The sequence below is a fragment of the Rhinatrema bivittatum genome, chromosome 16 (genome assembly GCF_901001135.1).
Source record: "Rhinatrema bivittatum chromosome 16, aRhiBiv1.1, whole genome shotgun sequence".
NCBI lineage: Eukaryota > Metazoa > Chordata > Amphibia > Gymnophiona > Rhinatrematidae > Rhinatrema > Rhinatrema bivittatum.
Genome location: NC_042630.1, coordinates 15546181 through 15688570, shown reverse-complemented (window position 1 = coordinate 15688570; position 142390 = coordinate 15546181). Strand labels below are relative to the sequence as shown.

Here is a 142390-nt window from a genome sequence, read left to right as displayed (position 1 = left end):
CTGGATTGGCCACTGTTGGAAACAGGATGCTGGGCTTGATGGACCCTTGGTCTGACTCAGTATGGCATGTTCTTATGTTCTTATGTTCTTATATTTTTATCTCTCACTCTATTGCTCTCAATCTGTCCATATCGCTCTCTCTCTTTTCTGTGTGCTTTTTGGTTCTTTCTCTGACTCTCCATTTCTCTCTCATTCTCAGTTCCCTCTGAATCACTTCCTCTCTTTTCTCTGAGCAATCTCTTCCTTGCTCTCTCTCTGTTTTTTTATCTCTCTCTCCAGTTCTCCCTCAGCTTCTAAACCTTTCTTTTTTCTCTGCAAGATCCTGCACTCTTTCATATTTACCTATCACACTCCTCCTCTGTTTGCTCCACCTGAGCTCTATCATTCTTTCTCTGGCCCAATCCCCCAGTTAGTGCTGCACGGGCAACCTCTGTGGTAATCTAGAGTTTTTATTCTATGCAGATGTCTTCCATCATGCCCCACCATTACAGTCTATTTATTTTTAAACATTTGCATTTTTCTAAGTTAGTCTTAAAGTGGATTACAAAGTTATGGCACAGTGCAAAAACTTAAAAAGTGAAGGAGCTGTGCCCTGAGAGAGTGTGTCCACTCCCCGCCCCCGTTCAATGTATTTTCTACCTGCTGTTACAATGTAAACCGATATGATGTGTATTTTAATGTCGGTATAGAAAACTGTTAAATAAAGAAAGAAAGAAAGAAAGAAACAGTGCAGCGTTAGCATTTTTCCAGTCCCAAGAAACCCAATGCATGCAGCTTCTGATGGGATGGCCTTCACAGTCAGAGATTACCTGTGGTCTTCAAGGTGTCCCTCTGCTATGTCCAGGGCTCTATCCCTTCCTGGCGACTTCCCTCTCCCAACTCAAGGACCTGAAGCGATATGGTTATTGTGTGTCTGCCTCTGACCTACCTCTGCTTTTATACATTTCCTGCCTCGTCTGACAGCAAACGCCCTCCGGAGACCACTATGTTATGATGGCGTCTCATGGCATCTGCATGATCAGATCATGTGGGGATTTTTATGTACAGCATACTTATCTATGCACACGTTTATAATTTGGTAGAATGCTCTCGCTGTCCTATTTTTAGCTCCCTGGATGTTGTGATGAACTGGGGAGGGCACTTGGGAGCAACTTGTGAAATTATTTTGTCATAACAGAGATCTTTTTACTAAAAAAAAAGCTGTCGAGACCCCGCTCAAGACATTGGTAACTCATTGCTGCCTAGATATTTCAGTATTTACAGACTGATGGTTTTGAGAAGGAGTTTGAGGAACAGGGTGTGTGACATGGTCTTCCTTCTCTTTGTTTTCCATGTTCTTTTCCAAACTTAAGCAGATTTCCAATGATGGCACGGATTTCTTCACCTGCCCTTTTTTTGGTTGGAAGCTCAGTGCATTTCACCTAAAAGGAAATCACCATGAGAAGGAGTCTTCCCTTCACTGTGGAAATGCAAAAGAAGGACATGCAATTAAAAATAGCAAACATGGTTGCCGTCTTTATGGTCCATCTTCCATTGTTATCAGTAGCCGTAGGCGAGGTGTCATGATGAATTTAATAAGAGACAAGAACAGAGCAGGGGAGGTGGTGGATGAGGAGGATGAGTGGCAGGGAGGAAGGTGAAAGTAAGAATTGTAGACGAAAGAGAGAGAGAAGGAAAGCAACTTTCCACCAGTGACTTCACCATTCATGAGCTGTAGAAACTCCTCCTCACTCCTGGTCACTTCCAGTGATCTACAGAGGTCCATATTCAGCCACTCACCAGCCGAGCAAGCTAAGCTGGATAAACCTATCTGGGAAATACACTAGCACAGCTGTGCCGCTGAATAGACCCGGCTATCTAATGGCTAGCTGGATGAGTTTGCCTGGCTAACTTTAGACCTGACAAATTTTAAAGTCATTACACGCGCATACACTTACAAAGGACACAGCAAAATCTTCCCACATTCCTAACAAGGGTCCTAGTTTCACTGAAAAAAATCAACTTCTTTAGGGGGCAATTCCACTTAGAATTTCAATAACACGTTCAATAGTTTAAAACATAGCTACGGTATATGACGCCGCGTTTGCCTTGTGTTGATATCAAATGCAAGCCTTGGTCAATTTATCATCTATAAGAAGCAAAACATATTTGGGTGGATTTTAAAAGCCCTGCTCGCGTAAATCCGCCCGGATTTACGCGAGCAGGGCCTTGCGCGCCGGCGTGCCTATTTTCCATAGGCCGCCGGTGCGTGCAGAACCCCGGGATGCGCGTAGGTCCCGGGGTTTTTGGAAGGGGGCGTGTTGAGGGCGTGTCAGGGGCCGAACGACGCAGCGTTTTGGGGGCGGGCCCGGGGGCGTGGTTTCGGGCCGGGGCGTTCCGGGGGCGAGGCCGTGCCCTCCGGAACTGCCCCTGGGTCGGGTCTCGGCGCGCCAGCAGCCCGCTGGCGCGCATGGATTTACGTCTCCCTCCGGGAGGCGTAAATCTATGGATAAAGGTAGGGGGGGTTTAGATAGGGCCGGGGGGGTCGGTTAGGTAGGGGAAGGGAGGGGATGGTGAGGGGAGGGCGAATGAGAGTTCCCTCTGAGGCTGCTCCGATTTCGGAGCGGCCTCGGAGGGAACGGAGGCAGGCTGCGCGGTTCGGCGCGTGCCGGCTGCCCAAAATCGGCAGCCTTGCACTCGCCGATCCAGGATTTTATAAGATACACGCGCCGATCCAGGATTTTATAAGATACGCGCAGGATTTTATAAGATACGCGTACTTTTGATGGCGCCTGGTGCGCCAACAAAAGTACGCGAACGTGCTTTTTTTTTAAATCTACCCCTCTGGGGATAATTTTCAAAAGCATTTACACATGTAAATGTAACTACTATTATAACAATTTTCAAAAGCCATTTACATGTGTAAAGTGCCCTTATTTATTTATTTATTTATTTATGTTTTGCTTTCCATTTACAAGCTGCCCTGTACCTAGGCCCAAAGCAGCTCAAAATAAAACATACAAGAGTACAAATGCTAAAATTAATGTGGGTAAATCCTATGGACAATTCAATGGCATTTATTCTAGCAATTTTCAAAGGCCCATTTACATGGGTAAAATGCATTTAGACGTGCAAATCCCTGCTCCTGACTGCTCCACTTATTCAGGCACGTTAAACGGGCGCTCATGACTGATGCACCTCTCCTGGGCACCTATTTTAATATTTAAATGGGCCGCCCCGGTAAAAAGGAGGGGCCAGGGGAAACTCTGTGTCCTAGCAGCCTCCTCGGCATCGGGTGCCCAGGTGAGGTCGGCGGTCAGCGGGTTAGGAAAACGGCGCCCAATTTTACGAGCATCCGTTTCCTACCCTGTGCACGGCCAGGGGTTAGGAAAATGGACGCTTGTTAATTGAGCATCCGTTTCCCTAATCTGGCTTTGTTACAGTTCTCCTTTTTTCGGAGGAACTACGGAGAAGCAGTGTTTTCTGCTTTTCTATAAACGTTTGGGACTCCTCGAGTGTTAATGCCTGCTCCGGGGCAGGCTTTCATTTCTGAGAGTAAAAATGTGCACATCGGACGCACATTTATTTTTTTGCATCGGGGGTAATAGCTAACAGCGCTCATCAACATGAATTTACACGTGCTGCGCGTTATTAGCTTCGCGCCGGTTTGGACGCGCGTTTCGGATGCGCTAATCCCCATATTGCATGAGGGGTTTTGGATGCGCGTCCAAAATGCGTGTCCAAGCGCCTTTAAAGCCATGCGCTTGGCCGAGCACACTATATTGCATCGGCCGGACTGTGCGCTTCAAATGGGCACCAGCGGACCTGCAAGTTCCCTTTCTCCCTCGGAAGCTTTGTTGAGGGATTTTTTGAGAGAGCTCTTGCTGCTTTGGGGTGGACGGGAGGGAGTGCTTAGTAGGGTGGGGGAGCTGCTGCTGCAGCTTTGAGCAGGTGGGTTTGGGGGCTACAAGGGTGAGGGGACTGCTTTGTGTTATTGCAGTCAGTAGCGCCGCTCATGCGTTACCGCCATCAGTATTTAATACAGTATTTACCAAGCACTTAACACACTTTAGTAAATACCATGTCATCGTGGGTGCACTAACATGCAGTTTTAACATGCTTTAGTAAATAGGTCCCAGAGAGCAGGTTTAAGGGGAATGTTATAGTTTGTAGCCCCCCAGTAATCTGAGGCTTAGTAACCTACACACTACTCTATAATTCCCACATAACTGTATCAACCAGTGTATGTCAGTCCAGCACTGAGGCACCCAGTACTGAGACCACACACACACACACACACACACACTCTCACACACACACACACACACACACACACTCACACACACACACACACACACACACTCTCACACACACACACTCTCACACACACACACTCACACACACACACTCTCACACACACACACTCACACACACTCTCACACACACACACACTCTCACACACACACACACACACCCTTTCCCCCACCCCAGCCCCCATACACACAGCTCGGCCTGTGCACCTCACTCCTGCACTCTCAGATCTCTAATATAAAATAGAAAAACTCAAACTTCATTCTGAGTAACTCAATAATCTTATTTTAATTGCACTTTGACTCTGCCTTCACTGTAGACCCAAGTAAAACGTTTACATTATGAAACATAAGTTGACAGTATAAATAAACAAGTTACCAACAAAAAGCAAAAGAGTTTGATGCACAGGAATAGAAGAATAAATTGAAAAAAATATTTAAAAATAAACTGTAAAAGTCATAAAATTAAGACACAAAAAAGAAGAAATATTTTCTCATTAAAATGTAGTATTGAGAGGTATTAGGTGTTTAGTTTACAGGTAGATTGTGTGTTGGCACACCATATGGGTCATTGTTGGTGAATTGTGTTGTATAAATAAACAAAAAAATAGTGATCTCAAATGAGACAACATACAATACAGAACACTAAGAGAGTCTCTTAATACAATTTCAAGGATGATTGCATTAATGGTGTTAAACTTAATGGATTAAAAAGCCAGTTGATAGCTTACTATATTAGGCAGCAAGCGTATTACTTGCTTTCTTATCACCACCATGTTTTGCAAAAGATCTTAATCATTAAAGGCATAAAAAAAAATCCAAGTTTTCTCATTTCTTTTTAAGTAAAACAGATTGAGCTAGTCAACAACAAATTAAAAGTGTCCTATATGAAGAGCTTTGCAAGTATTTCAAAATACATTCAGTTCACAAAGTTCAAAAATGTTAATTTATCTCCCCAACACGAGGCCTCCGTTTTGCTGTATATAGCTTCCTCAGGTGGATGCGTTAGAAGGTAAAAACAATGAACGTATATGCTCACTTTTGTGTAAGTCTCTCAACTTTCACGTCAATATCTAAATATTGACTTAGATAAACGTCATATTAGTGAATATTGTTAATTTATCGTCTATGGTTCATGGCTGTTCAAAACGGCCAGCTTTCATAGTATCAAATTCTTCACCTCCGTATCAAAGTCATGCATCAATTAAATCCTCTTAAGCACTATAACTTTACATTCTCTGCAGCTCAATTCGGCCATTATGTATGTTTGTATGTACCTGAATGTAATCCACTTTGAAGTACAGAAAAAGCAGAATATAAATAAATGACTAAATTTGTTCATTAAAGATGGAAGTGCAGCATACATAAGTTAGACCCAGTTTAAGATCGATTGCCGATGCCCCTCAAAAGATCACCTTAAGTTAGATATTGCTTGAATCGAAAAGCAGGAGCTTAATTTCAACATAATTTGCAAGCAGTAATCTTGAGTGAGTCAATCTGAAGATGGGGGCTTGAAAGCTCGGGTGTTACATCACTTTTGAAGATCTACTAAAAGGTATCACAGGCTACAAAGGTTCCAATGTTCTCAGAGACCACTACGGCTACTTGAGCAGTGCTAACCATGTGATGCAGAGTGGCGGAGTGTGATGGATTCCTAGATGGTCTTTATCTTCTTGTTCTTCCTAGCTCCTTTCCCAAAGAGCTGTTGTCGAGTGTTCATGTCAGGTCTTAGTAATATGATGTAACACTTGGGGAAAAAAATGCAAACAAGAATCCCTGCACTGGAAGAGATGATCCCAAAAACCTCCACCGCCACTGTGTACTTCCCCTGAGTGCTGAGATAGCCTGGGATGAAGGACAGCCAGACACTCAGGAACACGAGCATGCTAAACGTGATCCATTTGGCCTCATTGAAGCTGTCAGGCAACTTGCGTGCAAGGAAGGCCACCAGGAAACTGACGCATGCCAAGAGTCCCATGTATCCCAGCATGCACCAGAATGCAACATCTGTGCATTCATTGCACTGCCATATGATAATGCCAATCTTCAGTTTCATGTTCTTCTCTGGGAAGGGAGGGCAGATCAGAAGCCAGGTAGTACAGATGAAGACCTGAAGAAATGTGGAAGTAGAAACTAGCACAATGGTCACCCAGGGTCCCAGCCACCCTCTGAAGTTACTGTTAGGTTTGGTGGCATTGAAGGCGATGATCACCATAATGGTCTTGGCCAACACACAAGAGATACAGAGGACGAAGGTAATGCCAAATGCTGTTTGGCGGATCAAACAGGTTGTTGGATGAGGATCCCCAATGAAGAGCAAAGAACAGAGAAAACTCAGCACCAGCGTTCCCAGGAGAAGGAAAGACAGCGCTCGATTATTGGCTTTGGCAATGGGAGTATCTCGATACTTGATAAATGTACATAAAATTAATATAGTGATGATGGTCCATAAAACTACAATAGCAGCAAGAGTTGATCCCAGTGGCTCCTGATAGGATAGAAATTCTTTTCTCTTTGGGGTACACTTGCTTCTTCTCTGGTTTGGCCACTGGTCACTTGGACATGGCCAGCAAGTGCTGGAATCTAAGACAGAAAAAGAGACATTTTTGCAAAGGAAAATATTGTTAGAATGTGGTCCGTAGAGGATCTTCAATTTTCTTCATCTGCCAGTTTTTGTCCCTCAAGAGGACACAATTTATCACAGATGTAAACACTGAGAGGAATTCCCACTTAGAAAGGAAGGCAAATCTGTAACACATCTGAGGCAACTCAATAAGGATATAACTTTGTTTTACTTGGCCTCTTTGCCTCAGTGGTGGCCCAAGCCACAAGCAGCTGCCAGAGACCTCCATGGAGGCTTCAGAGATCAATATAGTATAAGCAGGCAAGTGAAACAGTTATCCGGGTAAAGTTATCTGGATAACTTTGGTCAGATATTTTTTTCCAGTCACATATACCCAGCTAAATTTCTCTGGGCAGCACTGAATATGAGTACTGCCCGGAAAAAGCAAAACCACACCTTGGAAAGGCCACATCACTGTTTCCTTTTATCCAGGTAACTTTTGTGTGGGGAAGAAGATGCCCAAAACAAAAATTAGCCTGGGAGCAGGAAGAAACATTCAAATCTTGGGTTTTGTCCTTCTAACTAAAACTTAGCTGGACCAAATCCTTTGAATATTGACCTCTCGGTGTCCATGTAGAGAATAGAGACGAATCTTGCTAGCGAATAGTAGAGGAATTTCCTCCTTTACCTGTCACATTGGAAACCTCCCCCTCCGCACACAGGACGCAGTCGAAGCAGCAGAGGGGCCGTCCCTTCTGAGATGCCTTCCTGTACCCAGGGGGGCAATTCTCACTGCATACAGAGCGTGGGATCTGAGGAGGGGGTAATTTGGAATGTATTTAGTATGCATACTCAGGGAGTCTTTTAGTGATACACTATCGATCTGTGTACAAATCTGGTCGCTGCATCTCAAAAAAGATATAGTTACGATGGAGAAGGTACAGAGAAGGGCAACCAAAATGATAAAGGGGATGGAACAGCTCCCCTATGAGAAAAGGCTGACGAGGTTAGGGCTGTTCAGCTTGGAGAAGAGACGGCTGAGGGGGGATATGATAGAGGTCTTTAAGATCATGAGATGTCTTGTCAAGTAGATGTGATTCGGTTATTTACACTTTTGAATAATAGAAGGACTAGTGGGCATTCCATGAAGTTAAAAAGTAGCACATTTAAGATTAATCGGAGGAAATTCTTTTTCCATCAACGCACAATAAAGCTCTGGAATTTGTTGCCATAGGATGTGGTTAGTGCAGTTAGTATAGCTGGGTTCAAAATGGGTTTGGATAGGTTCTTGGAGGAGAAGTCCATTAATGGCTATTAATCAAGTTTACTTAGGGAATAGCCACTGCTATTAATTGCAGCAGTAGCATGGGATCTTCTTAGTGTTTGGGTAATTGCTATGTTTGCCCTCTGTTGGAAACAGGATGCTGGGCTTGATGGACCCTTGGTCTGACTGAGCATGGCAGTTTCTTATGTTCTTATGTTCTTATGAGTAAGGTAAGAAAGGCCTATCGAGATTTTCTGTATATTTTCTCTCTGTGTTTTTGCATGTTTTTGGTACCTTCTATCAGACCATAAAAAAATGATCCAAACAGGATAATGTACTTGAGCATTTGAGCCTGTGACCTAGGTGACATCTGAAGAAGCATCCTGGGTGATCTCAGTGGCTCATGTACATCATCTTTGCATAATGATTAACATATTACACAACTGGTAAAGAATCTGGTTTTCTCCAGGACCTATAGATCTACTAATACTCTCTCTTGCAGTAATTCTATATTTTATTTTTGCTCTTAGAGAATGACATGATGGCCTATGTTTACTTTATGAAACTGTTGTGAAGAATTGCAGGGGAAAGAAATGTAGTCATACCATTGCATCCACTACTGCTCTACTTAGAGATGTAAGTAGCCTTCCCATTGGTCCATAAGCCCCAGGAATGTATGGACCTCCCACCCGGGTGCCCTTTAAGTACATTTTTTCATTATGTACATCTTTTAGGGCTGCGCAGGATTTCTCTGCTGTCTCCAGTTTCCCATGAGATTCTACACTGCAAAATGTAGGATGAATGTGAGCTGATGAGAACATTTCTGAAGGAACTCAGAAGATGGCTTGATATTGTTTAATTTTATGAAGACGGTGAAACTATCTTTTGTATATCATCACAGCCCTAGAAACATAGAAACATGACAGCAGAAAAAGACCGTATGGCCCATCCAGTCTGCCCATCCGTCCAATTAATTTAGCATTATAATTCTCATCCCTTCCTTAGAGATCCCCTGTATTTATCCCATGCCCTAGTCACGGTAGAGTACTTCGGTGCGTTGGGTATTCCATTGGATGGCGCTGATGTTGACATACAACTCCTCTCCTTTGGGTGCCCTGGAGTCGAATTTTCCCACGTTCACATAGCTGATGGTGCCATCGGGTTGCAGGTGCCAGTTGACAATGTCATACATGGCGGGGGGGTTGCCATCCCTATCAAAGTACATCTCTTCCCCCATTTTGTTCCTGAAATGCACCTTCTTCATATAATGCAGGAGCTGCAGGGACAAACAACAGACCTGTAACAAATAAAACCAAATGCCCCAATATCAATATATACAACACCACCATTAACCACAAATCATAGACAGGGAGGCAGCATAGACTAGCAGTAAGTGAGAGCCAATAGAACCCTTGGATATAAGTTTAAATCTCTATCATATCTTTAGTGAATCACTTTATTCCTTTTTGTCTTAGATTTTACCTGCAAACAGTCATCACAATATCAATAACATCGTTCCGATTGTTTTTTTTTTTAATTATCCTTGGAAGCACAGTATGTTCGCAGTGCCCAAAATGTGCTGCCAGTCCATGTATCCCAGAGATGACTGCATATGCATCGCTGATACATTGAATTGTAAAGTATGTTGAGATTTTTTTTCCAGATATAGTGGTTTATATACAACAGAATTACCATTAACGTACTATGAAATTGTTACCACTCACTTAGTTTGTATTTTAAGGCCCTTGCCAGCAATAGAAAAAATGCTTAAATAAAAGCTCCCCAGAAAGCTACATTATCTTCATAAGTCCCTGCTGCAGACTGCCCAAGTTTGTGGCCGAATATCAAAAGGTTTGCTATGTTAATTTGCATTACATGCCATTTGTTATTTCTGGATCCAGGCTTGGTCATGATTCTGTTGAATTTTTCAGCATCTGCTTGATTATATGATATCTTTAAGCAATTAGCCAAAATATGCCACAAGTAAACCATCCCAGTGCTAAGTCGAATATTCAAGTTTCATTCTATGGCCTGAAAAGAGAGACTAGGGACATGCATGAGTATTCTTTTAATATTCATCCAAAACAATTTTGCTTCTCACCTGCCATGGCTTGAAATGTTGAAAGTTGGCACAAGTGTTGTTGGCAAAGGGTCCCTTTCCTGGTACACAGGAGTTCATGTCCTGGAGAGCATGTGCCACAGAGTAAACTGCGTTGTAGATGTTGAGGCTGATTCTCAAGTCGGTTTCATTGGAGTTAGGGCTCTTGAGGTTTTCTAGTTGCTCAGCTCCTGTACAGAAGTCTCCAGATGAGTTGGCATCCAAGTTGACCAAAGTTTGGTTGATTTTTGAATTGGGCCATCGGCACCTAAAGGCCATCTCCCAGAACATTTTGACAAATATGTCATTAGGAGAGTTCAAAGGGTGAAGCTTGAGGAGGAACTCCTCAAACCCTGGAATCTTACTTTCATGGATGGCAAACCCAATGGTACCACTCAACATGCTAGCAAGCTTGTTCGTGGAAACGCCAGGGGAGGTCGACCAAGCCTCACTCGCAAGCCACACTTTCCCAGTGATATTGTGCTTTGATAGTTCCTCCATTACCGGGCGCATGAAAGGGTCAGCAGAAAAGACAAGGATAGCATTAGCAGATGTTCTCTTCACCGTGTCCACAATGTGGATGATTTTCCTGGCTGTAGGAACAATGGAGAAAGTTTCATGAAAAGCAATGCAGATGCCAAACTTCTGTAGCTTGCTTTTCAGCATCTGAGAGCCCAGTTCACCATAATCATCTTCGCTGGAAAGGAGTCCTACCCAGCTCCATTCAAAATGCGCCACCAATTGAGCTAATCCCCAAGCCTGGATGTCATCACTGGGGATGGTCCGGCAAAAGGATGGAAACTGGATCTTTTCACTCAGTAGGGGACTGGATGCAAAATAACTGACCTGGAACATCAGATAATATAAGCACATTAGTTCTAGTGAGTAAGATCAGATTTCTGTATCCTAATCACATTCATCTGGTATAATGTAATCTAGGGTCAGAAAGGCATAGCCAATCCCAAGTGTTCACTGCCCTCTGATAATTTTCTTAGCCTCACCATGTACTCCAGTGAGTTCAGCAGTACAATACTTTCCCTTTTCATTTATGAGACTGAACTTGGTATATCCATCATTAATCAAGAACGGTGTGTTTTCCTTTTTGTAGACAGCTGGATAGAATTTACAGAAACCAAATGGTTCTCCTTAGAGGAAGGCATTCATGAACATAAGAAGAAAGTGGTTGTTTTATTTTTAGACCATCTTTCCAAAGAATGCGCAAGGTGGCTTACATTATTTTTAAAACTCAGATATAACAAGGCCCTGTTGCAAAACACTTACAGTCTAAGTGGGTATCTAATGCAATAAAAGCTAAAGCAACTTGTCCCAGGTCACAAGAAATGTTAGAGGGGGAAGTGGGATTATCCCTCCCGCAGAAAGTGTGGAGGCTGATCTCGGTTAAAGCATTTAAAACAGGGTTAGTCTACTCCTAAGAGATATCCCATGATGTTTCATTTTGGGAAACGATGAACTCCTGTTAATTTAAATATAATAACACGAAGCAGTGGGGATGGAAGGTTTGGGAATGACATCACTGGCTGGAGGGGCCATTTGAGGGAGATGAGCAGTCTTGGATTATGTATAATCTAACAAAATCATCCAAAATCAGCATCTGTACTACCACAAGTTTAATAATTTTTAAGTCACTTAACTCTCCATTCATGGGTGATGTTCTGCAAGAAGGCTACTGATCTGCAGCAGTATTTTACATCGATGGAAAAAGAGGCCTATGAGGCAGAGCTACTGTTCACTCATCCACTACATTGTCACTGGAAAATTCATCAGGGATGGACTTAAAATGGAGGCGCCCACAGGTATTTGGGGTGGGGTTCCCCAGGTCCTCTAATTAACTGGAGAGTGGAGTGGGGGTGGGGGTGGGGTTTCCTCAGGAGTCATTGAAGTTGCAAGGAGTCCTTCCCCACATGGGGAAGTCTTTTTAATTATGCTTTAAATCTGAGGGGGCTGTACTTTCCATTCAAACTTGGTCTGTCTTTGAAAGAGAACCCAGCCATGAAAGACAGAAGTCTCAATGGTGCAAGAGACCCATTTCAGAAAACAAAAAAGACTCTTAAAAAAATTTAAATAAATAAGCTTAGCTTCAAAGGAAATCAGGTGGAGTAGGCACTCTTTCGGCTAAGCCACTTTCAAGTAACCATAAAAGCAGACAAACAAGACTCTAATGGTAGGGATGGGCCAAGGAGAATACATCCATTGATTTGATTTTCAAATCTACCAATGGTGTTTTGGCCCCACTTGGATTGTTTCCCTTTAAAAATTAGCTACAAGGTCCATGAATACAAAAGTACCCCCATACCGTGTGCCAACATGGCCAAGTGAAGACTGATCCCCCTGTATCAAATATTTGGGTGTCAGTCTCACTAATAAATGATCCTCATGATATGTGAAGCTAATTACCTTCATCTTTCTTCTTGCAGAGTTTTCCTTTCAAAATTCAGTCCAATCGGGGGGGGGGGGGGGGGGGGGGCGGGACTGCGGATGCAAAAGTACCCGGGGCCAAAATAGCACCAGCTTTAGAGCAGCTGCAAAGTATTCACGATAAGGTTCAAGATGAAATCCCCACAAGTGTTTTCCTTTTCCTGCCCCCAGCACCGACACCTCCCCAAAAAAGTGTGCATGCTGTGACACTGCACCACCCATGCTTGTATCTTCATGGGTGGTTTCAACCTCAGGAATTTACCCGGGCAACTGCTTAGATACCCAAGCAAATTCCTTTCAGAGCTGTCGTCTGAATGAATATGGTGTGCAACTGCTCTGTTGGATGGCCATAAAAATTTAAGCTTAAAAAAAAAAAAGGAAAAATTTGTAGGCTGTTTAGTACTCTGGGGCAAAATAAGGATGAGACACCTTCGGTAGAAACCTTTAAAACTCACATCGATTTGATATGGTTTTGACTTCTGAAAATGTTGACATGTATAGGGACTCCTGAGAGGCAAAACACATTCAGATCATCTCTGGCACCTGTGGAAGAAGTGACAGGCAAACGCCTCTCTTACATGTAAAGTTAGAATGTACCTGGGGGTATCTGTATAGCCCCAGCAGTCTGGCTGTGGCAATGGACCGGGTGGAGCCTGAATCGGCAACGAAGGCTGCCAGCGAGGGTTGGCTCTGGCACTGGTAGTTAGCGATGGGCTTGGCCTGGCCCGTCAGCATCCGCATGGTGCCCTTCAGTATCCTCACCAAGGACAGGCAAGTGTCGTAAACCAAAAACCCCAGGGTGAGATTCGGGAAGAAGTTTTGATCTCGATTAATTTCACTGATGGTGAAGGCCATGGCCTGAGCCCACTGATAAGTCCTAGAAGCAAATCTGAAGAAACAGCAGATTAATAAATCCATCTATCCATTCATCTATCTGGTGTACCTCTCTGATTAAGTATCTGTCTGTCTATATATTCTATGTCTGTTTGCTTATCTATAGTGCCTACTTACAGTATCGTTCTCAACAGTATCAATCCATCTATCTATTGCACCTGTCAATTTATCCGTCTTTTTCTCTCCCACATTCTCTCCTCCTGTAATTGAAATATTAATGTGCTCTGATTTATCTCAGTAACACAAAGAAAAGTTCCTGATCTCTGTAAGAAGCAAAAAGGTTTTACGTGTTGCATAGGATAGGTTCCGGGGGCTTGGTGAAGACCATTTCAGGGTCCCTCCAGTTGTAGTTAATTGGAAATGTCCCTCCGATGATGATATCTCCATCTGATCTGGAAACAACCTCTTCCAGACTCTTCAGCGTGCAGCCTTGGGCATCAACTGGGCATAAGCGAGCGGGCAGCACCAGGAAAACCAGCAGTGTGGGCAGCATCCCTCCTGAGGTCTACCTGATAGGTAGGAAGCTGTGAATGTTTGAGCGGGAAGAAGACACATGGGACCAATGAATACAAAATGGATGGGTCCAGTGAGGGGATGGGAAGGTTCATTACAATTATATCTCACGTCAATTAATGGCCCGGCGAGCAGAAGCTAACCAAGGTTTCGCTTCCGTACAACATTCTAAAGTGTCTAAAAGATCTGTGAGTTTGTGAAGGAAAAAGATCTCTGTCATTCTTCCCTTCTCCGTCTGTCCTTCCTCTCTTCCCTTTCTTTCCATTCCCCTCTGCCTCTCTGCCTTGCTTTTTCTCTTTTTCTATTAATCTGTCTCTCACTCTGTCACTTGTTTTTCTCTATCTGTCCCTCCTCTCATTTTCTCTCTGGCCTTCCTTCTTTCTGTCTCTTTGTCTGCCACTCTCTCTGTCCATTCTCTCTTCTCCTTCTTTTCTTTTTCTGTCCTCTCTCTGTCCATCCTTTCTTCTTTTTCTGCCTTTCTTTTCTCTTCCCCTCCTCTCTCGGTATCTCTGATTAAGGTTCAAGATACTTTCTTGGTCTGACAATCTATATATTTTACCAAAGTAAGAGATTAAATGGTTAATTTTCAAAGGATTTGGGTGATTAACTTAGGGGGGATTTGACGACTAAATTGGCCCCTTTGAAAATTGACTAGGGATGAGCACCTAAATTTAGGAATCTTATGTAGGCATTGAGCCATTTATTGAAAATGTACCTTGCTCAGGTTAAAAGAAAAGAAGAAAATGTTCTCTCTTTTCCCTTCTTCTCACCCTATCTTTCTGTCCCTCCTCATTTGTCACTTTCGCTGTCCATATCTCTTTCTGTCCCTCTCTCAGACCTGGGATAAGGCTCTTTTCCTCTCTGTGCCTCAGTTCTACCCAGCACCAAATGGGTTCGTTAATTTCCTTTTCTGTAGTTTGTAATTTTGAATTTTCCAAAGACTTAGGTTGCCTTTTCCACTGGTAATAATAATAAAGTTAACCCTCCTAAATCAGCTATAGCTGGGAAAAGTGGATGTTTGGCTGCTTGTGGGTACACGTGTACTTTCCTAATTAGTCCATATAGAAAACAGGCATGGGGGGAAGGGGGATAAAGGAAGGGTGCATTTTGGAGACAAGTTTGCAGATGTTGCATTTAACTTTTAATTTCCCAAAAAAAAGAAGTCCACATGTCATAGGCGTGCTGCTCACCGATTCTTTGTTAGAAACGTGTTAAGCATGCATATGGTGCTCTGAGCTGCGTGACATGGGCACGGGTACCTTGTGTTTGAAAATCAGCCAAGTCCGTGTGTGTGGGAGAAGTGCACAGGCAAGCAACTACCTTGTCCAGTTGGTTTGCCGTCTTAGAAGTTTACCCTCTTGCGTATGCCCATGGCGACACACGCGCCTGAAAATTGTCAGGCAAAAAAAAGGTTCATGAACCTGAATCCTATAAATACCAGAAATAGCACTGTTCCTTCTCTTGCTTCTAGTGGTGGAGGCATAAAAATTGCCGTTGAGATCTGTCGGCTTACTCCCAGAGACAGTTGCTAGCATTTGTCAAAGGCAATGCAACGTTAGGCTGCCACATGCATGAGCAACGCTAAATAAATGATCATTAGGCGTTCTTACTCTTCTAAGAAGATGGTTAATTTCCAAAGCCACCGTCTTCCATAAGCAAAACAGAGTTTCACCACTTCCGAAAGTCAGTCTAGAGCAAGCAAAGTATTGTGGTTGCCGTGTTTGGTCCATTTGAATATGCAGAACTAAGGGTCAACAAATGAGCTACAGATGAGATATTTTTATTGGGGTAACTGAATGCATCTGGGACGAGTGCAACGCAAGCCAAACTGGAAACTCTTTTCTTTCTCCCTCTACCTAACTCTCATGCTTTCCCCTCTTCCTTGCTGTTTCTTCTTTCCTTGTTAGGATCAGTCTCTGTCATCGATCTCTTTCTCTGCTTCGCTTTGCTTCTCTCTTGCCTCTCACTCTACCTAACTCTGCCTCTCCCCTTGCTTTTTCTCTGTTCTGGGAATGATCTGTCTGCTCTCTTTCTATCTTTCTGCCTCCTTTCTTACTCTGAACGACCTCTGCCTTTCTGCCCAACTCTTTCTCTCTCTATATATCTTTCCCTTTGGCTCTCTCTCCCTCTTTTCCTATTAATAATCCATCTCTCACTCTGTTGCTCTCAATCTGTCCATATCTCCCTCTCTTTTCTGTGTGCTTTCTAGTTCTTTCTCTGACTCTCCATTTCTCTCTCATTCTCAGTTCCCTCTGAATCACTCCCTCTCTTTTCTCTGAGCAATCTCTTCCTTGCTCTCTCTGTTTTTTCATCCCTCTCTCCAGTTATCCCTCAGCTTCTAAACCTTTCTTTTTTCTCTGCAAGATCTTGCACTCTTTCATATTTACCTATCACACTCCTCCTCTGTTTGCTCCACCTGACCTCTATCATTCTTTCTCTGTCAATGAAGTGTAGAGTAGGACATGGCCCATTTCCCCAGTTAGTGCTGCACGGGCAACCTCTCTGGTAATCTAGAGTTTTTATTCATCATGCCCCACCATTACAGTCTATTTATTTTTACGTAAACATTTGCATTTGTCTAAGTTAGTCTTAAAGTGGATTACAAAATTATGGCACAGTGCAATAAACTTAAAAAGGGAAGGAGCTGTGCCCTGAGAGAGAAAGAAACAGTGCAACGTTAGCATTTTTCCAGCCCCAAGAAACCCAATGCATGCAGCTTCTGATGGGATGGCCTTCACGGTCAGAGATTACCTGTGGTCTTCAAGGTGTCCCTCTGCTGTGTCCAGGGCTCTGTCCCTTCCTGGTGACTTCCCTCTCCCAACTTCAAGGACCTGAAGCGGTATGGCTATGGTGGGTCTGCCTCTGACCTACCTCTGCTTTTATACATTTCCTGCCTCGTCTGACAGCAAACACCCTCCGGAGACCACTATGTTATGATGGCGTCTCATGGCATCTGCATGATCAGATCATGTGGGGATTTTTATGTACAGCATATTTATCTATGCATACGTTTATAATTTGGTAGAATGCTCTTGCTGTCCTGTTTTTAGCTCCCTGGATGCCGTGATGAGTTGGGGAGGGCACTCGGGAGCAACTTGTGAAATTATTTTGTCATAACAGAGACCTTTTTACTAAAAGAAAAGCTGGCGAGAACCCCATCAAGACATTGGTAACTCATTGCTGCCAAATATTTCAGTATTTACAGACTGATGGTTTTGAGAAGGAGTTTGAGGAACGGGGTGTGTGACATGGTCTTCCTTCTCTTTGTTTTCCATGATCTTTTCCAAACTTAATCAGATTTCCAATGATGGCACGGATTTCTTCACCTGCCCCTTTTTTGGTTGGAAGCTCAGTGCATTTCACCTAACAGGAAATCACCATGAGAAGGAGTCTTCCCTTCACTGTGGAAATGCAAAAGAAGGACATGCAATTAAAAATAGCAAACATGGCCGCCGTCTTTATGGTCCATCTTCCATCATTATCAGTAGCCGTAGGAGAGGTGTCATGATGAATTTAATAAGAGACAAGAACAGAGCAGGGAAGGTGGTGGATGAGGAGGATGGGTGGCAGGGAGGAAGGTGAAAGTAAGAATTGTAGAAGAAAGAGAGAGGGAAGGAAAGCAACTTTCCACCAGCAACTTCACCATTCATGAGCTGTAGAAACTCCTCCTCACTCCTGGTCACTTCCAGTGATTTACAGAGGTCCATATTCAGCCACTCACCAACCGGGCAAGGTAAGCTGGATAAACATATCTGGGAAATACACCAGCACAGCTGCGCCACTGAATAGACCCGGCTATCTAATGGCTAGCTGGATGAGTTTGCCTGGCTAACTTTAGACCTGACAAATTTTAAAGTCATTACACGCGCATACACTTACAAAGGACACAGCAAAATCTTCCCACATTCCTAACAAGGGTCCTAGTTTCACCGAAAAAAAATTGACTTCTTCAGGGGGCAATTCCACTTAGAATTTCAATAAACATTCAAAAGTTTAAAACATATCTACGGTGTATGACGCAGCATTTGCCTTGTGTTGATATCAAATGCAAGCCTTGGTCAATTTATAATCTAAAAGAAGCAAAACATATTGGGGATAATTTTCAAAAGTATTTACACATGTAAATGTAACTACTATTATAACAATTTTCAAAAGCCATTTACATGTGTAAAGTTCCTTTATTTATTTATTTATTTATGTTTTTCTTTCCATTTACATGCTGCCCTATACCGAGGCCCAAAGCAGCTCACAATAAACATACAAGAGTACAAATGCTAAAATTTACGTGGGTAAATCCTACGGACAATTCAATGGAATATAGTCCAGCAATTTTCAAATGCCCATTTACGTGGGTAAATTGCATTTAGACGTGCAAATCCCTGCTCCTGACTGCTCCACTTATTCAGGCACGTTAAACGGGCGCTCATGACTGATGCACCTCTTCCGGGCACCTGATTTAATATTTAAATGTGCCGCCCCAGTAAAAAGGAGGGGACAGGGGAAGCTTTGTGTACCTAGCAGCTTCCTCGGCATCGGGCGCCCAGGAGAGGTCGGCTGTCAGCGGGTTAGGAAAACGGCGCCCAATTTTACGAGCATCCATTCTCCTAACCTGTGCACGGCCAGGGGTTAGGAAAATGGACGCTTGTTAATTGAGCATCCGTTTCCCTAACCTGACTGCCAGTAACACTATTTTTTTTTTAATTTTTTACAGTTCTCCTTTTTTCGGAGGAACTACTGAGAAGCAGTGTTTTCTGCTTTTCTATAAACTTTTGGGGCTCCTCGAGTGTTAATGCCTGCTCCGGGGCAGGCTTTCATTTTTGAGAGTAAAAATGTGCACATCGGACGCACATTTATTTTTTTGCATCGGGGTTAATAGCTAACAGCGCTCATCAACATGAATTTACACATGATGAGCGCTATTAGCTTCGCGCCGGTTTGGACGCGCGTTTCAGACACGCAAATGCCCTTATTGCATGAGGGGTTTTGGATGCGCGTCCAAAACGCGTGTCCAAGCGCCCTTAAAGCCATGCGCTTGGCCGAGCACACTATATTGCATCGGCCGGACTGTACGCTTCAAATAGGCACCAGGTGACCCGTGGATTCCCTTTGTCCCTCAGAAGCTTTGTTGAGGGATTTTTTGAGAAAGCTCTTGCTGCTTTGGGGTGGACGGGAGGGAGTGCTTAGTGGGGTGGTGGAGCTGCTGCTGCAGCTTTGAGCAGGTGGATTTGGGGGCTACAAGGGTGAGGGGACTGCTTCGTGTTATTGCAGTCAGTAGCGCCGCTCATGCATTACTGCCATCAGTATTTAATACAGTATTTACCAAGCGCTTAACACACTTTACTAAATACCATGTCATCGTGGGTGCACTAACATGCAGTTTTAACATGCTTTAGTAAATAGGTCCCAGAGAGCAGGTTTAAGGGGAATGTTAATTTGTAGCCCCCCAGTAATCTGAGGCTTAGTAACCTACACACTACTCTATAATTCCCACATAACTGTATCAACCAGTGTACGTCAGTCCAGCATTGAGGCACCCAGTACTGAGACCCCCCACACACACACACACACACACACACACTCTCACACACACACACACACATACACACACACACTCACACACACACACTCACACACATACACACACACACACTCACACACACACTCACACACACACTCACACACACACACACACACTCACACACACAGTTCTGCCAATGTACCTCCCTCCTGCCCTGCAGCACTCCCTCCCTGCTATTCTAGTAATGAGACACCCTTTCCCCCACCTCAGCCCCCATACACACAGCTCGGCCTGTGCACCTCACTCCTGCACTCTCAGATCTCTAATATAAAATAGAAAAACTCAAACTTCATTCTGTGAACTCAATAATCTTATTTTAATTGGACTTTGACTCTGCCTTCACTGTAGACCCAAGTAAAACATTTACATTATGAAACATAAGTTGACAGTATAAATAAACAACTTACCAACAAAAAGCAAAAGAGTTTGATGCACAGGAATAGAAGAATAAATTGAAAAAAAAATTAAAAAATAAACTGTAAAAGTCATAAAATTAAGACAAAAAAAGAAGAAATATTTTCTCATTAACATGTAGTATTGAGAGGTATTAGGTGTTTAGTATACAGGTAGATTGTGTGTTGGCACACCATATGGGTCATTGTTGGTGAATTGTGTTGTATAAATAAACAAAAAAATAGTGATCTCAAATGTGACAACATACAATACAGAACACTAAGAGAGTCTCTTAATACAATTTCAAAGATGATTGCATTAATGGTGTTAAACTTAATGGATTAAAAGGCCAGTTGATAACTTACTACATTACGCAGCAAGCATATTACTTGCTTTCTTATCACTACCAGGTTTTGCAAAAGATCTTAATCATTAATGGCATAAAAGAAAATTCCAGTTTTCTGACTTCTTTTTAAGTGTAACATAGATTGAGCCAGTCAACAACAAATTAAAACTGTCCTATATGAAGAGCTTTGCAAGTTTTTCAAAATACATTCAGTTCAAAAAGTTCAAAAATGTTAATTTATCTCCCCAACACGAGGCCCCCGTTTTTCTGTACATAGCTTCCTCAGGTGGATGCGTTAGAAGGTAAAAACAATGAACGTATATGCTCACTTTTGTGTAAGTCTCTCAACTTTCACGTCAATATCTAAATATTGACTTAGATAAACGTCATATTAGTGAATATTGTGAATTTATCGTCTATGGTTCATGGCTGTTCAAAACAGCCAGCTTTCATAGTATCAAATTCTTCACCTCCGTATCAAACTCATGCATCAATTAAATCCTCTTAAGCACTATAACTTTACATTCCCTGCAGCTCAATTCGGCCATTATGTATGTTTGCATGTCCCTGAATGTAATCCACTTTGAAGTACAGAAAAAGCAGAATATAAATAAATGACTAAATTTGTTCATTAAAGATGGAAGTGCAGCATATATCAGTTAGACCCAGTTAAAGATCGGTTGCCGATGCCCCTCAAAAGATCACCTTAAATTAGATATTGCTAGAATCGAAAAACAGGAGCTTAATTTCAATATAATTTGTAAGCAGTAATCTTGAGTGAGTCAATCTAAAGAAGGGACGAGAAGTGATCTTGAAAGCTCGGTGTTACATCACTTTTGAAGATCTACTAAAAGATATCACAGACTGCAAAGGTTCCAATGTTCTCCAAGACCACTACAGTTACTTGAGCAGTGCTAACCATGTAATGCAGAATGGCAGAGTATGATGGATTCCTAGATGGCCTTTATCTTCTTGTTCTTCCTAGTTCCTTTCCCAAAGAGCTGTTGTCGGGTGTTCATGTCAGGTCTTAGTAATATGATGTAACACTTGGGGAAAAAAATGCAAACAAGAATCCCTGCACTGGAAGAGATGATCCCAAAAATCTCCACAGCCACTGTGTACTTCCCCTGAGTGCTGAGATAGCCTGGTATGAAGGACAGCCAGACGCTCAGGAACACAAGCATGCTAAACGTGATCCATTTGGCCTCATTGAAGCTGTCAGGCAACTTGCGTGCAAGGAAGGCTACCAGGAAGCTGACACATGCCAAGAATCCCATGTATCCCAGCATGCACCAGAATGCAACATCTGAGCATTCATTGCACTGCCATATGATAATGCCAATCTTCAGTTTCATGTCCATCTCTGGGAAGGGAGGGCAGAGCAGAAGCCAGGTAGTACAGATGAAGACCTGAAGAAATGTAGAAGTAGAAACTATCACAATGGTCACCCAGGGTCCCAGCCACCCTCTCAAGTTACTGTTAGGTTTGGTGGCATTGAAGGCGATGATCACCATAATGGTCTTGGCCAACACACAAGAGATACAGAGGACGAAGGTAATGCCAAATGCTGTTTGGCGGATCAAACAGGTTGTTGGATGAGGATCCCCAATGAAGAGCAGAGAACAGAGAAAACTCAGCACCAGCATTCCCAGGAGAAGGAAAGACAGCGCTCGATTATTGGCTTTGGCAATGGGAGTATCTCGATACTTGATAAATGTACATAAAATTAATATAGTGATGATGGTCCATAAAACTACAATAGCCGCAAGAGTTAATCCCAGTGGTTCCTGATAGGATAGAAATTCTATTCTCTTTGGGGCACACTTGCTTCTTCTCCGGTTTGGCCACTGGTCACTTGGACATGGCCAGCAAGTGCTGGAATCTAAGACAGAAAAAGAGACATTTTTGCAAAGGAAAATATTGTTAGAATGTGGTCCGTAGAGATCTTCAATTTTCTTCATCTGCCAATTTTTGTCCCTCAAGAGGACACAATTTATCACAGATGTAAACACTGAGAGGAATTCCCACTTAGAAAGGAAGGCAAATTTGTAACACAACTGAAGCAACTCAATAAGGATATAACTTTGTTTTACTTGGCCTCTTTGCCTCAGTGGTGGCCCAAGCCACAAGCAGCTGCCAGAGACCTCCATGGAGGCTTCAGAGGTCAATATAGTATAAGCAGGCAAATGGAACAGTTATCCGGGTAAAGTTATCTGGATAACTTTGGTCAGATATTTTTTTCCAGTCACACATACCCAGCTAAATTTCTCTGGGCAGCACTGAATATGAGTACTGCCCGGAAAAAGCAAAACTACACCTTGGAAAGGCCACATCACTGTTTCCTTTTATCCAGGTAACTTTTGTGTGGGGAAGAAGATGCCCAAAACAAAAATTAGCCTGGGAGCAGGAAGAAATATTCAAATCTTGGGTTTTGTCCTTCTAACTAAAACTTAGCTGGATCAAATCCTTTGAATATTGACCTCTCAGTATCCATGGAGAGACTAGAGACGAATCTTGCTAGCGAATAGTAGAGGAATTTCCTCCTTTACCTGTCACATTGGAAACCTCCCCCTCCGCACACAGGACACAGTCAAAGCAGCAGAGGGGCCGTCCCTTCTGAGATGCCTTCCTGTACCCGGGGGGGCAGCTCTCACTGCATACGGAGCGCGGGATCTGAGGAGGGATAATTTGCAATGTTTTTAGCATGCATACTCAGGGAGTCTTGTAGTGGTACACTATCGATCCAGAGTAAGGTAAGAAAGGCCTATCGAGACTTTCTGTATATTTTCTCTCTGTGTTTTTGAATGGTTTTGATACCTTCTATCAGACCAGAAAAAAATGATCCAAACAGGATAATGTACTTGAGCATTTGAGACTGTGTAGGTGACATCTAAAGAATCATTCTCGGTGATCTCAGGGGTCATGTACATCATCTTTGCATAATGATTAAACATATTGCACAACTGGTAAAGAATCTGGGTTTCTCCAGGACCTATAGAGCTACTAATACTCTCTCTTGAGGTGATTCTATATTCTATTTTTGCTCTTAGAGAAGGACACGATGGCCTATGTTTACTTTATGAAACTGTTGTGAAGAATTGCAGGGGAAAGAAATGTAGTCATACCATTGCATCCACTACTGCTCTACTTAGAGATGTAAGTAGCCTTCCCATTGGTCCATAAGCACCAGGAATATGTGGCCCTCCCAACCGGGTGCTCTATAATTACATTTTTTCATTATGTACATCTTTTAAGGCTGTGCAAGATTTCTCTGCTTTCTCCAGTTTCCCATGAGATTCTACACTGCAAAATGTAGGATGAACGTGAGGTGATGAGAACATTTCTGAAGGAACTCAGAAGATGGCTTGATATTGTTTAATTTTATGAAGACGGTGAAACTATCTTTTGTATATCATCACAGCCCTAGAAACATAGAAACATGAGAGCAGAAAAAGACCGTATGGCCCATCCAGTCTGCCCATCCATCCAATTAATTTAGCATTATAATTCTCATCACTTCCTTAGATATCCCCTGTATTTATCCCATGCCCTAGTCACGGTTGAGTACTTCGGTGCGTTGGGTATTCCATTGGATGGCGCTGATGTTGACATACAACTCCTGCCCTTTGGGTGCCCTGGAGTCGAATTTTCCCACGTTCACATAGCTGATGGTGCCATCGGGTTGCAGGTGCCAGTTGACAATGTCATACACGGCGGGGGGGTTGCCGTCCCTATCAAAGTACATCTCTTCCCCCATTTTGTTCCTGAAATGCACCTTCTTCATATAATGCAGGAGCTGCGGGGACAGACAACAGACCTGTAACAAATAAAACTAGATGCCCCCATATCAATATATACAACACCACCATTAACCACAAATCATAGTCAGGAAGGCGGCATAGACTAGCAGTAAGTGAGAGCCAATAGAACCCTTGGATATAAGTTTAAATCTCTACCATATCTTTAGTGAATCACTTTATTTCTTTATGTCTTAGATTTTACCTGCAAACAGTCATCACAATATGAATAACATCGTTCCGATTGGGTTTTTTTTAATTATCCTTGGAAGCACAGTATGTTCGCAGTGCCCAAAATGTGCTGCCACTCCATGTATTCCAGAGGTGACTGCATATGCATCGCTGATACATTGAATTTTAAAGTATGTTGAGATTTTTTTTCCAGATAAAAGGTGGTGCTATTGGGCGCACTAGTGACAGGGATTTAGTGATCACAAGTGAAAAGTGACTTTTCGCGTGTGAAAAGTCCCTTATCGCGTGCGATCACTTTGGAAAATGACCCCCTTAGTTTGTATTTTTAGGCCCTTTTCAGCAATAGAAAAAATGCTTAATTAAAAGCTCCCCAGAAGGGTACATTATCTTCATAAGTCTGTGCTGCAGAATACCCACGTTTGTGGCAGAATATCAAAAGGTTTGTTATGTTAATTTGGATTACCATACCATTTGTTACATCTGGATCCAGGCTTGGTCATGATTCTGTTAGATTTCTGAGCATCTACTTGATTTTATGACATCTTTAAGCAATTAGCCAAAACATGCCACAAGTAAACCATCCCAGTTCTAAGTCGAATATTCAAGTTTCATTCTTCGGCCTGAAAAGAAATACTAGGAACATTCCTGAACATTCTTTTAATATTCAGCGAAAACAATTTTGCTTCTCACCTGCCATGGCTTGAAATGTTGAATGTTGGCACAAGTGTTGTTGGCAAAGGGTCCCTTTCCTGGTACACAGGAGTTCATGTCCTGGAGAGCATGTGCCACAGAGTAAACTGCGTTGTAGATGTTGTAGCTGATTCTCAAGTCAGGTTCATTGGAGTTTGGGCTGTTGAGGTTTTCCAGTTGCTCAGCTCCTGTACAGAAGTCTCCAGTTGAGTTGGCATCCAAGTTGGCCAAAGTTTGGTTGATTTCTGAGTTGGGCCATCGGCACCTAAAGGCCATTTCCCAGAACATTTTGACAAATATGTCATTAGGAGAGTTCAAAGGGTGAGGTTTGAGGAGGAACTCCTTGAACCCTGGCATCTTACTCTCATGGATGGCAAGCCCAATGGTACCACTCAACATGCTGGCAAGCTTGTTGGTGGAAACGCTAGGGGAGGTCGACCAAGCCTCACTCGCAAGCCACACTTTCCCAGTGATATTGTGCTTTGATAGTTCCTCCATTACCGGGCACATGAAAGGGTCAGCAGAAAAGACAAGGATAGCATTAGTAGATGTTCTCTTCACCATGTCCACAATGTGGATGATTTTCCTGGCTGTAGGAACAATGGAGAAAGTTTCATGAAAAGCAATGCAGATGCCAAACTTCTGTAGCTTGCTTTTCAGCATCTGAGAGCCCAGTTCACCATAGTCATCTTCAGTGGAAAGGAGCCCTACCCAGCTCCATTCAAAATGCGCCACCAACTGAGCTAATCCCCAAGCCTGGATGTCATCACTGGGGATGGTCCGGAAAAAGGATGGAAACTGGATCTTTTCACTCAGTAGGGGACTGGATGCAAAATAACTGACCTGGAACAGCAGATAATATAAGCACATTAGTTCTAGTGAGTAAGATCAGATTTCTGTATCCTAATCACATTCATCTGGTATAATGTAATCTAGGGTCAGAAAGGCATAGCCAATCCCAAGTGTTCACTGCCCTCTGTTAATTTTCTTAGCCTCACCATGTACTCCAGTGAGTTCAGCAGTACAATACTTTCCCTTTTCATTTATGAGACTGAACTTGGTATATCCATCATTAATCAAGAACGGTGTGTTTTCCTTTTTGTAGACAGCTGGATAGAATTTACAGAAACAAATGGTTCTCCTTAAAGGAAGGCATTCATGAACATGAAAGAGTTCCCCATTTTTATAAGAAGAAAGAAGTTGTTTTATTTTTAGACCATCTTTCCAAAGAATGCGCAAGGTGGCTTACATTATTTTTAAAATTCAGATACAAGACCCTGTTGCAAAAAACTTACAGTCTAAGAGGATATCTAAGGCAATAGGAACTAAAGCAACATGTCCCAGATCACAAGAAATGTTAGTGGGGAAAGTGGGATTATCACTCCTGCAGAAAGTTTGGAGGATGATCTCGGTTAATCTAAAACAGGGTTAGTCTACTCCTAACAGATATCCCATGATGATTCATTTTGGAAAACGATGAACTCCTGTTAATTGAAATATACGGTAATAATAGGAAGCAGGAGGGAGGGAAGGTTTGGGAATGACATCATTGGCTGGAGTGGTCATTTGAGGGAGATGAGCAGACCTGGATTACGTATAATCTGATGAAATCATCCAAAATCAGCCTCTATACTACCACAAGATTAATAATAATTAATTCACTTAACTCTCCAATCATGGGTGATGTTCTGCAAGAAGACTACTGATCTGGAGCAGTATTTTACATTGGTGGAAAAGGAGGCCTTCGAGGCAGAGCTACTGTTCTCTCATCCACTAAATTGTCACTGGTAAATTCAGCAGAGATGGATTTAAAATGGAGGCACCCACAGGCAATTGGGGTGGGGATCCCCAGGTCCTCTAATTAATTGGAGGGTGGGGTTTCTTCAGAAGTCATTGAAGTTGCAAGGAGACCTTCCCCACATGGGGAAGTCTTTTTAATTATGCTTTAAATCTGAGGGGGCCATATTCTCTGTTCAAACTTGGCCTGTCTTTTAAAGAGAACCCAGCCATGAAAGACAGAAGTCTTAATAGTGCAAGAGACCCATTTCAGAAAGCAAAAAAGACTCTTAAAGTAAGCTTAGCTTCAAAGGAAATCAGGTGGAGTAGGCACTCTTTCGGCTAAGCCATTTTCAAGTAACCATAGAAGCAATCAAACAAGACTCTAATGGTAGGGATGGGCCGAGGAGAATACATCCATTGATTTGGTTTTCAAATCTACCAATGTTGTTTTGGCCCCACTTAGATTGTTTCCCTTTAAAAATTAGCTACAAGGTCCATGAATACAAAAGTACCCCCATACCATGCTCCAACATGGCCAAGTGAAGACTGATCCCCCTCCTGTATCGAAAATTTGGGTGTCAGTCTCACTAATAAATGATCCTCATGATATGTGAAGTTAATTACCTTTATCATTCTTCTTGCAGAGTTTTCCTTTCAAAATTTGGACCAATCGGGGGGGGGGGGGGGGGGGGGGGGGGGGGGACTGCGGATGCAAAAGAGCCCGGGGGATGAAAATAGCACCAGCTTAGAGCAGCTGCAAAGTATACACAATAAGATTCAAGATGAAAACCCCACATGTGTTTTGCTTTTCCTGCCCCCAGCACCGACACCTCCCCAAAAAAGTGTGCAAGCTGTGACACTGCACCACCCATGCTTGTATCTTCATGGGTGGTTTTCAACCCCAGGAATTTACCCGGGCAACTGCTTACTTACTCAAGCAAATTCCTTTCAGAGCTGTCCTCTGAATGAATATGGTGTGCAACTGCTCAGTTGAATGGCCATAAAAATTTAAGTTTAAAAAAAAAAGGAAAAATGTGTAGGCTGTATAGTACTCTGGGGCAAAATAAGGATGAGACACCTTGGGTAGAAGCTTTTAAAACTTACATTGATTTGATATGGTTTTGACTTCTGAAAATGTTGACAGGTATAGGGACTCCTGAGAGGCAAAGCACATTCAGATCATCTCTGGCACCTGTGGAAGAAGTGACAGGCAAACGCCTCTCTTACATGTAAAGTTAGAATGTACCTGGGGGTATCTGTATAGCCCCAGCAGTCTGGCTGTGGCAATGGATCGGGTGGAGCCTGAATCGGCAACGAGGGCTGCCAACGAGGGTCGGCTCTGGCACTGGTAGTTAGCGATGGGCTTGGCCTGGCCCGTCAGCATCCGCATGGTGCCCTTCAGTATCCTCACCAAGGACAGGCAGGTGTCGTAAACCAAAAACCCCAGGGTGAGACTCGGAAAGAAGTTTTGATCTCGATTAATTTCACTGATGGTGAAGGCCATGGCCTGAGCCCACTGATAAGTCCTAGAAGTGAATCTGAAGAAACAGCAGATTAATAAATCCATCTATCCATTCATCTATCTGGAGTACCTCTCTGATTAAGTATCTGTCTATATATTCTATGTCTGTTTGCTTATCTACAGAGCCTACTTACAGTATCGTTCTCAACAGTATCAATCCATCTATCAATTTATCCGTCTTTTTCTCTCCCACATTCTCTCCTCCTGTAATTGAAATATTAATGTGCTCTGATTTATCTCAGTAACACAAAGAAAAGTCCCTGATCTCTGTAAGAAGCAAAAAGGTTTTACGTGTTGCATAGGATAGGTTCCGGGGGCTTGGTGAAGACCATTTCAGGGTCCTTCCAGTTGTAGTTAATTGGAAATGTCCCTCCGATGATGATATCTCCATCTGATCTGGAAACAACCTCTTCCAGACTCTTCAGCGTGCAGCCTTGGGCATCAACTGGGCATAAGTGAGCGGGCAGCACCAGGAAAACCAGCAGTGTGGGCAGCATCCCTCCTGAGGTCTACCTGATAGGTAGGAAGCTGTGAATGTTTGAGGGGGAAGAAGACACATGGGACCAATGAATACAAAATGGATGGGTCCAGTGAGGGGATGGGAAGGTTCATTACAATTATATCTCACGTCAATTAATGGCCCGGCGAGCAGAAGCTAACCAAGGTTTCGCTTCCGTACAACATTCTAAAGTGTCTAAAAGATCTGTGAGTTTGTGAAGGAAAAAGATCTCTGTCATTCTTCTCTTCTCTGTCTGTCCTTCCTGTCTTCCCTTTCTTTCCATTCCCCTCTGCCTCTCTGCCTTGCTTTTTCTCTTTTTCTATTAATCTGTCTCTCACTCTGTCACTTGTTTTTCTCTATCTGTCCCTCCTCTCATTTTCTCTCTGGCCTTCCTTCTCTCTGTCTCTTTGTCTGCCCTCTCTCTGTCCATTCTCTCTTCTCCTTCTTTTCTTTTTCTGTCCTCTCTGTCCATCCTTTCTTCTTTCTCTGCCTTTCTTTTCTCTGCCCCTCCTCACTCTCATTCTCTCTGTCTCTTTGTCTGCCCTCTCTCTGTCCATTCTCTCTTCTCCTTCTTTTCTTTTTCTGTCCTCTCTCTGTCCATCCTTTCTTCTTTCTCTGCCTTTCTTTTCTCTGCCCCTCCTCACTCTCATTCTCTCTGTCTCTTTGTCTACCCTCTCTCTGTCCATTCTCTCTTCTCCTTCTTTTCTGTTTCTGTCCTTCCTCTGCCCTCTCTCTGTCCATTCTCTCTTCTCCTTCTTTTCTGTTTCTGTCCTTCCTCTGCCCTCTCTCTGTCCATTCTCTCTTCTCCTTCTTTTCTTTTTCTGTCCTCTCTCTGTCCATCCTTTCTTCTTTCTCTGCCTTTCTTTTCTCTGCCCCTCCTCACTCTCATTCTCTCTGTCTCTTTGTCTACCCTCTCTCTGTCCATTCTCTCTTCTCCTTCTTTTCTGTTTCTGTCCTTCCTCTGCCCTCTCTCTGTCCATTCTCTCTTCTCCTTCTTTTCTGTTTCTGTCCTTCCTCTGCCCTCTCTCTGTCCATTCTCTCTTCTCCTTCTTTTCTTTTTCTGTCCTCTCTCTGTCCATCCTTTCTTCTTTCTCTGCCTTTCTTTTCTCTGCCCCTCCTCTCTCAGTATCTCAGATTAAGGTTCAAGATACTTTCTTGGTCTGACAATCTATATATTTTACCAAAGTAAGGGCCTCATCTTCTAAAGTATCGCAGGCCTGCGATACTTTAGAAGATGAGGGGCGGGGGCCGAAACGGGGGGAGGTCCTGCGCTAGCCGGCAGCGATCGCACCATCGCGGTGCGATCGCTGCCAGTTTCGTACCCAATAGCGCCACCATAGGAGATGTAGCTATTGGGAGCGTTTCGCTGTCCGCGGCCTCGGCGCAGAGTCTGCCCCGGTGACGCCCCGACTACTCCTCTTCCGGGGCCAACTCCACCCCGACTCCACCACCATCCTGGTATCGCACGCGATAAGGGACTTTTCGCGTGCGAAAGGTCCCTTATCGCGTGCAAGCAGCGTGGAAAATGAGGCCCTTAGAGATTAAATGGTCAATTTTCAAAGGATTTGGGTGCCTAACTTGGGGGGAATTTGGTGACTAAATGGGCCCCTTTGAAAATTGACTAGGGATGAGCACCTAAATTTAGGAATCTTATGTAGGCATTGAGCCATTCTTTGAAAATGTACCTTGCTCAGGTTAAAAGAAAAGAAGAAAATATTCTCTCTCTTTTCCCCTTCTTCTCACCCTATCTTTCTGTCCCTCCTCATTTGTCACTTTCGCTGTCCATCTCCCTTTCTGTCCCTTTCTCAGACCTGGGATAAGGCTCTTTTCATCTCTGTGTCTCAGTTCTACCCAGCACCAAGTGGGTTCATAAATTTCCTTTTCTGTAGTTTGTAATTTTGAAATAAAAAAAAATTGTTGTTCTTATAATCCACTTCCGGACAATTTTCCAAAGACTTAGGTTGCCTTTTCCACTGGTAATAAAAATAAAGTTAACCCTCCTAAATCAGCTATAGCTGGGAAAAGTGGATTTTTGGCTGCTTGTGGGTACACGTGTACATTCCTAATTAGTCCATATAGAAAACAGGCACTGGGGGGAAGGGGGATAAAGGAAGGGTGCATTTTGGAGACAAGTTTGCAGATGTTGCATTTAACTTTTAATTTCCCAAAAAAAAAAAAAGGTCCACATTGTCATAGGCGTGCCTGCTCACGATCTTCTTTGTTAGAAACGTGTTAAGCATGCATATGGCTGCTCTGAGCTGCGTGACATGGGCACGGGTATCTTGTGTTTGAAAATCAGCCAAGTCCGTGTGGTGTGGGAGAAGTGCACAGGCAAGCACCTACCTTGTCCACGTTGGTTTGCCGTCTTGGAAGTTTACCCTCTTGCGTATGCCCATGGCGACACACGCGCCTGAAAATTGTCAGGCGAAAAAAAAGGTTCATGAACCTGAATCCTATAAATAGCCAGAAATAGCACTGTTCCTTCTCTTGCTTCTAGTGGTGGAGGCATAAAAATTGCCATTGAGATCTGTCGGCTTACTCTCAGAGACAGTTGCTAGCATTTGTCAAAGGCAATGCAACGTTAGGCTGCCACATGCATGAGCAACGCTAAATAAATGATCATTAGGCGTTCTTACTCTTCTAAGAAGACAGGTTAATTTCCAAAGCCACCGTCTTCCATAAGCAAAACAGAGTTTCACCACTTCCGAAATTCAGTCTACGAGCAAGCAAAGTATTGTGGTTGCCTGTGTTTGGTCCATTTGAATATGCAGAACTAAGGGTCAACAAATGAGCTACAGATGAGATATTTTTATTGGGGTAACTGAATGCATCTGGGACGAGTGCAACGCAAGCCAAACTGGAAACTCTTTTCTTTCTCCCTCTACCTAACTCTCATGCTTTCCTCCTCTTCCTTGCTGTTTCTTCTTTCCTAGTTAGGATCAGTCTCTGTCATCGATCTCTTTCTCTGCTTCGCTTTGCTTCTCTCTTGCCTCTCACTCTACCTACCTCTGCCTCTCCCCTTGCTTTTTCTCTGTTCTGGGAATGATCTAGTCTGCTCTCTTTCTATCTTTTCTGCCTCCTTTCTTTACTCTGAACGACCTCTGCCTTTTTGCCCAACTCTTTCTCTCTCTATATATCTTTCCCTTTGGCTCTCTCTCCCTCTTTTCCTATTAATAATCCATCTCTCACTCTGTTGCTCTCAATCTGTCCATATCTCCCTCTCTTTTCTGTGTGCTTTCTAGTTCTTTCTCCGACTCTCCATTTCTCTCTCATTCTCAGTTCCCTCTGAATCACTCCCTCTCTTTTCTCTGAGCAATCTCTTCCTTGCTCTCTCTGTTTTTTCATCCCTCTCTCCGGTTCTCCCTCAGCTTCTAAACCTTTCTTTTTTCTCTGCAAGATCTTGCACTCTTTCATATTTACCTATCACACTCCTCTGTTTGCTCCACCTGACCTCTATCATTCTTTCTCTGTCAATGAAGTGTAGCGTAGGACATGGCCCATTTCCCCAGTTAGTGCTGCACGGGCAACCTCTGTGGTAATCTAGAGTTTTTATTCATCATGCCCCACCATTACAGTCTATTTATTTTACGTAAACATTTGCATTTTTCTAAGTTAGTCTTAAAGTGGATTACAAAATTATGGCACAGTGCAATAAACTTAAAAAGGGAAGGAGCTGTGCCCTGAGAGAGAAAGAAACAGTGCAACATTAGCATTTTTCCAGCCCCAAGAAACCCAATGCATGCAGCTTCTGATGGGATGGCCTTCACGGTCAGAGATTACCTGTGGTCTTCAAGGTGTCCCTCTGCTGTGTCCAGGGCTCTGTCCCTTCCTGGTGACTTCCCTCTCCCAACTTCAAGGACCTGAAGCGGTATGGCTATGGTGGGTCTGCCTCTGACCTACCTCTGCTTTTATACATTTCCTGCCTCGTCTGACAGCAAACGCCCTCCGGAGACCACTATGTTATGATGGCGTCTCATGGCATCTGCATGATCAGATCATGTGGGGATTTTTATGTACAGCATACTTATCTATGCATACGTTTATAATTTGGTAGAATGCTCTCGCTGTCCTGTTTTAGCTCCCTGGATGTTGTGATGAGCTGGGGAGGGCACTCGGGAGCAACTTGTAAAATTATTTTGTCATAACAGAGACCTTTTTACTAAAAGAAAAGCTGGCGAGAACCCCATCAAGACATTGGTAACTCATTGCTGCCTAGATATTTCAGTATTTACAGAATGATGGTTTTGAGAAGGAGTTTGAGGAACGGGGTGTGTGACATGGTCTTCCTTCTCTTTGTTTTCCATGCTCTTTTCCAGACTTAATCAGATTTCCAATGATGGCACGGATTTCTTCACCTGCCCTTTTTTTGGTTGGAAGCTCAGTGCATTTCACCTAACAGGAAATCACCATGAGAAGGACTCTTCCCTTCACTGTGGAAATGCAAAAGAAGGACATGCAATTAAAAATAGCAAACATGGCCGCCGTCTTTATGGTCCATCTTCCATCATTATCAGTAGCCGTAGGAGAGGTGTCATGATGAATTTAATAAGAGACAAGAACAGAGCAGGGAAGGTGGTGGGTGAGGAGGATGGGTGGCAGGGAGGAAGGTGAAAGTAAGAATTGTAGAAGAAAGAGAGAGGGAAGGAAAGCAACTTTCCACCAGCTCATTCATGAGCTGTAGAAACTCCTCCTCACTCCTGGTCACTTCCAGTGATTTACAGAGGTCCATATTCAGCCACTCACCAGCCTGGCAAGGTAAGCTGGATAAACATATCTGGGAAATACACCAGCACAGCTGCGCTACTGAATAGACCCGGCTATCTAATGGCTAGCTGGATGAGTTTGCCTGGCTAACTTTAGACCTGACAAATTTTAAAGTCATTACACGCGCATACACTTACAAAGGACACAGCAAAATCTTCCCACATTCCTAACAAGGGTCCTAGTTTCACCGAAAAAAAATCGACTTCTTCAGGGGGCAATTCCACTTAGAATTTCAATAAACATTCAAAAGTTTAAAACATATCTACGGTGTATGACGCAGCGTTTGCCTTGTGCTGATATCAAATGCAAGCCTTGGTCAATTTATCATCTAAAAGAAGCAAAACATATTGGGGATAATTTTCAAAAGTATTTACACATGTAAATGTAATTACTATTATAACAATTTTCAAAAGCCATTTACATGTGTAAAGTTCCTTTATTTATTTATTTATTTATGTTTTTCTTTCCATTTACATGCTGCCCTATACCGAGGCCCAAAGCAGCTCACAATAAACATACAAGAGTACAAATGCTAAAATTTACGTGGGTAAATCCTAAGGACAATTCAATGGAATATAGTCCAGCAATTTTCAAATGCCCATTTACGTAGGTAAATTGCATTTAGACGTGCAAATCCCTGCTCCTGACTGCTCCACTTATTCAGGCACGTTAAACGGGCGCTCATGACTGATGCACCTCTTCCGGGCATCTGATTTAATATTTAAATGGGCCGCCCCAGTAAAAAGGAGGGGACAGGGGAAGCTTTGTGTACCTAGCAGCTTCCTCGGAATCGGGCGCCCAGGAGAGGTCGGCTGTCAGCGGGTTAGGAAAACGGCGCCCAATTTTACGAGCATCCATTCTCCTAACCTGTGCACAGCCAGGGGTTAGGAAAATGGATGCTTGTTAATTGAGCATCCGTTTCCCTAACCTGACTGCCAGTAACACTATTTTTTTTTTAATTTTTTACAGTTCTCCTTTTTTCGGAGGAACTACGGAGAAGCAGTGTTTTCTGCTTTTCTATAAACTTTTGGGGCTCCTCGAGTGTTAATGCCTGTGTTACGGCTATGCCTGCTTTGTAGCCGCCTCACCACTAGAGGTCCTCCTCGAGCATGTCCTTCTGGCTGGCCCACTCCTTCCTTCCTGTCTACTCTATACACCACTCTTGTCTTTATAACCCTGTCTAGCAGTACCTTCGGCGCTTCAGCATCGAGCTAACTTGGGCTCCCTGCTCTAGCCTCCCGTGCTTGGCCTTTGGGCCTTCTGTCTTGCCTTGCTTGCGGTGTTTGGCCTTCGGGCCTTCTGTCCTGTTCTGTATTGCCTTGCTTGCTGTGTTTGGCCTACGGGCCTTCTGACCTGACTCGCCTTGCTCTGTGTGTGTGTGTGGCCTACGGGCCCTCTGCCTTCTGTATGTGTGTGTGGCCTACGGGCCCTCTGCCTTCTCTGTGTGTGTGTGGCCTACGGGCCCTCTGCCTTCTGTGTGGCCTACGGGCCCTCTGCCTTCTGTGTGTGTGTGTGTGGCCTACGGGCCCTCTGCCTTCTGTGTGTGTGTGTGGCCTACGGGCCCTCTGCCTACAGGGTGTGTGTGTGGCCTACGGGCCCTCTGCCTACAGGGTGTCTGTGTGGCCTACGGGCCCTCTGCTTACAGGGTGTGTGTGTGGCCTACGGGCCCTCTGCTTACAGGGTGTGTGTGTGGCCTACGGGCACTCTGCCTTCAGGGTGTGTGTGTGGCCTACGGGCCCTTTGCCCTGCTGCCTTCGGGCCTATGTGTTTTATGTTCATTGTCAGTGCTGTCCTGGTTTGTCTGTACCGTTCTCTGTCAGTCTTGTTTTCTCTTCTCGGTCACTTATACATCCAGCCATTATCACTCTTACCTGCACGCTTCCTGAATTCATCCTTACCAGCACCCAGTTCCAGTTTCCTGTACACCTGTACCTGCATTCACATTCATACATACCTCCATGCAGTATCAGTACTTAAGTTCACCCTTACCTTCATGCATCTGATATTAGGTATCCCCAGTCAGTGTGAAACTCCATTTGCCTATTCCACCTTCCCACTTGCCCATAGGGTTCATTCATTCCTGCCTGCACCAGCCAGCATCTGGACTCGTCTGCAACCCTGCCTCTCTCCACCCAGAGACACCCCTGTTAGTGGTGTTCTCAACTCCTGACCGGAGCCCTACCGTGACAGCCTGCTCCGGGGCAGGCTTTCATTTTTGAGAGTAAAAATGTGCACATCGGACGCACATTTATTTTTTTGCATCGGGGGTAATAGCTAACAGCGCTCATCAACATGAATTTACACATGATGAGCGCTATTAGCTTCGCGCCGGTTTGGACGCGCGTTTCAGACACGCAAATGCCCTTATTGCATGAGGGGTTTTGGATGCGCGTCCAAAACGTGTGTCCAAGCGCCCTTAAAGCCATGCGCTTGGCCGAGCACACTATATTGCATCGGCCGGACTGTGCGCTTCAAATAGGCACCAGGTGACCCGTGGATTCCCTTTGTCCCTCAGAAGCTTTGTTGAGGGATTTTTTGAGAAAGCTCTTGCTGCTTTGGGGTGGACGGGAGGGAGTGCTTAGTGGGGTGGTGGAGCTGCTGCTGCAGCTTTGAGCAGGTGGATTTGGGGGCTACAAGGGTGAGGGGACTGCTTCGTGTTATTGCAGTCAGTAGCGCCGCTCATGCATTACTGCCATCAGTATTTAATACAGTATTTACCAAGGGCTTAACACACTTTTCTAAATACCATGTCATCGTGGGTGCACTAACATGCAGTTTTAACATGCTTTAGTAAATAGGTCCCAGAGAGCAGGTTTAAGGGGAATGTTAATTTGTAGCCCCCCAGTAATCTGAGGCTTAGTAACCTACACACTACTCTATAATTCCCACATAACTGTATCAACCAATGTATGTCAGTCCAGCATTGAGACACCCAGTACTGAGACCCCCCCCCATACACACACACACACACACACTCACACACACTCACACACACTCACACACACACACACACTCACACACACACACACACACACCACCCCAGCCCCCATACACACAGCTCGGCCTGTGCACCTCACTCCTGCACTCTCAGATCTCTAATATAAAATAGAAAAACTCAAACTTCATTCTGAGTAACTCAATAATCTTATTTTAATTGCACTTTGACTCTGCCTTCACTGTAGACCCAAGTAAAACATTTACATTATGAAACATAAGTTGACAGTATAAATAAACAAGTTACCAACAAAAAGCAAAAGAGTTTGATGCACAGGAATAGAAGAATAAATTGAAAAAAAAATTAAAAAATAAACTGTAAAAGTCATAAAATTAAGACAAAAAAAGAAGAAATATTTTCTCATTAACATGTAGTATTGAGAGGTATTAGGTGTTTAGTATACAGGTAGATTGTGTGTTGGCACACCATATGGGTCATTGTTGGTGAATTGTGTTGTATAAATAAACAAAAAAATAGTGATCTCAAATGTGACAACATACAATACAGAACACTAAGAGAGTCTCTTAATACAATTTCAAAGATGATTGCATTAATGGTGTTAAACTTAATGGATTAAAAGGCCAGTTGATAACTTACTACATTACGCAGCAAGCATATTACTTGCTTTCTTATCACTACCAGGTTTTGCAAAAGATCTTAATCATTAATGGCATAAAAGAAAATTCCAGTTTTCTGACTTCTTTTTAAGTGTAACATAGATTGAGCCAGTCAACAACAAATTAAAATTGTCCTATATGAAGAGCTTTGCAAGTTTTTCAAAATACATTCAGTTCAAAAAGTTCAAAAATGTTAATTTATCTCCCCAACACGAGGCCCCCGTTTTTCTGTACATAGCTTCCTCAGGTAGATGCGTTAGAAGGTAAAAACAATGAACGTATATGCTCACTTTTGTGTAAGTCTCTCAACTTTCACGTCAATATCTAAATATTGACTTAGATAAACGTCATATTAGTGAATATTGTGAATTTATCGTCTATGGTTCATGGCTGTTCAAAACAGCCAGCTTTCATAGTATCAAATTCTTCACCTCCGTATCAAACTCATGCATCAATTAAATCCTCTTAAGCACTATAACTTTACATTCCCTGCAGCTCAATTCGGCCATTATGTATGTTTGCATGTCCCTGAATGTAATCCACTTTGAAGTACAGAAAAAGCAGAATATAAATAAATGACTAAATTTGTTCATTAAAGATGGAAGTGCAGCATATATCAGTTAGACCCAGTTTAAGATCGGTTGCCGATGCCCCTCAAAAGATCACCTTAAATTAGATATTGCTAGAATCGAAAAACAGGAGCTTAATTTCAATATAATTTGTAAGCAGTAATCTTGAGTGAGTCAATCTAAAGAAGGGACGAGAAGTGATCTTGAAAGCTCGGTGTTACATCACTTTTGAAGATCTACTAAAAGATATCACAGACTACAAAGGTTCCAATGTTCTCCAAGACCACTACAGTTACTTGAGCAGTGCTAACCATGTAATGCAGAATGGCAGAGTATGATGGATTCCTAGATGGCCTTTATCTTCTTGTTCTTCCTAGTTCTTTTCCCAAAGAGCTGTTGTCGGGTGTTCATGTCAGGTCTTAGTAATATGATGTAACACTTGGGGAAAAAAATGCAAACAAGAATCCCTGCACTGGAAGAGATGATCCCAAAAATCTCCACAGCCACTGTGTACTTCCCCTGAGTGCTGAGATAGCCTGGTATGAAGGACAGCCAGACGCTCAGGAACACAAGCATGCTAAACGTGATCCATTTGGCCTCATTGAAGCTGTCAGGCAACTTGCGTGCAAGGAAGGCTACCAGGAAGCTGACACATGCCAAGAATCCCATGTATCCCAGCATGCACCAGAATGCAACATCTGAGCATTCATTGCACTGCCATATGATAATGCCAATCTTCAGTTTCATGTCCATCTCTGGGAAGGGAGGGCAGAGCAGAAGCCAGGTAGTACAGATGAAGACCTGAAGAAATGTAGAAGTAGAAACTATCACAATGGTCACCCAGGGTCCCAGCCACCCTCTCAAGTTACTGTTAGGTTTGGTGGCATTGAAGGCGATGATCACCATAATGGTCTTGGCCAACACACAAGAGATGCAGAGGACGAAGGAAATGCCAAATGCTGTTTGGCGGATCAAACAGGTTGTTGGATGAGGATCCCCAATGAAGAGCAGAGAACAGAGAAAACTCAGCACCAGCATTCCCAGGAGAAGGAAAGACAGCGCTCGATTATTGGCTTTGGCAATGGGAGTATCTCGATACTTGATAAATGTACATAAAATTAATATAGTGATGATGGTCCATAAAACTACAATAGCCGCAAGAGTTAATCCCAGTGGTTCCTGATAGGATAGAAATTCTATTCTCTTTGGGGCACACTTGCTTCTTCTCCGGTTTGGCCACTGGTCACTTGGACATGGCCAGCAAGTGCTGGAATCTAAGACAGAAAAAGAGACATTTTTGCAAAGGAAAATATTGTTAGAATGTGGTCCGTAGAGATCTTCAATTTTCTTCATCTGCCAATTTTTGTCCCTCAAGAGGACACAATTTATCACAGATGTAAACACTGAGAGGAATTCCCACTTAGAAAGGAAGGCAAATTTGTAACACAACTGAAGCAACTCAATAAGGATATAACTTTGTTTTACTTGGCCTCTTTGCCTCAGTGGTGGCCCAAGCCACAAGCAGCTGCCAGAGACCTCCATGGAGGCTTCAGAGGTCAATATAGTATAAGCAGGCAAATGGAACAGTTATCCGGGTAAAGTTATCTGGATAACCTTGGTCAGATATTTTTTTCCAGTCACACATACCCAGCTAAATTTCTCTGGGCAGCACTGAATATGAGTACTGCCCGGAAAAAGCAAAACCACACCTTGGAAAGGCCACATCACTGTTTCCTTTTATCCAGGTAACTTTTGTGTGGGGAAGAAGATGCCCAAAACAAAAATTAGCCTGGGAGCAGGAAGAAATATTCAAATCTTGGGTTTTGTCCTTCTAACTAAAACTTAGCTGGATCAAATCCTTTGAATATTGACCTCTCAGTATCCATGGAGAGACTAGAGACGAATCTTGCTAGCGAATAGTAGAGGAATTTCCTCCTTTACCTGTCACATTGGAAACCTCCCCCTCCGCACACAGGACACAGTCAAAGCAGCAGAGGGGCCGTCCCTTCTGAGATGCCTTCCTGTACCCGGGGGGGCAGCTCTCACTGCATACGGAGCGCGGGATCTGAGGAGGGATAATTTGCAATGTTTTTAGCATGCATACTCAGGGAGTCTTGTAGTGGTACACTATCGATCCAGAGTAAGGTAAGAAAGGCCTATCGAGACTTTCTGTATATTTTCTCTCTGTGTTTTTGAATGGTTTTGATACCTTCTATCAGACCAGAAAAAAATGATCCAAACAGGATAATGTACTTGAGCATTTGAGACTGTGTAGGTGACATCTAAAGAATCATTCTCGGTGATCTCAGGGGTCATGTACATCATCTTTGCATAATGATTAAACATATTGCACAACTGGTAAAGAATCTGGGTTTCTCCAGGACCTATAGAGCTACTAATACTCTCTCTTGAGGTGATTCTATATTCTATTTTTGCTCTTAGAGAAGGACACGATGGCCTATGTTTACTTTATGAAACTGTTGTGAAGAATTGCAGGGGAAAGAAATGTAGTCATACCATTGCATCCACTACTGCTCTACTTAGAGATGTAAGTAGCCTTCCCATTGGTCCATAAGCACCAGGAATATGTGGCCCTCCCAACCGGGTGCTCTATAATTACATTTTTTCATTATGTACATCTTTTAAGGCTGTGCAAGATTTCTCTGCTTTCTCCAGTTTCCCATGAGATTCTACACTGCAAAATGTAGGATGAACGTGAGGTGATGAGAACATTTCTGAAGGAACTCAGAAGATGGCTTGATATTGTTTAATTTTATGAAGACGGTGAAACTATCTTTTGTATATCATCACAGCCCTAGAAACATAGAAACATGAGAGCAGAAAAAGACCGTATGGCCCATCCAGTCTGCCCATCCATCCAATTAATTTAGCATTATAATTCTCATCACTTCCTTAGATATCCCCTGTATTTATCCCATGCCCTAGTCACGGTTGAGTACTTCGGTGCGTTGGGTATTCCATTGGATGGCGCTGATGTTGACATACAACTCCTGCCCTTTGGGTGCCCTGGAGTCGAATTTTCCCACGTTCACATAGCTGATGGTGCCATCGGGTTGCAGGTGCCAGTTGACAATGTCATACACGGCGGGGGGGTTGCCGTCCCTATCAAAGTACATCTCTTCCCCCATTTTGTTCCTGAAATGCACCTTCTTCATATAATGCAGGAGCTGCGGGGACAGACAACAGACCTGTAACAAATAAAACTAGATGCCCCCATATCAATATATACAACACCACCATTAACCACAAATCATAGTCAGGAAGGCGGCATAGACTAGCAGTAAGTGAGAGCCAATAGAACCCTTGGATATAAGTTTAAATCTCTACCATATCTTTAGTGAATCACTTTATTTCTTTATGTCTTAGATTTTACCTGCAAACAGTCATCACAATATGAATAACATCGTTCCGATTGGGTTTTTTTTTAATTATCCTTGGAAGCACAGTATGTTCGCAGTGCCCAAAATGTGCTGCCACTCCATGTATTCCAGAGGTGACTGCATATGCATCGCTGATACATTGAATTTTAAAGTATGTTGAGATTTTTTTCCAGATAAAAGGTGGTGCTATTGGGCGCACTAGTGACAGGGATTTAGTGATCACAAGTGAAAAGTGACTTTTCGCGTGTGAAAAGTCCCTTATCGCGTGCGATCACTTTGGAAAATGACCCCCTTAGTTTGTATTTTTAGGCCCTTTTCAGCAATAGAAAAAATGCTTAATTAAAAGCTCCCCAGAAGGGTACATTATCTTCATAAGTCTGTGCTGCAGAATACCCACGTTTGTGGCAGAATATCAAAAGGTTTGTTATGTTAATTTGGATTACCATACCATTTGTTACATCTGGATCCAGGCTTGGTCATGATTCTGTTAGATTTCTGAGCATCTACTTGATTTTATGACATCTTTAAGCAATTAGCCAAAACATGCCACAAGTAAACCATCCCAGTTCTAAGTCGAATATTCAAGTTTCATTCTTCGGCCTGAAAAGAAATACTAGGAACATTCCTGAACATTCTTTTAATATTCAGCGAAAACAATTTTGCTTCTCACCTGCCATGGCTTGAAATGTTGAATGTTGGCACAAGTGTTGTTGGCAAAGGGTCCCTTTCCTGGTACACAGGAGTTCATGTCCTGGAGAGCATGTGCCACAGAGTAAACTGCGTTGTAGATGTTGTAGCTGATTCTCAAGTCAGGTTCATTGGAGTTTGGGCTGTTGAGGTTTTCCAGTTGCTCAGCTCCTGTACAGAAGTCTCCAGTTGAGTTGGCATCCAAGTTGGCCAAAGTTTGGTTGATTTCTGAGTTGGGCCATCGGCACCTAAAGGCCATTTCCCAGAACATTTTGACAAATATGTCATTAGGAGAGTTCAAAGGGTGAGGTTTGAGGAGGAACTCCTTGAACCCTGGCATCTTACTCTCATGGATGGCAAGCCCAATGGTACCACTCAACATGCTGGCAAGCTTGTTGGTGGAAACGCTAGGGGAGGTCGACCAAGCCTCACTCGCAAGCCACACTTTCCCAGTGATATTGTGCTTTGATAGTTCCTCCATTACCGGGCACATGAAAGGGTCAGCAGAAAAGACAAGGATAGCATTAGTAGATGTTCTCTTCACCATGTCCACAATGTGGATGATTTTCCTGGCTGTAGGAACAATGGAGAAAGTTTCATGAAAAGCAATGCAGATGCCAAACTTCTGTAGCTTGCTTTTCAGCATCTGAGAGCCCAGTTCACCATAGTCATCTTCAGTGGAAAGGAGCCCTACCCAGCTCCATTCAAAATGCGCCACCAACTGAGCTAATCCCCAAGCCTGGATGTCATCACTGGGGATGGTCCGGAAAAAGGATGGAAACTGGATCTTTTCACTCAGTAGGGGACTGGATGCAAAATAACTGACCTGGAACAGCAGATAATATAAGCACATTAGTTCTAGTGAGTAAGCTCAGATTTCTGTATCCTAATCACATTCATCTGGTATAATGTAATCTAGGGTCAGAAAGGCATAGCCAATCCCAAGTGTTCACTGCCCTCTGTTAATTTTCTTAGCCTCACCATGTACTCCAGTGAGTTCAGCAGTACAATACTTTCCCTTTTCATTTATGAGACTGAACTTGGTATATCCATCATTAATCAAGAACGGTGTGTTTTCCTTTTTGTAGACAGCTGGATAGAATTTACAGAAACCAAATGGTTCTCCTTAAAGGAAGGCATTCATGAACATGAAAGAGTTCCCCATTTTTATAAGAAGAAAGAAGTTGTTTTATTTTTAGACCATCTTTCCAAAGAATGCGCAAGGTGGCTTACATTATTTTTAAAATTCAGATACAAGGCCCTGTTGCAAAAAACTTACAGTCTAAGAGGGTATCTAAGGCAATAGGAACTAAAGCAACATGTCCCAGATCACAAGAAATGTTAGTGGGGAAAGTGGGATTATCACTCCTGCAGAAAGTTTGGAGGATGATCTCGGTTAATCTAAAACAGGGTTAGTCTACTCCTAACAGATATCCCATGATGATTCATTTTGGAAAACGATGAACTCCTGTTAATTGAAATATACGGTAATAATAGGAAGCAGGAGGGAGGGAAGGTTTGGGAATGACATCATTGGCTGGAGTGGTCATTTGAGGGAGATGAGCAGACCTGGATTACGTATAATCTGATGAAATCATCCAAAATCAGCCTCTATACTACCACAAGATTAATAATAATTAATTCACTTAACTCTCCAATCATGGGTGATGTTCTGCAAGAAGACTACTGATCTGGAGCAGTATTTTACATTGGTGGAAAAGGAGGCCTTCGAGGCAGAGCTACTGTTCTCTCATCCACTAAATTGTCACTGGTAAATTCAGCAGGGATGGATTTAAAATGGAGGCACCCACAGGCAATTGGGGTGGGGATCCCCAGGTCCTCTAATTAATTGGAGGGTGGGGTTTCTTCAGAAGTCATTGAAGTTGCAAGGAGACCTTCCCCACATGGGGAAGTCTTTTTAATTATGCTTTAAATCTGAGGGGGCCATATTCTCTGTTCAAACTTGGCCTGTCTTTTAAAGAGAACCCAGCCATGAAAGACAGAAGTCTTAATAGTGCAAGAGACCCATTTCAGAAAGCAAAAAAGACTCTTAAAGTAAGCTTAGCTTCAAAGGAAATCAGGTGGAGTAGGCACTCTTTCGGCTAAGCCATTTTCAAGTAACCATAGAAGCAATCAAACAAGACTCTAATGGTAGGGATGGGCCGAGGAGAATACATCCATTGATTTGGTTTTCAAATCTACCAATGTTGTTTTGGCCCCACTTAGATTGTTTCCCTTTAAAAATTAGCTACAAGGTCCATGAATACAAAAGTACCCCCATACCATGCTCCAACATGGCCAAGTGAAGACTGATCCCCCTGTAGGGGTGTGCATTCGGATTGACCGCATTAGTAAAACGCAACTCATATTTTTTTTTACTTAAAAAATTGATTCGACATAAACGATCGGATTTCCCACATATCGAACATAGATATGTTCGATATGTGGGAAATCGCGATTGTTGAGCCAAAATAAAAATATAAACCCCCTCACCCTCCTTAATCCCCCCCCCGACTTACCACAACTCCCTGGTGATGGAGCGAGGAGTGAGGACACCATTTCTGCAATCCTTGGCGAGAAGCATGTGACGTCGGCGGCACGTCGAGTGACGCCGGCGTCACGTGATTCCCGGCTCGTTCGCGCCGGACGGCTCGTTCGGCCCAAAAAGAACTTTTGGCCAGCTTGGGGGGGTCAGGAGGCCCCCCCAAGCTGGCCAAAAGTTCTTTTGGGCCGAACGAGCCGTCCGGCGCGAACTCGCCGGGAATCACGTGACGTCGCGTCTGAGTGACGCGGCGCCACGTGATTCCCGGCTCGTTCGCGCCGGACGGCTCGTTCGGCCCAAAAAGAACTTTTGGCCAGCTTGGGGGGGTCAGGAGGCCCCCCCAAGCTGGCCAAAAGTTCAACATTGGTAGATTTGAAAACCAAATCAATGGATGTATTCTCCTCGGCCCATCCCTACCATTAGAGTCTTGTTGATTGCTTCTATGGTTACTTGAAAATGGCTTAGCCGAAAGAGTGCCTACTCCACCTGATTTCCTTTGAAGCTAAGCTTACTTTAAGAGTCTTTTTTGCTTTCTGAAATGGGTCTCTTGCACTATTAAGACTTCTGTCTTTCATGGCTGGGTTCTCTTTAAAAGACAGGCCAAGTTTGAACAGAGAATATGGGTCAGGAGGCCCCCCCAAGCTGGCCAAAAGTTCTTTTTGGGCCGAACGAGCCGTCCGGCGCGAACGAGCCGGGAATCACATGACGCCGCGTCACTCTACGTGCCACCGACGTCACATGCTTCTCGCCAAGGATTGCAGAAATGACGTCCTCACTCCTCGCTCGATCACCAGGGAGTTGTGGTAAGTCTGGGGGGGGGATTAAGGAGGGTGAGGGGGTTTAAATTTTTTTTTTGCACATATGTACATATACCCAACTCATTGGATTTTTTTTATGTCCATATTGGCCGCAAGTGGGACCCCCTTTCGGACATAAAAAATATGAACATAAAATTTTGCTCTGCACATCCCTATCCCCCTGTATCGAAAATTTGGGTGTCAGTCTCACTAATAAATGATCCTCATGATATGTGAAGTTAATTACCTTTATCATTCTTCTTGCAGAGTTTTCCTTTCAAAATTTGGACCAATCGGGGGGGGGGGGGGGGACTGCGGATGCAAAAGAGCCCGGGGGATGAAAATAGCACCAGCTTAGAGCAGCTGCAAAGTATACACAATAAGATTCAAGATGAAAACCCCACATGTGTTTTGCTTTTCCTGCCCCCAGCACCGACACCTCCCCAAAAAAGTGTGCAAGCTGTGACACTGCACCACCCATGCTTGTATCTTCATGGGTGGTTTTCAACCCCAGGAATTTACCCAGGCAACTGCTTACTTACTCAAGCAAATTCCTTTCAGAGCTGTCCTCTGAATGAATATGGTGTGCAACTGCTCAGTTGAATGGCCATAAAAATTTAAGTTTAAAAAAAAAAGGAAAAATGTGTAGGCTGTATAGTACTCTGGGGCAAAATAAGGATGAGACACCTTGGGTAGAAGCTTTTAAAACTTACATTGATTTGATATGGTTTTGACTTCTGAAAATGTTGACAGGTATAGGGACTCCTGAGAGGCAAAGCACATTCAGATCATCTCTGGCACCTGTGGAAGAAGTGACAGGCAAACGCCTCTCTTACATGTAAAGTTAGAATGTACCTGGGGGTATCTGTATAGCCCCAGCAGTCTGGCTGTGGCAATGGATCGGGTGGAGCCTGAATCGGCAACGAGGGCTGCCAACGAGGGTCGGCTCTGGCACTGGTAGTTAGCGATGGGCTTGGCCTGGCCCGTCAGCATCCGCATGGTGCCCTTCAGTATCCTCACCAAGGACAGGCAGGTGTCGTAAACCAAAAACCCCAGGGTGAGACTCGGAAAGAAGTTTTGATCTCGATTACCGGTAATTTCACTGATGGTGAAGGCCATGGCCTGAGCCCACTGATAAGTCCTAGAAGTGAATCTGAAGAAACAGCAGATTAATAAATCCATCTATCCATTCATCTATCTGGAGTACCTGTCTGATTAAGTATCTGTCTATATATTCTATGTCTGTTTGCTTATCTACAGAGCCTACTTACAGCATTGTTCTCAACAGTATCAATCCATCTATCAATTTATCCGTCTTTTTCTCTCCCACATTCTCTCCTCCTGTAATTGAAATATTAATGTGCTCTGATTTATCTCAGTAACACAAAGAAAAGTCCCTGATCTCTGTAAGAAGCAAAAAGGTTTTACGTGTTGCATAGGATAGGTTCCGGGGGCTTGGTGAAGACCATTTCAGGGTCCTTCCAGTTGTAGTTAATTGGAAATGTCCCTCCGATGATGATATCTCCATCTGATCTGGAAACAACCTCTTCCAGACTCTTCAGCGTGCAGCCTTGGGCATCAACTGGGCATAAGTGAGCGGGCAGCACCAGGAAAACCAGCAGTGTGGGCAGCATCCCTCCTGAGGTCTACCTGATAGGTAGGAAGCTGTGAATGTTTGAGGGGGAAGAAGACACATGGGACCAATGAATACAAAATGGATGGGTCCAGTGAGGGGATGGGAAGGTTCATTACAATTATATCTCACGTCAATTAATGGCCCGGCGAGCAGAAGCTAACCAAGGTTTCGCTTCCGTACAACATTCTAAAGTGTCTAAAAGATCTGTGAGTTTGTGAAGGAAAAAGATCTCTGTCATTCTTCTCTTCTCTGTCTGTCCTTCCTGTCTTCCCTTTCTTTCCATTCCCCTCTGCCTCTCTGCCTTGCTTTTTCTCTTTTTCTATTAATCTGTCTCTCACTCTGTCACTTGTTTTTCTCTATCTGTCCCTCCTCTCATTTTCTCTCTGGCCTTCCTTCTCTCTGTCTCTTTGTCTGCCCTCTCTCTGTCCATTCTCTCTTCTCCTTCTTTTTCTTTTCTGTCCTCTCTGTCCATCCTTTCTTCTTTCTCTGCCTTTCTTTTCTCTGCCCCTCCTCACTCTCATTCTCTCTGTCTCTTTGTCTGCCCTCTCTCTGTCCATTCTCTCTTCTCCTTCTTTTCTTTTTCTGTCCTCTCTCTGTCCATCCTTTCTTCTTTCTCTGCCTTTCTTTTCTCTGCCCCTCCTCACTCTCATTCTCTCTGTCTCTTTGTCTACCCTCTCTCTGTCCATTCTCTCTTCTCCTTCTTTTCTGTTTCTGTCCTTCCTCTGCCCTCTCTCTGTCCATTCTCTCTTCTCCTTCTTTTCTTTTTCTGTCCTCTCTCTGTCCATCCTTTCTTCTTTCTCTGCCTTTCTTTTCTCTGCCCCTCCTCACTCTCATTCTCTCTGTCTCTTTGTCTACCCTCTCTCTGTCCATTCTCTCTTCTCCTTCTTTTCTGTTTCTGTCCTTCCTCTGCCCTCTCTCTGTCCATTCTCTCTTCTCCTTCTTTTCTGTTTCTGTCCTTCCTCTGCCCTCTCTCTGTCCATTCTCTCTTCTCCTTCTTTTCTTTTTCTGTCCTCTCTCTGTCCATCCTTTCTTCTTTCTCTGCCTTTCTTTTCTCTGCCCCTCCTCTCTCAGTATCTCAGATTAAGGTTCAAGATACTTTCTTGGTCTGACAATCTATATATTTTACCAAAGTAAGGGCCTCATCTTCTAAAGTATCGCAGGCCTGCGATACTTTAGAAGATGAGGGGCGGGGGCCGAAACGGGGGGAGGTCCTGCGCTAGCCGGCAGCGATCGCACCATCGCGGTGCGATCGCTGCCAGTTTCGTACCCAATAGCGCCACCATAGGAGATGTAGCTATTGGGAGCGTTTCGCTGTCCGCGGCCTCGGCGCAGAGTCTGCCCCGGTGACGCCCCGACTACTCCTCTTCCGGGGCCAACTCCACCCCGACTCCACCACCATCCTGGTATCGCACGCGATAAGGGACTTTTCGCGTGCGAAAGGTCCCTTATCGCGTGCAAGCAGCGTGGAAAATGAGGCCCTTAGAGATTAAATGGTCAATTTTCAAAGGATTTGGGTGCCTAACTTGGGGGGAATTTGGCGACTAAATGGGCCCCTTTGAAAATTGACTAGGGATGAGCACCTAAATTTAGGAATCTTATGTAGGCATTGAGCCATTCTTTGAAAATGTACCTTGCTCAGGTTAAAAGAAAAGAAGAAAATATTCTCTCTCTTTTCCCCTTCTTCTCACCCTATCTTTCTGTCCCTCCTCATTTGTCACTTTCGCTGTCCATCTCCCTTTCTGTCCCTTTCTCAGACCTGGGATAAGGCTCTTTTCCTCTCTGTGTCTCAGTTCTACCCAGCACCAAGTGGGTTCATAAATTTCCTTTTCTGTAGTTTGTAATTTTGAAATAAAAAAAAATTGTTGTTCTTATAATCCACTTCCGGACAATTTTCCAAAGACTTAGGTTGCCTTTTCCACTGGTAATAAAAATAAAGTTAACCCTCCTAAACCAGCTACAGCTGGGAAAAGTGGATTTTTGGCTGCTTGTGGGTACACGTGTACATTCCTAATTAGTCCATATAGAAAACAGGCACGGGGGGAAGGGGGATAAAGGAAGGGTGCATTTTGGAGACAAGTTTGCAGATGTTGCATTTAACTTTTAATTTCCCAAAAAAAAAAAAAAGGTCCAGTTGTCATAGGCGTGCCGCTCAAATCTTCTTTGTTTGAAACGTGTTAAGCATGCATATGCTGCTCTGAGCTGCGTGACATGGGCACTGGTATCTTGTGTTTGAAAATCAGCCAAGTCCATGGGTGTGGGAGAAGTGCACAGGCAAGCACCTACCTTGTCCACTTGGTTTGCCGTCTTGGAAGTTTACCCTCTTGCGTATGCCCATGGCAACACACGCGCCTGAAAATTGTCAGGCGAAAAAAAGGTTCATGAACCTGAATCCTATAAATGCCAGAAATAGCACTGTTCCTTCTCTTGCTTCTAGTGGTGGAGGCATAAAAATTGCCATTGAGATCTGTCGGCTTACTCCCAGAGACAGTTGCTAGCACTTGTCCAAGGCAATGCAACGTTAGGCTGCCACATGCATGAGCAACGCTAAATAAATGATCATTAGGCGTTCTTACTCTTCTAAGAAGACAGTTAATTTCCAAAGCCACTGTCTTCCATAAGCAAAACAGAGTTTCACCACTTCCGAAATTCAGTCTACAGCAAGCAAATTATTGTGGTTGCTGTGTTTGGTCCATTTGAATATGCAGAACTAAGGGTCAACAAATGAGCTACAAATGAGATATTTTTATTGGGGTGACTGAATGCATCTGGGACGAGTGCAACGCAAGCCAAACTGGAAACTCTTTTCTTTCTCCCTCTACCTAACTCTCATGCTTTCCTCTCTTCCTTGCTGTTTCTTCTTTCCTAGTTAGGATCAGTCTCTGTCATCGATCTCTTTCTCTGCTTCGCTTTGCTTCTCTCTTGCCTCTCACTCTACCTACCTCTGCCTCTCCCCTTGCTTTTTCTCTGTTCTGGGAATGATCTATCTGCTCTTTCCATCTTTCTGCCTCCTTTCTTTCTCTGAACGACCTCTGCCTTTTTGCCCAACTCTTTCTCTCTATATATCTTTCCCTCTGGCTTGCTCTCCCTCTTTTCCTATTAGTAATCCATCTCTCACTCTGTTGCTCTCAATCTGTCCATATCTCTCTCTCTTTTCTGTGTGCTTTCTAGTTCTTTCTCCGACTCTCCATTTCTCTCTCATTCTCAGTTCCCTCTGAATCGCTCCCTCTCTTTTCTCTGAGCAATCTCTTCCTTGCTCTCTCTCTGTTTTTTCATCTCGCTCTCCAGTTCTCCCTCAGCTTCTAAACCTTTCTTTTTTCTCTCCAAGATCTTGCACTCTTTCATATTTACCTATCACACTCCTCCTCTGTTTGCTCCACCTGACCTCTATCATTCTTTCTCTGTCAATGAAGTGTAGCATAGGACATGGCCCATTCCCCCAGTTAGTGCTGCACGGGCAACCTCTGTGGTAATCTAGAGTTTTTATTCTATGCAGATGTCTTCCATCATGCCCCACCATTACAGTCTATTTATTTTTAAACATTTGCATTTTTCTAAGTTAGTCTTAAAGTGGATTACAAATTTATGGCACAGTGCAATAAACTTAAAAAGGGAAGGAGCTGTGCCCTGAGAGAGAAAGAAACAGTGCAGAGTTCGCATTTTTCCACCCCCAGGAAACCCAATGCATGCAGTTCTGATGGGATGGCCTTCACGGTCAGAGATTACCTGTGGTCTTCAAGGTGTCCCTCTGCTGTGTCCAGGGCTCTGTCCCTTCCTGGCAACTTCCCTCTCCCAACTTCAAGGACCTGAAGCGGTATGACTATGGTGGGTCTGCCTCTGACCTATCTCTGCTTTTATACATTTCCTGCCTCGTCTGACAGCAAACGCCCTCCGGAGACCACTATGTTATGATGGCGTCTCATGGCATCTGCATGCTCAGATCATGTGGGGATTTTTATGTACAGCATACTTATCTATGCATATGTTTATAATTTGGTAGAATGCTCTCGCTGTCCTGTTTTTAGCTCCCTGGATGCTGTGATGAGCTGGGGAGGGCACTCGGGAGCAACTTGTGAAATTATTTTGTCATAACAGAGATCTTTTTACTAAAAGAAAAGCTGGCGAGAACCCCCTCAAGACATTGGTAACTCATTGCTGCCTAGATATTTCAGTATTTACAGACTGATGGTTTTGAGAAGGAGTTTGAGGAACATGTGACATGTTCTTCCTTCTCTTTGTTTTCCATGCTCTTTTCCAGACTTAAGCAGATTTCCAATGATGGCACGGATTTCTTCACCTGCCCTTTTTTTGGTTGGAAGCTCAGTGCATTTTAACTAACAGGAAATCACCATGAGAAGGAGTCTTCACTTCACTGTGGAAATGCAAAAGAAGGACATGCAATTAAAAATAGCAAACATGGCCGACGTCTTTATGGTCCATCTTCCATTGTTATCAGTAGCCGTAGGAGAGGTGTCATGATGAATTTAATAAGAGACAAGAACAGAGCAGGGGAGGTGGTGGATGAGGAGGATGAGTGGCAGGGAGGAAGGTGAAAGTAAGAATTGTAGAAGAGAGAGAGAAGGAAAGCAACTTTCCACCAGCGACTTCACCATTCATGAGCTGTAGAAACTCCTCCTCACTCCTGCTCACTTCCAGTGATCTACAGAGGTCCATATTCAGCCACTCACCAGCCGAGCAAGCTAAGCTGGATAAACATTTATTTATTTATTTATTTAACACTTTTTTTTTTATACTGACCTTCATAGTAATAACCATATCGGATCGGTTTACATAGAACAAGGGAGTAACTGAAGCAATAACTGGAGTAATTAACAATAGAGGTGAATAAGTCAAAGTTACATTTAACAAGGAGAAAAAACCTGGAAGCTTAGATAGCTGGAAGAAAGTGAAGGCATGAAGTAATTGTAACATAATACAATAACGAATATGGGCTAAAGCTTAAGGTGCTTTAGCCTAGAAGTGCCATAAAATAAATAAAAACATATTTATTTTATTTATTTATTTAACATATTTTAATAGATCCAGCTATCTAATGGCTAGCTGGATGAGTTTGCCTGGCTAACTTTAGACCTGACAAATTTTTAAGTCATTACACGCGCATACACATACAAAGGACACAGCAAAATCTTCCCACATTCCTAACAAGGGTCCTAGTTTCACAGAAAAAAAAATCAACTTCTTCAGGGGGCAATTCCACTTAGAATTTCAATAACACGTTCAAAAGTTTAAAACATAGCTACGGTGTATGACGCAGCGTTTGCCTTGTGTTGATATCAAATGCAAGTCTTGGTCAATTTATCATCTCAAAGTAGCAAAACATATTGGGGATAATTTTCAAAAGCATTTACACATGTAAAGTTCCTTTATTTTTTTAATTATTATTGTTTTTCTTTCCATTTACATGCTACCCTATACCGAGGCCCAAAGCAGCTCACAATAAAACATACAAGAGTAGAAATGCTAAAATTAACGTGGGTAAATCATATGAACAATTCAATGGCATATATTCTAGCAATTTTCAAAGGCCCATTTACATGGATAAAATGCATTTAGACGTGCAAATCCCAATTTTTAGCATGTAAATGCTTTTTAAAATCAGAGCCTTCATGTGGTAAGTATAGTAAAAAATAACTCTCAGACAAAAATCCAAAAAAAGAGATGGGAGAGTTAGAGTGCATAGCATTGAATGTAGAAGTAGATATAATTGGCATCTCAGAGACCTGGTGGAAGGAGGATAACCAATGGGACACTGTGATACCAGGGTACAAATTATACTGAAATGATAGGATGGATCAAATTGGTGGAGGGGTGGCACTATATGTTAGAGAGTCAAACAGGATAAAAATTCTGCAGGAAACAAAATGTAATGTTGAATCTTTATGGATAGAAACTCCAGGTGAAAAAGGACATAAAATAGTAGTGGGGGTGTATAAAAGGTTTTTTAAAGTCATGTGTTAAGGCTTATTGAAACTGATTATATGCTTACCTCTATTTTGCTTATACATTGTATGATGGGGAAACAAATTTTTGTTTCTAGCCAGTGTGTGTTTTTTTCCATATTGGGTCAGTGATTTCAATTAAGCCAGTATTGACTGGACGAATGTCACATCAGGACATGTTAGAAAGGTAAAGTTCCTGGATGAAATAAATGACTGCTTTATGGAGCAGCTGGTACAAGAGTAGAAACTATTTCAGATCTAGTCCTTAGTGGAACACAGGATTTGGTGCGAGAGGTAACAATGATAGAACATAAGAACATAAGAAATTGCCATACTGGGTCAGACCAAGAGTCCAGCAAGCCCAGCGTCCTGTCTCCAACAGTGGCCAAGCCAGGTACTTGTGACCTGGCAGGATCCCAAGGGGTAGACGGATACCAAGCTCCTTATCCCAAGAATGAGCAATGGATTTCTGCAACTCTCTTCCTCCAGGAACTTGTCCAAACCTTTTTAAACGCAGCTACACTCATAGCTTTCACCTCATTCTCTGGCGACGAAGTCCAGAGCTTAATTATGCATTGAGTAAAAAAATATTTTCTCTTATTGGTTTTAAATGCATCGCCTAGTATCTTCATTGTGTGTCCCCTGGTCTTTGTACTTTTCGAAAGTGTAAACAACTGATTCATGTTTACTCATTCCATTCCACTCATTATTTTACAGATCTCTATTACATCTCCCCTCTGCCATCTTCTTTGTCATATGCCAGGTTATATTACAGCATGGTGGAGATATATTGAGGATCCTTATTCAGAAAGACCAGCACTTTATTTTTGAATGGAATACGTTTTTAAATCATAATATAGAATGGAGTGCATTTTTGTAATTTCCATTTTTGATTGGGTTTCCATTGTTGATAGGATACAAGGTATTAGCAGATAGAATACTTCGGCAGGGCTAGAATATGTGGGATATTAGCCTTTAGTATAAAAACTCAACGTTTTCCGGGTGTTTTTTTATGGTCTATTTAGATTGCCAGCTGTATATAAGGTATTTAAATGTTTTTTGGACATGGCAGTTCTTTAATTATTTACTCCCCTTATGTGACATATAATGTAGGAATTCATTGCTTGGTAGGTTTGTGATGTCAGAGTGGGTGTGTCTTTTCACCATATTTATAAAGGGCAATAAAATGCCATGCGCACGCACAGCATTCTGGACAGCTGCCGCCATGTTTACCGGTTTGAGTTTTGAGTTATATGTTGGAAGTTAGGGATGTGTAGGGGAAAAAATTGTTTTTGTTTTCAGGAGGTTTTTGTTTTGTTTTTTTTAAAGCATATCAGTTCGTAGATTGCTTGATTCATTTCATTCGTGTGAAAAAAAAAATGAACTAAGCAATTAAAAAAAAAAAAAAAACAGCCAAAAAATGAAATTGAAACCTCCCTCCCACCCTCCCAAAAAAAATGCCTGGGCCAGGATTTTTTTCGGCTAAACTAGGGCCCTTCTTGGGAATGTGGGAAGAATTTGCTATATCTTTTGTAAATGTATAGTGATTTTAAGATTTTCGTGTACGTTATGAGTAAATAAAGGGAGAATTGTATGCAGGAAATTTTTGATATTTATCAGGTTGTATATTGTACCTATTATTGATACCTTCCATTGTTTGCATTATCTTTACACCTGCTCAATAGTAGGTCTAACTTATCTGGTTAACTTAGCCGAAAATCGGCAATTATCCAGCCAAGTAGCTCTGCCCCGGAATGCTCTTTCCCTGTCCAGTCACCTAGATGACTAACTATTTAGCTAGATAAATAGTTACCCAGCTAAGTGGCGGCTGCTGAATGTGACTGAATATTGAAACAGCGCCATTTAGCCTGATGCCTAAATATCTCCGGCCAAGTGGCGCCGAATATGGACCTCATTGTGAACAGTTATGCTAATGTAATAAAATTATTTAAAATAAATCCATCAGATGCCAAGCATACATTTATTTTCATCTAGATCAATGGGCAAGTGTTTTTTTTTCTGGAATGATTATCAATATCAATTTCAGGTACTGGGACATCGGTTTCCAAATCTAAGGTACAGCTGATGGAATAAAATGAATAACTGAGCAATATCATTCCAGGATAAAGACCTATTTTTATTATCGGTTTAGGAAAATTAAGGGGATAAACTAAACCGGCTACACCGCTGAATATACCTGGATAACTTTGAGTTGCTCAGATAAGTTTCTTCGGCTAACTTTAGACCTGCTCTCAATATCACCACTTATCCAGCCACTTAGTAGCTCCTCCCTAGTTCGTCCCCATCCCACCCACCACTTAAGCCAAATAATTATTTAGCCAGATAAATAGTTATCCAGCTAAGTGGTGGCCGCTGAATGTGGCTGAATATTGAAACACTGCCACTTACTCGGATAAATTCCAACTTATCCAGCTAAGTGACGCTGAATATCGGGCCCTTGTCTAATTCTTGTGAAAAATAGTATAGTTGCTTTGATTGCTATATCAGGTCAGATGGATTTGATATTGGACATTTCCTCCATTCTAGGAAGTAATTTTCATAATTTGACAGAAGAAAAGTGAAGATTGCATGGTTCAGAAGGTAAATGCATGATGAAATATATTTTGGTATGCTTCATCTTAGACTATTATTTTCAAAAACAAGATGAAATATGAAAAGTGACAATAAAATTATTAAATAAATAAAAATATGCATACAATATAAAGCCTTTTTGGTACTACATGGAAGAAGATGCATGGACTTAGTGATGATCTCTAGTAAAAAGTTAAGTATTATCTTTTATTCCTGGTCCCTTTCCCCAAGAGCTGCTCCCGGGTGTTCAGGTCAGGTCTCAGCAATATAATGTAACACTTTGGGAAAAATATACAAATGAGAATCCCTGCACTGGAAGAGATGATCCCAAAGACCTCCACAGCAACCATGTACTTCCCCTGGGTGCTGAGATAGCCTGGGATGAAGGACAGCCAGACACTCAGGAATATGAGCATGCTAAACGTGATCCATTTGGCCTCATTGAAGCTGTCGGGCAACTTGCGTGCAAGGAAGGCCACCAGGAAGCTGGCACATGCCAACAGTCCCATGTATCCCAGCATGCACCAGAAAGCAACATCCGAGCATTCATTGCACTGCCATATGATAATGCCAGTCTTCAGTTTCATGTTCTTTTCCAGGAAGGGGGGACAGAGCAGCAGCCAGATGATGCAGATGAGGATCTGAAAAATCTTGCAAACAGAAATTGTAACAATGGGCACCCGAGGTCCCAACAATCCCCTCAAATTACTGTTGGGTTTGGTGGCATTGAAAGCGATGATCACCATAATAGTCTTGGCCAACACACAAGAGACACAGAGGACAAAGATAATTCCAAAGGCTGGTTGGCGGAGTAAACAAGTCATTGGCCAAGGAACCCCAATGAAGAACAGAGAACATAGGAAACTCAGAACTAGGGACACCAAGAGAATGAAGGACAGTGCCTGGTTATTGGCCTTGGTAATGGGTGTATCTCGGTACTTGATAAAGAGGTACAAAATGGCCAGAGACAATACTGAACAACCAATGGCAACAGCAGTGAGAATAGCCCCTAGAGGCTCATGGAAGGAGAGAAATTCTATTTCCCGTGGGAGACATTCACTTCTTCTCTCATTGGGCCACTGATCACTGGCACACTGCCAACAATTAATAGAATCTGCAACAGAAATTTAACGTTAGTTATGCCATCTGTAGTGCTTTAAAGGGGGGCACGGCTCATTTGTGTCCCTTGAGTTTTCACAGTCCACAGAGAGTTCCTCCAGACAATGTCTTTGAGTTATAGTACAGGCAAGTGGCAGTAATGTTGAGATGTCCTATGTCTCTGCACCACTCAACTGATTCAAGATGACAGATAATTTTTATGAATCTATTGGACAAAAAGTGATATTGGTGCACATCAAGGTGTTGGGTAATGTACAGATGAGCCATCAGTGATATCAAGTCTTTAAAGTTTATGTAATGAAATTGTTTAAAATAAATAAATAAATCAAATGTCAAGCCCACATTTACTTTCATAGCAATGATTCACACAGTGGCTGAAAATGGTAACGGAGTCTTCTCCTGTACCTGTCACATTGGAGATCTCACCCTCAGCACATGGGAGGCAGTCATAGCAGCAGAGGGGCCGTCCCTTCTGAGATGCCTTACGGTACCCAGTGGGGCAGGTCTCACTGCACACAGAACGTGGGACCTGAGGAGAGATAAGGCAATGAATCTTACAGTGAGCTACTGACATGAAGCAGAGGAAGACGGACTTACAGGATGCGATAAATGCCACACAGGTGACTGCTTTTGAAGGCATTCACTGGCATCACAAAGGAGCTCTGACTATTAAATATAAGATTTATTCTGGCTCTTCCATCATGAGTGGGAGAGGTTTTCAGAGCTAACTTTTAGCTTTTCCTCTCTAGGTTTAGAAACAATTTCTCTCATAATGAGTGAGAATGAAACCTTCATTCAATGGGAAATCATTCTATACTTTCTCTCTTCTGTTTTCTTTCTCTCTTTGTCTTTCTATGCCTCTTCTTCTATTTCTCTCTGTCTTTCTCTCTTGGTTTATGGTTTCAAGAAAAGTCAGCTTTTTTACCGAGTATATTTTGGTACCTCGGTGTGCTCGGGGTGGCTACCTCAGTGTGTTGCGTACTCCATCGGATGGCGCTGATGTTCAGATACAGCTCCTGCCCTCTGGGTGCCCTTGAGTCAAATCGTCCCACCTTGATGTAGTGGATGGCGCCATCTGGCTGCTGCTGCCAGTTGATGATGTCATACACAGCGGGTGGATTCCCACCACTGTCAAAGTACATCTCCTCCCCCATCTTGTTCCTGAAGTGTACCTTCTTCATGTAGTGTAGGAGCTGAGGAAAGACAAATATGCATTTCCATGGATTTTTCCCATTCTATTGGGCACCCTGCTAGATCCTTCCATCAAATGTGTCCACCAGCCTTCCTATCTCCAGATTATAAGGTCCAGAGACCAGAATGATTCATATTTTCAGGTGTAAACCTGTATAAATAAATCATATTGGAATGTTTCCCATATATTATTGATGTTTCATATACTTGAGTTACTATCTGTGGTTTCACATATGACTACATCATTAACAGCCATTGAAACTTGAGATGGAGGATACTGGATTAGCACTGGTAGTTCCCAAACTCAAGAGTAATCTAGTAAGTGGTTGTTTCATGTATGAACACCCATGAAAGCTGAAAAATAGTGTTACTATTTATGAAATGTTCTTCATAGAAGATCATTTTCTCAAGAAAGAATATTTTGTAAAGACCGCATTCTCCTAACCTGAGTCACCTGGGCTTATTGGCACCATAGAAATCAGATAAATAAATAAAGATAAAATAAAGAATGAACCAATTCCTAAATGGGTTCAGTGTTTCCACCCACCACATCTATTTCAGCACACGGCCTCCACAATATTCCTAGCTTTTGTCCGAGGAGAAAGTAAAAACACCACATCCACAACATAGACCTCAGATGTAGCCTAAATTGGGAATATTGCTTCATATATAATAAGTACTTCACATGGATTGTGAGGAACCATAGGTCATCTCACCTGCCATGGTTGGAAATTCCAAATGCTTGTGCACATGTTGTTGCCAAAGGGCCCTATCCCTGGCACACAAGCGTCCATATCCCGTAAGGCATGTGCCACAGAGTAAACTGCATTGTAAATATTGTAGCTGATTCTCAAGTTAGAGTCTCCAAAATATTGGTTATCAAGAGTGTCCAGCTCTTCCATTCCTGTGCAGATTTTATTTGGAATCCCATTGGCTATGGTCTGGTTGATTGTTGGGTTAGACCATTGGCATCCAAAGGCCACCTCCCAGAATGATTTAACAAATATGGGATTGGATGACGTGAAAGGATGAAGTTTAAGGAGGAACTCTCTGAACCCTGGCATCTGACCTTCATGGATGGCAAAGCCAATGGTACCGCCCATTAATCTGGCAAGCTCTTTGGTGGAAACAGTGGGAGAGGTTGACCAACCCTCACTGGCAATCCATACCTTCCCACTTACATTTTGTCTTGAAAGTTCTTCCATCACTGGGCACATATATGGGTCAGAAGAAAAAACCAGTATTACATTGGTGGAAGATTTCTTGACCACCTCAACGATGCGGTTGGTTTTTCTCATTGTGGAAATAAGAGGGATTGTTTCATGGAATGCAACACAGACTCCAAATCTCAAGAGCTCGCCTTTCAAGATCTGAGATCCTAGTTCACCATAATCATTCTCAGTGGACAGGAGTCCCACCCACTTCCATTTGAAGTGTACCACCAGCTGGACAAGTCCACGAGCCTGGATATCATCAGTGGGAATAGTTCGGAAAAAGGATGGAAAAAGGACCTTGTTACTAAGCACAGGGCTGGATGCAAAATAACTGACCTGGAAAAAAGAGAGTTCCTCTTATATATTTTGGTACAGCTGAACATCAAGAACAGAAAAATTAGAATGGAGAAGGATAGAGTAAATGATTTGTTCAAAGGGAAAGCAGTAGAGAGAGAAGAGCAATGGGCCAAGCACAAAATCTCACCTGTAAGTAACGCTGAAGTCCCAACAACCTGGAAATGGCAATTGACTTGGTAGAACCAGAGTCTGCAATGATGGCAGCCAACAAGGTCAGTTTCTGGCAGCAATAGTTTAGTATGGGCTTGTCATTCTTCCCCGTCAGAATCCATTCAGTGCCCCGGAGGGATTTCGCTAAGGAGAGACAGGAGTCATAGATCATGAAGCCTAAAGTGATGTTTGGGAGGAAGCTTTGATCTCGGTTGATTTCATCAATGGCAAAAGCCAGAGCTTGAGCCCAACGATAAGGCCTTAAGCTGAACCTGATAGCAAAGCAGAAAGGAAATAAAGGTAAGGTGAAGCTAGGGTTACCAGATGGTTTCAGATCTTCAGAGGTAAACTGAACTAGTCCTAGTCTTGTCCTAATACATGTATCAATTTATAGTCCTACTGGTTTAGAAGGGAATCAAAGAAACATGATGGCAGAAAAAGGCATCCACTCTGCCCATCCATCCAATTAATTTAGCATTATAATTCTCATCACTTCCTTAGACATCCCCTGTATTTATCCAATGCTTTCTTAAATTCAGATACTGTTTTTGATTCACTACTTCCACTGGGAAGCTGTTCCACATATCCACCACCCTCTTTGTAAAGAAATATTTCCTAACATTACTCCTCAGTCTACCCCCTTTCAAACTCATCTCATGAGCCCTCATTCAAGAGCTGTTGCAAACTTTGGTATCATTGGCAAAAAGATAAACCCTTCCTGACAATTCTTCAGTTATGCCGCAAAATGTTGAGAAAGAATTAGTCTGAGGAAATATCACTGAGACACACTCCAGTAACAACTCCCTCCTCAGAGAAAACTCAACTTATCACTACCCTTTGTCACCTCTCACTCAGCCACTTTCTAACCCAGTCCGTCACTCTAGGATCCATATCAACAACGCACAATTTATTTATGTCTTCTGTGCAGACCTGTGTCAAAGGCCTTGCTGAAATCCAAGTGCACGATGTCTAGCGCTCTCCCCTGATCCAACTCTCTGGTCACCCAACCAAAGAAATTGATCAAATTCGTCTGACAAGATTTACCTCTGGTAAAACCCATGCTGCCTCGGACCTTGCAATCCATTGATTCCAAAAATTGCATTATCCTCTGTTTTAGCAGCGATTCCATTAGTTTGCTCACCATAGAGGTCAGACTGACTGGCCTGTAGTTCCCAGCCTCCTCCTTCCTCACTTCAACTATTATGAATATGTTACTGTTTGAGGTAGTTGTGGGTGGATCCTTGGGCCGGTAGCAGATGACCACGCCCCCGGGGGAAAGATCCCGAGAGGGACCACCGGTCAGGCTCAGAGTATAGAGACAGACACACACTAGTTCTTTTATTAAACAGTATATTGAACCACCAGAGGTGGCAGTACTGAGCTGAAGTGCCCGGCTGGGCTGTAGTCCCTCAGATACTGGAACAGTGATCCTAGATAACTGAGCTATAGAGAAACTGAATATAGTGAGTAGGCAGCGTATGCAGAGTTCAGGAACAGAACCTTGATGGTAACACTCACACAATAGTTTCTTGGAAGCAGCCCAGGAGCTGAGAGAAGTAGGCCCCCGAGGAGCGAGTACCTGGTTCCAGGGAACGCTCTGAGAGAGGGAAGGTAACTCACTGATGTTGGAGGCAGCGATGACTTCCTGGCAGAAGTGGTATTCAGTAGCAAGTCCGGGAACGAAGGCCCTCGAGGAGCGAGTACCGGTTCCAGACTGCGATCTGAAAAGCAAAAGAGAAACGAGGCCCCCGAGGAGTCCGTGGAGGCAGAGTAGCTTAGGTAGAGAACCCGTGTACCATAACCTTTGCTAACTCGATTAGTTAGCGATTTCAGAGACCTTATATATCCGGTGCGGATGACATCACCTCAGGGGAATGCCCCTGAGGTTCACGCCACTGCTGGTACCTCAGTCAGGGCCGCGCCGTGCACGCGCCCTTAGGCTCCAAGGAAACATGGCGGTTTGCAGCGTCTAGCTGGTCCAGGGATGCCGGAGGAGGATGGCAGGAGGACACCGCGGCAGCCAAACTGCCAACAGGCAAAGAGGGAGTCGCCAAAGTGGTAAGGTGGGCGTAGTGGAGATGTCGGGCAGTGACGGTCGCAACAGAATAGAATCCACATCCACCCTTTTCCAGTCCTCTGTAACTACTCCAGACTCTAAAGAAGCATTGAAAAGATCAGCCAGCAAAGCTGCCAGGACATCTCCATATTTCCTTAGAACCCTTGGATATATCCCAGCATGCAATTAGGGCAAAACGAGGAATGGCTCAGCTTTTCAGTAATGACCTGGAGTCTTCTGAATAAGGTTTGTCACCAGTTCTCTGTCAGAAGAGTGAGAGTAAACCAGTCCTGGTTTGATCATATTGAATGGCTAAAGATGTAGTGCTGGTTTTTCTTAAGGTCATTAGAAGTACAAGTCCAAGACTGGATTAAGCCTGCCCCCTATGACACGACCTTGTTGACAACCGTATGCCAGAAGACCCTTGATGAAAACAATCAGGAAGGAAGACATGAGTGCGTTTGTTGCTTAATCTTGTGAATTCCCCCATGGAAACACAATCGTTCCCAGCTGGTTCCATTATCTGAACAGGACAAGCCGCCTTCTCCTCTACCGCCACCACTAAAGAAAGCAGGAGTGTTGATAGTGTTGCCAGAGGAGATGCACAATCAGCCATAGGTTATAGTGTCTTCATCGGCAGTGAACAGATGACACTTGACAGAATTTCAAGCTTCCCCACTGCCAGCAGAGAAGCTGACGTGACAGTCGGCAATACCAAAAAGCCATCAGGCTCACAATAGAACTTTCCGTGAGACCTGGGAGGGGATAATGTCAGCTAAGTACACTTCCCTTTCCATTTGTACATGCGAGAAAAAAAAATAATAAGCAAGCAGAAAAAAAAATGATTCCGGGACAGAGGCAGCTAAGAGACCATCAGTGATGGTCCTTCTCGACATCTTCCTTCTACCACATCATTCACAGCTTGCCTGGTGCTAGGTAGTGGCTGTGGATGTGATGGGCTTCTCATCCTCTATCTACCCGCTGCCAACAGGAAGTCTGGAGTCTCCTGGGAGCAGAGAAGAGCAGTTGCTGTGAGTGTCTGTTGAAGCCCTGCCTCTCTTGTTCCCATGGCAACAGGCAATAAATGCAGACAGGAGTGGGGGAGGGACAGGAAGGGGAGGAGCCACAGAGAGCAAAGCATGTCCCTTCTGCTGCATTGTGTCTGCTCCAGCCCCGCCCTATCATCCCCATGGCAACAGGCAGCAGGCCTGGGAGTGGGGGTGGGGGGCCAGGAGGAAGAGGATCTTTCTGGCACATGCCACAGGGAAAGAAAAGGAGGAGGAAGAATGACCAGCATTGTGCAACACACTTCCTCCCTCCTCCAGTCAGAGCGCCCGGCCAATTACCGGCTTTTCTATTGCTCTGACCAGGCCAGGTGAATACCGGCCGGTTGGAAACTCCAGGCCAGTCCTGGATTTCTGTAAGCTCAAAAACCAGGGCTGCCCCAATCACTTGGGCCGCTGTGCAGCGAATCTCCGTGAAGCCCTAGCCGCACAGCAGCTGACACAGAGAGAAGCCGCGGTAGCTGCTGTGGGTCCAGTTTCTGTGTTTGCCTTCCCAGTCATCCCCCATCTTTGTGTTACCCTGGAGGCAACAGGAAAACAAGGAAGCATTACGTTCTCTCTCCCTGCAGCTGCCCTGCCCCCCTGCCGCCCCCCCCCCCCCCCCAACTCCATGCTAAACAAGATGAAATGCGGGGGGGGGGGGGGAGGGGGATACCGGGGAGCACGAGCCCACTCTGTCTTCCTGCTCCCACCCGGGCTGGGGTGGGGCCTCCTCTGTCAGCCGCCGCCGCCGCTGTAGCGCCATCTCCCGCCGCAAGAAGGAGGGAGGGCAGTTAGTGGCAGAGCCCAGAGAGAGAGAAAAATGGCAGGAAAAGTGGAGGGGCGGTAGTGGAGAGAGGCTGGGAAGAGTGGTGAGAAAGCACAAGGGGCCAGCAGCAAAGAGAAACGCAGAAACACAACTAAGGTTGCCTCCGCACCTCTCCCACGCTTCCTTGATTTCCTCCACTGGGATACCATCCCCCCCTACTGTCCTTTCCATGAAGGACTATTTTCCTGGTGGTTCCTGAGCCTACCCCGGCCTTGGAGCCTCATGCTGGGACCTGTCTTTTCTGGGGAACTCTTTACTGAGAGAAAGCATAGCAGGACATACACGGAAGCACCTATTCGCCCTTCCCCTTCCAAGCAACCGAGAATATCGAAGCACAGAGACACAACTGGATAATTTGATCTGAGCTTCCACGCTCCCTTGTAGTCCCCAACTCAGTGTGGATGACCTTCAGCTGGTCACTTAACCTCTCTGTATGCTGAGCTCAAGTACCATCATCTCCCTGGCCTGAGGGTTCGTGTAACCTATCTGATCGCCCATCTGCCTTCTAAATTTTTTATTATTATTATTATTCATAAGGCATTTTTCCATTTAAAGTTTCCTGTTATTAAGGAAATGTATACCGTTTAAGATTATTCTTCTCACGTGATGAAGCGATACGACACTGTTCTAACAAATCAAAAAGGAGCACAGGAAATATTACAGAGAATTCAGTGCTAAATGCAACCTTCAAGAGAAGAAGGCAAGGATAAGGAAAAAAGCAGGGATAAAGAAAGCGATACGAAGGCACTCAGTGGTGGGTATTTTGATAACAGTCCGTATGGCGCTAATGTCTACGGGGGTATTGTACACACGGGCTTTCCCGAGTATTGTCAAAGCAAATGTCCACGTGTGGAGTTGGTTTTGAAAATCCTTGGGCAGCCGGTCGAGCGGGGGGCCATGCACTGCCACATCTGCCGCACGTTAAGGGGGCGTAACGCGCGCTCGACACGTTTTAGAAAAGTCCGCGTTTGAGTCGCAGCTCTGCCCCTAGAGCGCCACCTCTCCTCGGCGCATCGAATAAGCAAGTACGCAAAAAGCAGGCTGCTCGCGCGCTTTTAAAGGCGCCGAGCTGGGCTCAGCTTTAGAACAACCGCGTCCCCGCAATCATAAACATCTTAACGGGGCAGGAGCGACACCAACACAACAATGACGTTTGTCATTGGCGGGCACTTTGTTATGGGTTTTTTTTTGTATAGGGATTTTTGCAGTGAGAGTGGGGGGCCCTGGGGGCTGCCTGACTTTTGTTTTGGTTTTTTTTTAACACAAAGCAAAGCTACTTAAAAAAAAAAAAATTAAATAGAACAAAATTCCTGCCCCCACCCCCCCCCCCCCCCGCAACAAAACAAAACCTAAACGAAATTTTAAAAAATCCTTTCACACCTATAAAATCCAGATTATTCACGCTTTGTCATCGAAGCAAGAAAGCGAAAAACGTTTCCAGCCCCAGCTATCAAGCTGGTGGTCACGTAAAGCACTGGGTTCGCTAGAGAAGGGTAACTGCTGAGATGCCTGCCACAGTGTTTCCTACACGAACCAGGACAGCTGGTCAGGATCCCCGTAACTTGAATCTTTATACCAGACTCCACATCGGACGGATATGTTAACGAAAATCCCGCACCCCCATTTAACATGTCCTTTCTCGGAGATTTAAAAAAAAAAAAATACAATTTATTTTCATCTGTGTCCGCCCAGAATGGACAGGATATAAGCTGATTTGAGAAGCAAAACGAGACTACACAAAGTTTTGAAAGAAATTGCAGGTCCTGGCACGAAAGGAACTTGTAACGCAGAGTAAGCGTCTGGAACTTCTAACGAAATCTTCAGCTCCTCAGTTAAATCTTAATTTCATTCCAGATGTACATCCTCAGCCTCCTTCTTATTTCAGCGCATAGGCTTCACGAGTAAGATAATAAGCTTTAGCTATTGGTGGTAACCCATCTGCAAACATTCAGAAGAGCGTGTTTTAAAAAATTCAGGCCCAGAACGATCCGAAGGCTTGAGGAAGCTCATTTCTCTCAGTACAAACACATTGCCCCAACATGCTGCCCACCCAAGTGTGCAAACTGCTCACGCTACATATTAACAAGGAACCTTACAACTGTACATCCCACCATACAGCCCCTCGGAAAGGGTAATTCCATAACAGCACACGGTTCTAGAAAGGTCTGCACCTACCTTAATAAGCACAGACTTCCCCCCTCGAATTTTCAAAACGAACGCACCCGCGTCGGTTCGTTTTGAACATTCTTGAGTAATCGGCCTAGTGCATGCACAAATTTAACTCGTACAACGTTGCACCTGCCCCGTGCACAGGTGTAACTTGTGCAGATTAACTTAACGCGGTAAAATCAGAAAGTATGCATGTTAAATTCCCAGCCCACTCCAGCTCTGCCCCTCCGGAACACCTCCCCCCCCCCCCCCCCCACCAGTTCACATCGACATACGTGTGAAACCGGGTTACGCGTGTGCTTTTGCGTGCTCTGAGCCCCCCCCCCGGGCTTTCTTCAAACAGCCATTTGCACTTGTAAAACACTATTTTATGTACGTATACAGCTTTGAAAATTCAGGCCACAGAGACCACGCGGGGGACCCACTGTCTCTTGACGGTGCTAGAGAGTACAGGAATATTCATTTTGCTTTCTCGGTACCAGTCCTTGCTGACTGTCCCTGGGCCGGAACGGACCTCCGCAGCCCGTCCCTCTCCCTAGCCTAAGCCGCTGCACAACACATTGGTGGTTTTATTATTCCTCCTGTGTCTTTCTTTGTTTTGGGCGTAAACTCTCTGCAAAAGTCTACAGCTGCTACTACTTAACATTTCTGTAGCACTGCTGGGCGTATGCAGCCACGTACAGATGTGTAAAACAGAGACGGTCCTGCTCCAAAATTATACCGTGCAACCAAAAGAAAAAAAAGAGAGACAACACGGGAGGCTAAAAGTCTATTGTTAATCAGACTTCTTTTTTTTCGGTGGGGGGGAGGTTGCTATCCCAAGGTCATTCTCTGAAGCGCAGTGTTAAGTTTCAGTCGACAATAGGGCAACGTCTCCCTCCCCAAACAATGGCTGCAAATGCCAGTTTGGTCATTCAGTTTAAAAAAAAAAAAAAAGCTTTAATTTCCCTGCAGTTTCTGGAAGGGGAGAAATCAATCCTCAGAATTAAATCGTTCAGACGTGAAGACGTGCCACCGTGTGCAGCTGGGATCTATTGTCCAGTTCTTAAAATGTAGCACTTTTTGACAGGACTCCCACAATGGCTATTTGCAGATTATTATTCTTAATGAATATTTTCAAGAAATGCTAGCAGTATCATTGGACGTAAGGGGGGGGGGAGAATCAGTCAAGAAGAGAAGACTTGACGTCTGCTGTCTAGAGTGAGAGGCTGGATGAGACGTCGCTCTGTTTGCAAACCACCTGCCGGCGAATTCTTTTTTTTTTTTATATATTATTTGTATTTTTTTTCTTGCTTGGCATTTGCTGGCTTTGGAAACAGAGTCCGTGACCGCTGGTCAGCAGCCCTCTACGCTCCCCAGTACTGGCCTAGCCTCAGCTAAATTTAAATTTAAAAGGAGCGGGAATCTTACTCGCGGCAGAGGACGGGGCCGGGGACCTGGGTGAAAGAGGCGTCGGGGTCCTTCCAGCTCCAGTGGATGGGAATTATTCCCCCGATCGTGATATCCCCTTCCTTCCTGCACCCGGCCTCCTCTGGGCCGGCCAGGGCGCAGCCCCTGGGGTCAACGTGGCCGGCGGCAAAGGACACCACCACCAACAAGACTGCCCGGATCATCTCGCTGGGCGGCCGACTCGATTCACCTGGAGCCAGGTTTGGCGTTCGGGGGGGTGAAGAAGTCGAGCGGCTGTGGCGAGCACAGAACGGCTCCGCAGGAACGGGCGCAGCGGCATCTGGCTGAAGCAGCTGCTGGCTGACGGAGGCCTGCCAGGAGATGCTCTTTATTCTGCTATTTATCACTTATCCGCACCTGCTGTAATTACGGCAGGCTGCCCGTTGGGCACAATTCACACTGCTGTGATTACAGCTGAAGGCGTTAGCAGTTTTGTGCCATTTTTGAAAATAATTCTAATTATTCTCAGAAGGATCTCATCAGAATATGATGGGGAAACCGCAATGGGAGGTGACTGTGCGATCTTTTTTTTTTTTTTTTTCATTCAAAGGAGCCCACGATCGTCACGCAGAAAATCCTGTTTAATTCGGTTTATTCTTGACATTCTGCTAAGGCGAGTGGATTTTAAATAACCCAAATCGTGGATAACTTTCCTACTCAATAATTTGAGGATGGAAATGAGAAAATTATTATATTATTATTTTAAATTTATATTCGGCCTTTCGGCCACTGCAAAGTGGATTCCATTCAGGTAGTGTGGATACTTGCCTGTCCCCAGAGGGCTCTCAGTCTTAGGTTTGAATATGTGGGAATCCATGGCTAGAGCTAGGTCAGAGCACTTGTCCCCAGCTACCCTGCTGGTTCTAGCTGAGGGATTCCCCTTACCCGTCCTCAAGGACCCCCCACCACTCGTCGGGATCCCTGAACGCCCGCCATGAACAAGCTGGAGGTCTTGTTTGTTTGCATTGCCTCAACTGCGTGCAAACGTTTCTCATGCACGTCCATTGTGGATGTCCCCCCCCCCCCAAAAAAAAAAAAAAAAACCCAACTGGCCGGGTATTCCTGAGCCAGGCCCACTCCCGGAGAAAACCGGCATCCCAGGCGGTCCAATGAGAAGGGAAGGAGGAGGAAAAAGCCATCTCTGAAATCCAGCCGGTCCACGGGGGGAGAGGTGGGGTTCCACATTCAAGGGGCGAAGGTTATTAACCCTGCAGAAAGAAACGCTGCCGTCATGTACATCCCCTCTGCTCGTCACCGCCAGTAAATGCACGAGCCTGGGGACAGTCAGACGCGTGTGCATCATATCATATACATCCCCTCTGCTCGTCACCGCCAGTAAATGCACGAGCCTGGGGACAGTCAGACGCGTGTGCATCGTATCATATACATCCCCTCTGCTCGTCACCGCCAGTAAATGCACGAGCCTGGGGACAGTCAGACGCGTGTGCATCGTATCATATACATCCCCTCTGCTCGTCACCGCCAGTAAATGCACGAGCCTGGGGACAGTCAGACGCGTGTGCATCGTATCATATACATCCCCTCTGCTCGTCACCGCCAGTAAATGCACGAGCCTGGGGACAGTCAGACGCGTGTGCATCGTATCATATACATCCCCTCTGCTCGTCACCGCCAGTAAATGCACGAGCCTGGGGACAGTCAGACGCGTGTGCATCGTAGCAGCTCGGCAGGGGACAATGTTCAGATGGTCAGATCTACCCTTGCAGATTAAGGCCTTTGAAAACGGATCTCTCCCCAGGTAGCGAAGGGCCTGAGAGTACTAAACCTACGTAAACCCGGAAAGCGGCCCCTCTTCTCATGTGTGCAGGCTTTCCGAATCTGTCGACGCTTTAGATTTTGGAGAATAAAACAGTTACGGAGTGACAGCACATATTTCAAGCTGACCCTCCCCCACCCCCCTCGCCCCCCCGGGCAGGGAGGGATGAGATTCTGCTGGAAGTGTCGGCGGCACAGCGCCGTCCAGCTAGGGGACCGGGGAAGGCTCTGAGGGGCCGGAGGAGGAGGAGGACAGACGCCGTCCCACTCTGCTAAAGTGGGAATGAGGAGAGGGGGGGGGAGCAGGTGACGGCAGATCCGCCAGACTGATGTCAGGGGGGGTGGGCAAGGCCACGGGATCCCTGCCAAAGAAAAGTCCATTGCGGGACCTTAAAAGGAGCAGGCTGCAGGCATCGAGGCACCATGGCTGACCTGGCCGGAGCCCTCCGCATGAAGAGTCTATCTCTCACTGCCCCCGCCTGGGAGTCGGATGCTCCTGCCAGAGGGGAGAGGAATCGGGGTGGGGGGGGGGAGGCAGCCCGTGCGGTGCAGATCCGACTGCTCCATTCTCACCCGTCCCACCGGTCAGCCCCCAGGAAACAGGAGTAAGCGAGGGGGGTCACAGGGACCCCGAGCAGATGCGTCACAGCTCCCCCCCCCCCCCTTCCTCTCGTTACATGTGTGATTCATGTTCAAAGTGAAAACAGGTGGGTAGAGAGAGAGAGAGCAGGAGCTTGTGATGGCATGCAGCACTATACATGTTTCTGGCCCCCCCCCCACCCCCCACCACTCCTTCTGGCTCAGGACAGCCCTGGCCAAGACCATAGTGGGGTGGAAAGAGATCGGCGAGCTGGCTTGAGTGAGCGGAGCTGTTCTGCTTAGCTAGGTCACTGATTTTTCAATCCTCTACATGGATTGTTCCCAGGTTTAAACGTGGATTTTGTGTGTCCATTTCTCATAATTTGTGCTTTTGTAATTCCTGTAGAGGAAGCATTTTCTGTTTTAATACCGTACCAGGCTTGGACAGTTATTCAACCAGGCATGCAATAAGTTTAATTTAAAAAATATATATATATATATATATCACATTGTGCTGGCAGTGCTTCTCTTTTATTTAAGTTACGACACAATAGCAAAAGCATAATCGACAATACCTCAAAAATACAAAAGCAATGCAGCATGATTAGTAATCAGTTATCTAGTATGAGTCAATCTGAAGAAGGGAAGAGACGTGATCTTGAAAGCTCAGGTGTTACATCTCTTTTGAAGATCTGCTAAAAGGTGTCACTGACTACAAAAAGTCCAATGTTCTCCGGGAACTTCAACTGCAATAACCACGTGATGCAGAACGGCGGCATGTGATAGATTTCTAAATGGCCTTGTTATTCCTGGTTCCTTTCCCTAAGAGCTGCTCCCGGGTGTTCATGTCAGGTCTCAGCAACATGATGTAACACTTGGGGAAAAAAATACAAATGAGAATCCCTGCACTGGAAGAGATGATCCCAAAGATCTCCAAAGCCACTGTGTCCTTCCCCTGAGTGCTCAGATAGCCAGGGATGAAGGACAACCAGACGCTCAGGAACACGAGCATGCTAAACGTGATCCATTTGGCCTCATTGAAGCTGTCAGGCAACTTGCGTGCAAGGAAGGCCACCAGGAAGCTGACACATGCTAGTAACCCCATGTATCCCAGCATGCACCAGAACGCAAGATCTGAGCACTCGTTGCACTGCCATATGATAATGCCAGTCTTCAGTTTCATGTTCTTCTCTGGGAAGGGAGGACAGAGCAGCAGCCAGGTGACACAGATAAGGACTTGAATAAGCGTGGACACAGAAACTATCACAATGGGCAACCTGGATCCCATCAATCCCCTCAAGTTACTGTTGGGTTTAGTGGCATTAAAGGCAATGATCACCATGATGGTCTTGGCCAATACACAAGAGACACAAAAGATGAAAATGATGCCAAATACTGGTTGGCGGAGTAAGCAGGTCATGGACCCAGGAACCCCAATGAAGAACAAAGTACATTGAAAACTCAGCACCAGAGCTCCCAAAAGAAGGAAGGAGAGCTCCCGGTTATTGGCTCTGGCAATGGGCGTATCTTGGTACCTGACAAAGATACATAAAATGGCCAAAGAAAACACTGAACAACAAATGGAAACTGTGGTGAGCGTGGCCCCCAGGGGCTCATGGAAGGAGAGAATTTCTATTTGCCTTAGGACACATTTACTTCTTCCTTCATTGGGCCAGTGGTCACTGGCACACTTCCAACAATTATTGGAATCTGCAACAGATATGTAAGATTAGTTATTCTATCTGCAGTGTTATAAGGAGGGAAAGGGCTGATGTGTGTCCCTCGAGTTTTCACATAAAGAACTCCTCCAAGCAATGTCTTGGGATTAGGCAAGTGGCAGTAATCCTGAGACATCTTTCTCTCTGTGCCTCTAAACTGATTCGAGATGACAGCTACATTTTATTAAACCTTTGGATAAAGAGTGACATCAGAACATGTCAAGGTGTTGCAGAGATCTGGGCCATAAGAACATAAAATGTTGCCATATTGGATCAGACCAAGGGTCCATCAAGCCCAGCATCAAGTGGCCAATCCAGGCCATAAGAACCTGGCAATTATCCAAACACTAAGAAGATCCCATGCTACTGATGCAATTAATAGCAGTGGCTATTCCCTAAGTCAACTTGATTAATAGCAGTTTATGGACTTCTCCTCCAGAAACTTATCGAAACCTTTTATAAATGCAGCTATACTAACTGCCATAACTACAACATCTGGCTTAAGAATTCCAGGGCTTAATTGTGCATTTAGTTGAAAAGAATTTTCTCCCATTAGTTTTAAATGTGCTACATGATAATTTCATAGAGCACCCCCTAGTCTTTCTATTATCTGAAAGAGTAAATAACTCATTCACATTTACCTGATCTAGTACTCTCATAATTTTATAGACCTCTATCATATCCCCCCTCAGCCATTTCTTCTCCAAGCTGAACAGCCCTAACCTCTTTAGTCTTTCCTCAGAGGGGAATCATTTTGGTCACCCTTCTCTGTATCTTCTCCAGTGCAACTATATTTTTTTTTTTGAAATGCGACATCAGACAGAGCTTTTCAGTCCCACAGCGTTGGCAAATAGTAAATAGAATCTTCCGCTCTACCTGTCACATTGGAGATCTCGTCCTCAGCACATGGGAGGCAGTCGTAGCAGCAGAGGGGCCGTCCCTTCTGAGATGCCTTACGGTACCCAGGGAGGCAGCTCTCGCTGCACACCGAACGTGGGACCTGAGGGGAGATAAGGAGGAGAGTGTTATAATGTAGAGGCAGTGGTTCTTATAGTGGATGATGTTTTGACCTGAAGGAAAGGAAGAGTGAGCCACAGAGGATTATATTATAGACATAAGATATGCATATTGTATTAATCTGCCTGGCGGCAACAAGCACCAAAGGTCAGGCAAGATACTCAGGTGTCCAAAGCCCCAATTAAAGGGAGAGTTGCATCTTTACAGAGACACTGACAGACAGCACAGAAGGAACATGCACAAAAGAGGAACCAGTGGGTTCCAGCCTGGAGCATGAAAGCATTTTGCCTGGTGGTCACTGGGGGGGGCTATACTGGCTTAGGAGTAGAAAAGCGGTGCCCTTTTTTGGTGCATGGTAAATGACAAATTACAAGAGGTCTGGGTAACACATGATGGAAGGGGGGAACGGAGGGGTACGGAGCCTATAGCAAGAATACTGTACATAGGAAGGAGATGTAAAGGTTAGCTTTCTGAAAGTGTTTGGAGAACAGTCAGACACTGTACTCTGCGTAACTGTTCTCTTTCCTTCCACCAATTCCTTGTAAACCAAAGACAAATTTTCCTTACAATAAAGATTTTATTATTGGCCTTATTTGGTTCTCCTATGTAATTGGATTGGGGGGAAAACCCACAGTATAAATATTCCTCCCTCTTGTGCTGCTAAGAAGACAGAACCTGTGTTGATAATTCTTATATTGCTACCATAAGCATCACATAAAAAAGCTTTGCTTGAGAAGCCATTCAAACTACCAAGTACACATATAGCAATTATAACCTAGAATTAGCTCCTTTTAGAGAACGCTCTGATCTTAGGCATTGAATGGAAATATAGTGCTGCCATGTTCTGGTTCAGGATCTGGAGGTGACCGCTCTTTGAAAGCATCACAAAAGAGCTTTGACTTTTACAACCAAGGCAAAACAACCCAAAACAGCAGCAGTACGAGTGGGTTTATCCTATTTTTGTTCATCTAAATTCTATTGATAATTACAGGGCTTAGGCAAAATACAGAATGACTTCCATTAAGGGGGGGAGTCATTTTAAGACTTCCTGCATCATTGAAAAGTTATTTATCATAATTTTCAAAGCAATATAAGGCAGGCAATTTCTGAAAGATCATTGCTTTGCCCGCAGAAATGGAGTTTAAAATTAACCTTTTGAACATAAGGTTTATTCTGGCTATTTCAGTATGAACTGAAGTGGTTTTATAATAAATTTTAGCTTACGTTGCAGTTCTTGCTGTTATGTTTTTATGTGCTCTTAATAAAAATTGTTTAATAATAATAAATTTTAGCTTTTCCTTGCTTCAGTTTAAGGAATATTTTCTTATGAATTAGAGCAAAATCTTAATTTAGCAGGTAATCATTCTGTATTCTCTGTCATTCTTCATCTTTCTGTGCCTCTCTCTCTCTCTTTCTATCCTTCTCTCTGTCTGTCTGTCTCATTTTGTGGCTTCAAGAAAAGTCAAGCTCCTGTTTTGTGTGCCTTTTGTGGTACCTCTGTATAATTCAAGGTGGGTGTCTTGGTACGTTGCGTGTTCCATCGGATGGCACTGATGTTGATGTACAGCTCTTGCCCTTCGGATGCCCTGGAGTCAAATCTTCCCACCTTGATGTAGCCGATGGTGCCATCTGGCTGCTGCTGCCAGTTGATGATGTCATACACAGCGGGGGGATTCCCATCACTGTCAAAGTACATCTCCTCCCCAATCCTGTTCCTGAAGTGCACCTTCTTCATATAGTGCAGGAGCTGAGGTAAGAGAAATATGCACTTTCCAAGAATTTTTCCATTTTGCTGGGCATCCTGTCAGACCCATCACTGCCCTTCCATCAAGCATGTTCCCAGCCTTCCCGAAATAAGACCCAGCTCCACATTCTAAGGACCAGATGTCAAAATGAGTGACATTTTCTAATGCAAATTCATATTAAAAAATCATATTGGAATGTTTCTTATATATATATATATATATATATATATATATATATATATATATCATTTACTTAAATTACTATCTGTGGCTTGACATAAGGCTACCAAGGTAAGAACAATTGAAACTTGAGATAGGGGACATTGGGTTGGCATGGAGATTTCACAGCTTCAAAAATATTAAAATAATTTAACAAGTGGTTGTCTCTTGCAAGAACATCCTTGAAATCTGAAAAACAATATTACAATTTAAGAAATCTTTCTCTTAATGAGTTATTTTCTTGATAAAGATTTTGTCCTTCTACCCTCAGGACAAAACTCAGAACTTAGGATATTGGGTTCATAGAACTCAATTAAAACAAAAAGAAGAAACCATTCTTACATTCAAACCATGGTTCTATTACCATTTCCATATATCAAAACTTGGCCTCCACAACATTCTTAGCATCTGTCAGAGGATAAAGTAAGACACCAGATCCACAACAAAGGCTTTAGATGTAAGACAAAATTTGTATTTTTAAGAAGTCCATGTGGATTGTGAAGAGCTAAATATTATCTCACCTGCCATGGTTTGAAATTCTGGATCTCTACACATGTGTTGTTTGTGAAGGGTCCTTCCCCTGGCATACAGGAGTGCATGTCCCGTAGAGCATATGCCACAGAATAAACTGCATTGTATATGTTGTAGCTGATTCTCAAGTTAGAGTCTCCAAAATATTGGTTCTCAAGCTTGTCTAACTTTTCTGCTCCTGTGCACCAAAGTTTGGATATATATTCATTCCCACTGGCCAAAGTCTGATTGGCCTTTGGGTTGAGCCACTGGCACCCAAAAGCCACCTCCCAGAATAATTTAACCAATATTGCATTAGGAGAGGTGAAAGGGTGAACTTTGAGAAGGAATTCCCGGAACCCTGGCATTTGACCCTCATGGATGGCAAAACCAATGGTGCCACTCATCATTCTGGCGAGCTCTTTGGAGGAAATGCTGTGAGAGGTTGACCAACCCTCGCTGGCAATCCATACCTTCCCACTTATGTTTTGTCTTGAAAGTTCTTCCATTACTGGGTACAGATATGGATCAGGGGAAAAAACCAGTATTGTATGAATAGAAGTGCTCTTGACCACCTCAACGATATGGTTGATTTTCCTGGTGGTAGGAATGAGAGGGATTGTTTCATGGAATGCAATACAGACTCCAAACCTCAAGAGTTCACCTTTCAAGATCTGAGACCCTTGTTCACCATAATCATTCTCAGTGGAAAGGAGCCCCACCCATGTCCACCTGAAATGAACCACCAACTGGACAAGACCCCGAGCCTGGATGTCATCAGTGGGGATGGTTCGAAAAAAGGATGGAAACAGAATCTTGTTGCTAAGCAGAGGGCTGGATGCAAAATAACTGACCTGGAAAGACAGGAAGTTCCCTTAGAACGGTTATATTTATATATTTTGAAACAGTTGAATATCCACAAGAGAAAAATGGCAGTGGATATAGACAAATGCTATAATTCAATCAAAGGGAGGCAGAAGATAGAGAAGAGCAATGGTTCTAACACAAACTCACACCTGTGGGTAACGCTGAAGTCCCAATAGCCTAGCAATGGCAATTGACTCACTGGAACCAGAGTCAGCAACGACAGCAGCCAGCAGGGTCAGTTTCTGGCAGCGATAGTTCAGAATGGGCTTGTCATCCTTCCCCGTCAGGATCCATTCAGTGCCCCGGAGGGATTTCGCTAAGGAGAGACAGGAGTCGTAGATCATGAAGCCAAAAGTGATGTTTGGGAGGAAGCTTTGATCTCGGTTGATTTCATCAATGGCAAAGGCCAGGGCTTGAGCCCATCGATAAGGTCTTATGCTGAACCTGATATTAAGCAGACACAAAGGAAGAAAAAATGGCATTAGGGTTACCTGACGAATCCATGTCATCAAGAGCAAGCTAAATTCGTTTCGCCTCAATAGATATACCTCTTTAGTTCTGCTGTCATTAAGGGAATCAAAACTAACAGTCCCAAAGTAACTTGGACTGGTTCAGCCTGTACATGATGACCTTCACTTAGATCTATATGAAGTCAATATAAAATGAAGGCTTAAGCACATTTGCTATTGTATCTAGTGAATTCCCTGTGGAAATATGTCTAAATGTTCTCAGTTTGCCCCATATTATCTGGATAAAATAAGTCAGTCCTGGTTTTATCCCCATTCCATATATTGAATTGTAGTTTGTTCTTTTTCTTTTTTTTTTTTTTTTTTTAGAGAAACTGGAAAGGGAACTCTCTCTGTTTAACTGTAGAGAAGCAGCCTAGTGGCTAGAGCAGTGGAGGAAGACCAGGGTTCAAATCCCACTGTCACTCCTTGAGACCTTGGGCAAGTTACTTGTACCTGTGTACCTGAATATAATCTGCTTTGAAGTGCCAAAAAGCAGAATATAAAAATCAGAAAAATAAATACGTGTGTATCTGGGGTTACAGTCAGCCTGTCCAGATGAAATGGAACAAGTTAGTAAGGCTGGAGCATACAAGGCAAGAAGATGGACATCTGCTGCCCAGGCAAGCAATGTTGTTGGTCGTAAACCTCTTGTTTTCCCCAGCAAGCAGATTCTGAGTTTTTGGAAACCTCAGAAGTTATGCATTGGCACCTCACTTGCTTTGCTGATTTTGAAGTACTGAATGACTTTGTCTGCACTGGGAAAAGTACAGAATTGGCATTAGGGTATTCTTATAGTTCAGAATACTTTAAAGTGGATACCATTTACTGTTCCACGTCTTCAAAAGCTGATTGCACCCAGGGGCGTAGGGGAGCTGTCTGAGAAACATGCGTTTTATATGTTTTAAGGAGTTCAGACACAGCAGCTGAGATGTAACCCAGCTTGTGTGTCACTAACTAGTGAGCACCAGGGCACTGAGGTCAATCCCAGCCAGAACACAGCCTGAGCTGGATTATTGATTGCCGAGCTGGTGCTTCCTGGGTGAAAACCGGCTGTGAAGCTTTAAAAACAATACAAAAGCAAGCCGAGATGAGGACAAGAGTGGTTTCCCACCATCCCCACCCCCTAAATTTGGGCTCCTAAAATGTAGGCACTATGCATTTTTTTTTTTTTTTTGAAAATTGAACCTCTAGAGACCTTAGTGCTGGAGGAAGCGAAAAGGCTACAGATAGAGGAAGACCCAGCACAGCAGAGTAGTCATGGACAAACAGGCAGACGGAGAGAACCAAGTGGTCATTCTCTGCCAATGTCTTGTGTTTCCTTGATTTGCCTTATCCATTACCATTTATGTTTCATTTATATGGCTTTATTTGACCGGCGTGCTGTCCATCCAATGTAAGGAGTACATGTGAGCATTACAACAGTACATCCCCTTTATAAAGTCTAGGGAGGATCTACTATCTCCCCATGTTGCTATTGTGAGGCTACAAGGTACAGGGACATTATTCTGCTTTCTGGGAACGAGTCTCCTGAGCCCAGACCTCTTCCCCAGTCTACACCCCCAACACAAGGCCATTCATTTTTTTACTCTGTGTCTCTCTATAGGTGTAGATTCTCTTCAAAACGAGAAAAAGAAAGAAGAGACAATGTCCATTGTTAACCAGACTTATTTTTTATTTTCGGATGCTACCCCTAAGTCAGTCTGCGAGGGGTGGAGTTAGGTTGCAAGCAATAGCTGGGTCCACCTTTCAATGGCCCCTCCCCCCCCAACACACCCGCCACAGAAAAGAAAGCATTCTAATGGTATTTTGCTCACGCTGTTTAAAGCCCAGAGATGTCATTTCCTGCTACTTCTGGAAGGCTATACCAAATCCACAGAACCAAGTCACACAAAAACAAAGTGTGCATCAAGCAATTCTTAACATCTAGCATTTTAGGGGAAGACTCCCATTTTGCAGACGTTATTCTTAATGATTATTTTCGATGAAAGCTACCTTATCAATCAAGAACAGTAGAGTTGATACGGATTGTTTACAGAGATCAGCAAGAGGCTGCATGTGATGTTGCTCGGTCTGCAAACCACGTGCCTGTAAATTCTTTTTATATTAATTGTTTTTCTCCCTTGTATGAATTTTGCTGGCTTTAGAAACAGAGTCCGTGGCACTGGTTGGCAGCTCTCTACAGTCGCCCATTAATGGCCTAGCCTCAGCTAATATGTTTCAAATAATAAAGGAGCAAAGGGTCTTACTGTTCACAGAGGACGGGGCCGGGGACTTGGGTGAAAGATGTGTCAGGGTCCTTCCAGCTCCAGTGAATGGGGACTATTCCCCCGATCATGATATCCCCTTCCTTCCTGTAGCCGGCCTCTTCCAGGACAGGAAGGGCACAGCCCCTGGAGTCAACGTGGCCAATGGCTAAAGACATCACTAACAAGACAGCCAGGATCATCTCGGCAGACAACTGGATTCAATTTATCCAGAGCCGGGTTGGCATTCAGGGCGTAAACCTGAGCAGCTTGGAAGGCAAGATTTCAGCAGCACCTGTAGAATTGCTCAGCAGGGAAGAACGCAGAGACCTCGGGTCGCAGCTCTCCCGGTTTTTCCTGAGAGAGGCGTCCAGGAGATGTTCTTTCCCAAAGAGACTGGCAGTTTCCTGCGGTATTTATCTTTTGTCTGCACCTGCCATAATTACGGCAGGCTGCCCGTTGGGCACAATTCACACCACTGCAATTACAGTTCAATGTTTTAGCAGTTTTCCGCCATTTGTTTAATATTCTCAGATTGATCTAATTGGCATGAGATGGGAGAATGTTACAGCAGACAACTATGCTATATGTTTTTCACTCAAAGGAGCAGTGATGTCACACAGAAAATACTGTCTAATTCTGTTAAAGTTAATTGTTGGCATTCTGCTAAGGTAACCAGGGTTTAAATGCCAGCCTCAGAGACGGCTTTCTCATAGTAATTTGATGTTGGAAATGGGGGAACCCATTGCTTTAGTTCTAGGCCAAAGTTGTTCTTCCCAGCTATCTTGTTTGTTCTTGTTCAGTGGTTCCCATACTTGTACATGCATGAGACATATTAGCACGCGTTGCTTCAGTCATATGCAAATATTCTTTACGCACGTCCACTGTGGAAGGCCTAGAAACCCATCTGGCTGGAAGTCCCAAAGGATCGGTTTGGGAAGTGCTTCATTTCAGTCATTCCTGATGAATGAAACAATTTTCCAGGAAAAAAGGAAGCACTGTCCAGATTCTGCATGGGGAGTAAATTACAGTAATCCACCTAAGTGCAAGGTTGGCTGGCAGTTTCTCTTGAAAAGTGAGATAAAAGGAACATGGGTACAAAAAAAGCTACCTGCATACTTTGTACCTGCTATATCTGTGGAGGAAACTACGAGGTCCATATTCAATAGCGGGAGTCCAACTAAGTGAGCCGGATAAATTTATTCGGCAAGCTTCTACTGAATATTCAGCAGTGCAAGCATGTTGCTGAATATACCCAGCTATCTTAAATGTAGCTGCATAAGTGTAGCCAGCTAACTTTGTTCTACCCTGGGACACCCTCAGCTTGCTCCTTGAATTATCTGGCTAAGTTTTAGCTGGCACACAACTTAGATGGATGTCAGGGGCGGTCAAACAGGTGGGAATTTCAAAACTCTGGGGTTTGTCCGACTAACGTTCCAACACTGCCAAACAAACCCCTTTAGAATATGGATATGTACATGTGTACGACTCAGAATTCAATTATGATGCATGTAGTTTTCTCTCCGGGCCTAAACCTGCCCAGGGGAAGTCCCCTTATCGCTGCAGGTAACAGGAGAAAAGTGCATACGTTGTTCCAGGCCAGCAGGGGGCAACGTTCAGATGATCCTTTATGAATATTCTCCATAATCCACAGTGATCAGTTGGGAACTGGATTTAGCTGAATATAAGGACAATAAATAAATAAATGATCAGATGTAACTTCCTGAGTTATATGGTTAGGTCCTCCCTTGGGGGGGGGCACACTTCTCACTCCTGCAGAGCACAGGAAAACACAGCTGGGTCCTAAGGGGCAGGAATGCTCCTGGAAGGTCAACCAGGAGTTAGCAAGGCACAAAAATGAGAGTCCACACCAAAAGGTATGCTCCAAAGAGAAGAAAAGTTTACTACAAAAAGTTGGCAATACAAAAAAAAAAAAAAAAAATCCAAAGTCCACAAAAATACAATAGTCAGAAAACAGCTTACAGTTCTTTCAGGAATTCCAAAAAAATACACTGGGACAGGCAAAGCTCTTATGTTTGTTAAGCCCCAATAATTCCAAGGCATCTCAGACTTCTTCCCAATGAGTCCCAGAAGAAAAGTAGAAAGTCTTTCTTGAAACTCCTCAAAGTGCTTACAAACAACAGGTGGCCACAGGCAATCTTCCCACTTGCTTCCAGTGGTTGGCAATTCCCAGATCCACGAAAACAGTCTTCCTCTTTCACATGCAACTGTTCAAACTCCAGGACAGGAGCAGCATCACCCTTGGATGCCCTCCCCTGCCACCGAAATCCACCAGAAAACCTTTATGTCAACTCCTGCACTGCATTCCCAAGGACTCCTGCAAGACTTCCTCGCAGTGCTCGCGAGAGTACTGTTTACACTCCCAGAAACTGCCCATCCCCTTTGAGGGAGGAACTCTGCTCTACCCCAGTACCCCCTGAACCTCCCATTGCGGGAAAGCTCTTCACTTTGAAGTACAGCTCTCTTCAGTCAACCTCGGAAAGGGTTACACTTACAGCTTAAGATCTGAGAGAATTAAAGTGATGTTAACAACATGGCATCGCAGTAGCAGGGCCTGTTTTCAGGAGAAGACGTTCTGAGTCTGTAGATTTCAGAAAATAGTGCAGTTGTAGCATATATTTTAAACTGACCCCCATACAGGGGGCTGAGATTCTGTTTATGTTTATTAATACTTGATTAATTGCAATTAATTGCAAATATAAAACAAAGCGATGTCTGCTGGAAGTGCTGGCTGCACCCCTTCACAGCGCTGTTCATCTAGAGAACTGGAGAGGTTCTGAAGGACTGGAAGGCAGATACAGTCCCATTGCACTAAAATGGAAACAAGGAAGAGGCAGGTAACTACAGATTTGCCAAGCTAATGTCAGTAATAGGCAAAGCTAGGGAGTCACTCCTAAAGAAAAGTACAGCGCAGTACCTTAGAAGGAGTAGATTACGGGACTCCAGACAATAAGGATGACCTGCTATACCTCCCACATTTGGCAGGAGACTTCTGCATGGAATGCCTATTTCTCTCAACAATGCTGCTTTCTCCCCCATACCACAGATCCGGCCCAGCAAAGAGTAGTAGAGGCAGCGAGAGTCACAGGGCCTCTAAGCATGTGCATCGGTGCCCTTCCCCCACATCTTCCTTCTCCCTTCATCTGTGTGCTAATTGTGCAAACTGGAAATGCCTGGAGGTTGTGATGACACATATCAATGTGCATGTTTGTGGCCCACACTCCCACTGTCTCAGGAGAACACTGGCAAGAGCATCGGGGAATAGGAAAAAGACACATGTAAAGGATCCAAATGATCCTTATTAGAAAATTGTATTTCTTACAGTGAGGAAACCTTACAGTTGGAGAGAATAGGTAAATATGGTTTGAACTGATATGAGTGCTCATAGACCCTTAGTCTCAGTGAAACACTTTTTGACATGTCATACAAAAAGTCATTATTCTTGTTCTCCTAAGTTTTTGATTTTTAGAACCAACCTTTATAATTGCTACCAAGTATAACATTGTAACATGACATTTGTATTGCAATGTTATAGTTGTTTGTATAAACAGTCAAATGTTATAAGCTAGATAAAGATGCTAAGTTACAAGGTTGTAGACATTTTGAACTGATATGAGGTTAGTTTACATTCCATCTAAGATTACAGAAGCATATCTAGAACAAAAACAAGGATGAGGCCAATTGACATTCCATCTACGATTATAGAAAATATTCTTAGAACAAACACAAAGTTGCTAATGCTGGCAATTCCAAGAAAATATTTACATATGAGATGAGGATTAATTAACTTGGAGAATGAAAGCAAATTATCATATGGACATTCAGATTATTTGTTTATAATAGACTAGCCGTTAAGCCCGTAACAACGAGCTACATTTAAAAATAATTTTTCAGTCCATTTCCTTCCCACTCCCTCCCTCTCTCTTACCTCCCCTCTCTAGTCTCCCCCCCTCCCCCTCAGCTCCCTCCCCCTCCCTCCCCCCTCTAGTCTCCCTCCCTCTCACTTCCCCCCTCCCTCCCTTTCCTCCCTCTCCCCCTCCCCTCAGCTCACTCTCTCTTCCCTCCCCCTCTCCTCACTCTCTCCTCCCTCTCTCCTCCCTCCCCTCCCTCTCCTCACTCTCTCCTCCCCCTCCCCTCACTCTCTCCTTCCTCCCCCCTCCCCTCAGCTCACTCTCTCCTCCCTTCCCCCTCCCCTCACCTCACTCCTTCCTCCCTCCCCTCACTCTTTCCTCCCTCCCCTCAGTCACTCCTCCTCTCAGCTCATCCACAACCGGCAGATGGAAGATCTTGGGGGGGGGGGTGTCCCTCCCTCCCTCACGCGCGGCGCCGCTGCTCCTGCTCATCATCGGCGCCACTGCTGCCACTACTGCTCCTCCTGCTCCTGCTCCTCGCCGCCGCTACTGCTCCTCCCGCTCCTGCGCCTCGCCGCCGCAACTGCTCCTCCCGCTCCTGCGCCTCGCCGCCGCCGCTCCTGCTCCTCGCCGCCGCTGCTGCTCCTAAGGACCCAGCGCCATTTTTTTTTCGGGCACACTCCGCTCTGACTGACGTGCTCGCCCGCGCATGTGTGGTAGAGCTGCTCTCTACTGCGCATTTGTGGGCCATCGGTCAGAGCCCATTTATAAGGTAGATGCCAATCATAGAAATTTTGACAATTATGTAACCTAGTTTAGGGGTTGGAAATATACAACTGAAATTCTATATAATGCTGTGCTATTAGTAAAATTATTTGAGAGGAAATTTATGCTAGTGTCTTGCATGGCACTCTGCCTCTCCTTAAGGTAACTTATTATTTAATGTCTAAGATTTATATTATTTTATAGCATTTTAATAAAAAAAAAATGTTTCTCTACAGATAGTGGCTTAAAGCATTCTTATTTTCAGAGAACCACAACAGAACCATCTACTAAGCATTCCCCCATGAGAGGTGCCACAATGGTTCATTCCCAAGGCTTACTATAATGACCCCTGGTCAATTCTAGAGGCAGTAGGGAGACCAGAAGTGTAGGAGTTTGGAATTGGGAGGGAGAGGTTATATTCTTTTCTCTCCTCTTGCAGTTGTTGCAAGAATGTCACTTCAGTGATCCAGGAATTGTAGGCATCATCCCATTTTTTCTATTTCTCTTAGGTAATGAGTTCCCTCTTTCCTAAGGAAATATAACTCATACCAACTTGGGTTTGTATCCAGGAAGAAAAAACCCTTTTCTATTGGAGAGGGGTGTGGGAACTGCTGTGGGGAAAGAGTTTTATATTAACTAATCCGGTTAGCATACTAGTACCCACCAGATATTGAATTCAAGGTGGGGTAAGAAGCAAGTGTCTATCAGGTGCTATCCAAGTGAAACAGAGAAAAGGAGATGTACTAAAAAGATTAACAAGTCTTCAATTAGAAATTAAACCCAGAGGGACTATTCAGAATATAGGAATCCACAAAGACCAGTCCCAGAGGATCTCTTGGCTAGTGAGAGCAGGAAATCTAAATACCTTGTTTCAGAGACTTGTAATCATGAGAATGTATGGATTTGTCACCCAGAAAATGTATCCTTTGGCAATTTATCACCAGTCAGCAAATTTTGATTCAGTAAAGTTGTATTTTGTTAGAACATCAGCTTGATGACAAAATATGCATTCCCCCCTCTCCCCCTGGTTCAGGGTAGACTTGGGATTGTGACCCAAAGTGTGATCCCATTTACCTCCAGTGAGCCTCACTCTGTAGTGAGGACATGGGATGGGGTTACACAAGGAAGAGAGGGAGGGAGGAGTGGAGAAAAGGAGAAATTAGGAAGGGAGAGGGCTGAGTATAGGAGATGAGAGATGAGGGAAGGAAGAAGGGGCGAAGGAGGAGAGAGATGAGGAAGTAGCTGGGTGGATGAGGTGAGAGATGAAAGAGGGTGGGGTGGAGGAGAAAGAAGTGTGTGAGAGGGGCATCAGTAGGAGAACAGTGAGTGAGAAAAGGGGGAAAATAAGTGGTGGTAAGGGAGAGGATGGACAGAGGCAGGAGGGGAACAAGATGTTCATATGAGAGAGGTGGATGTATATGTGTGTAAAAGAGGAGAAGGTGAGAACAGCGTTTCCTTTTGCAGGGTTAAAACCCAATATTCATTTAAATAATGGGCAGAAATCTAAGGGGGAGCAAAGGACCCATGCATGACTACATGAACAAAAAATTTATTTATTTTTTTTTTAAGGTTTTTTATTGCAAGGAACATGGGGGAAGGGAAGAAGAAAAAAAGCTTTTGAGAGGGCTGTCGAGGTGCAATAAAATCTCCCTCCCACTTTGCGAACATTGGGTAAAGTGAAGCGTGTGGAGAGAAAGTGATTCTCCCCCCCCCCCCTCCCCCCGGGGCTTCTGGTTTGTACCGTACAGTACGTTAGTACCCGATCCACTAGTGAGCACTTTCCACACAACTCTGGAAGCCAACGCACCTCGGTCCCGCACTGCAGCAGCCCCGGCTCTTCCAGCGCTGAGACCAACACGCGCACACATCTCTGCCAATTTATTTGATTCCCCCCACGAAGTCCTTTATTAAAAGCAGCGGCTTGCCTCTTCTGATTTTAAAGTGTTTAATAAAAAATATCTTTCATGCGTAAACAAACATCCCTTTCCTCTTTACACCAAATGTGTGATTCCTGAATAAATTAAAAAAAAAAAAAGAAGTACTACAACACAAAAATAAAAAGATTGTGTTCTCCTGACTCCAAGGATTATGCTCAGAGATCTAACTAATCCCCAAGCTCTGTGATATTACTGAGGGTTTCCACTGGAACTATATATAAAGCTAAACCTATGGGGCCACCATGAATTTAATAATTCGTTCACTAAAGAGAGGAAACTGCAGCAACCATCACTTAGACCTGGTTTAAAACCATTGTGAAATGACAGATCGGTTGGCCCATCAAAAGACCAAGTGAATGTAGATATTGCTTAAATCAAATACGTGATCATATCATGCTGTAATATAAGTTATACCGTTTTATGTAACGCAAAGCGCATAGATATACCAGTTTACTTTCATGTTTTATCTGTTTTACCTCTACACATGTAATATGTTGTTTCTAATGTAAACCGGAGTGAAGGCAGCTAGCTAAACTTTGGTATATAAAAATGTACAAATAAATAAATAAATAAATAAATAAATAAATAAACAGCAACTTAATCTAGCTCTAATAAAGAGGAAAGTCGCCCTGAGCCTGCATAGCCAGTATGCAAATTGGGCTCTGCCCCTCTTCCTCCCTGAACTCACCAGCTCTGCCCCACTCTCCTGCTCCATCCCCCCCCCCCCCCCTCTCTCTCTCTCTCTCTCTCTCTCTCTATGGGGTAAATTGTAAAAGAGTTGCTCCCATTAAAAGGCCCATATACGAGAGTATATGAGCCAAGCGCAAGCAACTTTTATTTTAAAACCGGAAAATTATGTGCGTGCGCACCACCGAATGCACGATTTGGGGCGGGGCAGTGGCGTTCCAGGGCATGGGCAAAATTTATGCATATAAATCCCAATTTTAAATCCAGAGAATGCAGCGCGCATAGGGCTGTTTCCTGCACATATTTAGTCTGCAAAAAAATAATTATAGCCAAAAACTGGCTGGATGAGGGGGGTCTGGGTAAACTGGGGGGGGGGATGAGTGCAGACTGAAGAACCAGAGGGGTCTTGATGACTGGGCAAACTGATGAACTAAGTGGTCAACTGGTTATTTCCTTCATGCGGGCATGAATGTGCTCACTTGCGCATGTAAAAGCCAACAAGTCTTAAGGAAAGATTCGCAAATGTTTCCTCATGTAACTGCTTAAAATTAGAAGTACACAAATATGCACTAGGCTTATTTTAAATAGTACATGTGGACTTGCGCAGACGATTTAAAATTCCAGGGTGTGTGTGCTTGTTCCCATCTACCCGCTTATGTGGGCATACGCGAGCTCTTTTTAAAGTTACTGTCTATGTGAACTGAGCTTTGCCTTACCTTTTCCTATACTCTCCAATTCCACCCTTCTCACTCTGTATTATCCAATCCACTTTCCATTACCACATATGGAAATTGAGCTCCACCCCTCTCTCTGGCTGTACACTCCAGCTCCACCCTTCTCTGTCTCTGAATAGCCAATTCGCTCTCTATTACCAAGCTCAGTATGCACGTTCTACTATCACATATCTCAATTATGCACTTCCTACACGTCACAGTATTTCCCCATCCTTAGACTTTTACTACTAGTTGCAGCATCATTTCTAAACAAGAATCATGAGTGGATCACTTTAAAGAAGGGACGAACGTGGTCTTGAAAGCTCAGGTGTTACATCTCTTTTGAGGATTGCCTACAAGGCGTCATTGACTATAAAGCTTCCATGGTTATCCAAGACCACTATGACTACTTAAACTGTACTAGAGTGTGATGCACTCTAACCATGTGATGCAGAATAAATGGCCATATCTTTCCTAGGTCTTTTCCCTAAAAGCCATTCCCGGGTGTTCATGTCAGGTCTCAGCAATAGGATGTAACACTTGGGGAAATAAATACAAACAAGAATCCCTGCACTGGAAGAAATTATCCCAAACACCTCCACAGCCACTGTGTACTTCCCCTGGGTGCTCAGATAGCCGGGAATGAAGGATAGCCAGACACTCACGAATACGAGCATGCTAAACGTGATCCACTTGGCCTCATTGAAGCTGTCAGGCAACTTGCGTGCAAGGAAGGCCACCAGGAAGCTGACACATGCCAAGAGTCCCATGTATCCCAGCATGCACCAGAACGCAACATCTGAGCATTCATTGCACTGCCATATGATAATGCCAGTCTTCAGTTTCATGTTCCTCTCTGGGAAGGGAGGGCATAGCAACAGCCAGGTGGCACAGATGAGGGTCTGAAGAAGCGTGCAAATAGATATTATCAAAATAGGCACCCAGGGTCCCAACAGTCCCCTCAAGTTACTGTTGGGTTTGGTGGCATTAAAGGCAATGATCACCATGATGGTCTTGCCCAACACACAAGAGACACCAAGGACGAAGATGATGCCAAATGCTGGTTGTCGGAGTAAGCAGGTCATATGCTGTGGCTCCCCGATGAAGAACAAAGTACACAGAAAACTTAGCACCAGGGTCCCCAAGAGAAGGAAGGAGAGCTCCCGATTATTGGCTCTGGCTATGGGCGTATCTTGGTACTTGATAAAGATATATAGAATGGCCAGAGACAACACTGAACAGCAAATGGAAACCGAAGTGAGCGTGGCCCCCAGGGGCTCATGGAAGGAGAGAATTTCTATTTCCCATGGGACACATTTATTTCTTCTCTCGTTGGGCCACTGGTCACTGGCACACTTCCAGCACTTATTGGAATCTGCAACAGATATATAAGATTAGTTATGACCTCTGCAGTGCTGTAAATGGAGAAACCGTTGATGTCCGTCCCTTTAGGTTTCACAGATCCAAGAGAGTAGCTCCAAGCAATGTCTTGGCGTTATAGGCAAGTAGCAGTAATCCTGTGACATCTATATCTCTGTACCTCTAAACTGATTCAGGGGTGACAACTCTACTTTAAAGGGGTGTGCATAGACATCCTTTTCATTTCTTTTTGTCATTTTGGTTATTATTTGGGTTTTTTTAAAGGAAAAAATGAAGCAAACAAAATTTTTAAAAAGAAGGGGGAAAAAACCCCAAACAGGCAAACAAATTAAAAAAAAAAAAAAAGTTGGGCCTTTTGGAGAAGAAAAACCAAACACTCCTTTTGGGGGTTCCCCTACCACACCGGCCATTTCCTCTTACCACATTTTTTTTCCAAAGGGAGGGAGCAATCCCCACTTGTCCTGCCACCCTGGTGGTTTGCTTAGACATGGCACCGGTAGGCTGAGGACTATGCCATTGTCAGTTTCTTGCTTACGAATTGGTGCTTGCTTGGTTATGGGCTTGACTGTGCCATTTAATGTGGAATAAATTAACAATGGCACCAGGCTCAATCTCCTGGCACCATTAGTAAAAATACCACCAGCAGGGCGCATACAACCTAAGATCACTCCTTCTCTGTGAAGGAAGAAAAACGAGTTTGGGGGATTTTTGTCAGTGGTGGCAGTAGTAAAAAAAAAAAAAAAATGTAAAAGAAAACGAATGAAAACAAAATAAATTGTGTTCATTTTTCTTTAGTTTTGTTTCAAAAACAAATTGAAACAAAGCCGGAAACTTCGTTAAGATTGCCCATGTTGTTTCAAACAAAGGCACATCCCTTATATTATATGAAACTTGCAGATAAAGAGTGACAACAGCGTACATCACGGCGCTGAGTAAGGTAGAGCCGCAACATCAGGACTTTAGGAAAGTTTTGCAAAGCAGCTGCAGAATGTATTCCAGTCTTCGTCTGTACCTGTCACATTGGAGATCTCGCCTTCGGCACATGGGAGGCAGTCGTAACAGCAGAGGGGCCGTCCCTTCTGAGATGCCTTACGGTACCCGGAGAGGCAGCTCTCACTGCACACAGAACGTGGGACCTGAGAGAAGATAAGTAGGAGACTGTTTAGAATATAAAAGCAATGGGTCTGGCAGTGGATGATACTGGACATAAAGAATTATATTACAGAAAAAAAAATATATGCATAAATATTCCTCTCTCTTGGATGGATGAGAAGACAGGAGATGCATTGATAATTCTTCTATTTATTTATTTATTTATTTGAAATCATTTATTAAGCGCCTTCTAAACAAATCTTCCAAAGCGATTTACAAATTAAAATTAAAACAATCAAATTAATAATCACAGTAATAAAACAATCATAAATCATAAAACAATTAAACATAAATTTTACTCTAATAATCCAACAGAGATTAACATACTGAATTATATGACATCAAGAATTCAGGGAGAGGACCAGTTACTAAACTGCATCTTAATTAAACTCTGATCATTAAAAGCCGCTATTTTAAGCCATGTTTTCAAAATTTTAAACCATCCTTCTCTTCCTTTAAACCCAGTGGAAGTGAATGCTGGAATTCCAGTTGTAAATGAGCGATTTTGAAATCCTACAAAAAACTTTAACACTTGGGAATTCAAGAGAATAGCCTTTTTTTTTTATCACATAATAGCCTTTTATTGTTCACATAAAAGATTTGCTTGCATAGTCATTAAAGCTTTTAAAGTAAGTACCCGTATAGGAATTATAATCTAGACTTTCCTCCTTTTTGTAGAACTTTTCAGCTTTGGTCTTGGAAAGGGACTACAGTGCTGCCACGTTCCAGCTCTGGCCTATCGGACACAACTGAGGCCACTGAGGTGACTACTTTTGAAGGCCTTCAGTGGCATCAATAAGAGATCTGACTATTACAGCCAAGGCAGGACCAACCAAAGCACCAACAGCATATAAGAACATAAGAACATAAGAAATTGCCATGCTGGGTCAGACCAAGGGTCCATCAAGCCCAGCATCCTGTTTCCAACAGAGGCCAAACCAGGCCACAAGAACCTGGCAATTTCCCAAACACTAAGAAGATCCCATGCTACTGCTGCAATTAATAGCAGTGGCTATTCCCTAAGTAAAATTGATTAATAGCCATTAATGGACTTCTCCTCCAAGAACTTATCCAAACCTTTTTTGAACCCAGCTACACTAACTGCACTAACCACATCCTCTGGCAACAAATTCCAGAGCTTTATTGTGCGTTGAGTGAAAAAGAATTTTCTCCGATCAGTCTTAAATGTGCTACTTGCTAACTTCATGGAATGCCCCCTAGTCCTTCTATTATTCAAAAGTGAAAATAACCGAGTCACATCTACTCGTTCAAGACCTCTCATGATCTTAAAGACCTCTATCATATCCCCCCTCAGCCGTCTCTTCTCCAAGCTGAACAGCCCTAACCTCTTCAGCCTTTCCTCATAGGGGAGCTGTTCCATCCCCTTTATCATTTTGGTTGCCCTATATTTTTCAACTAAATTGTGCTGATAATTCATGGCTTAGTCATAATACAGAAAGACTTTCCATTAGATGTCAGGTTTATTCTGGCTGCTCAGTCACAAAGGGGAGAGATTTTAATACATTTTAGCTTTTCCTCTTGTGAGTTTTAGAAACACTTTCATATGAATTACACTTAAGATTTTAATTCAATGGGAAATCATTCTTTATTCTCTGTAACTTTCTCTCTTTGTTGTTCTCTCTCACTCTTTCTATGTTTCTCTTTCTCTTTGTCTTATCTCAATTTCTTGTTTCCAGAAAAGCCAAGCTCCCGTTTTTCCGTGATTATTTTAGTACCTCAGTGCGCTCCGTATAATTCAGGGTGGGTATCTCGGTGTGTTGCTTGTTCCATTGGATGGCGCTGATGTTCAGATACAGCTCTTGCCCTTTGGGGGCCCTGGTGTCGAATCTTCCCACCGTGATGTAGCGGATGGTGCCGTCTAGCTGCTGCTGCCAGTTGATGATGTCGTACACAGCAGGGGGGTTGCCACCAGTGTCGAAATACATCTCCTCCCCCATCTTGTTCTTGAAATGCACCTTCTTCATGTAGTGTAGGAGCTGAGGCAAGAGAAATATGCATTTTCTATGGATTTTCCTATTTTACACACTACTGGGTATCCCATCAGATATTTCAATGTCCTTCCATCAGGTATATTCCCAGATGTACCCTATAAGACCAATCTCCAGTTGCTAAGGACCACAGTCCAGACTGAGTGATATTTTCAGGTGCAAAACCATATAAAGAGATATACTGGAATATTTCCAGTATGTATTGTTAATGTTTCATTTCCTTAAGATAGTATATATAGCTTGATATAAGGCTACAACAGTAAGAACTATGGAAACTTGAGATAAGGGGCACTGGGTTGTTATGGACATTTCCCATACTTAAGAGTAATCTAATAAGTGATTGTCTCTTGCAAGAACACTATTGAAAGTGTAAAAACAATGCTACCATTTATGAAATGTTCCTCTTTAAAGTATTAGTATCTTTGTAAATATAATGTCCTCCTACCCTCAGCCAACTGGGTTATTGGCTCTATAGAAATCAAATAATTAAAAATAAAACAGTTTAACATGCAATCTATGATTCTTCTCACCCCCTACATATCTCAGCACATGGTCTCCACAACATTCCTAACCACTGTCAAAAGGATAAAGAACACAGATCCACAAGAAGCTGTAGATGCCCTAAAAACCTTCTTCATTAACCAAGCCTTTTAAGATCTATTAATAGCTGATCCAATGAGCTCATTAACAAGCATACTTCTTTCCAAGTTGGCCCCTTAACCCTCTGAATAAGCTAGGTCCAGACAACTTTGAATCTTTTATGAATGTTTTATGTTACCTGTCCCAAACTTTGCAGAGCGAAGGATACAAGTAACTTTAAATAAATAAATAAATTGTACCTTAAAGAAGTCCACATGCATTGTGAGAAACTCTATCTTATCTCACCTGCCATGGTTTGAAATTCTGGATATCCGCACACATGTTGTTCACAAAGGGCCCTTCCCCTGGCACACAGGAATACATGTCCTGTAGGGCATGTGCCACAGAATAAACCGCATTATAAATGTTGTAGGTAATTCTCAGGTTAGAGTCATCAAAATATTGCTTGCCAAGCTTATCCAGTTTTTCTCCTCCTGTGCACCAAATTTTGGATGTAGTTGCATTTCCACTGACCATGGACTGTTTGGTTGCTGGGTTGGGCCATTGGCACCCAAAGGCCACCTCCCACAACAATTTAACAATATGGCATTGGGAGACGTGAAAGGGTGAACTTTGAGGAGGAATTCCCTGAACCCTGGCATCTGGCCTTCATGGATGGCAAAACCAATGGTGCCATGCATCAATTTGGCGAGCTCTTTGGTGGAAACAGGGGGGGAGGTTGACCAACCCTCACTGGCAATCCATACCTTCCCACTCATATTTTGTCTTGAAAGTTCTTCCATGACTGGACACATATATGGATCAGAAGAAAAAACCAGTATTACATTGGTGGAAGACTTCTTGATCACCTCAATGATGCGGTAGATTTTCCTGGTTGTAGGAATGAGAGGGATTGTTTCATGGAATGCAACACAAACTCCAAACCTCAAGAGCTCGCCTTTCAAGATCTGAGATCCTAGATGACCATAATCATTCTCAGTAGACAGGAGGCCCACCCATGTCCATCTGAAGTGTACCACCAGCTGGACAAGTCCCTGAGCTTGGATGTCATCAATGGGGATGGTTCGGAAAAAGGATGGAAACAGGAACTTGTTACTAAGCAAAGGACTGGATGCAAAATAACTGACCTGAAAAAACAAAGTTCTATTAAAGCTGTTGTTATATTTATATACAGTATTTTGATATAGTTGAATGCCAACAACAGAAAATTAGCAATGTAGATGGTTAGATAAACTGATTTTTTCAAAGGGATGATAAAAGATAGGTTGGGGCAATGGGTCAAGTACAGAATCTCACCTGTAAGTAACGCTGAAGACCCAATAGCCTGGCAATGGCAATTGACTCACTGGAACCAGAGTCAGCAATGATGGCAGCCAGCAGGGACATCTTCTGGCAGCAATAGTTCAGAATGGGTTTGTCATCCTTCCCTGTCAGGATCCATTCAGTACCCCGAAGAGATTTTGCTATGGAGAGACAGGAGTCATAGATCATGAAGCCTAAGGTAATGTTTGGAAGAAAGCTTTGATCTTGGTTGATTTCGTCAATGGCGAAGGCCAGGGCTTGAACCCAACGATAAGGCCTAAGGCTGAACCTGATAGTAAAGCAGACACAAAAGAAGAAGAGGTGATGTAAGGGTTACCAAATGACTCCGGGTCAACAAGAGCTAGCAGATTCAGTCCTAGTTTTGCTCCAATGCATTTCTTTACTTCTAGTCCTGCTGTTGTCATGAGAACCATAACTAACCATCCCAGAATGCAATTGGGCATTACTAGGAATGGATCTTCCTGTACATGATGACCTAGACCTAGATAAAGCCAATGCAGCAAGGCAGCTTAAGAACATGCCATACTGGGTCAGACCAAGGGTCCATCAAGCCCAGCATCCTGTTTCCAACAGTGGCAAATCCAGGCCATAAGAACCTGGCAAGTACCCAAAAACTAAGTCTTTTCCATGTTACTGTTGCTAGTAATAGCAGTGGCTATTTTCTAAGTCAACTTAATTAATAGCAGGTAATTGACTTCTCCTCTAAGAACTTATCCAATCCTTTTTTTAAACACAGTGCATGTGGTATTGTATCTAGAGAACACATCAAGCGTTCCCTGTTGGCTCCATGTCATCTGGATAGGATGAACCAGTCCTGACTTTGCCCCTATTCCATGTATGGAATTGAACTTCCTACTTTCTTTAGAGAAACTGGAAAGACAACTTCTTACATGAAGAAGGGATTACTGGTTCAGCCATTGCAGATGACATGGAAACCAGGTGGTAAATCGGGAGCATATAAAGTGACAAGATGGACATTTGCTACCCAGTGTAGCGATCTCATTAGTCACAACCCTCTCATTTTCCCAGCAGGTGATTGGTGCCTCATTTACTTTGCTGATTTAGAATTTCTGAATGACTCGCCTACACGAGAGGAAAAATACAGAATTAGCATGGAGATGTCCCTTCAGCTGGGACCACTTTACAGTGGGTATTTATTGTACCAATCCTTCAAAAATTGATCTTACAAAGCATAAATTATTTATTTATTTAAGGTTTTTATATACCGGCATTCATGAAGCGATCACATCATGCTGGTTTACAAATAAACGGGGGTGCAATAAATATATCAAAACAGAAATAACGTGTCGAAGAAAGCAGTTACAATTAACAAGGACTATTGAACTGGGATCAGAGGAAATAAAGATAGTTTAGCAGAGACTAAATTATATACAAGGAGATGAGGTACAGCTGCTGTGTTGAATATGTTGATGGCGAGATGCATTAATTTAAGTCCGGGAAAGCTTGCATAAACAGCCAAGTCTTGAGTCTTTTTCTAAAGGTTAGGAGGCAAGGAGGCAAATACATGCCTTTTCCAAAACTGATTACTCCCAGGAGTATAGGGGAACTTATGAGAAAAACCTGTTTCATCTGTTTAATGGACGTCCAGCATAGCATCTGAAATGTAATTCAGCCCAGCTTGGGCTTTGCTCTTTGCTCTCTGTGCTTGTGACATTGGCAGATGAGCTCCTGGGTACCAAGGTTACGCCTGGTCAGAACACAGCACAAGCTGAATTATCAATTGCTGGTGTGCACAAACAAGAAGGGGAAAAAATGGTAGTTGTGAAGCTTTATAATCAATGCAAAACCAAACCAAGATGAGATAGAAGATACAGGATGTACATTGATCCTCTTTACCTCTTGACAAGCAACCAAGATTTGCAAAGCAACTTTTTAGCAGTGCAGAAATGCATTAAAAACTGTTACTCCACGATCTGTAGGAAAATAGCCTGGTCAGTTTTTGTGGATTACCACTTGCAGTACCACAGAAACTGATCGCTTATAACTTCCAATATATGTAATCCAAGCAGCTCAGGAAAGCACATCATTGGTCTCAGAATCAGACTTTTATTAATCAGACATTTCAGGCTTACTATTTAGAATAGGACAGACAACTCAAGCCTCCATAGTACTTAACATGGCGTAGGCTTATACTGGCTAAAACTTTGTATCCTTAGTGAACTCAGGACTAACATTAGAAACTTTGACTTGCTTAGGGTGTATTAATAAAAGTAGCTAGCTAACTACCCCCATAACTTTAGGAGATTACCTTCAGTATCACTCTGGAGCAGTCCCTGGAGCAGTCTCAGAAGCAGTCCCTGCAGAAGGGAGCATGCATTCTTGGACCATGTCACTTGTGGGGCTAAGGGAGCTTGTCTGAGTCCTGGAGGAGAAAATACAAGTTTGACTTGAGCAGCCAGGTAACAAGCAGGACTTTCTTACATGCAGCCTTCCAGGACACAGGAGCTCTTCTGCTTCATCACAGGGAGAGGTAGGGTTGATGGCTCAGTCATCATCTCTTGCTGGTGTGAATGGACTTCTTCTGCCAGCTACCTCCTCCTCTTCTCTCCTGCTACTTTTAACAGGCAGGACATGTATATGCATAGTCAAACAGGAGCATGAAAAAGGGGTCTCTCCTTCATTTCAGACAGCTGGAACCCCCTTCTGTCACATGACCAGTCCTGCCACATGCCAACTCCTAACCACAGTGTGTGATCTTGGTCTTATAACCTCTTAACCAGTGAGCTGCCCTGGCTGTTCAGGTCTCACCTGTGAGCTGACCTGGCTTACCCTTTTGGATTGGCTGATCTTGTCTCCAGGCAGATTTGGGCTCCTTTGCTAGTCTGGGACCTGACCCTGACACATACACCTGGGCTGTTTCTTAGGTCAGTGTTTATGGAGAGAAGCTATATCCCTTAGTCAAACAGGCAGATCAGGTAACTCAGTCACGTACTGTTACTCTGGCCAAAGTTCATCTTCTTTGTATTTCTGCTGAAATACATGTTAGCATCCTTCATGTAGAGTCAGGATTCATATTCTCTTGCATACAGTGAAACCTCTGTTATCTCCTACAGATGCACCCTCCCTATAGCCCCCATGCACTATGCAACATTGAGCTGTTTACCTAACTTCTCTTTGCACTGAACTCATGTGTAACAGCTCATTGGCTTCAGGGTACTTGTAACCTGATTTAGCACAAATGGGACAGAAAGAAGATATGTGCAGGAATATTCTTCTGCTTTTTCAGAACCACCTGTGGCCAACTGTCCATGTCCTGAATGGGTCATCTGGGCTAATCCTTCTCCCCAGACTATGTCCAGAGTGCAAGACAATATTATTGTTAAATTTGTGTCCTTTTGGGATATGTATTCTCTAAGAAGCAAAAAGAAGAGACAACAAACAATACTAAAATCCATGTTTAGACTGGGGGAATTGGGGGGGGAGAGGGGCCACTAACCCAAAGAGTGTCTGTAAGGGTCAAAAGTTACATTTCAAAAAATAGTAGGGTAATCCCTGAAAACTCCCCTCCTCCCCCCAAAATAACCTGCTGAAGTCAATTGTATTAGGAAATTTTAAAATGGCACATATTTTGCTCCAGGATCTCATTTCCTACAACCTGAGAAGTCACAAGACAGTGAAAACGTGTGCACCAAGTGATTCTTCAAATTGAGCACTTAGGGCAGGAGTCCCAGAACTCTCTTTTGCAGAAGTTATTCCTAATGAATATTTCCAAGTAATGCTACCAGAATCACTAGATGTAAAGGGGGGGGAGGAAGGGCAGGAATCAATCAAGAACAGCAAACATGACATGTATTGATATTATAAATCACGCGACTGTGAATTATTTTTAAATTAATTCGTTTTCCTTCCTTATTTGGCATTTGCTGGCTTTATAAACAGAGTTTGTGACACCGGTTAGCAGCCCTCTCTATTCCCCACTACTGGCCTAGCCTCAGCTAATGAGCTTCAAAACGGGATCGGAAGCAGGAGACTTACTCTTGGCAGAGGATGGGGCCGGGGAATCGGGTGAAAGAGGTGTCGGGGTCCTTCCAGCTCCAGTGGACGGGAATTATTCCCCCGATCGTGATATCCCCTTCTTTCCTGCCGCCGGTCTCTTCCAGGAAGCTCAAGGCACAGCCCCTGGGGTCAGGTTGGCCAGCAGCGAGGGACATCACCAAGAAGACTGCCAGGATCATGTCAGCAGGCAACCCAAAGAAATTTGGCCAGGACTAGGCCGGCATTTGGGATAAACTTGAGCAGCTAGGAAGACGCGTTTCGGCAGCAGACGTAGAGTTACTCAGCAAGAGACTTCTGGTTGCAGCATGCGCTTACAGAGAGAGGCATCCAGATGTTCTTTCCCAAAGACAACAGCAGTTTCTTGCGGTATTTATCCTTTCTCTGCACCTGCTCTAATTACGGCAGGCTGCCCGCTGGGCACAATTCACACTCCCACAATTACAAATCAAGGTTTTGCAGTTGCATGTCTTTTTTTAAATGTATATATTGAATTATTCTCCGGTGAATTATCCTAATTGGCATGAAAAGTGAGGCTGTGGTGGGCATTGACTGTATCTTGTCTTTTTCATTCCAGAGATAGCTGTTGAGGTTTAATGATGATGCCATTCTGCTCAGGGGACCGCAGTGTAGATACCAAAAAGAGGGACAGCTTTCAGACCTAGTAAACTGAGGGTGGATATTAAAATATTACCAGTGAGAACACAAGGCTAGAACTAGGCAAGAACCATTTCCCCTTGCTGTCAAGCTTGTTCTTGATTATTCCAATGATTACTGGAAACTGGAACAGTTTTCCAGGGCATGCAGCAAAATTAAGGATTTGCCCCTGGAAAACCCGGACATCCTGCCACCTTAGCTCTGCAGCATGCAGCACGGGATTTGAGAGAACTAAACAGAGATAAAAAAAAAAAAACCAGAGGTGACGTCGCAGTAGCAGGCCCTGTTCTCACGTGCAGACTCTCCGCATCTGTAAACGCTTTAAATTTCAGAAAATAAAACGGTTATGGAGTGTTTAGCCTGTGTTTAAATCTAAGCCCCTGGAAGTGTTGGCTGCACCCCTTCCGAGCGCTCTCCAATTTCTCTTTAGGGACTGAGGAGGTTGTGTGGGACTGGAGAAGAGCAGTTGCAAGTCCTTCTCCACAAAGAGTGGGAAAGCAGAGGAGTCAGGTAATGAAAGACCCATCAGCATAACGTCAGGAGCGGGCAAAGATATGGTAACCCTGCAGTGCGACACTGGTGAATATTGTAGGGGGATAAGCAGGCAGCGGTGCTTCATGGTCCTTTGTTCGCTTCAAGGGAGGAGTGCAGGTGGCTTGCACTATGCGGCCAATTTATCTTATTCCTTCCTTGAAGTAACTCACCCAATGTTCCACACAGAGAGCCGACTACAGATCCAGGGATTAGAGCACAGGCACAGGGAGCTAAAGAGACTCACCTGAAGTCACACAGAGATATTTACTGGCAGGACTCAGCATTGGAACTGAGATAAAGGAGATATGGTGCCTTGTCTTCGGTCCCATACAGGGATCCAATTTGTATTCTGGGAATTTGGGCTTGTAGCCCAATGCACTATTCAGAAACTCCCACATCACTGTGTCAAGCAATACAACTTAATCTTGCCCTGCAGCATCCTCTGTTATCTGAGAGCCCACATCCACCGCCTTAAAAACACACACACACACATTTCTGCCAAAATACCTCACTCCTGCCATGCTTTACTCTTTGCTGTTCCAGTACTGAGGCCTTCTATCCCCTGCCACAGCACACACACACACACACACACGTACGCGCACACATACACACACACACACTCACACACACACACTCACACTCACACACACACACACACACACAGAGACACACACACACACACACACTCACACACAAACACAGACACACACACACACACTCACACACACACACACAGAGCCATCGCCAATGCCTCTTGCAGCTGCACATTCAAAACTCTAACATAAAGGAAATTAAGTCCATTTTTATTTTGCATATATCAGTAATTTTATTAGAATTGGGTTTTGATGTTGTTTTCCAGTAGACACAATAAAAAAGTATGTACAATATATAAGCATGTGGGAAGCTTCATAAGTATCTTCATTTGTTCAATATATATATCAATGATCTGGAAAGGAATACGATGAGTGATGTTATCAAATTTGCAGATGATACAAAATTATTCAGAGTAGTTAAATCACAAGCAGACTGTGATACATTACAGGAGGACCTTGCAAGACTGGAAGATTGGGCATCCAAATGGCAGATGAAATTTAATGTGGACAAGTGCAAGGTGTTGCATATAGGGAAAAATAACCCTAGCTGTAGTTACACGATGTTAGGTTCCATATTAGGAGCTACCACCCAAGAAAGAGATCTAGGCGTCATAGTAGATAATACATTGAAATCGTCAGCTCAGTGTGCTGCAGCAGTCAAAAAAGCAAATAAAATGTTAGGAATTATTAGGAAGGGAATGGTTAATAAAACGGAAAATGTCATAATGCCTCTATATCGCTCCATGGTGAGACCACACCTTGAATACTGTGTACAATTCTGGTCGCCGTATCTCAAAAAAGATATAGTTGCAATGGAGAAGGTACAGAGAAGGGCAACCAAAATGATAAAGGGGATGGAACAGCTCCCCTATGAGGAAAGGCTGAAGAGGTTAGGGCTGTTCAGCTTGGAGAAGAGACGGCTGAGGGGGGATATCATAGAGGTCTTTAAGATCATGAGAGGTCTTGAACGAGTAGATGTGACTCGGTTATTTACACTTTCGAATAATAGAAGGACTAGGGGGCATTCCATGAAGTTAGCAAGTAGCACATTTAAGACTAATCGGAGAAAATTCTTTTTCACTCAACGCACAATAAATCTCTGGAATTTGTTGCCAGAGGATGTGGTTAGTGCAGTTAGTGTAGCTGGGTTCAAAAAAGGTTTGGATAAGTTCTTGGAAGAGAAGTCCATTAACTGCTATTAATCAAGTTTACTTAGGGAATAGTCACTGCTATTAATTGCATCAGTAGCATGGGATCTTCTAGGTGTTTGGGTAATTGCCAGGTTCTTGTGGCCTGGTTTGGCCTCTGTTGGAAACAGGATGCTGGGCTTGATGGACCCTTGGTCTGACCCAGCATGGCAATTTCTTATGTTCTTATGTAAAGATAGAAGTCTGGCCCACTTCACTTACAGTTTAAGAACATATTTAAATGATGCATTGCTTGCCAATGCCCAATAAAATGCAAATGGCAGCAACTTAGACTGAACAGAATTTTCAAATGATAATCATAGGGGAGTTTCATTAGAAGAGGGGAGCTGTATGGTCTTCAAAGCTCATGTACTGCATCTTTTATGGCAATCTGGTTTTCTCCGTACCCAATGTAGCTACTAAAACTGCACTACAGACAGAAACCATTTGATACAAAATGGACAAGCATGATGGATTCTAAGATGACCATTATCTACTTCTTGTTTTAGCCCTTTTCCCTAAGATTTGTTCCCTGGTATTCATTTCAGTTCTCAGTAATATGATGTAACACTTGGGGAAAAAAATACAAACAAGAATCCCAGCACTGGATGAGATGATCCCAAAGATCTCCACAGCAACTGTGTCCTTCCCCTGAGTGCTCAGATAGCCCGGGATGAAGGACAGCCAGACACTCAGGAACACAAGCATGCTAAACGTGATCCATTTGGCCTCATTGAAAGTGTCAGGTAACTTGCGTGCAAGGAAGGCCACCAGGAAGCTGACACATGCCAGGAGTCCCATGTATCCCAGCATGCACCAGAACGCAACATCTAAGCATTCATTACACTGCCATATGATAATGCCAGTCTTCAGTTTCATATTCTTCTCTGGGAAGGGAGGGCAGAGCAGCAGCCAGAAGGCACAGATAAGAACTTGAAAACTCATGCAAACAGAAACTATCAGAATGGGCACCTGGGAACCTAACCACCTCTTCAAGTTATTATTAGGTTTGGTAGCATTGAAGGCAATGATCACCATGATGGTCTTTGCCAAGACACAAGAGACACAAAGGGTGAACATGATGCCAAAGGCAGGTTGGCGGAGTAAGCAGGACATGGGCTGAGGATCCCCAATGAAGAGCAGAGAACACAGAAAATTCAGCACAAGGGCCACCAGGAGAAGAATTGACAGCTCCCGGTTATTAGCTTTTGCGATAGGAGTTTCCCGATACTTGATAAAGATGCACAAAATGGCAAGAGACAACACTGAACAGCAAACAGCAACAGTGGTGAGAGTGGCCCCCAGGGGCTCATGGAAGGAAAGAAATTCTATTTTCCGTGGGATACATTCAGTTCTTCTCTCATTGGGCCACTGATCACTGGCACACTGCCAACAATTATTGGAATCTGCAACAGAAACATAATGTTAGTGACATTACTTGTAGTGCTATAATGAGGGACCCAGAAAACAAATCAGAAGCCGATCCAGTTAGCTGTGTAGCAGTAAAGATAGCGAAGATCGGTGTATGGAAAAAGCCCTTTATTGAAGTTTTCCCGACTCTGGCCAAGTTTTGCTCTTTGGTGGAGAGCTGCCTCAGGGGCAACTAAAAACAAATATATAAAGTATTAAAAAATAAATAAAACACACATACAAAGAAGTAAAATTAATAAACAACATAAATGGGTGTACAAACTTCAGAAATAATGCAAATCATAACATGTATGTGTGCTGACAACATAATGGAATACAGAAAACCACAATACAGAAAAAAAACTGAAGACACAGTATGTATGCAGACATCATTAGAAACAAACAACAATTGATAAAACAGGTAAAAACGTGCTGGAGAGGATGACTTGGTGTTAGTGTAGAACGTAATTCAAATGTTGTGGTTGAATTAATAAAAAAAAAAAATAATAATAATAATGAATAAAATACCAGGGAGTAAAGTGAATTGGACCATATGGAGGTTATAAGAAATAAAAAATAAAAAGTAAAGATAAAAACATAAAAAATAAAATGAAAATGGGAATTATTAATCAGAATTGTTTACTAAATGTAAACAGGACTTATTGCATGCCTGCAGGGCTGAAGCCACAAAATTGTGCATCCACTATTGCATACAATCTTTGGTTCCTATTTAAAATAAGACAAAATTAAGAACAAGTCACCTATTCTTGTTTTAATATGGTCCAATTCACCATAGTATTGTCAAACGCCAAAGGCGTAATGTTTTTGTGCTATGTACTCCGACGTGATATCATAAGAACATAAGAAAATGCCATACTGGGTCAGACCAAGGGTCCATCAAGCCCAGCATCCTGTTTCCAACAGTGGTCAATCCAGGCCATAAGAACCTGGCAAGTACCCAAAAACTAAGTCTATTCCATGTAACCATTGCTAATGGCAGTGGCTATTCTCTAAGTGAACTTAATAGCAGGTAATGGACTTCTCCTCCAAGAACTTATCCAATCCTTTTTTAAACACAGCTATACTAACTGCACTAACCACATCCTTTGACAACAAATTCCAGAGTTTAATTGTGCGTTGAGTAAAAAAGAACATTCTCCGATTAGTTTTAAATGTGCGTAGCCGCACATATCTTTTAAAATCTAGCATACTTTTGTTTGCGCCAGTTGCGCGAACAAAAGTATGCGCGCGTACTTTTTTAAAATCAGCCCCACTGTGTCTTCAGTTTTTTTTCTGTATTGTGTTTTTCTGTATTCCATTATGTTGTCAGCACACATGCATGTTATGATTTGCATTATTTCTGAAGTTTGTACACCCATTTATGTTGTTTATTAATTTTACTTCTTTGTATGTGTGTTTTATTTATTTTTTAATACTTTATATATTTGTTTTTAGTTTCCCCTGAGGCAGCTCTTGACCAAAGAGTGAAACTCGGCCAGAGTCGGGCAAATTTCAATAAAGGGTTTTTTCCATACACCAATCTTTGCTATCTTTAGTGCTATAATGAGGGACATGGCTGACGTGTGCCCTTTGAGTTTTCACAGTCTGTAGAGAACTCCTCCAAGCCATACATACAAGAGGCAATAATCCTGAGACATCTACGTATATAAAGATGACAGCTGTAATTCAAGAAACTTTTTGATACAGAATGACATCCATGCAGGTCAAGGTGCTGAACAAGTTAGACTTCAAGCAACAATGACATCAAGTCTTCAGATCAGCCAAGACTTTCGGAGCATTTGTAAGTCTTCTCCCGTACCTGTCACATTGGAGATCTCACCCTCGGCACATGGGAGGCAGTCGAAGCAGCAAAAGGGCTGACCCTTCTGAGATGCCTTATGGTACCCAGGGAGACAGCTATCACTGCACACAGAACATGGGACCTAAGGGGAGAGAAGTAGGAGACAGTTTAGAACAGAATGGATCAGACAGTGAATGAGTATTTACGTGAAAGAAAGGAAGAGTGACTGACAGAGGATTATATTATAGAAAAATATAAACAAATAATATATGTAAATATTCCTTCTTCACACTCTCTCTCCCCTCCTTCTCCTCCACAGGACCTGTGTTGCTTATTCTTAGTTGGTCCTATCAAAATATAACATAGGTATGGACCACATAAGTCCCATATAATGAAGAGCTATTAAAACAATTAAGTACACATATAGGAACCATAAACTAGACTTTACTCCTTTGGATCCTGGTATCAGAATAGAGTGCTACCACGGACCACCTCAGATGCAATCAAGGCTATAGAAGCAACTGCTTTTGAAGGCATCAGTGGCATCACAAAGGAGCTCTGACAGTTATAGCCAACCCAAAACAATTATGTTATAAATTAGTTTAGCATGTCTTTTTCAACTGTATGCTATTTATAATTACATGGATTAATCGAAATTCCCAATAGCTATCCATAAGGTATAAGTTGTATTCTGCCTGTTCAGTAATGAACAGAAGACGTTTTTATAGCTATCTTATAGTTATCATCTCTTATAACTGATGAGAAGAAAACCTTGATTTCATGGGCAATAATTCTATATGCTCTCTTTGTTTGTCTGTCTCCTTCTTTTCCTCTGGTTTCAAGATTGGTCGAGATTCTTTATTTCAGTGTATATTTTGGTACCTCAGTGCGCTCTGTATAATTCAGAGTGGGTATCTCAGTGCGTTGCTTGTTCCATCAGATAGCCCTGACATTGATGTACAGCTCCTGTCCTTTGGGTGCCCTGGAGTCAAATCTTCCCACCTTGACATAGCGGATGGCTCCATCTGGCTGCTGCTGCTGCCAATTGACAATGTCATACAAAGCAGGGGGGTTGCCACCACTGTCAAAGTACATCTCCTCCCCCATCTTATTCCTGAAGTGCACTGTTTTCATATAGTGCAGGAGCTGGGGAAAGAGACACATGCATTTTCAGTGGATTTTCCCAGCTTACTGGTTATACCATCAGATGCATCATTGTCTTTCTGTTGGTTGTATCTGCACCCTGCCTGAAATAAAACCTATTACTGCTTCTAAAGTCCACAGTCCAGAATGAGTAACATTTTCAGCATATATGATTGATGTCTCTTATACTTTAGTTACTATATGTGATGGACATAAGAGACATTTTTGAAAGGTTTAACCTCTAGTTTTGAGAATGTTCCTCCCCTGACCAGCAAAATCTGCCTGCCTAAGATCACAAGGCAGCCAAATTTAGATGGATAAAAGAGGAGCAGCTCCAGAGGCATTTCCATGCCAGGTTTATGGACCAGGTCAAGCACGGTCGCACAAATTATAGGCCTAAATCTAGCCAGTCAAATTTTGCCCGGCGAAAACGTTTTTTAGGAAAGTTTTTCAGCTGTGCATTAGGTTTGGCAGAAAATTCAGTTATTTTTATTGCTCAAAGACTTTTTGAAAATTGACCCATTAGCTGCTACAATATTCTTAGCCTCTGTCAGTGGAGAAAGTGAAATACCACATCCACAATTTACACCAAAAATGCAGCCCAAAATTAGCATTCTGCTACATCTGGACATTAAAAAGCACTTTACATAAATTCTAAGGAAATATCTATTATCTCACCTGCCATGGCTGGAAATTCCAGATGTCAGCGCACATGTTGTTGGCAAAGGGTCCTTGCCCTGGCACACAGGAGCCCATATCCCGTAGGGCATGTGCCACAGTATAAACTGCATTGTAAATGTTGTAGGTGATTCTCAGGTTAGGGTCACCAAAATATTGGTTGTCAAGCTTGACCAGCTCTTCCTCTCCTGTGCACCAGACTTTGGATGTAGTTGCATTTTCATTGGCCATAGTCAGGTCGCTTGCTGGATTGGGCCATTGGCACCGGAAAGCCATCTCCCAGAACAGTTTAACAAATATGGCACTGGGAGAGGTGAAAGGGTGAAGTTTGAGGAGGAACTCTCTGAACCCTGGTATCTGACCCTCATGGATAGCGAAGCCAATGGTGCCACTCATCAATCTAGCAAGGTTTTTGGTGGAAACGGTCGGGGCAGTTGACCAACCCTCACTGGAAATCCATACCTTCCCATTTATATTTTGTCTTGAAAGCTCTTCCATCACTGGGCACATATATGGATCAGAAGAAAAAACAAGAATTACATTGGTGGAAGACCTCTTGACCACCTCAACGATATGGTTGATTTTCCAGGTTGTAGGAATAAGAGGGATTGTTTCATGGAATGCAACACAGACTCCAAACCTCAAGAGCTCGCCTTTCAAGATCTGAGATCCTAATTCACCGTAATCATTCTCAGTTGACAGGAGCCCCACCCATGTCCATCTGAAATATACCACCAACTGGACAAGTCCCTGAGCCTGGATGTCATCAGTGGGAATGGTTCGGAAAAAGGATGGAAACAGGAACTTGTTACTAAGCACAGGGCTGGATGCAAAATAACTGACCTGGAAAACAGAAAGTTTACTTAACAACTATCATATTTGTTTACTTTAGTATAGCTAAGTGTAAACAACAAAAAATGGCAATGGATATAGATTTGAATTTAATTACCTATCCAAATCCAACCTCAATGTGGGTTACAAATTCAAGTACAGTTTGTCAGTCCCTACCCATGAAAGTTTATAATCAAAGCTGTACCTTGAGGCAATGGAGGCTGAAGTGACTTGTCCAAGGTCACAAGGAGCATCAGGGAGAGAAGCAGGATTTCAATCTTGGCTTCCCTAGTCTTCCGCCTACTACTGTAACCACTAAGCTATACTAGTAAGGTACTAGTTAGAGAAGAGCAATGGATCAATTACAGAATCTTACCTGTGGGTATCGCTGAAGTCCTAACAATGTGGCAATGGCAATTGACTCAGTAGAGCCGGAGTCAGCAATGACGGCGGCCAACAGGGCTAGTTTCTGACAGCAATAGTTCAAGATAGATTTGTTGTCCTTTCCTGTCAGGACCCATTCAGTACCCTGGAGGGATTTTGCTAAAGAAAGACAGGAATCGTAGATCATGAAGCCTAAGGTGATGTTTGGGAGGAAGTTTTGATCTTGGTTGATTTCATCAATGGCAAAAGCCAGAGCATGAGCCCAACGATAAGGCCTTATGTTGAACCTGATAATAAAGCAGACAGGAAGGAAAAAAGAGGTGAATCTAAGGTGAACAGATGACTTCAGAGCATTATAGGCAAGATAAGTCAGTCATGGTCTTGCCTCAGTACATGTAGCAACTTGTAGTCCTAATGATTTAAAAAGATTCATAGCTAAAAGTTTCAGCTCACAGCATGGCAACAACCAGGATTTGCTCAGGATTTCCATGATAACCTGGAACCATCTGGTTAAGAGTCATCACCAATTCCATATCATAAGGGAAGGATTGAGCCAAGCCTGGTTTTATCCTATAGCAGGCACAGAGATGCGGTCCTGTTTTTCTTAAGGAAATGAGAACCAGTCCATGCAGTGGCATAAAACCAAGACTGGCTTAACCTGTCCTTTATGAAAGGAAATATTGGCAACCATATGTCCATTAATCCTTAATGAAACCAATATAGAAAGAAGGCTTAAGAGCATTTTTCTTGTTGTTGTATCTTGTGAATTCATTGGTTGGAGCTTGTCAAGAGTTCCTAGCTGGTTCCAGGTCATATGGACAAGGCTAGCCAGTCCTGCCTTTACCCCCATTCATAGTAACATAGTGAATGTTGGCCGATAAAGACCCTTGTGGTTTATCCAGTCTGCCCAGCAAGTTGTTTTTTTTTTTATAAGGGTAGTAACTGTCGCTCTGTGCACATTACCCCATTGCCTTTTGTTACGGATAGTAACCGCCACCTTATGCAAGTAACCCCATGTCTTCTGTTATGGGTAGTAAATGTTTACAGGTTGTAACTGCCATTCCGTGCAGGTTGCCCCGTATTCTTTATTTCCATTCTATAGCCACAAGGGATCCTCTGTGTTAACCCCATGCCCTTTTCAATTCTATTACTGCTCGTGCTTTCACTAATTCTTTATTCATTAATTTATTCATTTACTTATTTAAAAGTATTTCTAGCCTGCCCCCCTCCTCCAAGGTTCAGAGCAGGTTACAGAGAAAAGAACATACATCATTAAAATCAAACAAACAATGGCAAAATAATACAACACTCTAGCCTAGCCGCTAAAAAGTAACATTGATAGAGTCTAACTGGGGGACGCAGAGACACTGAAAAATATTCAAATGAATGCTAACAGGAGCAATTAGAGGACTCAAATTCCTGAAACGCCGGTTTAAACAGGAATGTTTTTAATGCTTTCTTGAACCCTTTCAGATTGTTCAAAAGCTCTGATGTCTCGTGGAAGTGAGTTCCACGTTGTGGAGCCGGCAAACGAGCTGTAAATAGTCTCACTAGTCTAGCGGAGAGAACAGTGAGAAGAAATTGATTTGCAGACCTCAAATTTTCGGATGGCACGTAAAAATGCAAGATGGAACTGATCCAGGGACTGGTGACATTATGTAAAAGATTGTGGATGATGGATGCAGTCTTGTATGTTATTTGCCATTGCACAGGTAGCAAATGAAAAAAATATAGGGCAGGTGATATGTGGTTGATGCTGAATAAAGCCATCGTGGCCAGCAGTAAGAAAAAACAAAACCCCAGTATAGCATGGATTGACTATAAGAAAGCTTTTGATAACATCCCTTACCCTTGCATAAATTAATTGCCTTGATATGTACAAAATAAACCCTGGATTGATAGTGTACATCAAGTTCACCATGAAAATGTGGCAAACTGTACTCTATCTGGATTATAAAGATGTACAATCTACCATGCCTAGCATCAAGATCCAACAAGGAATATTTCAGGGAGTACACTATATCCATTGAGTACTCTTATTAACTCCTTCCGCTCCTTCCGCTATGGCTTCAGCTTTAATCCCAGATACACTAATGATATACAGATAATATTGCACCCACTATTTTAGATGATACAAAGCTCTTGTGGTTGTCACTTAATGGAAGAATTCCAAGCAGAAAAGAGCTTTTCAGATGACATCAGAATGACATTTTACCTGGAAAAATGTTCTAAGGTGATCTTTGTTAAGGAAAATTAAGCAAAACTGAAAATATCTCTCTGATTGAAGATTAATATATAATCAAGGAAGGTGTACATAAATAGCTGGGAACAGAGGAATATGCAACAATCTAGCACAATTCACAGAGAAAAAAAATCAGCAAAGAGTACTATAGAAGACTGAAACTGATATTGAGAAATGCTTTAACAGCACCGAATAAAATACAAGCCATCAATCCCCTTGCAGTCCCTTCACTCTCATACAGCTTTAGAATTGTTGACTGGCTGTATACAGATCTTGAAAAATTCAATGTAAGAACAAGAAAGCTCTTCCATGCCCACGAGGTAAGCTATAAGAACCAGTGTATGCCGAGATTCTATAATCCCAAGAGTGGAAAGAGAAATGGTTCTTACAGAAATGGATTACACATACAGAGCTACTATCACAGCTCTCCAGGCAATACTTAACAGCATCAACTGACCCAAATATTCAAATGTTCAACATTTGCATGTTATGGAGGCAGCACATGCAAATTTTCTCGCATGCATATTCAGTGTGGATATCGTGAAAACCCGACAGGCTGGGGGTTCCCCAGGACAGGGTTAGGAACCACTGCATTAATGAAACCACCGGTATGACTGGGTATAAGAGAGAGAATCAGCCAAGAACGGCAGACTTGACATGTGTCGTTCCACAATGATCAGTCAAAGGCTGGATGTGATGTTTCTCTGCCTGCCAACCAGGTACCTAACATAAGAACTGCCATACTGGGTCCATCGAGCCCTGTCACAGTACATAGATTCCATGCAGCGAACACCCGGGGGGGGGGGGGGTATGCAGTGGCTTTCCTCATCTTCCTGCTCAATAACAGCTTATGGATTTTTCCTCCAGAAACTTGTCCAAACCTTTTTGAAACCCAACTACTCTAATTTCCTTTACCACATCCTCCAGCAATGAATTCCAGATCTTAATGCCAGTGAATTCTTTTTACATTTGTTACTTTTTCCTTCTCTGTCTGGCATTTGCTGGCTGTGTGGCTTTGGCTATCAGCCCTCCACACTCCCCAATATTGGCCTAGCCTCGGCTAGCATGCTTCAAAGTGGCATCGGGAGCGGGGGGGGGGGGGGACGACTCACTCTTGGCAGAGGACGGGGCCAGGGACTTGGGTGAAAGATGTGTCAGGGTCCTTCCAGCTCCAATGGAGGGGGATTATTCCCCCGATCATGATTTCCCCTTCCTTCCTGCAGCCGGTCTCCTCCGGGACGGGAAGGGCACAGCCCCTGGGGTCAACTTGGCCAGCGGCAACCGACGTCAGCAACAAGACCGCCAGGATCATCTGGGCAGCAACCAACTTCAGTTTATTCAGAGCCCGTCCGACATGCAGGAGTGAGCCTGAGTGGCTGGGAAGGCAAGTTTTGGGTGGCGCGTGTAGAGCAGAGCGCAGAGACCTCTGGTTGCAGCAGGTGTTCGCTGAGAGAGGCGTCCAGGAGATGCTCTTTCCCAAAGAGGCTGGCAGTTTCCTGCGGTATTTATCCCTTTTCTGCACCTGCCGTAATTACGGCAAGGCTGCCCGTTGGGCACAATTCACACCACTGCAATTACAGTTCAAGGTGTTTGCAGTTTTATGCCTTTTTTTTTTTTTTAAATAATTCTAATTGTTCTCAGCTGGATCTAAGCAGCATGAGATGGGGAAACTGCAGTGGGAGGTGACTTGTGATAAGTTTTTCATTCAAAGCTGCCTTGATGTCACACAGAAAATACTGTTTAATTCTGTTAACAGTAAATCTCATCATTCTGTTAAGGTGACCAAAGTTTAGATCCTAAAAATGGGGACAGCTTTCAGACCTTGAAGATAGAAATGAAAAATTACAACGTTGAAACGTGCAATAAATTGAGGAAGTGAGATATTTTTTTCTTAATTTGGCTAAGCTAAAAGCTTCCTCTCATTTTACAGGGCCATGGATCCTCGGCCCTGGTCCCCCCTGGCCTAGGCTTTCTCCCTTCTCTTTGCTGGGACCACAGACCAGGAAATCATTTCCCGGTGGACTGGAGGACAAACAGCATTGACCGTGGGAATCTACTCCTTCTCTTTCCCCCCCTTGACTCCAAGTTTCCTCTCCTGCCCCCTCAAAATGTTTCTCTCACACCTCACCCCTCATGCAGTCTGAAGAGCCCTCCTTACTTCTGCTTAGTCTACCGATTGCTTTTCACCATCCTAACTCCTTTGCCAATTCTCACTTTCCCTCCCAACCTTCCAACTTCCTCACCTGATCTCTAAACCCTCTTCCAGCCGCAACTTTCCTGCATATTCATCTTCCACCCTCCCCTTTCTGGCTCTTAACCCTTCTTCTGCTCCCCCATGGTCTCTTATCTTGCTCTGAAACTCTAACCTTTGTAGTGGGCGGGCCTCACACGGCTTCTCCTTCAGTGACTGGTCTTTCCAAAAATCAGGCTGGTGGGTGAAAGAAAGGCCCTCAGAGCTCTTCTAGCCGTACAGCCAACATGGAGCTCTTGCGGACTGTCAGACTGGGAGACCCAGAGAGAAATGGGCCCCAGGAGGTACTCCTTGTTAGTGGTTCCGGTGGTGGGAGAGAGAGATGACCAGGCCACAGGCAGGCATCAAGTGACTGTAACTGGAGAGGGGAGAGAGGAGGAGCCTTGGAAAGGCTCGTAGTCAATAGCTCTGGTGCAGGTTGGAGGGAAAGAGACGTGCTGCTTGGGCCACGGGTGGGACGGGGGCAGTGGAAAGTGTTGGAGGGAGTATATAGCCGTGGTCTGACAGTTAACATTACTAGACAGCAGGTCTGGTGGTGGTGGGAAGGAGAGAGGCCCTACTCTCTGAATCTTGTATAGGGTTACCAACTCTGAGGGGTGTGAAAAACCTCTGCCATATGTAACATTATCCTAATCCCCATCCTTCTTGTCTCACGCTCTCTCACCCCCTGCCTCCAGCATTTATCCCATCCTTGTCGCTCCCCCATCATGCACCCTCCTTTCATGACCTCTTCAACTTTCAGCTACTCCTTGCCACCTCTAGCATTCACCCCTCCTAGGAACCCTCCAGCATTCATTCACTCATTATCACCCCCCTCCAGAATTTGCTCCATATTTGTTATTTGTCTCCCCCAGCTACTCACTCTCTTTACATTTTCCCTCTAGCTTTCGCCTGCTAAGGAGAGATGGCTAGAAGAGGAGGTGGGAGAGTGCCTACTGCATGGGGGAAAGGATGTGGAGCCAGGGTGGTTGTCTGCTGCCTTAAGAGATGCCAATGGATTTGCCAGCACATAGGTTTCCAGCTTTAAAATCCTTCCTTCAGCAGAACCATCCAAGGCGGAAGGAGACAGGTCAGCTGGCAACTCTAGGCTAGACCAACATCAAAGGAGATGCAGATAGCTCAATAAGTCCCCACAACTTCAAAATTATTTCGTGAAGAATTTTATTTTTATTTTTTTATCGGCAACTCCATTGCTTGGAAAGGCACAGATTTTAAACAGGGTCCCCCGACACGGACCCATGTTTCGCCAAACCCGGCTGCGTCAGGAGGGACAGACAATTTGATACGGAGTTCATCAACTTTTCGACTCTGTGCATACACTTAATTCATTACAGAATCGCACTTTGATGATTTTTCCATTCCTTTATTGAAATTATCTGAAAGAGAGACTTGCAGTGCCATATTCTCATCTTTGAATTAATGTCTGTAGGAAGGTTGTGTTGGAACACCAGCTTTGTGTCCAGCTTGTCTCGTTGCCACTCACCGAAGAGACAAACAGTTAATGTCCGTCATCCCCCCCACCCCCATGAAGGACCCCAAACCAGACAAAGCAGTATCAGAAACTCAGCCCTGGTATTGTGTGTGTCCAGTCACTCAACGGGGAGAGAGGTGAGTAAAGAGGTTGCAACTGTAATGCGCATTTTATTCTTTCTTCCTTACCATAGTTAGAACCATACTCCCTTTAGCAGATTTATCACAATGGAAAGCCCTTCCAAGCTGTGGTGCACTGCATGTTTTTCAATATTGATTACTTACAAAACAGGAGGGGCGATCATAGCTGATGATCTTAAGGTGGCCAAACAGGTACTGTGGTTACGGCGACAGCAAAAGGCAGAAGGATGCTTGGGTCTTCAGTACCACTGACCTTCACAGCACTGAAGCCCCCCGCCAGCCGTGAGTGCATGCCAGGCGGCTTCCACTCTCAAAGAGCCCTTCCAAGTTTTGTTCAACAAGATCTACCTTCCCTTTTCGGAAATCATGTATTTCTAAAGACACGTTAAGAGAGCAGTGCTGTGCAGGTTGCAGTCAGCACTTCCAGCAGAGCCTCGGACAACCTGCGTGAGGGGTGAAACATATGTTAAATACTTTATAACGCTTTTAGTTTATTCAAAACTAAAGCTTTTGCAGAGATTTTGCACCTGAGTGCAAGTCTCTTCACACTGCACGATAGTAGATGACCAGACATCCCAGTTTTCCTGAGACAGTCCTTTCCTTATATATATATATAATTTTTTTTTTTGCTGCATGTTGTGGTAAATTTATGTTTTTCTTTTGCGGCTTTCACAGGCTCGCCCCCCTGTACTGCACGATTCTCAAAGGCCTGCGATTTTAGAAAATCCAGGCCTAACTCAGCTCAGAAAAGCAAAAAAAGGTGACTAGGAAGAACAGCAGACCAAGGGCCAGATTCATGAATGCTTTTCTCCCATTTTGTGTGTTTGGGAAAACCCTTAGTGAATCAGGTACCAAGGGAGAAAGGTTGGAAAGCTATTACTACAAATGCTTGTAGTCCGGGCTGCAGGCCTTAATGACCTGGCTCACCCACGTTGGCCTACAATGACCCAACTCACTGTGGCTACTGCCGGCTGAACACAGATTTTCCCGCACTCCCGCTTTCCTACCAGCTGTTCTCAGTGCCACAGCTGGATTATGTCTCCTTCCAGTACACCTCCTGCCTCTGTCCCAAAAATGTGACTGGTGCCATCACTGGGGGGGGGGGAGAAGGAAGGAGAGCCGGGTGTCAACTAAGTGGGGAATTTGTAGACTTAGCTACCCGAGATAGCAAAAACTGTTCAATATAAGGAGTGATATTTTACAAGCAGTTACACTTAATTTATTTATTTAAAATATTTATATACCGTTTTACCAACACAAGGTTGACCAAAGTGGTTTACAATAATAAAATCTGATGTAAAATAATGGCTGGCAGTTGGGATACGTCCATGCAATATGGTCAGAACAACCGGGAAAACTACGTCAACCAATATTTCTTTTCTTCTGACATTTATTGTGTTATTATATTAAATTCTGGTTTCCCAGTGATTCAGCTGGACCTCACAGCAGCTCTCATTGAGGATTTCTTTCCATGAACTGTGGATTACAGGTCCTGGAGACTACACTGAGTTCCGAGCTTGAAAGCTGAAGATTTATTTGTAGAATGTTCTAGATTTTCACAATGCACCATGAGACAGTGCCTGGCCAGAGTAGGTACAGATCATCCAGCTGCTGTCCAGCTTTAAAAACATTTAAAAAAGTATACATATGTTCCAACTTTTTTTTTTTTTTTTTCAGATTTGCATGTGTGACTTATGCAGTTATTTCTGAATTAATAGTTGGTGATACAGAAATAGGGAGGTGAGGTCCAGCAAAGTGGTTTTCTGAAAAGGTCATGGTGTATTATCCGCAGATGGGAATGGAACTGGAGGCACAGAGAGATCGAGAAGCACACCCAGTGTTGCACAGAGCAAGGAGCCAGGGCAGAGATTAGAACTGAGAAACAGACTCACCCAAAGTCACAGAGTCAGAAGTAGATCCAAGGTCAGAAATGAATCATAGATATCTGTGCAAGGTCACACAGAATTGTCTACAGAGAATATGAGCACAGGAATCCACAAGCCCAGTCTTGTGCTTTTGATAATATTAGACCACTCTTTCATATAAATCTACATAACTTTAAATATAAATTGACACATTTTTAATGTTCAATGCACAATCATACCTAAACTTATTTTGTCTTCTTTTTCTTCCCAATACCTTTCCCTAAGAGATGCTCTCTGGTGTTCATGTCAGGTCTCAGCAACATGATATAGCACTTGGGGAAAAAAATACAAATGAGAATCCCTGCACTGGAAGAGATGATCCCAAACACCTCCACAGCAACCATGTCCTTCCCCTGGGTGCTCAGATAGCCTGGGATGAAGGACAGCCAGACACTCAGGAACACGAGCATGCTAAACGTGATCCACTTAGCCTCATTGAAACTGTCAGGCAACTTGCGTGCAAGGAAGGCCACCAGGAAGCTGGCACATGCCAAGAGTCCCATGTATCCCAACATGCACCAGAATGCAACATGTGAGCATTCATTGCACTGCCATATGATGATGCCTGTCTTCAGTTTCATGTTCTTCTCTGGGAAGGGAGGGCAGAGCAGAAGCCAGGTGGCACAGATGAGGACCTGAAGAAGGGTGGAAGCAGAAACTATCACAATAGGCACCCGGAGTCCCAACCACCCTCTCAAATTACTATTGGGTTTGGTGGCATTGAAGGCAATGACCACCATGATGGTCTTCGCTAATACACAAGAGACACAGAGGACGAAGATGATGCCAAAGGTAATTTGGCGAAGCAAGCAAGTTGTTGGCTGAGGATCCCCAATAAAGAGCAGAGAACAAAGAAAACTCAGTACTAGACTCCCTAAAAGTAGGAAGGAAAGCTCTCGGTTATTGGCTTTGGTAATAGGAGTATCCCGATACTTGACAAAGATGAACAATATGGCAGCCGTGGTGATGGAACATGTAATGGAAACAATAGTCAAAATGGTACCCAAAGCCTCTTGATATGAGAGGAATTCTATTCTCTTTGGGACACATTCACTTCTTCTCTCATTGGGCCATTGGTCACTTGGACATGGCCAACAATTACTGGAATCTGGAAGAGAAAATGTATGCCTTTGCTTAACATTGAGGATAATAATAGCATTTTAATTTATTCAAAGAAGTCATTTGCTATGCACTTCCTCAAGGTCAATGTCTATCACCCAAATCAGTTTATATTTTTTTTCAATATTTTCTAGTGTTTTTACATCTTCCAGTAGCTTTATTACAATTTCGGAGGGAAATTTCTTTAGGCAAAAGAGTTGGACAAATGTTCTCATACCTGTCTTGTTTGAAATCTCCCCCTCAGCACACGGAATGCAATCAAAGCAGCAGAGGGGCTGTCCCTTCTGAGTTGCCTTCCTGTACCCAGGGTGGCAACTCACACTGCACACGGAACGGGGGACCTGGAAAGAGAGTGTGCAGAATCCTTCAGCTATGTTACACAAATCGATTTAAACTAAGTACGCAGAATTCCTTCATCCCTGGGGACCGCTGAATTATGAGTTTGGATTGTGTGTAGTTGATGCCCTCATTTTGCAGTGTATGTGTTACCCCAGCTCGGGGAAAGGGGCCACCTTCCCGACCCTGATGAGCACTGAACCGCTGACACAGGGTGGGGGTTCCATGGAATGGGGCCATCCTGCAAGGCCTCCAGGAGAGCTCACAGCACACAAAAGTAACAGCCCACACAAAAGGGTAAGCTCCAGACAGAAGAAACGTTTATTGACAGAAAACTGGCAAAGTCTCAAGAAATTGCAAATCAAGTCCAGAAAGCACAATAGTCAGAAAGCACGGACAGTTCTCTGAAAAAATCCAAGGAAAGCTCTCTGGTGCATGCAAAGTTTGTATGCTTCTTAACTCTCATCTTCCAAGGACCCCCCTATATGTCCTTCCACATGAGCTGTCTTTCCTGAGCCCCAGAGAGAAAGTCTAAAGTTTTTTCTTGAAAATCCTCAAAGTACTGGCCCCAAGGCAAATCTTCCCACGCTTCCAGTGGTTGGAAGTTCTCAGCAATATTCTTCTTCTTTCACAGGAGTTCTTTCTCTTCTACTGTCTACAGCTGGAAATCCAGGATGGAAACATGGCTCCCTGCTGCCCTACCTGGCTCCCAGGAAAAAAACAAGATCTCACTACTTCCAACCTTTAGAGATCCCATGCAAAAACTCCTCCCTGTGCTTCATGGAAAGCACTTTTATGTCACCCTTTAGGGAAAAGACCCTCCCTGCCATTCACCCCATTAGTTCACACCTCCTTGGACCATTCCATTGCTAGAATATTCCTAGTATTGTTAGGATTTTACCTGTTATACAGCCTTATGCTACCTTCATGATGCCTCCCTACCAGCAGAGGCCCTCAGTATGCCTCATCACTAGTAAGAACATAAGAACATGAGAACATGCCATACTGGGTCAGACCAAGGGTCCATCAAGCCCAGCATCCTGTTTCCAACAGTGGCCAATCCAGGCCATAAGAACCTGGCAAGTACCCAAAAACTAAGTCTATTCCATGTTACCGTTGCTAATGGCAGTGGCTATTTTCTAAGTCAACTCAATTAATAGCAGGTAATGGACTTCTCCTCCAAGAACTTATCCAATCCTTTTTTAAACACAGCTCTACTAACAGTTTTGGCACTGTCCTTGCCACACCCAAGTCCCAGCCCTATGTAAACCCATCTTGCCAGAAGCTCCTTATCTTCTCATGGTGTCACTTCTGGCTCTGTGACCTGCTCCTTGTTTTGTCTTTCCTTGTGTCCTACAGGTCTTCTGCCTTGCCTTACCTTGTGGATTATGGGCCTTCTGCCTTGTCTGGAGGCCCTCAGGCCTATTTTTTCTTGCATCCTGCTTTGAGGCCTTCAGGCCTATTCTGTATGTTCTAAGCCTTGCTGCCTTCAAACTTCTGTGTTCATTGTTTGGTGTTTTCCTTGTCTGCCTTGCCTAAGTCCTGCCTAGTCTGCCTTGTTGGTCTTGTCCTATCTGTTCTAGTTATCCAGTCTTGCTTGTACCAGAGTCCTGTCCTTGCCTTGTCTCACCCTTGTCTTGTCTAGTTCCAGGTCCTGCTGAGTATCCTGCCAAGTCTGCCAGCCTTACCTTGCCCAAGCCTGGTCTCCAGCCTGCCTTGTCCAAGTCTTGCCTGTGGGGACTCACTGCCACCACAGAGACCTTCTTGCCCCCAGAACTCAAGGGTTCAACCTGCAGAGGAGGGGGGCTGGCTTGGCGGAAGACCAGCCCTTGTCTTGTCCCAAGTCCTGGCTTGCAGTCCCCTGCTGCTCCCCAGGTGGGTTTCCTGGAATCCAGGACAAGTATTAAACATTGCACACACTTTAACCTACGGTAGAATAAGCTCTAAGCTGCCTTACACATGCATTTGGTACCTTTATGCTCTGCATATTCCATTGGATGGCGCTGACATTTATTTGCAGTTCTCCTCTGAGTGCCCTCCAGTCGAATCTTCCCACCTTCGCATAGTGGATCGTGCCATCAGACTGCAAGTGCCAGTTGACGATATCATACACTGCAGGGGGATTGCCACTACTGTCAAAGTACATCTCCTCCCCCATCTTGGTCCTGAAATGCACCTTCTTCATGTAATACAGGAGCTAGAACAGAGGCGAAGCAGAACAATGAACCAATTACACCAATAACAAAATTGATTATAGATTATATAGATCTGTGGCTCAAGGCCTTGACTGCCAGTAGGAGTTTTCTGGACCTGTTCAGCATGCTACAAACTAGAAAGAATTAAAGCTGAAGACAGCACGGTTAAACTAGGTTTATAACCACAAAAATCAAGTGGACTCAAAAATGAAAATAAAGGAAATGGGAAGTAAGACGCCTACATATGTTCTTTTGAACCCCGCCTGCTTTAAATTAATTTCTCCCAGAATTATATTGTGGGAATGAAGACATCTTTGTAACCTGTTCACTCCGCACTGCAGGCTGGCTTCATGCCGACTGACGGCGCTTCGACTGACTGCTTGTTCTGGCGCCCTTTGAGTGTTTGTTTTGCGTTGTCTCTTTCTCTCGCTTGCTAAGCTGCCATTCGACTCTCACCTCAGTCCCTGTTAAAATTCTTACCACGAGTAGCACATGTATATTTGATTAAACACGTTCTCTTGTTTATGACATTTTTGTAAATGCTGTTACATATCTCGACATGATATTACGTTTTACCGATTATATATATACAACTTTATTTTCTCATTTAATCTTTAATTTTTAGTGAGCCGCATTTTAATGAGCGGGTTTATATCCTATAATACTCACTTGACAGTGTCTTTTGTTAGATTTTATTGCCTTTATATTTTGCTTTTTTTTTTTTTGTCTTTTTATTTTTACCTTCTCGGCAGCTGTTTGTAAGCCCGCCGTCAAAAATTGCTCTCTACTCATTCTTTCACATTGCAAGCTGGTGTTTATTTGGCGTTTCTCTGTTCTGGGTGTGTATAACCGTTTCACTCCTCCTGCTTGTGCTTACTATTTTTGTTGGCTTGCAATTTAAGTTTTTTATATTTTATTCATTTTCAGAAAGTTCTGTGTTGATATTGTCCCTCCCGACGCAGTCCTGCGAAATACGCTCCCGTGCTGGGGGACTGAACTTTCATTTGTAAACCCACTTTGAGAACTGAGTCCAGCAGCTTACTTCCTGGGGTACCGATTGAGTATTCTGTTTCAAAGACATTTTTTTAATAAAAAGATATATCTCCGAATGATAAGAAGACTTGTTGATTTGCATGCAACCATGTTAAATGTTAACGTAGCACCCATTTGTCCTTTATAACCTAGGTCTATTACAATACAATATAGAGAGAAAAAATAATAATGATAATGACTGTACATTCAACTGACAACTTCTTAATACACAGATTTTTATTACTCATATATAGCTAATAATTCTCAAAAATCACTGGATACCTGCAATACATAACATTCCCCTTACTTATACAATTAAAACCTACAAAACGTCTCCACGGATTGAAAGGCATCACAAGAAGAACTTTCTTTACTATAGCGACAACTACAGGAAGTGCCTGGAGAATACCCTACATAGCGGAAGAGAACTTACTGAATACGTGTAATTAATGAACTATGATCTGAAAATAGGAGTAAAGGAGTGGGAGTTTAATGTGCATTAGGGAACTTGTATCTGGGGGTATTTTTATGAGAAAGGTGTGGCTGTAGATATGAGTGAGTGTGTTTGTGGAGGGTGTTATTTGATTCATGTGGTACATGAGTTTTAATGTGATTAGGTTTTAATTGTACAAATAAGAGGAATGTTATGTATTGTATGTTTCCACCAATTTTGAAATGTATAAGCTATACAGGAGTAATAAAAATCTGTGTATTAAGAAGTTGTCAATTGAATGTGCAATCATTATTATTTTTTCTCTTTATTTTGTATTGTATTATTGAGGTTTGAGAGAAATCAGGATTTCTCCTTCATTGTTTGTATACCTTGTAAACCAGTTTTTGCCATGGCTAACTATCAGGCCCATGTTTAAAAACCTGCTGCCCGGGAAAGATATCTGGGGAATTTCAGCTGAATCTAGCCAACTGGTTTCACAGCTACAAATTTCTTAAATCTAGCTGGACAAAATTTGCCTGACTAGATTTAGGCCTCATATCTTAACCTGTGATATTTAACCAGATAACTGCCAAACTTAGCCAGTTAGAACAATGTGAATAATTCTGGGTCACCTACAGAAAAATGTCAACTATCTTCATTTTTCTTTTGTTTAGTGTCCTTGAATGATATTATGCTGCTAATTATTTGAGCTTCCTTTACAAGGTCATGTCACAAGGTTACTGCCCAAAGCATTTGATTAGATTCAGTATATTCTGAATTCTGGGCAGCCCAAGTCATATGAAACTGACTATCTCAAAAGTACGAATCTAAATTTGCAATGACAGCAAAAATAAATGTGTTAATTAAAATACCATTGTGCTTTTTTTACCTGCCACGGTTTGAAATTCCAGATATCAGCACACGTGTTATTGGTGAAGGGCCCTTCCCCTGGTATGCAAGCGTGCATGTCCTGTAGGGCATACGCTATGGAATAAACCGCAGTGTAAACGTTGTAGCTGGCTCTTAGGTTAGATTCACCAAAATAAGGGTTATTGTAGTTTTCCATCTTTTCAGCTCCAGTGCAGGGCTCTCTGGTTACACCAATATCTCTGTTGACAATGGTTTGATTTTCTTCAGGGTTGGGCCACTGACACTTGAAGGCCACCTCCCAAAACTGCCGGACAAATATGTCTTCATAAGAAGTAGAAGGGTTGATTTTGAGGAGAAACTTTTTAAATCCTGGCATCTTACCTTCATAGATGGAAAATCCAATGCTGCCACTCAAAAAACTGGCTAGCTGTTTTGTGGAGACCCTGGGAGAGGTTGACCATGCTTCACTGGCAATCCACACCTTCCCTGTTACATTTTGTCTTAAAAGTCCCGCCAATATTGGTTGCATATAAGGGTCACAAGAAAACAGAACAATGGCATTGGTGGAAGATCTCAAGACTACATCAATGATATGATTGTTTTTTTTGGTTGAAGGGACAACAGGAATGGTTTCATGAAAAGCAATACAGGCTCCCAACCTCAGTAGCTCTTCCTTTATGATCTGTGCACCCATTTCGCCATAGGCATCTTCGGTGGACAGGATCCCCACCCAGGTCCAGCCAAAATATAGCACCAACTGAGCTAGTCCCCGGGCCTGAATGGTGTCACTAGGGATGGTCCGTAGGAAGGAAGGAAACTTAGTCTTGTCACTGAGCAGAGGACTGGATGCAGAATAACTGACCTGAAAAATAAGAACATTCATTGTTTATTGAGCAGTATTAACGCAACAAATCGTAGACTGCAAACTCCTTTGTGCAGTCACCAACATCCTATACTAAATGATTGCCTGCACAAATCACCTTCATAATATACGTGAACCATGGATCTAAGAGTTTGCTTCCATCCAAGGGAAGAATAATGGGTTTTGACTAGAGCATTAGACAATAATTTAGAAGTCCTGGGAGATGAGTTCAAGATTTCCCTTCTATCACTAATTTTCTTTGTGGGCAAGCTCCTTTCATCACCCAGTTTATTTAAAAACAAGGCATTTGTCTAAACCTGACTTTGTTTGTCAGAAAATTAAAATTGTAGATGCCAAAAGCTTTAGATTGTCTGCAAGCTGTGCTAATTGTAATTGAACTAGCATAAGAATCATTGAAAGATGTCGTTGAAAAGTTCTATTTTTCAGATATTTTAACATTCTAAATTTAATTCTTACAGGAACGATGCAGAGTTCATACCTGTGGGTACCTGTAAAGTCCAAGTAGTGATGCCATGGACATCGATTGGGAGGAGCTGGCATCCCCGATGATGGCGGCCAGTCGGGAGGGATCCTGGCACTGATAGTTGGGGACGTGCGCTCCCTTCCCTGTGAGGCTCCAGAAAGTGGCCCTGAGAGCTCTCTCCAGAGCCAGGCAGGAGTCATAGATCAGGAAGCCCAGACTGACGTTGGGGAGGATGGTCTGGTCATGGTTGATTTCATCAATAGCAAAAACCAGGGCCAGAGCCCAGTGATAACAATTTTCACTGAATCTAAACAAAAAATGAGGAAACAGAAGAAAAAACCTCTAACAAGTAGAGAACAGAATTCTAGTATTATTATTATTATTTAATTGCTATTATTTAATTTTTATATACCAAAGTTTCATGAGAACATATTACATCGGTTTACATTAGTTAACAAATATTCATTTAAAAATATTTGCATTTCCAAAATTAAATGAAGAGAAGAAAATACAAAGTTTCATTATAAACTAGTAAAACAAATAAAATAAAATAGTAAAATAATAAAACAAAATTTACACAGTTAAAGAAGCAGAGCAGTAAGAGCAGAGATAATATAATTAAATATTTTGTTAAAGGGGGAATATAATCCTTAGGTTAAAACTCTTGGAAGGCTTGTTTGAATAGCCATTTTTTAATACCCTTTCTAAATATTTTAATGTCAGATTCCATACTTAGTAGATGAACAGGTTCTGGAGAAGACAGTTTCTATGCAGGGTTGTTATGCCTTATATTTGTCCAGCATGAACATTATCCAAAGATGTTGTTTTACATTGTTCTTTCCAGATACATGGGTTTCTTCTTCCAGTGAAGAGCAAGGATTGTCCAAAGATGTTGTATGTGAGTTTTTGATACCAGATAGGTCCCATCTTCATCTGACATGGTCACTGCCCTTATTATATGGCACAAGTGTAATATCTGTGCTTATTATACAGTGGGAGCTCAACTCTGACTTGATTATACAGAGGGGCTCAGAACCAGTCTCACAAGGTCGTCCTGCAATTTATCACAATCTGCTTGTGATTTAACTACTCTGAACAATTTTGTGTCATCTGCAAATTTGATTATCTCACTCATCGTATTTCTTTCCAGATCATTTATACATATTTGTGAGGTAATCAAATTTGCAGATGATACAAAATTATTCAGAATAGTTAAATCACAAGCAGATTGTGATAAATTGCAGGAAGACCTTGCAAGACTGGAAGATTGGGCATCCAAATGGCAGATGAAATTTAATGTGGATAAGTGCAAGGTGATGCATATAGGGAAAAATAACCCATGTTACACAATGTTAGGTTCCATATTAGGTGTTACAATCCAAGAAAGAGATCTAGGCGTCATAGTGGATAACACATTGAAATCATCGGTTCAGTGTGCTGCGGCAGTCAAAAAAGCAAACAGAATGTTGGGAATTATTAGGAAGGGAATGATGAATAAAATGAAAAATGTCATAATGCCTCTGTATCACTCCAAGGTGAGATTGCATCTTGAGTACTGTGTACAATTCTGGTCACCGCATCTCAAAAAAGATATAGTTGCACTGGAGAAGGTACAGAGAAGGGTGACCAAAATGATAAATGGGATGGAACAGCTCCCCTATGAGGAAAGGCTAAAGAGGTTAGGACTGTTCAGCTAGGAGAAAAGACGGCTGAGGGGGGATATAATAGAGGTCTATAAAATCAGGAGAGGTCTAGAATGGGTAAATGTGAATTGATTATTTACTCTTTCGGATAATAGGAGGACTAGAGGGCACTCCATGAAGTTAACAAATAGCACATTTAAAACAAATTGGAGAAAACTCTTTTCATTCAATGCACAATTAAGCTCTGGAATTAGCGTGGCTTAATTAGAGCAGTTAGTGTAGCTGAGTTTTAAAACATTTTGGATAAGTTTTTGGAGGAAAAGTCTATTAACTGCTATTAATCAAGGTGATTTAGGGAATAACCACTGTTATTACTGGCATTTGCAACATGGGGGTCTACTTAATGTTTGGCTACTTGCCAGGTACTTGTAATCTTGATTGGCCACTGTTAGAAAGAGGACACTGGACTTTATGGACCCTTGGTCTGACCCAGTATGGCAACTTCTTATGTTCTTAATCAAAATACTTCTGTATCAATCCATGGTGCAATCATACTTTGAGTAGAGAGTGCAGTTCTTGTCGCCCTGTCTCAAAAAAGAAATAATGGAACCGGAAAAGGTAGAGAGAGAAGGGCAACTAAAATGATAAAGAGAATGGAACGGCTTCCCTATGAATAGAGGTTAGGTTGGGCTCTTCAGCCTGGAGAAAAGAAGGTTGAGAGGAGATATGACAGAGATCTATACAATCATGAATAGGGTGGAAAAGGTAAATAGGGAATGGCTATTTACCCTTTTCAAATAGCACTAGCACTAGGGAGCACTCTATAAAGCTAATAAGTAGCACATTTAAAACAAATTGGAGAAAACATTTTTTCACTCCACACACAAATACATTTATTCTGTGGAATTTGTTGCCAGAGGATATGGTACAAGCAATGTTAGCCATGTAGGCCTGGAAAAGCCAATGATAATTCCTGGTTATGAGAAAGAAGGATTGAATCTATTCTTTGGGATTCTTCCAGTTACTTGTGGCAGGGTTTGGCCACTTACATAGACAGAATGCTGGGCTTGATGGATCTTTGGTCCGACCCAGTATGGCATTTCTTATGTTCTCATATTAAACTGAAGGCAATCAAAACAAATGGGACTGAGAAATAAGATCTAGCAATGAAAAATGCTAGAAATTATTTAGAACTGTTATTAAAAAAAAACAGGGGAAAATGAGAAAGAACAGAGTGCTAAATATCTCTTCACTGATCTTCCGATTGCTTCTTCTTTTTTCAGTGTGTCTTCCTTGCCCTGGGCCTTGCTTTCCAGGTATGGAAAACAAAGGGTTTGCAAGGAGAAGAATTTGAACACCCAGGCTAGAAAAAAATAGAGTTCTCCTTTCTTCAGACAGGGTAACTGTTTCTTTAACCTGGTGTGCAGGCAGAAAATGAACTAACACTGATAGAAAATAGAGCATGGTGCTGGGCAGTGCCCCAATCCACCGAAACACTTGGCTCTTCCACTCCACCACGGGAAGAGTGCAACACTATACAATGTAGGGAGTGGTATTCAAGGTATTGTTAAAAACTAGCTCAGGCTCTCTATTTTTGGACCAATTAAGGGTATCACATGCCATGCAAAGAATGCATTTCTCCTAGGATCAGTATGGCTATTACCATTCTGCAATAAAGTCAACATAAAATCTTTAAGACTTACTCATGGCAAATGATGGGTTTGGGGTACTCGGTGAAAGACATCTCCGATTCCATCCAGTTGTGCACTGGGAAGATGCCTCCAATGGTGATGTCTCTGACTTGGGCATAACCAGCCTCACCCCAGCTTCTCAAGGTGCAGCCCCGGGCATCAGCTGGGCAGAAGGGTATTGGCATCGACAACAGCACCACCAGCACAGGCAGCCTCATTTTCACAAACTGCAGTCTGCTGTTGAAGCATGTATGAGCCATGGAGGGTGAAAAGTCATCAGCAAAGGGAATGACAGGGTCTGTTTGGGATGCTCGCAAATAAGGGAGAAGTCCAATCCTGGATATGGGGTATTTCTGTTTGATGGGAAGGGGATAGACCTGGTGGTTGATTTGCAACGGTTTCCTCTTGCAGCTACCTGTTGGTTGGCATTAAGAAATTAGCTTCTTAACTCTAGATATGTGTATACCAAGCCTTTCTGCATTCACATGCATGCATATATGCCACAAAGCATTTCTGAGAATCACCGTGCAGTGCATAAAATGGTACTCATCCCTGGACTCTCCCTACATTTATACTCATTCTGTTCTTGGACTGGGAACACTCTCCCTCTTGAAAAAATTGAGTCACAATTATCAATTAAAATTCCACTCTAATTTCACTCCTGAGATCTCTACTTAGACACAAAGGTTTTCTCTGATTTTAATTATGGCGGTAAGTGGCCCTTGAAAAGTGAGAGAGACCATGGGGACAGAAGAGTTTAGCGGTGTTCCTCTCTGTCTGGTGTTTGGCCACAAACAGGGTAATCCTGTCTGAACTTAACGAGCCTCCAGCAGAGACGCCGCGTGTCAGATCACAGACCTCACTCCTGGCATGAATTTACCCCAAACGCAAGCGGGCAGGTGAGGGGCTGACTTGGCAACAGAGGTGAGGATTTTATAGGCATCTGGACCCCTGTTTTCCTGGAGCTGGATTGAGATAATCAATTCATTTCATATTATTCATCAACTCAGTATCTTGTACTAAAATGGCATTTGCTCAATACTTATCTGGTATTTATTTTATATTTTATGTCCTGTTTTTCAGCACCTTCATAGCAGATTTAATTCCGGTGCAGGAGGTGTTTCCCTGTCCCCAGAGGGATCACCATCTAAGGGGGAGATTTACCATGCTGCAATATTTTACAAGGAAAATTATCACAGCGGTGTCACCAAATTATTTTTTTTTATCGTGGAAAAACTCTGTGATAAAAAATAAAGCATCAGGGTCCCAAAAAACTTGCAATGGCCACCCACTGCGCACAAGGCCGCCATCGTTTTAAAGGACCATGAGACCCAAAAACACCCCCCTCCCCCACAATAAGACAAAAAACTCCCAGAGTTCTTGCAAGACTATTGCTGACCCCCCCTCACCCCCACCCTTCTTAAAGGTGACACAGCCTAAAAAAAAAGGTTTAAAAATATAAAAATGTCTTGTGTGGTGGTGCACCGCCCCTTCCCAATTCCCTCCCCTTCGTTAAAAATTGCCCCATCCTAACCAAAGACCACCCATATCAAAAACAACCCCCCCCCCCCACCCTGTAGCAGGCTCCCCTGGCCCCCACTCCCAACATACACCATGATCTCTGGTGTCTAGTGGGGCTCCCCACCCCTTACATGGGAAAAAGGTCCTGGTGATCTAGGGGGACCTCCAGACACCCCTTAACTAGAAGAGTCCATGGTAGTCTTATGGCAGCCTGGGGTGCTTCCTAGCCTTGGTTTGGACAAAGCCATTTTCCAAAATGGCACTGGTCAGCTATTGCCCTATCATGTGATGCTTTTTTTTTTCTTTTAGCAATGTCATGTTATTTTATTAGCATTACATTACCAAGGTAGTCACTGCTTTGCATGCATTAATTAATTTTATGCATGAAAATGCATGCAAAGCAGCTAATTTCAATAGGGGCAGATTGGGGGGGGTGAAAATGCGTGATATTTCCACAATATGGAGTGTTTATCACTCCATAAAATCTGTTTTAGATGCATTATACCCTTTTTGCAACTCAGTAATTCTACCTATAGTTTGTACCTGAGGCAATGGGAGGTATGTTTATGTTTATTATAGCTTGATTAATCACAATTAATTACAGTTGTAAATCAAAGCAATGTCAAACAAAATCAAATAAGGCTAATAAATTACAGCTAAGTCAGAAAAGCATAAAAAAGATCAAAGCAAATAAAATTACAGTATAATATACAACAAATTAAAATGATTAAAATAGGAAAATAACAAAGTAATAACATAAGTGAGGTAAAATAAAACAATAAAAAAAACATAAAATATAACTTTAAAACTGTACATCAGGTAATCAGGTGAGGAAAAGCCAGTAAACAGGTGAGACTTGACTGCTTTCTTAAATTTCACAAACTCTTTCTTAAGATGAATATTAAGGGGTAAAGAGTTTCAGAAACAAGGAGATAAATAGGAAAAGCAAATTGCTCTTGAACTTTCAAAATGAATATTCCTAATGGAAGGCAACTCTAGATGTATAGGGTAAAGTGACTTGCCCAAGGTCATCAGGACCAGCAGTGGGATATCAAAGTTTCTGTATCCTTACCTATTCCCCTTTGAAATCAACCTTTTATTCCTAGAACGCTCTGGGTCTCTGTGTCCATTCCCTGAGCCATCCAGTCCCAGAGGTGGCAGGCTCGGCATTCATATGACCCATCCTCTGAGCTATGAACTCATGCACTCAGCTGTTCCTTTTCTGGAGGTAAAGGGATCCTTATTCCCATGCTCTTCCACTAGCTATACAACCTGAGAGATGACAGGATCTGTGTCCACCTCTTGGAGCCCATCCAGTACTGACCGGTGACAGACTCTGCATCTCCGTGTCCATTCCCTGAGCCATCAAGTGCCACAAAGAGCTCTGTTTCCATCCAAGCTCCTTGGACAAATGTAAACCAGGCCTCTCTTGTTTTTCTTTAAATCCTGGAATGCGGTCACAGTTTTGTTTAGATGGTGGCCTCAACGGATTCCCAATAAACCTCTCTGTCATAACCTTTCAGATAAACAGATTAGGATATGTTTATCATTAGTTTATTTGTTAATTGTTCTTAATTGGTTCTTAATTTATTCTTAATTGATATTTTTTATGTACACCTGAATTCTTATTGACTGTAAAGCTTGTTGCTGATTTATTGTTTATTGTAAACCGAGGTGATGTTATTAACGTGCCGCGGTATATAAAAAAAATCACGAAATAAATAAATAAATAAATAGGATATTATTGCCCTGGAGTAATTTGTTGTTGAGAGCAGGCCCCGTACATTTTCAAAGTACGGGGCCTGCTTTCACTTTGAAAATTGCCACTGGTGAAAAGAATGTGCAGTCACTGGCACCTGTTTCTTGTGTGGGTAGATGTTTCCTAGACAAGCACTCGCGTGGATTTAAAAATGTCATCTGTGCATGTACTTATCCTCCCCAACCTAAATGCAGCCCTCGGAGTATCTCCATGTGATGCAGCTCTGGGCTAAGCGATGCCATGGGGCAAAAACTGAAATCAGTGGCTGTTCCCCCCCCACCCCGTGGGAATTACCATCTTCATTTGCACCACCTCCCACAGCCTCCTACCTCCATCCTCTTGACCTCTACCTGATCCTCCTCCTAAACCTTCTCTCCATTTCCATCCTCTCTCATCCTCGCCCTAGTCCTCCAGGTCCATCACACATCTCTCAAATCTTTGCCATCTGTCAAACCCTCTATTTTCTGAGTTCCCCCTATGCCCCAATCTCCAAATTTCCACTCAAGCCCCATCCCAGCTCTGATCCACCCTCCTCTCCCCAGACCCAATTCCAGATTCTCCGCTCTCCTGTCCCCTTGGTGGTCCAAATCTGCTCTTCTGCCTCCTGGGGCAGGGACCTTCTCTCTCTCTTACCTTTCATCCTACCCTCCTCCTCTTCTTCACATTTCAACCACCCATCCTATCCCCTGCCCTCCCTCCAACCCCTTCACTTTACATCTTTCCCTCTCTTATCCCTCAGTTTCCTCTCCTCTCCCTCATATTCTACCATCCCCTGCTCCTCTCTCTCACCTTCCAATCCCCCTCATCTTCATCCTCCCTGCTTCTCCCTGTGGCCCAACTAGCAGGAGTAGTGGTGGAGCATTCTGAGATGGAGTCTAGGAGGATTCCCTGTTTTTGGAGGGGAAACCTATCCCAGATTTCCTTGTTCTTTTGGGAATTACTCAAGTTGGCGAGCTGTGTGAAGAAGTGAAGATACACATTGGAGTAGGTCCAGGTGATGGAGAGGTTCTGCACCAGGTTTGAGCTGGCAGATCATTTCTTCTAGCATGAATATCTAGTGGAAGCTTTGAGGAAAAATCTCAGGAGTAAGAAAAGATCTCATCTTTGTGCGGGGAATCTGTCCTGCATCTTCAGGGAAGAAAAAGAAATCGTCATCTTTATTCAGGAACCAAAAAACAGATTCTCCCATCTGGGGAGGTCTCTGAAGAGTATCCTGACAGGGGTCTGGGAGCCAGAGGATGCCCCTGCTGATTGGTGAACTGCTGGGTCAGGAACTGTATTTTCGGTGACAGTTGGGATTTTTGTTGTCTGCCATGGGTGTGACCAGAAGACGTAAAATGTCATTGCTATTCCACAAGTGCCTCAGTAATCTTTATTTCTTGGAACAACCTCAATCAGTTGTGGCTGTGTGGTTTGTTGCACCAGAGATAAGGAAAAGATCCAGAGCCTAAGGATCCTGAAGCAAGTCTTCCCCCACCTGTCGGAAGAACCCAGCAGCCCCATTGTGGCCCCCTCAGCTCCCAGTCATTTCTGTTTTATTAGTCATTCATATATTTATTTTAAAATATTTTTACCTTCCTTCTTTTGTTCAGGGTAGGGTACAAAATACATACATAATAATTACAACTTTACAAAGAAAAAAAAACCAAGACAGGATAAAGGCTATTCTAATTGAAAGCAATTTAAAGTGATTAATAAAAGAGATTCAGAAATCATTATTAGATAAATAATGAGATCAAATATGCCAAAACAACAGCACGGTTAAACAGCTATATTACAATAGGATGAAGATAAATACAACTGGAATCAGCCTTTCCTATTATTTAGAAACTCAGTGAGCAGATTAGGTTGCCTTTATCGAGTTTTTCTCAGTCACCTTCCATAAGAGATGCTCCTCTCATTTGTCTCTGGTATATTTTTTTTGTGCTGGATGTGCTGTCGTTCCTAGGTAGCTTTTATCTTCTTTTTGTTCTTCCCCATCCCTTTCCCTAAAAGCTGTTCCCTGGTATTCCTGTCAGGCCTCAGTAATATGATGTAGCATTTGGGGAAAAAAATGCAAACGAGTAACCCTGCGCTGGAAGAGATGATCCCAAAGACCTCCACAGCGACCATGTCCTTCCCCTGGGTGCTCAGATAGCCAGGGATGAAGGACAGCCAGACACTCAGGAACACGAGCATGCTAAATGTGATCCACTTGGCCTCGTTGAAGCTGTCAGGCAACTTGCGTGCAAGGAAAGCCACCAGGAAGCTGACAGTGGCCAAAAGAAACATGTATGCCAGCATGCACCAGAATGCAACATCTGAGCATTCATTACACTGCCTTATGACAGTGCCAGTTTTTAGTTTCATATTCTTCTCTGGGAAGGGAGGGCAGAGTAGCAGCCAAGAAACACAGATGAGGACTTGAAGAAGTGTGCAAGTAGAAACAGTCACAAGGGGAACTCGAGGTCCCAACCACCTCTTCAAGTTACTGTTGGGTTTGGTGGCATTGAAGGCAATGACCACCATGATGGTCTTGGCCAACACACAAGAGATAGAGAAGACAAAGGTGATTCCAAAGGCAGGATGGCGAAGCAAACAGGTCATCGGCAAAGGATTTCCAATGAACAGCAAAGAACAGAGAAAACTCAGCACCAAGGCTCCCAGAAGAAGTAAGGAAAGTTCTTGGTTATTGGCTTTGGTGATAGGTGTATCTCGGTATTTGATGAAAATGCACAATACAGCTGTTGTGATGATAGAGCACAAAATGGCAACAACAGTTAAAATGGTACCCAAGACCTCCTGATAGGAGAGGAATTCTATTCTCTTAGGGACACATTCACTTCTTTCTTCATTGGGCCACTGATCACTTGGACATGGCCAACAATTTATTGAATCTGAAAAAAAAATCAATTCCTTTTATTATCTTGGGTGATAATATTTTTGTTGTTGCTTCACAGATAAATCCATTCACAAAGCACTTGAAATCCTTTTACAAGAGCTACCTCCACCTCATAATGAAACTGTTTGGTTTTTTTTTTATATATTTTCAGTTATTTTTACTTTTTTAATTAATTTCAAATTCTTATGGAAATTTTTGTCCATTTTCTTAGATCAAAGAATATATCGCCTTCTGTACCTGTCATGTTGGAAATCTCTCCTTCAGCGCATGGAAGACAATCGTAGCAGCAAAGAGACTGTCCCTTCTGAGCTGCCTTCCTGTACCCTGGGGAGCAGCTCTCACTACACATAGAACGTGGGACCTGGAAAGAGAGACTTGTGAAATATTCAGCTATATTGTGTGTTTAGATTTCAACTATGCACACAGAATCCCTCTATTGATCTATGGGCTATTTATGCATGGATCTGGCTGGTATGCAAAATATATTCATATGTTGATGTCCTGGTGTTGCAGTGCATGGATTTTGTACCTCTGTGCTTTGCAGGTTCCATTGGATGTCACTGATATTTATGTACATCTCCTGCCCTTGGAGTGCCCTGGTGTCAAATCTTCCCACTTTCATGTAGACGATGGCACCATTGGCTAACAGGTGCCAGTTGACGATGTCGTACACCGCAGGGGGGTTTCCACTGTTATCAAAGTACATCTCTTCCCCCAACTTGTTCCTGAAGCGCACTGCCTTCATATAGTGCAGGAGCTGGGAAGGGGAAAAAAAGCTGAACCCAGTACACACACAGCAAGACTGGATCATTTTCCCTCTTGTCCCCCAACCAAAGAATAGGCTCCTGTGCTCTGAATCTTGATTTCCAGTAGGACTATCCTGGAGCTGTCAGGTAAAATGTGAAAAGCAATAAAGCAGACATTAACACATTTCAGCAAGGTTTAGCTATGTGCAGTGATGAAACATGTTCATCAACAGATGTTAATGACCTATCCTACCCAATGACTGAGCATGGAAGAATAATGTGGAGATTTCATGAAAAACCCAACAGATAATTATCATCTAGGTTAAGTCACTGGAGCTGCTGCTTTGTTTAATATCTTTGAATGTTGTTATGGGGTCCTTTTAAAAAAAAACAGAAAACATCAGTCCTGAAGTTAATTTCTTGCAGATTTCTTTAGGATTCAAGGTTACTGACTGAAGACTTTAATCATAATACATACATACATATTGCAGTTTATTTAAATCTATCAGTGTACTCCCTACATGGTATAAAATGTGCTATCTTTGTGTATCCATTTATATAAAATAAACAAATGTATATGATAATTATCTGAGCTCATTTTAGAAGGCCACAATTCATGGTAGCTGTCACAAGTGTCCTACTTGTTCTAAGACTATTGGGGACTTTAATGTTCATGCTGATGATAGTGCTTCTCCTTACATGGAGGAGTTGATGTCAACAATGCAGGCAGCAAATTTGAGCCAATTGGTAAAGTCTCCAACTCGCTGAGAAGATCATACCCTTGACCTATTGTTCTGTCCTGAAGAATGGGCTTGGTAGTGTCCAATCCTTGTGTATTGCAAACTTTGTGCTCAGACCATAGCTTAATAACATGGGATTTTGATATAGGAATGAGGCCTAAAGAAGAAGGTATAAAATCTATAAAGAAATTTACTCATCCACCAGTGGTGAATGAAGATTTTTTCCATCAATGGAGAGAAGAATTATCTGGTCAAGCTTGGTCTGGTTTAGATGTAGATGGATTAGTAAGTAAATGGAATACTTACTGTTGCTGTTGCTGTTGCTGTTGCTGTTGCTGAATCTAAGGAAATCCCCCTTGGGCAGGGAGTACCTCAAGGCTCCTCACTTTCATCTACACTTTTCAATGTCTACCTCCTACCCCTCTGCCAACTCCTTTCTAACCTCAAGCTACCACACTATTTGTATGCTGATGACATACAAATTCTTATTCCCATCACAGAATCTATTCCAAAAACCCTGGATATCTGGCACACTACTCTTACCTCAATAAACAACCTCCTAAATTCTATTCAGCTTGCCCTTAATGCTACAAAAACTGAACTCATGGTTATCTCACCCCCTACACCCCCACAGGCTATACCTACATCACTCACTATACCATCACACACACACTTCACCCAACAAGTCCGTGACCTTGGAGTTGTATTGGATGATCAAATGTCTCTCAAAAAATTTATTAATGCTACCCTCAAGGAGTGTTTTTTCAAGATCCATACACTCAAAAAACTTAAACCACTACTACACTTCTCCGATTTTCGTACTGTGTTACAAGCCATGGTTTTTTCTAAAATTGATTATTGTAATGCTTTGCTAGTGGGCCTGCCTAAAAATGCCATACACCCACTACAAATCTTACAAAATACTGCAGCTCGTATCCTCACGAATACGCCCATCAAAGAACACATCACTCCTATACTTAAAGACCTACACTGGCTCCCTATCCATTATCGTATACAGTACAAGATATTATCACTTATCCACAAATCCCTCCATAACCCAGAAATGAACTGGCCCTCCAATTCCTTTCAACTCAAGAACTGGCCCTCCAATTCCTTTCAATTCAGGAACTCCAGCAGGCCTACTAGAAAACCCTACATAGCCACCCTGCAAACCCCCTCACCAAAACTCTTCAAACATGTATCCACCAAAGCTCGTGCCATATCCCTAGCTGGCCCTATGCTATGGAATTCTATGCCTACTGACTTACGCTTGGAACTGTCTCCAAAAACCTTTAAACAAAAGCTCAAGACATGGCTATTCACAAAAGCCTACACATGATCTGCACATGTTCTTGCTTTACTCCCTTCTCCCTCTCCTCTCTACCCCTACCTCCTCTCTCTCTTTTCCATTAAGTTTAACCTCGGAAGACGACACCCCCCTTTTCCTCTAACCTCTCACACCTCCTCTTTACAACAGCCAACACTAGGCTCTTTCCTACCTTTTTCACCCTAGCTCCTTCCTTTCCATTTATAAAACTGAAGAATTTGCTCATTTGCAGCCCCACTTGTATATAATCCCTTCCCCTCACACCTTTCTCTTTTCCTCCCCTACCCAAATTTTTATCCTCTCCTTCCCTTGCCCCCCCTTATTCTCCCTTGACTCTGTTATAAATTGTAATGTTATAACTACTTTATATAATATTATCATTATATATCTATTTATATTTTATAAATTGTTTTGTTGTTGTTACATTTAACAGTTTTTTAATGTAAAGTTTTCTCAGTTGATTTTCTTACTGTTTTATGTAAAATGCAATTGCGGATTTTGTTCTATGTACACCGACGTGATATCTCTGATGAGCGGCGGTATATAAAAACCAATAAATAAATAAATAAATAAAATAAATGTTTTACTGTTGCTGTCAAATGTTTTACTGTTTTTTAAATTGTTACATGTAAAGCCTGTTGCTAATTTATTGTTTCACTGTAAACCGAGGTGATGTATGTCTATATGTACCGCGGTATAAAAGAATCTATAAATAAATAAAATAAATAAATAAATACTTCTTTAACTACGGCATTGTAAATAATACTCTGTGCTTAGGGCCATATGATAAGGTAGACCATATGAAGTTAGATCTGGAGAAAATAGAAAATATGCTCCCTGGTGTTGTCTGTAACAGATATTATTTATTTATTTATTTAAAGACTTTTATATACCGAAGATCATGTACTGGTACATATCGCTTCGGTTTACATATAACCAGATTGTTAATTACCATGGATATGGTGTACATAGAACAAAGATTAATAACCAGAAATCAATAAACAGTAAACATGATGCATAGAAACAAACAGTAAACATAATGCATATAACAATAAATAATAATAATAATAATAAAGAATAAATAAGAGGTAAACAGTAGGTGTAACTGTGTGGAAATAGAGAACTATTTAAACTGGTGGAATTGGATAAAAACTCGAACGTAGGATGTTAGGAGTAATATGTGATTACAAGTATTAGGTGAGAAAAGTACAGTTTCAATGTGGGCCTTTCAGGAAAGCAAAATACTTTAAGTGAAGGCTTCCCTAAAGAGCCATGTTTTCAATTTTTTCTTGAATGTCCGCAGGCAGGGTTCTAGGCGGAGGTCTGATGGTAGATTGTTCCAGTGCGTGGGACCGGCTATAGAGAAGGCACGTTTCTTCATTGAAGACTTGGCTGGTGGTACATAAAGGGTGCCAAGATACATTTGTCTAATGGGTCTGGAGGCTGTATGAACTTGTAGAGGGCGATTTAATTTGAGTGCTGTTTGTGAGTGGATGGTTTTGTGTATAATAGTAAGCACTTTGTAGAGGATCCTGAACTTAATGGGGAGCCAGTGTAGGCTCTTAAGTATAGGGGTGATGTGTTCGGATCTGCTGGTGTTGGTCAGGATCCTGGCTGCGGAGTTTTGTATCATTTGTAGTTATGTTGTATCAAAGACTGGATACAAAGTTATCAGGTTTGTTGGTACTTTTGGATATTGCAATTGTGTTCGATATGATAAACCATCAAATTCTGATTTCTCAGTTGGCAAGTTTTGGAATTGGGGGACTTGTGTCACAGTGGTTTAGGATTTGTTTGGGTGAAAGAAAGCAGCGAATCTCAAGGGACTCAATGCTGTAAGCATGGAGATCTATTACAGGTTGAGTACCACAGGGATCTGCGTTGTCTGCAGTACTATTCAGTATTTATATGGCACCCCTGGGTATGGTGATTGATTCTCTTGGAGTACAATATTATATGTATGGTGACAATATCCAGCTGTATATTCCTTGTGATATGGATGGCTCCTTACATCATATGCTATTCGAGAATTGTTTAGATACTGTTAAAAATTGGTTGAATAGTCGGAGGGCTATTGTTGAATATTAAAAAGACAAAAATTCTTAAGGTTAGCAAAATTATCCGTGATAATAACCAGATGAGCATTAGGTATCATAATGAAACACTGGTATTGTATATTGAGGATCAGAATCTAGGGGTGCTTTTGGACTCTCAATTAACATTTAAGTCTCAAGTACAACATCTTGTTAAATGCTCTTTTTACATGCTAAAAATGCTTAAGCTGCAGAGATATTTTTTGAAGCCTGATTTGTTTAGAACATTGTTGTAGGCCTTAGTTTTAGGGAATTTGGATTACTGCAGTAGTTTACTGATTGAGGTTCCGACTAAACCTCTTCGGGCTTTGCAATTGGCCCAACATGCCACAGCTAGAATGAGTGGTGTTGGCCATTTTGACCATATCTCTCATGCCCCTCTTTCTTTGCATTGATTACCGATATGTTGGAGATACCAATTTAAAACTGTTGTTATTTTACATAAACTTTTGTATGCTGAGGCTGGTTGCACAATGGCACAACAGCTAAATTGGTATGTTCCAGCTCAAGATTTGAGTTCAGCAGGTACACTTTTACTTAAGCTTCCGGCAGTAGAATGTTATAAGCTCCAGAGCTCTCACAAATTAACTTTTTTATATGTTGGTCCTAGATTGTGGCACGATCTTCCAATAGAAATAAGATCTCAGAGATATTACATTTTTTTGGAAGATGGTTAAGACCCATTATTTTAAGATGGCATTTAAATAATATTGTTTGTGATGAATTTATGAATGTTTTTATGTAATCTGCACTGTACTTACCAATGGAAATTGTGGAATATAAAAATGCAAAATAAATAAATACATTGTTTACTAAACTCAGTGTATTCTGATTTTTGGTCTGTCTTAACCCTGTTAAACAGATTTATTCAAAGAAGAATAATTAGAGAGAGAGAGAGAATAGCAATCTAGGGCCTGATTCACTAAGGCTTTCTCTCATTCTGTATCTATGGAAAACATTTTGATGAAGCAAGCCTATGGTGTTCACAAAAAATTATTGCACTGTTTTACCTGCCAAGGTTTGAAATTCCAGATGTCAGCACACGTGTTGTTGGCAAAGGGTCCTTCACCTGGCTCACAGGAGTGCATGTCATGTAGGGCATATGCCATGGAATAAACTGCATTGTAGACGTTGAAGCTGACTCTTAGGTTGCTTTCACCAAAATAAGGGCTGTTGTAGTCTTCCAGCTTTTCAGCTCCTGTGCAGGGGACTCTGGTTGCACCAATGTCCCCGTTGACCATAGTATGATTGTATTCAAGGTTGGGCCACTGGCATTTAAAGGCCACCTCCCAAAACTGCTGAATAAATATATTATCTGGAGAGGTGGAATGGTGGATTTTAAGGAGAAACTTTTTGAAACCTGGCATCTTACCTTCATAGATGGCAAATCCAATACTGCCACTCAAAAGGGTAGCAAACTCTTGTTTGGAAATACTAGGTGAAGTTGACCAACCTTCACTGGCAATCCATACCTTGCCCGTGACATTTTGTCTTACAAGCCCTTCCAATATTGGCTGTATGTAGGGTTCAGAAGAAAAGAGAACAATGGCATTGGTGGTGGATCGTAGGACTACCTCAATAATGTGCTGGGTTCTTTTAAAAGAAGGTACCACAGGGATCATTTCATGGAAAGCAATACAAGATCCAAACCTCAATAGCTCCTCCTTCACGATCTTAGCACCCATTTCACCATAGGCATCTTCAGTGGAGAGCAATCCCACCCAAGTCCAGCCAAAGTGCAGCACCAACTGAGCCATTCCTCGGGCCTGGTCAGTATCACTTGGGATGGTCCGGAGAAATGAGGGAAACTGAGTCTTGTCACTGAGTAGGGGACTAGATGCAGAATAACTGACCTGTTAAAGATGAAGTTTTATTGTTTACTGGGCACCATGAATGCTATACAAGGTAAATTATGAAGTCCCTATTATTATGTGGTATCAGATTCCCGTGCTAAATCTTTGTTTGAACAAATCACCTTTATTTAATGCATGCATGCTGGAACAATGTATTTAAAATATTTTAAAAAATAAAATCTATTAGAATGACATAAGCTGAAGCCATGTCTAAGGGATGAAAAGTGGCCTAGGATTAGAGCATTGGGCAACTATTTAGGAAAAGACCTAATTTCAAGAATCCTTTCATTCAGCATGAAAAAGGAGGTGACAGTACCCCCTTCTACAGATCGTAGGGAAGGTTTCACCTGGAATACCGTGTTCAGCTCCGGAGACTGCATTTCAAAAAAAACCAAAAAACGATAGAAACAGGATAGAACTGGCGCAGAGAAGGGCAGAGGAGGGAAGCCCATAGGTGTCAGAATGGGGTGATCCACAGGGGTCATGGCCCGACCAAAATGTGGCCCTTCCCACAGAATCGCTGCGGGAGATTTGGAGCCAGGTTGGGCAGGCAGCGGCAGGAGAAAGAGAGCAGCGGCGTCTCAGAAGTGCCCCTAGCTCTCCTGCTTTGAACCGCACGGGACTCTGGAAAGCCGCACAATCCAAAGTAGCAGTTGGGCCCAGGTGGCAGAGGAGGAGGAGGAGGACGTGGAGACCAAGCACAACCACTCTCCTCCCACTGCCGTCGATCAACGTGGAAGAGAGAAAGGAAGATCAAAAGGGGGGGGGGGAGAAAAAAACCGAGTGGGTGGAGCAGAGAAGAGAAGTGCAGGGAGCGAGAGAATGGAGAAAGGTGGATGAGAGTCAATGTGAGGTCATGGGGGAGAGAAGCTGTTAGGGGGCAGGGAGAGGAGTTGGAAAGGTGGCAGAGCTTGGTTGGCTTGGCCCCATCCTACCATCAATAAAAGCATTCTGCTGCCCCTAAAAGGAGAGACAGGGGGATATGATACAAACGTTTAAATTCCTGATAGGTATTAAAAATGCACAAGAGACAAATCTTTTCCAGTGGAAAGAAAGCTGTAGAGCTAGGGGGTCATGATATGAAGCTCCGGGGGGGGGTAGACTCAGGAACAAGGCCAGGATATGTTTTATCAGTGTAGGGGTGGTGGATACCTGGAATGCCACAAGATCCCTAGTGCAAGAGCATGGAAATAAAGCACTGAGGTAACCTGTATAATATATGGTGGTAAACTAACTGCACAGAGCGGCAGATTGGATGCATCACTTTGCTTTTTATCTGCCGTTACTTACTATGTTACTTTGTCCAGTGACTCTGCGTGTATGATCTTAAAGCAAGTCATTTTATCCACCTGTGCCTCTGAGATCCAGCTGAAAACAAGACATTTGTCCTAATCTGACTTTCCCAGTCAACATTTTTTTTTTTTTTTAATTATGGCTAGATGTCTGAGATTTGCAGGTTGTGGTAACTTTAATTAAACAACTTGAAAGTTGAGTTGTCTGAAAGATTCTGCAGCACATGTGCTTTCAAGATGCAATAGGGCTCCTCTTTCAGATATTTTAAACATCCATTTCAGCTCTTCCAGTAAAAATGCAGTGTTCTTACCTGTGGGTGCATGTAAAGTCCCAGCAGCGCTGCCATGGACATTGACTGGGTGGAACTGGAATCTCCAATGGTGGCAGCCAGTCGGGAAGGGTTCTGGCAGCGGTAGTTGGGGATGTGTGCTCCCTTCCCCGTGAGGATCCAGAGGGTGGCCCTGATGGATCTCTCCAGGGCCAGGCAGGAGTCGTAGATCAGGAAGCCCAGGCTGACATTGGGGAGGAAGGTCTGGTCGCGGTTGATTTCATCAATAGCAAAAGCCATGGACAGAGCCCAACGATAGCGCCTTTCAATGAATCTAAACAGACAGCGGGGGAAGAGTGGGAAGAAACCTCGGATAAAGGCAGTGCAGAGCTACAGTAGCTGTACTGGTCTTGGAAAATTCTGTATTCTGTATGGGGTGCAATGCTTTTTATTTGTCTAACAAAAGCCCTATCCAAAAAATGACATTGTATATTAGCTTTCAAATTAACATAGGCTCTATTATTGAAGATGCGCGTGAGCTGTGGAGACCACATTGACTCAGTATTCATCTGAGGACATCCTTGCATTTATTATATAACAGGATATCAGTCTCTGCGCTTGGTATATAGAGGGTTTTCAGATTCTGCTCTTGTACTATATTGATGGAGGTCTGTCCTTGCCCTTATATAGAGGGAGCTCAGTCCCTGTACTTAATAGTTTTTTTAAGAATATATCTGACATTAAGAAACAGCCACTCAGAAATGTGACATAAGGTTAAAGGCTGAAGTAAATAACAATTTAGGGTTATTTTATTCTCCTTGTACTGTGATCTCCTTGTGCTGAGCCTCGATTTCAAGCTGTGACAAAGTGGGAGCGATAGGGAAAGCTATATCAACGTCCAGGCTAAAACAGGTAGGTTCCTCTTACTAGCTGAACCAGGAGAGTTGTGTGCCTTTCCCTAAAGCAATAATAGTGTCCCTGGTATGGAGCCAGTAATCTGCAAGCTCTTACTCCAAGGTCCCTAGCTGGAAAATGGATTGTAGTGCCTCAGAGCCCTAGAGTAAGCGTAGAACTTGAAGACCAGCACACAATACGACAAGAGCAGTGCAATGGATGGAATCCTTTTCTCTGTTAAAACTTACCCCCATTGCTCCAGCTCCCAATTCTACCTGGATTCTGGCATGTCATCTAAATACTTTCCATTGCCCCGTGGGGTAGATTTTCAAGCACCTGGTCGGGAGCCCGCATGTAAAATAAGGAGTCATGGGAATGAATTGACTGAATGCCCTTTAGGTGGACTTTCAGCTGCCTGTAACTACATGCACAAGTTCATTTCATTTGTATAAATGTTCCCACACAATAAAAGAAGCATTTTGGAGTAGGAGAGGAAGAGGTATATTATGAATCCATGCAGGCGACATGTGTAACAGACATGCCAATAATACACATAACTCACACCGTCGTTTTGAAATGGATAAAGTTATGCATATGCATTTAGCTGCTTATCAACCCTACAGTCAAAAGAAATTTAAGGGGGGGAACCTTGTGTTTGAAAATCTGGTGGTTTTGTGCATGCTTAAAAGCACCTTCACAGTTACACATACTGTTAATTTACCTGGCTCCCCTCTGTTGCTTGGATCGCCTACAAGGCACGTAATTCTGCCCTCAGCATCTTTGCGGAAGAGGGTCTCATAATACAAATTATTTCTTTTGCCATAAATCCCCCTGATCTTAAAAGTAGATTCTTTACAAGGCGTGTGATGAACTTTATTGTACCAACATAAGAATTATACAAAGATGTCATGGTACATGAGACTTTGAGACTATGCAGGTCCCATCACATCCATGACTCATCACATCTGAAAGAAATGGCCTGGGAGGTCAGGAAAGCTCAATCATGTCATTAATCTTTCGACAATTCATATGTCAGTTCAATGAAAGCAATCGCACCCTGGAAGGAATCCAGTTTTTCTCAAGGACCAATAATCAAGTGAACATGAAATTTGTAAGACTTACTCATGGCACATGATGGGTTTGGGGTACTCGGTGAATGGCATCTCTGATTTTTTCCAAATGTGCACCGGGAAGATGCCTCCGATTGTAACGTCCCTGATTTGCTCATAACCAGCCTCGCTATGGCTCCTCAAGGCACAACCCCAGACATCAACTGTGTAGACAGGCGCTGGCATTGCCAACAGAATCAGCAGCACACGCAATCTCATCTTTACAGAGCCCCTATGGCCTACTACTAAAGCATGACCAAGTGAAAGTAAAGCAGAGCCAACAGAGGGAATGATAAGGATGGGCTGGGATCTGCACCAAGAAAAGAGATGCCCAGCCTGGCTATGTATTGGCAGACCCAGTAGTAGGTTTGCAGTGAGTTTCTATTGGAGATGCTTCCTGGTTGATATCTTCTGGGTAGCTTGCAAAAAAAACTTCATAAATTTAGATATTTGTAAACTAAGTCTATGTTTCTGTGCATTCATATACACCATAAAGACATTTCTGAATATCACTGTGCAATGCATAAGAAAAGTGCTCCTTCCTGGATTCTTCCTACATTTGTACTGTTTCCAGGCCAACCTCTGACTGGGAGCACTCTCTCTCCAGAGGAAAAACTGTTGTAATTGAGCTAATTAAGAATTCCATTCTAATTGCACCTCCTTCTGTATATACTTAGAGATGTGTTTTCTCTGATTTCAATTATGACTATAAATGGCCCTAAGAGGTGGGAGAGACCATGGAGACAACACGTGTTAGTGGTCGTCTTGTTTGAACTTAACTAGCTGTCAGGAGAGACTCCAAGTGTCAAATCACAGCCTTCAGTACCGACATGCATTTACTCAAAATGGTCTTGTGCAGATGTTGCATACGATGAATCATTTACGTAAGAGGGATTTAGCCGGCATCAATATCGGAGATTAATGAAGACACCATGAATGTTTCGTAGGTGACTGGCTCCGTAGCTAAGTGTCAATCCCATGAGATATCCAGTCCTAAAAATGACAGACTCTGTGCCCATGCTGTGGGCTCTGCATCATGGATACAGCTCAGAGGCTCTGAGCTGTATCCATGAGTCAAAACCCTGAGCCAACCAGGCCTAGAGGTAACAGACTCTGGACCTCTGTGCACATCCCCTAAGCCATCCGGTCCTAGAGATGGAATACAGTGGAACAATCCATGAAAGCATATTTATTTATTTATTTTTATATACCAGTGTTCGATAATACATATCACATCAGTTTACATTCAAACAGAAACTGCAGGAAATATGTTTCCTTTGTCTAATACATTGAACATTTATAACATGGAAATAATATCATATGAAAAAAAAGGACACAAAAGGTTCAATTTATTGACCTAAGTATCTTCATT

The 142390-nt window shown here is 43.1% G+C and overlaps 9 protein-coding genes across 9 annotated transcripts; all 9 read right to left on the bottom strand.

Annotated features, from left to right (window-relative positions):
• Positions 1–5943: 5943 nt before the first annotated feature.
• On the bottom strand, positions 5944–14037 carry LOC115077414 (extracellular calcium-sensing receptor-like). Its single transcript, XM_029579703.1, has 6 exons — positions 13832–14037; positions 13248–13539; positions 10218–11060; positions 9165–9392; positions 7541–7664; positions 5944–6872 (listed from the first exon to the last, which is right to left on the bottom strand). The coding sequence occupies exons 1-6, from the start codon at positions 14035–14037 to the stop codon at positions 5944–5946; spliced, it is 2622 nt and encodes an 873-aa protein (XP_029435563.1).
• Positions 14038–21327: 7290 nt separating this feature from the next.
• On the bottom strand, positions 21328–31249 carry LOC115077413 (extracellular calcium-sensing receptor-like). The gene is made up of 6 exons (XM_029579702.1): positions 31197–31249; positions 28079–28370; positions 25054–25896; positions 23943–24170; positions 22924–23047; positions 21328–22256 (listed from the first exon to the last, which is right to left on the bottom strand). Exons 1-6 carry the CDS (start codon positions 31247–31249, stop codon positions 21328–21330), a joined length of 2469 nt encoding a protein of 822 aa, XP_029435562.1.
• A 6894-nt stretch (positions 31250–38143) lies between these two features.
• On the bottom strand, positions 38144–46859 carry LOC115077412 (extracellular calcium-sensing receptor-like). The gene is made up of 6 exons (XM_029579701.1): positions 46654–46859; positions 46081–46378; positions 41870–42712; positions 40759–40986; positions 39740–39863; positions 38144–39072 (listed from the first exon to the last, which is right to left on the bottom strand). Exons 1-6 carry the CDS (start codon positions 46857–46859, stop codon positions 38144–38146), a joined length of 2628 nt encoding a protein of 875 aa, XP_029435561.1.
• Positions 46860–55610: 8751 nt separating this feature from the next.
• Positions 55611–67151, bottom strand: LOC115077411 (extracellular calcium-sensing receptor-like). The gene is made up of 6 exons (XM_029579700.1): positions 66949–67151; positions 59419–59713; positions 58437–59270; positions 57495–57722; positions 56935–57058; positions 55611–56524 (listed from the first exon to the last, which is right to left on the bottom strand). The coding sequence occupies exons 1-6, from the start codon at positions 67149–67151 to the stop codon at positions 55611–55613; spliced, it is 2598 nt and encodes an 865-aa protein (XP_029435560.1).
• A 2981-nt stretch (positions 67152–70132) lies between these two features.
• Positions 70133–78373, bottom strand: LOC115077410 (extracellular calcium-sensing receptor-like). Its single transcript, XM_029579699.1, has 6 exons — positions 78174–78373; positions 75568–75862; positions 74563–75405; positions 73573–73824; positions 71937–72060; positions 70133–71052 (listed from the first exon to the last, which is right to left on the bottom strand). The coding sequence occupies exons 1-6, from the start codon at positions 78371–78373 to the stop codon at positions 70133–70135; spliced, it is 2634 nt and encodes an 877-aa protein (XP_029435559.1).
• Positions 78374–86581: 8208 nt separating this feature from the next.
• Positions 86582–96804, bottom strand: LOC115077409 (extracellular calcium-sensing receptor-like). The gene is given in 7 exon segments (XM_029579697.1): positions 86582–87519; positions 88537–88660; positions 90413–90673; positions 91571–91872; positions 91875–92412; positions 92582–92876; positions 96605–96804. Coding segments are annotated over 7 exon segments (2658 nt in total).
• Positions 96805–100082: 3278 nt separating this feature from the next.
• Positions 100083–106361, bottom strand: LOC115077408 (extracellular calcium-sensing receptor-like). Its single transcript, XM_029579696.1, has 6 exons — positions 106294–106361; positions 105833–106127; positions 104626–105468; positions 103807–103950; positions 102823–102946; positions 100083–100999 (listed from the first exon to the last, which is right to left on the bottom strand). Exons 1-6 carry the CDS (start codon positions 106359–106361, stop codon positions 100083–100085), a joined length of 2391 nt encoding a protein of 796 aa, XP_029435556.1.
• A 7693-nt stretch (positions 106362–114054) lies between these two features.
• Positions 114055–124794, bottom strand: LOC115077407 (extracellular calcium-sensing receptor-like). The gene is made up of 6 exons (XM_029579695.1): positions 124547–124794; positions 121216–121507; positions 119874–120716; positions 117297–117521; positions 115206–115329; positions 114055–114977 (listed from the first exon to the last, which is right to left on the bottom strand). The coding sequence occupies exons 1-6, from the start codon at positions 124792–124794 to the stop codon at positions 114055–114057; spliced, it is 2655 nt and encodes an 884-aa protein (XP_029435555.1).
• A 4964-nt stretch (positions 124795–129758) lies between these two features.
• LOC115077405 (extracellular calcium-sensing receptor-like) lies at positions 129759–141237 on the bottom strand. Its single transcript, XM_029579694.1, has 6 exons — positions 141032–141237; positions 139058–139349; positions 136612–137454; positions 131225–131452; positions 130933–131056; positions 129759–130690 (listed from the first exon to the last, which is right to left on the bottom strand). Exons 1-6 carry the CDS (start codon positions 141235–141237, stop codon positions 129759–129761), a joined length of 2625 nt encoding a protein of 874 aa, XP_029435554.1.
• Positions 141238–142390: the final 1153 nt, after the last annotated feature.

Bases quoted from the DNA above. Each gene is read 5' to 3' on its own strand.
- LOC115077414 (XM_029579703.1), bottom strand. From the start codon at position 14,037: ATGCTGCCCACACTGCTGGTTTTCCTGGTGCTGCCCGCTCGCTTATGC. The intron at 11,061-13,247 runs GTACATTCTAAC...CTGATGTTCCAG, and splicing joins GGCTATACAGATACCCCCAG to GTCAGTTATTTTGCATCCAG. The intron at 7,665-9,164 runs GTACTCTACCGT...CCCCCTCCTCAG, and splicing joins GGAATACCCAACGCACCGAA to ATCCCACGCTCTGTATGCAG.
- LOC115077413 (XM_029579702.1), bottom strand. From the start codon at position 31,249: ATGGGCATACGCAAGAGGGTAAACTTCCAAGACGGCAAACCAACGTGG. The intron at 28,371-31,196 runs GTAGGTGCTTGC...CTGTTTCTTCAG, and splicing joins GGCAAACCAACGTGGACAAG to ATTCACTTCTAGGACTTATC. The intron at 23,048-23,942 runs GTACTCAACCGT...ATCCCTCCTCAG, and splicing joins GGAATACCCAACGCACCGAA to ATCCCGCGCTCCGTATGCAG.
- LOC115077412 (XM_029579701.1), bottom strand. From the start codon at position 46,859: ATGCTGCCCACACTGCTGGTTTTCCTGGTGCTGCCCGCTCACTTATGC. The intron at 42,713-46,080 runs GTACATTCTAAC...CTGCTGTTCCAG, and splicing joins GGCTATACAGATACCCCCAG to GTCAGTTATTTTGCATCCAG. The intron at 39,864-40,758 runs GTACTCAACCGT...ATCCCTCCTCAG, and splicing joins GGAATACCCAACGCACCGAA to ATCCCGCGCTCCGTATGCAG.
- LOC115077411 (XM_029579700.1), bottom strand. From the start codon at position 67,151: ATGATCCGGGCAGTCTTGTTGGTGGTGGTGTCCTTTGCCGCCGGCCAC. The intron at 59,714-66,948 runs GTAAGATTCCCG...CTTTGCTATCAG, and splicing joins GGCCCCGTCCTCTGCCGCGA to GTTCAGCTTAAGGCCTTATC. The intron at 57,723-58,436 runs GTGAGATGACCT...GTCTTTCCTCAG, and splicing joins GGAATTTCCAACCATGGCAG to CTCCTACACTACATGAAGAA.
- LOC115077410 (XM_029579699.1), bottom strand. From the start codon at position 78,373: ATGATCCTGGCTGTCTTGTTAGTGATGTCTTTAGCCATTGGCCACGTT. The intron at 75,863-78,173 runs GTAAGACCCTTT...GCTTAATATCAG, and splicing joins GGCCCCGTCCTCTGTGAACA to GTTCAGCATAAGACCTTATC. The intron at 71,053-71,936 runs GTAGAGCGGAAG...TATCTGTTGCAG, and splicing joins CGAGATCTCCAATGTGACAG to ATTCCAATAATTGTTGGAAG.
- LOC115077408 (XM_029579696.1), bottom strand. From the start codon at position 106,361: ATGACTCTTAACCAGATGGTTCCAGGTTATCATGGAAATCCTGAGCAA. The intron at 105,469-105,832 runs GTAAGATTCTGT...TCTGTTTTCCAG, and splicing joins GACTTCAGCGATACCCACAG to GTCAGTTATTTTGCATCCAG. The intron at 101,000-102,822 runs GTACGGGAGAAG...TTTCTGTTGCAG, and splicing joins TGAGATCTCCAATGTGACAG to ATTCCAATAATTGTTGGCAG.
- LOC115077407 (XM_029579695.1), bottom strand. From the start codon at position 124,794: ATGGCTCATACATGCTTCAACAGCAGACTGCAGTTTGTGAAAATGAGG. The intron at 120,717-121,215 runs GTATGAACTCTG...CTTATTTTTCAG, and splicing joins GACTTTACAGGTACCCACAG to GTCAGTTATTCTGCATCCAG. The intron at 115,330-117,296 runs GTACCAAATGCA...CTCTCTTTCCAG, and splicing joins GGAATATGCAGAGCATAAAG to GTCCCCCGTTCCGTGTGCAG.
- LOC115077405 (XM_029579694.1), bottom strand. From the start codon at position 141,237: ATGAGATTGCGTGTGCTGCTGATTCTGTTGGCAATGCCAGCGCCTGTC. The intron at 139,350-141,031 runs GTAAGTCTTACA...CTGTCTGTTTAG, and splicing joins AAACCCATCATGTGCCATGA to ATTCATTGAAAGGCGCTATC. The intron at 130,691-130,932 runs GTACAGAAGGCG...TTTTTTTTTCAG, and splicing joins AGAGATTTCCAACATGACAG to ATTCAATAAATTGTTGGCCA.